Source organism: Peromyscus maniculatus, chromosome 2 (assembly GCF_049852395.1).
Source record: "Peromyscus maniculatus bairdii isolate BWxNUB_F1_BW_parent chromosome 2, HU_Pman_BW_mat_3.1, whole genome shotgun sequence".
In the NCBI taxonomy this organism is placed as follows: domain Eukaryota; kingdom Metazoa; phylum Chordata; class Mammalia; order Rodentia; family Cricetidae; genus Peromyscus; species Peromyscus maniculatus.
The window spans coordinates 149,713,078-149,857,256 of NC_134853.1; positions in this window are offsets into that span (position 1 = coordinate 149,713,078).

Below are 144,179 nucleotides of genomic sequence, written 5' to 3' on the forward strand. Positions count from 1 at the left end.
CCATGGAGATCATAGCTGGGGCCTGGAGCTCGTGTCTCCCACTTCCTGGGTTGATTCTCCTTGTCCAGTCCCTTCCCCTCACCTGCAATCTGAGGTGAGAAGCCACCATGCTGGTCCACAGGTGAGGTTAGGATCTGTGCATGAGGACAGGGCAGGGCCCAGATCTCAGGGGCATCCCGCCACTAAAACCGAATGTGCTAAATCGCTGATGGATGGCCTCCCAGCAGGGGCCGTGTGCTAACCTCCCAGGTGAGGAGGTCAGAGATTGGGAAACCTGCTTGGTGGGTGCTTCTGTTTAATGCTCTGGCCCATCACCCCTCCGGTGGTGGCTGCCAGCAGTGACCCTGTTCCACTAATGGACCACAGGGCTCAGAGCTGGGCTGGATGCTGACAAATGCTTCCTGGGTCAGAGGCCAATCTCTTCAAACTCCTGCCTTCGGTCCTCTCTCTGCTCACCTATAACAAAGTCTTAACAGCTCTCTGAGAAGAAAGCCCTGCTGGGGGTTGTCTGCCCATGCCCTGAGTAAATATTTCCACCACAGACAGTTTCAAGCTGCCCGTGAGTTGTCACTGAGAAGGGCTTTGGAAGAAGAGCCCCGCCTGTGATGGAGCTCTCCTACCATCCAGGGCCAAAGGCTGAGAACGGACTGGACAGCATGCCGTGAAAGGAGTTAGGAACCATGGATTTTGAGTGTGTGTTAGATTTTTTTGCTTTTGAGACAAGGTCTCTTGTAGCCCAGGCTGATCTCAGACATCCTATGGAGCCAAGGATGACCTCGAACACCTGCTTCTCCTGCCTCCACCTCCCAAGCAGTGCTGGGATTATGTATAGGTCTGTCCCACCAGGCCTGGCTCATGCTGAGTTAGAATAATGTCACTCTTAATAGTGTCTGTGTTTAACGGCAGGCTAAGAAAGCCCCCAGCATGAACACGCAGCTTCTGCGGCTGGATTGAGCCCGCTCCAGCATGCTCCCACCGCTAGCCTCTAACCCCATCACTCGTAGTTCTTGGTCCCCCCAATCATGGAAATAAAAATTTGCCTAATTTTTGAGGCCTGTGAAATGGCTGGGTTCAGAGCCAGCGGTGGCCCTTTCTTGCTCTGTCAGCCTCCTTAATATGGCACTTGACACTCAATTTAGTTTTCAATTCCTTTCTCGTCAGAAATGATGATTACATTTCCGACTTAAGTATCGGGTCAGCAGTAGGACTTTCTCCCAGGGTGGGTGAGTGGAGATAGGCCCTGGGGCATTTTCTGAGCTTCCCTAGTCCTCAGTGAGAGAGCTGCTAGGGACCCTGGGACCCTGGGGACCTTCTGGAAGACCCCTTTGAACTCACCTGCCGCCCCTCACCTCAAGCTCTTTGATCTTCCAAAGCCACAGTCTCTGGGAGGGTATATGAAGACAGCAAACTGGTTTTATGAAACGGAAGGGACTTATTCATTGTACAGATGGGGAAACTGAGTCCCAAAGAGGGCCAAGTCATCTTTTCTACTAAGAGGGAGTCACGTGGTCACTACCCAGTTTTCTATCAGGACAGGTGATGAACAAGGACATGGGGACATCCAGGGGACAAATGAACCAGCCAGTAAGTGTGTGAATGAATTACACACCTCTCCTGACCCTCCCAGGGTAGGTGTGTGAATGGATGTGACAGTATGGGAGTTCAGGGAGGGAGGGGATGGGGAGTAGGAGAGTGAGGCCGAGGACATAGAGAGCAGGTCATCAGCCCAGGGGCCGTTAGAGAGGATATAGCCCCCAAACTATATTCTAAGGGACAGATAGATGTTTGCCCAGCACTGAAGGCCAAGCACTGAAGAAAGGGCACCAGTGTGCACTGAATTGTTTATTAGACAGCGCTCTGCTGGGTGGACCATCGGGGAAGGCGTGGCCCTCACAGGCAGAGATGCCATCAGGGACAGAGTGAGAAGAGCCTGGACATCAGGCAGAGAGTAGAAGGCCATGCAGTTGACTTGATCAGATGTATGAGGGAGGTGGAGGCAGGCTGTGATCTGAAGGGACAGAGTCCTGGGCACAGGCAGGGAGGGGACATGGGGCAGACCCCACATGCTGCGGTTCTGGGGAGGGGCAGCCGTTGGTCCCATGGGTGTTTTAATGGGAGGGAAGATGTCCAAGTCCCCAAGTGTAGTAACTAGTGGTCAGGTGTGGGATCACAGCACAGACAGGTACAGCTCAACCTCAGGGTTAGGCAGACCAGGGCTTGAAGCCTGGCCATGTCTCATCCACTGTATCACCGGGACTGCTCATCCAGCCTCCACTCATCCTGGCCCCAAATGACAGATATTAATGCCCACTCAAGGCCAGACTTCTTCCAGAGTCCAGACTAACTATCGCCAGCACTTGGTATATAACTGCTGTGTGCCTGGCCCTGTTCCAATCCCTAATGACTACCCAGAAGAACCCGGGCCCAACCCTGCCTGTAGTCTACAGGTGGGGAAACCGAGGCCTGAAAGACAGTGGGATGCTGCTGACAGACAGCAAAGGAGATCCCAAGGTCATAGCCAAAGTCCTCTAGCCCCTCCCCCCAGCCAGCACTGCCCTGATTTTCTCTGCCCATCTCTGGCCTAGCCATCTCTCTGTGTGCCCACCCCAGGCAGGGCCTTCTGGGGTGGTGTCCATTGCTCTCTCCTGCTGGGAAAGCGATATGGCTGGCATAGGAAACAGTGCCAGGCTCCCAGAGGGAGCAGAACTGCAGATGCCCAGGTGCTACCAGATGCCGAGGCCTGGGTGGGGTCTTTCTCAAGGGAGACACAATTCCCAGTGATTCTGACAGATGGCAGGAGAACCAGGAGGGACAACAGGAACCAGAGGAGCAGTGGGGTGGCCTAGGACGGGGACCAACAAGAGGCTTTGAGGCAGACATGGGTAAACTGGTCCCACCCCCGCCCCATCTCTACCCCTGACTCTCCACTTACCAAATCTTCACAAACACCCAGAGCTCTGCAGAGCACTGGCTCAGCCACGAAGACTGCACAGCGGAGGTGTCCGGAGCCCAGAGAGGAAGAGCAACTGACCTTGGTCATGCAGCGAGAGACACATCCATCTTCACTCACAGAGAACCTGTGTCCTTACTTAGGAAGCCAAAAGAACTCCCAGAATTCCCTGTCCCCTCCAAGACCTAGAGGGAACCCTGAGGTGGAGCCAGCCTGTTTGACAGCACACAGGTGCATGGGATGAGCACAGTAGCAAGGATGCAGACCCAGGTGTGGCCAAACCAGACTCCCATGGTCCTCCCTCAGGACTCCGTGAGAGCCCCGAGTTACATCCAAGTCTCTGCTGCAAAACGAAGGACAAAGGCAGTTAATCTTTTCTGCTGGAGCTGTATTCCAGGGGTGTGAGGGCTGGCGCTGCTGCAGCCACTCCTGAAGCCAGAGAGCCCTATACTGCGCTTTCTCTCTGTCTGGTTTCAAGGTCTGGGGCAACTGCCTCCAGCTCAGGACTCTTACACAGGACCTGCTCTGATGTTCCCATCAAAACAAACCCTGAGGCCTGGTAAGAAGCCAAGCCCTTGAGTCAGGCAGGGATTTTTTTTTTGTCCATTCTAGGGGGACACTGTGGAGTGTTTGTTTACTCGCTCTCCTCCTGGGGCATCTGCCTCAGGAGAAAAGGTACCAGGGAGGGATGAGCCCTTGGAGAAGGGGAGGGAGCTTCCTGGTGTCCTCTCACCTCTCCATTTTGTAAAAATACTTTAACCTCTCCACAGCAGCAGGCAAGAAGCAGAATCCAGGAGGAAAAGACAGCCCAGAGAGACTAAGTGTCTCACTCAAGGTCACACAGCCATTATAGGGCCAAGCCAGTGCCTGAACCCATCTCTACATCTCAATGTCCACTCTTCCCCAAGAGTTCTGCAACCCTGGACTTGGTGGCAGGGAGCTGCATTTGTCTCAGCTTACAGTGGACACCTCTAGAAGGCCATGCTCACCTACAGAGTCGTCTTTGTTGTCCCTGTGTGACTGGGATGGGGGGAGATAGGGGCATGTGGCCATTGCACACAGCAGCGTGGTAGCCTGTGATTAAATACCTGGGCCATAGCTGACCGGCTACACCAGTCAGGGCTGTGGAGCTGGGGTCAGTACCTTAACCTCTCTGTACTGTGGTTCCCTCACCATAAGAGGGGGGTGAACAGGAGCCCCTATCTCCTAGAGCTGTGCATTGGCCTGTGCTCCCGAGGTGCCTCGGTACCCTGGCATTATGTGAATGTTACAGAAATTGTCTTGGTTGAGAGAGAGTGTTCGGGAGGATCCAGAGAGCAGGCTCGGTCAGCAAAATGCCTGCTGTACAAGCGTGAGGACCCACGTGAAACCCAAGTGCACCCCGGTGAGAAGCCAGAGGCCGAGCTACTGTAACTCCGGTGTTGAAGAGGCAGAGCCAGGGGGATTCCTGCAGCTTGCTGGCCAACCAGCCAAGCTACTCAATATCTGGTCTCCAACAAAAACAACATAAGAAGAAGTGAGGTGAGGCTGATGAGGAGGCAGTGGGTCGAGGTGCAGGCTGCCACACCTGCCAAACTGAGTTCAGTTCCTGGAATCTGCATGATGGAAGGAGAGAATCAGCTCCTGGAAGTGGTCCTCTGACCTCCGCATGCACTGTGGCATGTGTCCCACCCTTCACCACAAACAGGGAAAAATAGAAAATGTTAAGAAAATTAAAGCATCAGTAAGTTAGATGGCTCCTGAGGAACAACCTCAAGGTTGAGCTTTGACCTATACACACACACACACACACACACACACACACACACACACACACACACGCACGCACACGCACACGCACATGCACACACACATACATGCTTACTAACACACACATGTACATGTACACTAACACACACACATACATGCACCAGCACAAACATGTGCACCCCGCCCCCACGTGTGCACAAAGAAAGAGAATGCTCTAGGCTGGGCAAGCTCTCTAATCTCGTTTTTATCTAAAATCAGACTTCTGGAAAGCTGAATCCTGGCTCAAGGCTAGAGTGCCTGCCCATGGTTATGAGCTCTTGAATTTAATTCTTGGTGCCTCCCCCGTCCTAAGACCCCTCAGCCCTGACTCTGAGGCCTTTCCTCAGCCTCTGCTCTGGGCTCTGCATCTGGGCACACCTGCACAGGGCTCTGACCTCCTCTCCCATCCAACCTTTTCTGATGGGTTCACACACAGCAGCTCCTCTGCTGCCCCCTTTAGGAAGCCCTCCCTGATACATTGGGAACCCGTGTTCCAGCCCTCCCTGCCTTTCCTGTGCTCCTGTGCTCTGTGGCTGGGCCCCAAGTCCCATCTCCACCATTACGTTCCATTTCTAGGTAGGGACAGCTCCCTATTCCAGGCCTGGGTTTTTCATCTGACAAGTAGACATAATCTTCTGACCCACTCATAGAATTATGAGGTCAATTAAATGACTGAGTGGCTAGACAGGAGCTTCTGTGACATGTAGGGACCCCCGTGAGGACAGAATCATAGAAACACAATGACAGCAGTGTTTCTGGCCATGATTTGGAACCCGCCACCATGTCCAGGAAGTAGGGACAGAGCGTGAGCCCCCTTCATCACTGGTAGAGCTGAGGCTGGAGGATGGGCTCAGGCCTGTGGTCTATTAGATCTCAGAGACCCAGGACTAGACCAAGAGATCCTTCCTCAGAGGGGTGCTCCTCAGTGGTGGACAGTGCATCTTGTTCATCCAACCTGAATCTCTGTTGGAAGGGGGTTCTGCATCTGGGAAGCCCCTCTAGGGGTCTAGGAGGTGGAGAGACTCTTCTACTCTGGATGTCTAGACAACATTGTGACCCAATGATGAACATCACTCTGTGCTGGTTACCATCTGTGGGGTGTGGAGAGGAACTGAGGCTCACCTAAAGTTAACTCAGTTGCCTGAGCCCCCAGATAAGTGGGGAATCAGGAGCAGGTCTGATCCAAAGCCCTGTAGCCTCACCTGACCCTCAGGAGAGGCATCTTCCCTTTGGCCTTGGGAGCTGCCCTTCCCCCATGGCCCAGTGATTCTGGCAGCTGCTCTTCACTTAGCACTCTGGAGCCTTGTAGTGAGTCTACCCACCCTGGGAACTGCGGGATCAATTTTAGAGCTTTGGTGAAGGTGTGTAATCCCAGCCACAGGATGCGAAGTTTCTCTGCCTTGACATCTTTCCTAATTACCAGCACCATGGCAATGGCAGGGATTACAGGCTGAACACCAGGGTAGATTATGTCACCAAGAAAGTTCAAACGAACCAGAACCCGGGGCAGGAGGCAGGCTGGGGTTTGCAGTAAATCAAAAGGCAGCTTCAGCCCATTAACTCTGTGAGTGCCAACAGCAACCTTCTAGACTTGCTTAGAAAACTCAGGAGCAGAGAAAGCTGAAGAATTTCTGTTAAAAAAAAAAAAAACCCACAGCTAGTATTCTCAGCACTGAGAACTCAGGGCCTGGGAGGCGACTCAGTCAGTACCATCTTTCCTCACAAGCCGGAGGCCCCTAGTTCAGTCCCCAGAGCCCATGTGGGAGAACCAGGGCTGGCAGTGCACACTTGTGATCCCAGCACTGGGAAGATGGAGACAGGAAACTCTGAGGACTTGATATGCCAGCCAGGCCAAGCTCAGCTAGAGACCCTGCCTCAAAATAAAAATGAAAATGAAAATAAGATGGACAGTGATTGAGGAAGACATTTGATGTTGACCTCTGGCCTCACATGCACCCACATATGGACACACACACACACACACACACACACACACACACACACACGAACATATGAACACACACATGCACTCACATATGGATACACATGCACTCACATATGGGCAGACATGCACTCACACATGAACACATATGCACTCACACATGGGCACACACATGCACTCACATATCGACACACACACACATGAACATATGAATACACATATGCACTCATATATGGATACACATGCACTCACATATGGGCAGACATGCACTCACACATGAACACATACATGAACACATGCACACACATGCACTCACATATGGACACACACATGGACACACATGCAGTCATACATAGACATATACATTCACACATGAACTCACATGGACACACATGCATACTCACAAATGGACACACACATGCATTCACACACGGGCACATACACATGCACACACACACACACACGCGCGCGCGCGCGCGCACACACACAAACACACACACACACACAGTGAAAAAGTGAAAGCTTTTCCTTTAAGATCGGGAGGAGAGAAAAGCCGCCCTGACTCCATCACTTCTGTCAGATGAGGAGCAGAAGCAAGAGAGACACCTGAATTGGAAAGGAGACAGGAAATGATCTCTGTTCGCAAATGACAAGATCTTGCATGAAGAGCATCTTAACAATTCCACACGGGGATATGGAAACCTGTCAGAACTAATTAGAGACTCATTAAGTTACAGAATACGACATTAAAACACAGACATTGCTTGCATTTCTGCAGTAACAATGAAGAATCCTCCAAGATGTGGAGAAAGCAATTCATTTGCAGTATAGTGAAGAAAATGAGATGCTTAGGAACTATTAGCTAAGCAAGGATGGAGAGACATGCACACAAACAACCTCAAAATACCCCTCGAGACATTGAAGAAGATACAGGTAGCCAGGTGTGGTGGCGCAGTCCTGAAATCCCAGCACTCAGGACTTGGAGTTCCAGGCTTCCTGGGCCTTGTCTCAAAAACAAAACAAGGATGACATTCACAGAAAGGTGTTGGATTTAGGGTTAGGTTTGGGGTTAGTGCTTCGGTCAGGGTACAGGTTAGGGTTAGGGGTGGGGCTATGGTTGGGGTTAGAGAAGAGGTCCATGACCTCCAGCTTAGCCTGCACCATGAGAGCAACGCAGAAGAAACTAGAGGTACTTCCTCTTGGAGGAATGAGTTAAGGAAGCAGGAAAGCGGTCCTTCAGAGTTAGAGTCAGCGTTGGGGTTTGGCTAGGGGTTAGGGTTGGGGTTAGGGTTGGGGTTGGGGTTAGGTTTGGGGTTGGGGTTGGGGTTAGAGTTAGGGTTGGGGTTGGGGTTAGGGTTTAGGGTTGGGATTGGAGTTAGGGTTAGGGTTTGGTTGGAGTTAGGGTTAGGGTTGTGGTTGGAGTTTAGGGTTGTGATTGGAGTTAGGGTTAGGGTTGGGGTTGGGGTTGGGGTTAGGTTTAGGGTTGGGGTTGGGGTTGGGGTTAGGTTTAGGGTTGGGGTTGGGGTTGGGGTTAGGTTTAGGGTTGGGGTTGGGGTTTGTGTTTAGGGTTGAGATTGGAGTTAGTTTTGGGGTTGGGTTTAGGGTTAGGGTTGTGGTTGGGGTTTAGAGTTGTGATTGGAGTTAGGGTTAGGGTTGGTGTTGGGGTTACGGTAATAATGAACTCCTTCTTCTCCAGCTTAATTCCTGGTCCTGCACCTTGAGATGGAAGCAGAAGAAACAACTGAAGTCTCAGTGACTTCCCCTTTGAGCAAAGATTCAGGGAAGCAGAGGGGCTGCTCGAAGCTTTTTCACTTGTTACGCCTCCCGCATTTGGTTCAAGAGTGCTCACCCTGCAGTCTGTGCTCTAACTTTCTCTGATTCAATAGGAAGCCCTCTGCCTGGCCTGGCAGGCATTTTCCTATTATTTCTCTGTGCTGTCCTTTTCCTATTTAAGTAACGAAGCAATTCTCAGGCATAGACCTCATCTGCACATCCAAGGTGGGCCAATATGGCACAGAGGGGTGATGCATCTTGTCAAAGGACACACAGCTTGTGGGCCACAGAACCTGGACTCCATGCCTGTGCTCCTGAAATGCTGCCCTGGGCCCTGGGACACACCTGTACCCAGGAGTGGAGTCAAGAGTTGGCATTCAGTTTCTGGGCAAAACTGCCTCCCATTTACAAAGGAGGCAGAGTTTCCATGAGAGAAGGGAAGGGGTCAGTGGTTTGCTTTGACCTCCTTCTGCCCCCTGAAGCTGCCTCAGCCCATCCCCAGGACTCATGGGCTCCCAAGACAGCAGTGTCTTTCCCATCTGACTTCTGCACGTGGTAATGAAGTAAGACTCTGACTTTTTACTCCAGGCTCTGTGTCTCCCCCTCCCAGCCCCAGGTTTGAGACCTTGAGGACTCAGTCTCTTCAGCTATTGAATGGGTTGAAAGCACAGTCTGTCTTGTCAGGCCAGGCCAGGCCGTATGCTGACTAGTGCTAATGCTGCTGGCCCAGGGGCAGACTTCATCAGAGACAGATAGCTTCCTGTCTACACAGGAAATCACAGGGGTGGGCTTCATCAAGGGTGGACAGCTTCCTGTCTACACAGGAAATCACAGGGGTGGGCTTCATCAGAGATGGACAGCTTCCCATCTACAGAAAATCAAATGGACTCTTTCTAGCATGGCTTCTCCCTCAGGCACTGAGGGTCTTCCCATATTCTTGCTGCAGAAGAGGCCTCTTCTATTATCCTGCTGAACCTTGGGGCCGCAGAGACACACATCAGGGCCCCATCTTGCTGAGTCCTAGGGCTCCACTGTAGCCTCTTAGACCCCACCTCTCTCCTGGGTCAGACTCTCCCCACTCCGTCTGTGTCTCCCTGCTATGTGGAGCCCCAGGAACATTCGAAGTGTGGCTTGCAAAGAACACTGAGTAGGCAGCTCTTCTGAGCACAGTTAGAGGACAGGGTGTGGGCCTGAGTCTCTGGATTGCAGAGTAACTTCTGCCAGGAACTCAAGCATGGCTCTGTCTGAGGTCCCCTTCTGCTACTTTCTGAGACTCTTGCTCTGTTTACTGGGCCTGTCTGTCTGTCATTGAGAACTCTAGGTGAGCTGGGGGTAGGAGGGATGGTGGCACATGCCTTTAATCCCAGCACTCGGGAGGCAGAGGCTGGTGGATCTCTGTGAGTTCAAGGCCAGCCCGGGCTACAGAGTGAGTTCCAGGAAAGGCGCAAAGCTACACAGAGAAACCCTGTCTCGAAAAACAAACAAACAAACAAACAATCAAAGAACTCTAGATGAAGTGTGTGCGAGGAGGCTGTATGCACCAGCTCACCGACAGTAACACAAGCACTTGTTAGGTACCACCCTCCCATTGTACCCTACCCACAGTCCCTGGGAGGCTATGGCCCTATGACAGATGAGGCAAGGCCAAGCCACCTTAAACATGTCCTGTTCCTTTTCTCCAAGTGCACAGTGCCAGCCAGTCCACCTGTCCCTTCACCTTCCTGAAGGTCATGGCAAGGGGGCATCCATGCTGGAAGATCCTCAGGTGCAGAGAGCCTGAGCTCCTCCCTGCCAGGCTCCATGGAGGAGGAGTTGATCTGGAGAGGCTGAACTACACCTAGCCAGTCCTGCCTCAGACTTCCCAAGGTCTGGCCAGGTCACCTCAGGGTAAAGAAGGGGTGGAGAGGGAGGTGTCAGCCGAGAAGAGAAGTCAGAGATAAAGAAGAGACATTAGTCTGATCTGGAGCCAGACCTCCCTTCCAGGTTCAAGTTCAGTCCAGGCCCCTCCTGCTGAATCTGGCTCTGGCTTTGTTTCTTTGTCTGGCCAGGGTAAAATGGACACCTGGAGACAGCAGTAGGGGAGGGGAGGAGGGGAGGAGAAAGGACAGGGGAGGAGAGGAGAGGAGAGGAGAGGAGAGGAGAGGAGAGGAGAGGAGAGGAGAGGAGAGGAGAGGAGAGGAGAGGAGAGGAGAGGAGAGGAGAGAATCCTAAAAAATCTTAACAAGTCCTCAAATTCAATATTTTAGAATCACAGGATCCCAGACACTGACCTGCAGAAGGAACCACCATCCCCGAGATCATTATACAGATTAAATGAATGGTCTGGGTACTGGGTCTCAAGCCTGTAATACCAGCCTTGGGAGGTGGAGACAGGAGGACTCACACAAGTTTGAGGGCTACCCTGGGCTACAGTGTATGTTTCTAAACCAGCCAGGGCTACAGAGCATGACCTTGTCTCAAACGAACAAATGAGTTAATTAATTAAAAAAAAACCCACAAACAAGCATAAACAACAAAGCATCTAATGAAAGAGAACCCTCTGCAGCTGGGGCCCCATCTTGCAGAGGAGCAGCAGGTGCCCCTTGATAGTGGCTCCCATCTCTGCCTTTGCTGGGCCCACCATCTGAGGTCTCTAGGATGAGCTTGAGCACCACATAACTGGCCCATCCCTGTTGTGAATTCCTGGGCATCCTGTGCCCAGGTCCCTTCTCTCACCAGGCTTTTGTTTCCATGTAACCTCTGCCTCCCACAGCCCCCCAAATCGGCAAAAGGACACATCCAGCCCGGGATTAACTATCTTTTACTCCCAGCCTCTGGCTAGTGACATTTGAGGAGAAGGCTCGGGCAATTCCGCAGAATGGAGGGACGGAGTGGGGTGTGCCAGATGCGCGGCTGGCTGCGTAGGTGTTTTCGTTTTCATCAAGGACAGTACCATAAGCTGAAAGCTCCAGCTACTACGGCTCTGGAGGCTGGGAAGGGTGGCTGGCATGGCCAGGGGAGAGGCACCCGCTGTCTGAGGAAGCTTGGCCTCGGTGGGTGGAGTCTTCATTTTCTCCTGTCAGTGCGAAAGCAGAGAGACTATTGTGCTGTCCAGAAAATATTCATGAATGTGCTGTGGAAACCAATGTGTTTCTTTTCATATGTCTTGAGGGAGAAAACTGTTCCATCCCTCCTGGGGTTTCCTGCCTTGGCTCATGGACAGACAGACTCTCCTTTCTGAGCGCCCTGGGTGTGGAGAGGGCATACCATCTCAGCTCTCTGAGCTCTGCCTGCTATCCCAGATGTGTGGGAAAGGGCAATCCACATTCGCTGGCGGCGTTCAGTCATCAGCTCTAACATCTCAGCGTCGTGCCCACTTGCACCCCGGCATGGTGGGCTGGACTATGTAAGAAAGCAGGCTGAGCATAAGGCAATGAGCAAGCCAGGGAACAAGCCAGCAAACAGTTTATTCCTCATGGTTTCTGCTTTAGTTCCGTCTTGAATTCCTGCCGCGACTTCCCTCGATGACGGACTGTGTGATCCGGCAGAGGGAGCCAAGTAAACTGTCTCCTCCCCAGGTTGTTTTTGGTCATCATGTGTATCACAGCCACAGAAAAGTTAACTCAAACACTCACCTGCACTATAACAAACGCATGTGACAATCAATTTATAAAGAGAGAGTGTCTGTGTAGAGTCAGCTTTCAGAGATTCACCTATGGTGAGTGTGGTGCAGAAAAGCCACTAATCTCACAGGGGGTGCAGAGGAAAACTGTGCAAACCACAGTCCCTCCCAGTAACCTAAAGACCTTCCACTAGAGCCACCTCAATGGCGCCCTACCTCCCAACGACCCCAAGCTGGGAACTGAGACTTTGATACACTGGCTGGTCATCCTGGACTCTGCACACACCGGCTGTTTGTGGGAGGTGGGATGTGAAATGGAACGGCTGATTTATTCTTTGTTTATATTTGCTTATTATGCTTTTTACTTGCAAGGGACCCAGCTGTCCATTAGCAAGTAGGTGAATGGACACATGGTGGTCCTCTATTTGTGGACTACAACACAGGGGTGAAAAAGAGCAACTGTTGCTCCCAACAGTGTGGACTCCAGCTGACTCTCCTGGGACTTTTAACACAAATCCAATCGCTTCCAGGGGCAGGATCTGCTTGGGGTGCTCAGGCTGACAGCTGGGGACCAGGGGATTCTGGAGAGGGAGCTGAATATATAACTGTCAATTGTAAGGATGGATTCCAGGGAGTCAACTCAGGTTAAAAAAAAAATCAAAACTGCAATTAAAACCCAGGTAGACTTGTGAGCACCCATCTCCACTACAACTGGGGTTGTTTTTTGTTCTTCTTTTTATTTTTGTTTCATTGCAGTTTTGTGAGAGAGACTGCTGGGGACAGGGTCCCAGCTTCTTTCTCCAGCCTGTGGATGACCCTGCAGAGAAGGCAGGCATGTCTCCATGGCGACACAGTCAGGATGCTAAGAAATATATAATTCTACCAGGCTCCGCTGTCACTTTTTCCTGGGAGATCATAATGTTTTGACACCCGTGAGAAACTGCATGACTCATGAAGGCCCCAGAGCGCCACTGAAATGTCCTTCAGGCCCCACCTGTGTGCACTGAGCTGAGGTGACCCATGGGACAGGGGGCCACTGTGTTTATTGTTATAGAGGCCTTTCCATTTGGGGGAGGTGGGTAAATGCCTGGAGGACATCACTGGGAACCTGGAGACACCCCCATGTCAGCCCATCTGCCTGCTGACAGCAATGTCTCTTCCCGCTGAAGGTGTGAGGGCGGAAGTCACCCAACTGGTGCATCAGCCTGAAGGCAGCAGCCATGGAATCTTCCTGTCAAATCCATAGACAGCTGTTTGATTGGCAGGCAAGGATAAACAACTTCACCCACCCCTGGGTTCCTCTACAGCACCCACTCCTATGGGGTCCTCCTGTCTTCAGCTTCATAAGCCATTCAGACAGGTTCAAAGAGCAAGGAGGCACTTCCTGGACTGGGGCCATGGGGCTGGCAGGGATGGGGTCCTGGTTTCTGGCCCCCAATCCTCACCCATGCCCCTATCCTTCCTTCTCTTAAAACAGCCACTCCTGACTAATGGGCACTGCGATTTTCCTGCCTTCTCCACTGGGCCCAGGCCTGTCTTGAAGACCTGTGTGGCTGTGATAGACTTTATTTACAGTTGTGCTATCCAACTGTAAATAAAGGGGCCAAGGTAGGTGGGACCAGCAACTCGGTGAGCATCAGCCTGTGTTGGCCTACAGCTCCTTCCCAGTATACCAGAAGGGGAAACATACTCGTGGTGAAGAAACAATGTCCCTTACAGCCCAGGGCAGGTACATAACCAGTCTTGACCAATCAGAGTCTTCCCTGAGAGCTTGGTGGGCACTTGGTGGCATTTGGTTCCGGTATGGGAATCTCAGGATAAGGACCATGTAGCCTGGGGCTGTTACACACAGTGAGGAGGACCCTTCCTAGGGAGGAGACAGAGTTGAGGAGGGGGGGGGGGACAATACCAGGAACTGCTGGTAGGTGGGAGGGGCAGGTGACACTGTGTGCAGCCTGGAAGCAGAGGCCCCGGCCGCTGTCTGGGGGACCCATGTACATTTTATCATACTTATCACAGGTTGCTCCTGCCTGGCTCCATGGGCCTTTGAGACTGAAGTCCTTTGTAATAAACAAAAATGTAAAGTTTGAGGCTTACAGAGGCAGCAAAACAGAGAATCGTAGATGGTATGACTTCCTCCAGCAGATTTATCTGACTGTCCTCTTGGACCCTGCACTGTGCTGGGTGCTAAGGACGTGGGACTGAACAGGGTTGCTAGGGTCTCCATGCTCATGACAGGACCTCCTGGAATCATGTAGCTTTAAGTTGAAGGTTCTGGGAGGGGCCTCTCTTTTGCTCCAGAGAACAGAGGGCTGGCTGTTGGGGGGAGGGCTGGCTGTGGGGGAGGGCTGGCTGTGGTGGGGGAGGGCTGGCTGTGGGGGGAGGGCTGGCTGTGGGGGGAGGGCTGGCTGTGGGGGGAGTGTTAGCTGTGGTGGGGGAGGGCTGGCTGTGGGGGGAGGGCTGGCTGTGGGGGGAGGGCCTGAAGTCGATGACCCTGGACTGGGAAGGATATTCCAACTTAGGGAAATTGGGAGGACAGTGGTCCCTCAGCAAGCTGTGGCCCTTACCTCACCACCCTAAAGTGGCTGTCATTGCTGTGGTAGATCTGACCCCAGTGTGAGTTACTGCCTAGAGGGCTACTGACAAGATGGGGGGAGAGTGGGTGACCCCCATCAGGGCCTGCCCGAGTTCTTTGAGAGGAGGCCGGCCGGAGTAGCACAGAAGGATCTGACCACCTCTGGCTTCCACCCCTGCTGGGAAAGCCGAGTCGCTGTTCCAGACTGCCAGCCCCAGGGCCCAGAGAACCTCCCTACAGGCACAGAAGGGGCCGCCAGGCAGCACAATCTTGGATGACCCCTGCGCAGTAATCAAGTTCAGCCTCTGTCACCCAGCCCTGCTCCCCGATGGAAGAGCCCCCTGCCCGCCCGATGACCAGGGTCACCTCTTTCCAAGCCATTCTTTCTTTAAACTCCAGAGAGCAGATTCCATTTTTAAGCACCGACGGCGATGCAATCACTTCCATAAGAGAAAAGTTATGTGACTTTTAATGTTTAGCGTTCTTAGTTATGAGTGTGAAGTATTATTTTTATAAAACAAAAAGTAAATGGGCTCTTTCAGCCAAGTCGATTTCAGGAACTTAAATTGTGTTATGCGCCTGACTTATGTGGCTGCAGATTTGATTATGCAAAGTGGCTCATGCATATGGCGTTAAAACCAACAGGACAGAGAGACTGATAATAAGAAATAGTGGCCCCTTGAACCCTTTTGTGCCCTGAGTCTTTCTCCTCAGAGGTGATCTATTGTGCCTTGGGCGACTGTCTCTCCTATCCCCCCGCCCCCCCCCCCCCCCCCGCCACCCCGTCGTTTTCCTCATAACACTAAATCATGGGTTTTCTTCACTGCCTCCTAGCTGCCCACCATGATGGGTGAGCCCGAGGCTCGCTTCTGCCAGACGTCTCCCTTTCTGCCAATGTTATTGTATTTTTAGTTCTTCTTTTGGTTACCTTGGAAACGTGAAGGGATGGACTCAGATATTTATTCCTGTGGAAGTTAATGTTCTAAGTTTGAAGGCAGAGGGAGTTAACATTGACATGGGAAATACGGGAGGGGCGCCCGCTTCATTCCTGGAGGGCCGGGCCCTAACTGCTCGCATCCATCTCCTCTCTCTCCTTTCCTCTGTGCTGACCTCACCCTCAGGCAGCCTTTTCTCTGTGTTGCAGCAAAGATGCTTATGGGATTTGGGTTCTGTTCCTTGCAATAAATGGTGCTTTCTAAAATGAGCCACCCCCAAGGGAGGAGGCCATATTCCTACGGGGACATGTGCCAATAATTGGGAGATGGGCAATGTTCATTGAGGCCAAGCCCCTGACTGCCCACCTTCCCAGCAAGAATTGATTGAGGTCTTGCTTTGTGACAGATCTGGGGACTGTCACCTGAGCCGAGTGTAACGGGGAGGCAGTCAAGTTGGTCAGAGAGAAACTGGAAAGTTAGTGGAGAGCTTCATCAGGGTGAGCTTCTGCAAAGGAGAGTGTGGGGCCCTAGGGAGAGTCCACCCGTATAGACAGGGAGTTAGTCTTGTTACTGTAGGTCAGCGAGGACATCCTGAGGGCACGATGCTGGGCTGGGGTCAAGAGGTCAGAGATGGACTATGGGAAATGGGCAGAGAGAAGAGCCACACAAAAGTTCTGTGGTGAGAAGGAAGATGTCACTCACAGGAGGCTGAATATTTGGAGATCAGGACAGGAGGAGTGGTGACCATGTCAGGGGCCACCAGGAAGGAAGCAGCCCACCCAGACTGCACACTGCTGTCTATCAACAAGACTGGTTTATTCTACAGCTCGGGAGGAAGGGAGGCATGGAGTCTGGCACACCAGGCCAGGAAAAGAAAAGAAGAGTCAAGCAGTTCTGTGCTCTGGGGAGATTCCTCGGCTGCCACACTGGGGATAGATGGCAACAGGAAAGAATTAGAACCTGAGAGCCCAGCCAGGAAGCAGCTGCTGTCAGGTGGACACTGAGGAAGCGTCCTCGTCGTCGTCCTCGTCCTCGGTGGCGGCGGCGGCCCCGGCTGCAGCGGGGTCTCCCTCTGGGGAGAGAATCTTCTTCCACTTCTAAAAAGAAAAGCAACTCTTAAAATTATGTCCAGCCTAAATTTCAAAACTACCAGAAAGACAAAGAGTATGAAAGTGTGAGCCAAAATTATTAAAAGCGTCGTCATTGGCAAACAGAGTGATCCTGACCAAAGTGTGCCAGATGCACGTGTTGAAGTTAGACACCGGCTGGTGAACTATGCTTCCAATCATAAAGGAAGGGAGGGGAGACTGCAGAGTGAGATTAAAGACTATAAAAGCGAACCAATTCAGGCTGAGCATCCCTAAAAGAAAAATACCAAAAATGAGCTTCCTCAAGACAGAAACTTTCTGAGCACAGGCTTGAGACTGTGAGTGGAAAATTCCACACCATGAACCTTCTTGGATACCTAATATTATTTTAAAATATATATAAAATTACCCTCAGGCTAAGTATAGTTAGGTATATATGAAACATAAATGGATTTTGTGTTTAAACTTAAGCCTTGTCCCCAGATAATCTCATTATGCATATGCAAATATTCAAAAAAATTGAAGACCCAAACATTCATGTTCTTAACATTTTGAATGAGTAGCAATCAACCTATAATTTTAATGTACTCAATCAAATGGCTTAATCAAAATTTGAAGACAAAAGGAAGAATCAAGAAGAAGAAAATATTTAGAAAGACATTTCCAGTTGAAGGCTTTGTAAATAAAAGTTTAAAAATTGAAAAAAGTCTCAAAGCCATGAAGATTATCAAAAGAAAAATGTAACACATGTGAAACTGTATTCTCAGAAGGATGTGTGTGTGTGTGTGTGTGTGTGTGTGTGTGTGAGAGAGAGAGAGAGAGAGAGAGAGAGAGAGAAAGAAAGAAAGAAAGAAAGAAAGAAAAACCAACTGAAATACTAGCTGAAATTTCCCCAAAATTTAGGGAAAGACACCTATTTACAGGTTGAAGAAATATAGCAAAGCTAAAGCAGGATAAATTGTAAGAAAAACACATCTGGACATGCAGTAGTCAAACTGCTTTTTAAAAAAAAAGATGGGGAAAATTTGAAAGCCATTAGAATAAAATGGACACACAGGTTGCAGAAAATGCCGGTTTGGCTGACTGCAGACTGCTAAGAAGCGATGAGGGCGGGTGGGCGGTGGAATCATGTGCTTATGGCCAGTGCAGAGTTGTACAACCAGGAAAAAATATTGTCCAATAACACAAGTGAAATGCATGTCTGAGCCCTGTTCCCATATTTCAGAAGAGGAAGTTGAGGTTCACAGAGGGGTTATAGTGGGGTCCTGGGCCAGTCTCTCCTCTCTAAGTCTGTTTCCACACTTGGCTGTATGGTTGCAGGACATATGGGAGGTATTCAGTTGTGGGAATGCTAAAGCCTATGATGACCTTACTGTTCAGGACTCTGTGCCTACCCTCTCTCTAGTTACAAAGTGAGCTCCAAACAGTACCGTTAGCATTTCCACTCCCCTCATTAACTAGCATTGGGTTGGCACACACCCTCTGTGCTTGATGCACAAGGCTGGCCAGCCTGAGACATTGCTCAGGTCTGGATCACCATTCTGAAGAGTGAAGAGTACCGCTAAACACAGGCTCCACACGGCCCTGGTCACAACCAGTGTTCAACTTGGGACCCTGCCAGAAGTCACAAGTTCAACTTGAACAGTCCATCTAGCAACGAACTAAAACATCATCCTTTTAAAATGCCGATTTTTATTTCCACCTTTAAAAGAAAACTGAAAGGAAGTGCAATGTATAACCTGATGATGCTTCCTGCAGGCCCATCCCTCACCTCTGGAATGGCTGCACAGGGTGACCTGCCACATGGATTCTCAGCTCTCTCTATCAGAGAGAGGAATGAGGTCATGGGATGAGACCTTTATTCTTACACTTAAATACAAAGAAGGTCCCAAGGACGACTTAAGTGATGGATGGGGAAATGGGGGTTTTATTGTATCCCCAGGTGGGTATGGCCTGGTCTCCCTCAGTGTCACCACATCAGTGTTCCAGTCACAACACAGAAAGCCTCCCTGCTGTTCTTCTTCAGCTTTCTTGTGTCTCATTGTGATGTGGAGTGTTTGCCAAGGAGCATGAGTTTATTATTCTAATGACATGACAATTATCACACTGTAGTGACTGTTTGACACCTGCCTGTCACCATCAGGAACCTGCCTCTGATATTATTTTAGAGCGTGGTGAGTTAATGTTCTAATATATTTTATTGATAATTAACCCTGATGTACAGAAAGGTTAGGCTTGTTTGGAAGCATTGTTAGATTAATAATTTGTTTAGCCAACTTTTTTTTTTTTGGTGTTCTATTTTTTTGTAAGCTTGTTGTTTTTAAAAGATAATTTAATTTTTATCCTTTCTTTGCTTCCCAGGAATATATAATATATAAGATATATTATATCTGTATATGCATATAATGTATTTCAATCACACTCATTTTCATTCCCCGTTTACCATGTTTTGTTCCTTTGCCTTCTCTCAATAGTCCTCTCCTATTCTCAACTTTTCTCCTGTGTAACAATATACAAAAATATCTTAAATAAGAGTGGAAACACATATACAGTATAGCAAAAGTAACGTCAAATTTGCATCAGTATACAAAAATGCATACCAATGTGAAATATTTAAGACTAGTAGCTGCCTTTTTGGTTTAAAAGTAGATACAATGATCTACCCTTTTTTCCTATGATTTCTATACTTCTCCATTTTCTTTTCAGAACAAGATCCCTGAATCTAATCTCCTTTGCTTGGCTTTTTTCCTGACTATTACCAATAACAATTTGTAACCAACCCCTCTAAAATATGACAAATATCCATAACCCACTGAACTATCAAAAACCTCCCAGCCCACCTCTTGGGAATGTGGGCATCACAAACTTAAATTACTTCCTGTTGTCTGGGGGTGATGGCATCTTTAGGGGACCCTGAAGAAAACTGGAATAATTGTCAAGTCCTGGGAGAGCTAGCTGTATCATTTGTTGTCCAGTCTCTGTGTGATGGGAAAATGCAGGGCTTATCTCAAGTCTTGACTAGAGTGGTCTGTGAGACTAGACCACCTCAGCTAGCCACCTTGAAATTGTCCTGAGCAGTCTGTAGTCCAAAGCCCATCTTTGGGTGGTATTTGTCAGCTTAGTGGCATTACCACAACGCAGGTGGAATTGTCATTGTGAGGCCCCATCTTCCTTTTGGAGCCTTCAAAGGCCACTGTTAGGCACTGGTCATGGGTCACTGTAGAAAATTTAAAAATTTTAAATGTCATATGCAGCAGATCTCAAAGAAGTTAAAGGATCAATACTTTTTATGCACAGCCAGAGTACAAAAACTTAATTCCTAGTTATCTGATAGAGACACAAACCCGAAATCGTATATAGGAAGCTAGATGAAGCCTTTTTCTAGAATTAGTTAGCATTCCATATGACCACTAATATAATGACAAAAAGTTTAATATATATTAATCTTATAAAATTTGAGACATATATATGTATATGTATATATATATATATATATATATATATATATATATATATATATCTTAAGAAAGGTTTAAAGAGTCAAAATAAAACCAAAGACTCATGAGATTAGTGGCAATAGAATAATCCCTTAATTTTGTTTTTTTTTTCTGACAGAAATTTTGTATTTTCCTTTAACAAGCATGCTTGAGTTTAGAGAAGGCAAGAGCCATGCTCCAACTCCAAAGCCAGCTTTAATTTTCAATTGAACTGGAACTACGGGAAAAAAAAAAACAACTTTGCATTATTTGCCTGTAGAGAACAGCAGAAATAAACATTTGGGAAGATGTATGAAATTTTGTCCTGTTGGAAATGTGATATACCAATAGGCCAATTTACTCTTTTTCTTGGGATATTTTCTCTGAATGATTCACCCTTTTTCTTCAGATGTCTCATTCATCCAGTGGTCTCCAGATTCCTTAGCTGGATGCCTTCATTCTTTTGGAAAGACAAAAATAAAACCCTGCCCTGACCCAACTTTGGGGAGGTTCTCTTTTGGCAAGTTACATCTGATCAAATGAAAAACATTTGTTAGTCTTGTAAGTTAGCTTAGATTGAATGGTTACAAGCTGATTGATGAACTATCTATTGCCTCTTCTAATCAAGAAGTCCATCTTTACATGGTTTATTTTTTATATTATTTTTATTGTTTCTTTAAAGACTTTATTTTTTAAAACTATCTATTTCTTTATATAACTGTCTATCCTTCCTTTCCTCTCTCTTCCAAGCCTATGCATATTTTTACATACATTGTAAACTGTTTAGAGGTTTATTCCATCTGAATCTGTCTTTTGTGTATCTATAATCCTTCTCTGACCAGGAGAGATGATTAATTGTTAAACTGTGTGGCTAGAACAAAAAGCAGAAGCCCTGGCTGCTGACTCTGCTCACCTCAGCTTCCCAAGATGGTGGAGGTATCCAGGAGAGTCATACTTACCCTGTCAACTCTGGGGTCCATGCTGCCACCAGGTAGCATGCAGCTGGCCCCTAAACCTTTTTTGTCTGTATGAGTAAAAGCTAAATGTGCCATGCAGCCATGCTGCACAGCTTGGAAACACCTCTGTTTACTGAGGTGGGAATCTTCCACGCTGTGCTCAAACCTGAATACTGCAGCATCTCTGTACTGTGGCCTGCATGAGACATGAAGTGGGAAGCTGGTTTTGGCCCCATTTTATAATCTCTTATTAAGTTCTCTCAGGTTTTAGGTGGAAACGCAAGCCAACACGGTGGTCAGCCAAATGTAGCTGGAAGGTTTCTCTGGTCCTGCCTGGGCCTGAAGTCCCATAGCCACCTATAAAATAATCACTCAGAGGCTTAATATTATGTACAAACTGTATGGCCTATGGCAGGCTTCTTGCTAGCTAGCTCTTTCATCTTAAATTAACGAATTTCTATTAATCTATGTTCTGCCGCATGGCTGTGGCATTACCAGTCTGCTGGCATTGCTTCTCCTTGTGTGGTGGCTAGACTCTGCCCTTCTCTCTGCCCCTTCACTTGGATTTCCTGTCTGTCTGCAAGCTTTCTTGCCATAGGCCAAAACTGCTGTATTTACTAACCAATGGGCACAACATGTAGAAAGACATCCCATGGCAACATTGTGTTTCTTATACTATTCTGAGGCTTCTAGTACATTTCCTACCAATAGTTGATCAATTTCATCATTACCTTGTGTTAGAGAGCCTGGTAGACCCATATGGGAACTGATATATGTTAAAATTCTATTTCTGATTATTTCTTGTAACTGAATAAATAACAAAATCAATTCTGAATCATCTGGAATAAGCTCAGCAGTTTCAATATGTAAAACAACTCTTTCTGCAGATTGAGAGTCAGTAACTGTATTAAGAGGTTCTGGAAAATCTAATAATACCATGAGAATAGTTTGTAATTCTGACTTTTGAACAGAATAATAGGGGCTTTGAGCGACTTTACTTAAATTTCCTGACTTATAGCCTACCTTTCCTGATTTGTTTGCATAAGTATAGAATGTAGGGTCTCCAGAAATTGGTGTTTCCTGTACAATGTGAGAAAGGATACAGTTAGTTCTCTTTATAAACAGAATTCTTTTGCTTTTGGGGTATTTGTTGTTAATCTCTCCCCAAAAATTACTGCAAGCTGTTTGCCAATGTTCATTTTATTCCCATAAAGAAGAAATTTCAGCATTAGTAGAAGGTACTATAGTTTCTGTTGGGTCCATTCCTGCTAATTTTCCTTTTAGAATCAACTCAGAAAACTTTTCTACATAGGTCTTTAATTTTTGGTCTATTTGTGTGGTAAAAAAATATTCATTCTAAGATATTATTTTCTTTCTGCACTAAAATTCCTGTAGGGAAACTTGTAGAAGGTAAAATAACCAGAAGACAATCAAGCTCTGGACTGAAACAATACATATTTGTATCCTGTAATTTCTTTTCTACCAAAGCCAATTCTCTCTCAGTTTCAGCTGACAATTTTCTTGGACTATTTAAGTCCTTGTCACTTTGTAAGGTTTGAAATAAATTACTTAGTTCTTGAGTTGTTAATCCAATTGTGGGCCATAGTCAGTTAATGTCTCCCAGCAATTTTTGAAACTCATTAAGAGTCAGCAATTGATCTCTCCTGATTTGTACCTTTTGGAGTTGAATTTTTTTTTGTAAATCTATTTTATATCCTAGGTAACTATTAGAATCTCTTCTTTGTATGTTTTCAGGAGCAATTTGTAATCTCCAACAAGGCAAAATTTTCTTTACTTCTTCAAACATTTTCTCTAAGGTGTCTACACTTAAATCAGCTAGTAAGATATCATCTATATAATGGTAAATCATAGATTGAGGAAACTGATTATGAATTATTTCCAGAGGCTGTCGTACAAAATATTGGCACAGGGTGGGGCTGTTTAACATCCCTTGTGGGAGAGTTTTCCACTGATATCTTTTAATGGGATGAGAATTATTATAAGTAGACACTGTGAAGGCAAATTTTTCTCTATCCGACTCTTGCAAAGGCATAGTAAAAAAGTAATCTTTTAAGTCAATTACTATAATATACCATCCTATAGGTAATAGAGAAGACAAGAGAATTCCAGACTATAAAGTGCCCATTGGCTGAATCACCTTGTTAATAGCTTTTAGATCTGTTATCAGTCTCCATTTTCCAGATTTCTTTTTAATAACAAATATGGGAGAATTCTAAGGACTGTCAATATGTTGACCATTTAGCTGCTCCTGTACCAGGTGCTAAGTTTCTCTATTGTTAAAGGCCATTGCTGAACCCATATGGGCTTGTCTGTTAACCATTTTAAAGGTAGGACTATTGGTATCATTGAAAGATCAGCAGCTATTGTGCCCTGCTATGTACACTCTGAATGGTTGGTGACTGTTCTTTACAATACCTTTTAAGATTTTTCCTGGAAACATATGTTAGTTTATGGTTTGTTTCTGAGATTGGAGGAATGTTTATCTGGGTATTCCATTGCTGTAATAAATCACATCCCCATAAATTCATTGTTATGTTAGCCACATATGGCTTTAGTTTTTCTCTCTGTTCTTCTGACCATATACATTTGACCAAACTCATGCTCTGTTTTACCTGAAATAAAGTTCCAATCCCTAAAAACTGAACATTTACCTCCTGAAGAGGTCAATTTGGATGTCAAGATTCTGGTAAAATTATTGTTACATCTGCCCCTGTGTCTACTAGACCCTCAATTACAATATCATTTATTTGCATATTTAACTTTGGTTTTGGTCACTTATAGAAGTTTGCCAAAATATTTGCCTTATCATTTCTCTGAAATTTTTGTTTTATCTTCTAAAGCTGTTCCATCATCCAGAGCACTATGGTTTTTCACCATAGACATTAGGCCCTTTAATTTCTCTGTGGAGGAGTTTCCACCATGGTGACAGGGAATGATTAAACCAAATTTAACATGGGGGCCTGTAAGAGGCCCCCCAAGGTGTTTCCTAACAGCAAAGGGTTACCCTGTCTATCTCTTGTTGATCTGCATTCATTGGTCTAATGTTGGCCTTTGCCACACCTTCTGCATATTCTCCCTAGAAAAAAACATTGTTTCTAGGAACACCTTGCCTACAATCCCTTTTTAGGTGACCTTGCTTACCACAATTAAAACATTTGACATTTTGATTTTTCTCCAAGTCTTTGGAAATTAACTCTCTTATCTAATTATCATCATGATCATAAGATTTAATATTGACTTTAATTGGGATCCATTCCTCTACGGGTGCTTATCTTGCCTTCAAAGGCCTAATTACCATTTTGCATTGTGAATTAGCATTTTCAAAAGCCAGATATTCAATTAGTATTTGTCTAGCCTCTGGGTTTGGTATCATTCTACTTACAGCTGAAGTCAATCTTTGTAAAGAAGAAGAAGAAGAAGAAGAAGAAGAAGAAGAAGAAGAAGAAGAAGAAGAAGAAGAAGAAGAAGAAGGTTTCTTTGGGGCCCTGTAGAACTTTAATAAATGACTCAGTTCTCTTTCCAACTTTCCAGCTCTGTCCCAAGCATTCAAAACTGCTGCACAGCATAGAGCCTAGATGTGGTCATCATATATAGACTGTCTTTGTACATCAGCCTGACTGCTCTCTCCAAGAAGTTAGTCTTGAAAAATTTCAATACATCTAGCCCTACTTCATTATACAATAGTCCTAGTCTCATCTTTCCAACAGGTCCTCTACTGTAATTGAGGACCAGGTTCTAATCCTGCTGCAACCAAGTCTTCCCAGTATTGTGGAATAATTCTGTTACTAGTAACCCATGAATTTAACATCTGCCTCACAAAAGGTGAATGCATACACTATGAGACTATCACTTCCTTTAATCTCCTCAAATCTAACATTTCTGCAGGAATCCAGTCAGCTCTTCCATAGCCTTGGGGACACCTGCCATTTGGTGGTTGTTCCTATATGGTGACTGGATAAATTAAGGGTTTTTTTTTGATAACCTTGGGATGTTCCTATCTAATTTTGTAATGTAATGGTGAGGTTGGTTCTCCTTTAAATTTTTCTGTCTTTGCCTAAATATCTCACTTATCTGTTTTAATAAGTTTTCTAAGATTTGTAACTTATCAGTCAAAATCACATTTTTTTTAAGTAAACTTTTCTAGGGCCTATATCATGGCATTGATATTAATCAACTTTTTAGGGATAAAGCAAGAATTACCAAACCAATAAATATTATAATTGGCATTACATAAATCCCAGCTAAGTTAATTATCCCCTCATTTAATAGCTCTACTTTCAAATCATGTATTGTGGAATGATGCAGAGACCTAACTCCCTCCATCATAATATTGCTTCCCATTTTTAACTTGGGAAAAAACCTCTCTCTCTCTCTCTCTCTCTCTCTCTCTCTCTCTCTCTCTCTCTCTCTCTCTCAACTAATTCCCTCTTTTAAGAATTCCAAGTTATCTCACCAAATATGCTGATAATGACAGTGAAGCATAAGGCTGGCTGTCACTGTGTAGCATGTCTGGGTGGAGAACACAGGTAGTACACAGCCTGGCTGAGGACAGCTGCCACTGTTCCTGCATCAGCAATCTGAGGAGGGGGTCCAGGGAAACCAGGGAAAGCCCACAACCTACAGGGAAAAGGAGCCAAAGAGCCAGTCATCTGCATTGGGGAAATGTTTGGAAGCAGCACATGTGATGGTGGGAAGTGAGAGCACAGAGCTGCCTGAAGGCAAAGCTGGCTGGTTGTGAGGGGCCAACTCTGGCAGCATTTGGAGCCCAGGCACCTGTGGAGTTTGGGGCTTGTGGAGATTGTTGTAAAGAGGCTGCAACAGGAAAATCCCAGACTACCTCAGAGGGCTTGGGGAAGAAAAGGAAAAGCCAGCCAGTGGCAGGTGCAGCTCTTGCATGTAGCTCTGACAAGTGCTGGTGGCTGCAAAGCCATGGACAAGCAGCTATCTCATGAATTCATGCCCCAAAAGTTGGATGGCAAATGAAGAATTAATCTAATTAATCTTTAACAATAAAAAATTGTTAGTCAAATATCAGGGTAAGAACCTGAAAGAATCAGGGAGCGGCTGCCAGTTACTTTCTACCTCTACTGTTCCTCTGTCCAAAAGGACCCAGATCCTCTCTCCACCCTGCCTTACTACTTCCTGTCTCCTCTCCATCTACAGTACTCCAAACCTCTATGGTTAATTTAGGTCAACCTGTGGCTAGTTCCCAAGACTCAGTATCAATTGAGTGACTGTGTCCCACAACTCTTTAGAGTTCTAACAAATGATTATAAATGTAAGGATTATAAATGATTATAAATGTGTTCCTAATTTAGGAACACACACACACACACACACACACACACACACACACACACACACACATTATATTCAGAGAGCCTCAGTTTTTTTGGGAACAAAGTCATTATTCATATGAAATGTGGACAAATGCTACATGGGAGCTAGAGTGGGTGCCCGATCACCAATATCACCACATTCTGGTTTCACAGCCTGTGACATATTTGAGACTAATTGGATATTCAAGCCAGGCATTACATGGTTGTAATGTAAGACCCAAAGTGTCTTGATGACTCTGCTGAGTCAACCTATGGCCTTGGCTTTCCTCAGTTGTCTGGGAATGGGTCAAAGTCATTGAATGGTCCACAAGTCTCCCAATTCTGTGACAAACTTAGCCCAAGTCTATACAGATGCACCCAGATGGGAGCACCCCTACATTTGATCACTGTGGGCCTTTGTGGTGGTTTGAAAGAAAATGGCTCCCAAAGGGAATGACATTGTTAAGAGGTACAACCTTGTTGGAGGAAGTATGTCACTGTGGGGTGGGCTTTGAGGTCTCTTTTGCTCAAGCTTCCCTCAGTGTGAGTCAGTTGTCTTCCTGTTGCCTGCAAGATGTAGCACTCTCTGTTCCAGCACCACATCCGCCTGCATGCCGCCATGTTCCCCTTCATAATGATAATGGACTGAACCTCTGAAGCTGTAAGGGAGCCCCTTCAATTAAATATTTTCTTTTATAAGAGTTGCCATGGTCATAGTGTCTCTTTACAGAAAAAAAAAAACCTAACTAAGACAAGTTGGTACCAGGGACTAGGGTATTGCTGTGATAGGCCTGCCAATGCTTTCGTTGGGAGTCATATGGACTTTGGTACTTTGGGTTAGGAAAGCAGTGGAATGCTTTAGGCACTGCTTAACGGGGCCATACTTGTAGAAACATGGAAGACAGTGGTCCTGGTAATGATTTGAAATGTTGGGAGTTGGCTCGAGAGGTTTCAGAGAAGAATGTTAGTATGTGGCCTATAAATCATTCTTGTTATATTTTGGTGAAGGAAGTGGCTACCTTTTGCCCTTGTCCAAAGAGTCTGCCTGAGGCTAATGTGAAGAGTTTTGAATTAATTCCATTGGCAGAAGAAATCTCAAATCAGCCTAGTATAAACTCTGTCATATGGATATTAGCGGTAACTCTAATAAAGATTTTTAATGAAAAGGAGCAAGCTGAGTAGGGTAAATTACAAAAAGTAAATTTTGAGGAGAAAAAGAGCACCAGGAAGTAAAATTAAGCTAAATTTTGTGTTCAAGGAGATAAACAGATTAAGAAATGGAATAAGGGAAGTGGTGACCTCAGGGTAAGATCCCACCCAGCTAAGTTTCCAACTTGTGAAAAGGAGCTAAAGAAAAACTTAGAGCCAGATGTGGTTGTGCATGCCTTTAATCCCAGCACTAGGAAGGCAGAGGCTGATGGATATCAGTTTGAGGCCAGCCTGGTCTACAAACCAAGTTTTAGGACAACCAAGCTTAGGCAATGAAAGACAGAAAGCTGGTGAAGATGTAATTGAATGAGGGGGCCATGTTCCAGCACCAGCAAACATCAGAACTTGGCAGCTTCAGCCACATGGTTCTGGCTTTAGAGTTAAGGATAGAAGAATGGAGTTATGGAACAAAGCTGCTGAGACCAGGCATGTGTCGGGGGTCCCTGAGTGGACGCCTTATAGACAGGCTATTATGTGAGGTTGTGAAGTTGAAGCCTGCATTGCCTTAGAGACCCCAAGATGTTGGAGATGCCAGAGCCGTGGGATACCTGCTGTTGAGAGATGCTAACAGGGAATGGAGCCATCCCAAGAGAAAGACGTGTGTTACAGTCAACAAAGCTGAACAGAGTTGGAGATCTGAAGAGTGTTTTGACATCAGACATGGAGATGCAGAGTTTGGATTGTGTCCAGCTGGTTTTCAGTCTTGCTTTGGTCCAGCATTTCCTTACTATGCTCCCTTCCCTGCATTTTGGAATGGTAATGTATATCTCGTGCCAATATATGTTGGAAATATGTGATCTGCTTTTTGATTTGGATTTTTGCAGGGGGATTGCAGTTAAGAGATTGCCATGAGTCTCAGAAGAGACTTTGGGCTTTGAAACAAGTTTGAGACTGTTGTAGACTATGGGGACTTTTGAAGTTGAACTGAATGCATTTTTTTTTCTTTTTGCATTATGATATGGCTACAAACCTATGGAAACCAGAGAGTGGAATGTGGTTTTGCAAGAAAATGGCCCCTAAAGGGAGTGGCACTATTAGGAGGTATGGCCTTGTTGGAGGAAGTGTGTCGCTGTGGGGGTGGGCTTTGAGGTCTCTTTTGCTTAAGCTTCCCTCAGTGTGAGTCAGTCAACTTCCTGTTGCCTGCAGCACATAGCACTGTCTGCCTGCACACCAACACACTCCACATCACGATGAGAATGGACTGAACCTCTGAGACTATAAGCAAACCCCTTCAATTAACTATCTTCCTTTATAGGAGTTGTCATGGTCATGGTGTCTCTTCATGGCAATGAAAACCTACCTAAGACAGACAACCTTGCTATTAGCACTTCAAAAGAATCTTTCTATTTTAAAGATAACTAAGCTTATAGTGTCTCCTCCTTCCATGTCTTAAACAATGTCTGCTCTCTTGGCTGATTAGGAGACCAAAAATATTCTGCTGTCTGAGAAGAAGGTGTTTGGTCCTTCTGCACTCCCATATTGCCTACCGGATCTGTCTGAGGTTAGTCAAATACTTAGTTAAACATTATGCCCACCAGCCCATCTTGAGTCAGGCCCTCATTTCATAAGAACTCAACTGGTAATACCTAGTGGTTCCATCCAAACGCAGAGCAAAGTGACTGGCAGCATTTTTATCAGAGGGTTCTGAGTTGCTGACAATGTTTGGCAGGGTGGAGGGTGAGGGGGTTAGGGTGTGAGTTACTCCCTCCACTTAACCTGGTGACCAGGGATACCAACCAATGCACAGGTGACATTTTACCCCCAGAGCACCTGCTTGTTATTTTTGTGATAAAGTGAGGGCCATTGTCACTCTGCATGACACAAATCTAGGAACTGCTTCCTTTAACAATCATTTGCGTGAATCTGATGGTGTGTTCCACATGGGAGGGAGGCGGAGGGGCTATTTTTGCTCAGCCAGTAAAAATGTCATCAAAACTAAAGACATCACACACTGTGGCTGAGGATACCTGGGACAAATCCATTTGCCAGTCTTGATCAGAGAAACTTCCTCGGAACTGGGTAGGACAGTGGAGTGGTGGTAGCGTGGAGTGAGTTTGAGAGTTATTTTTATAGCATAACTCAAAGGATGAACTATCTGCTGGACCAATTCCTGTTCAGTCTCTGCCTGGCGAAACTCCATACCAAGTTCTGTAAGCCTCACAACCACAGTGAGAGCTTTCATGTCACCTCTTCATAACTGTCCATCAAATGGCCTCTGGGGAGACAGACTCATCCCTTCCTATTGACCCCAGGGCCTTCCAAATCTTCAGAAAAACAGCTAGTAATGCCTCTTCATCTTTCTCAGTGAGTAGTGATTCCTCCCACCAGGAAGGCTGCTCTGTCATTTCTCTTAAAGCTGAGGTAGGATTTGGGTCTTGAGTTCAAGCCACTGCCACAGCAGTTTGCTCTGCCAAGTTACTTCCTACACGTTTACATTATGGGCTGTTTTCTGTCACCCGCTCATACCCCAGTCCTTGCGGTTAATGTAAAACCTAGGTTTTCAAAGGAGAGAATTTACTTCCTGATTACCTAGAACAGTCCAAACAATGACAGTGTTTTGTCTGAGTTGTATGTGGCGTAACTGGCAATCAACAAATCATCTCCACTGTCAATTTGACGTGATTCAGAATCACCTAGGAGACACACCTCTGAGCCAGTATGTGAAGTTTCCAGAGCTTTAACTGAAAGGGAAAAGCCATCCTGAATATGGGTGGCACCATCTGACAGGCTAGGGTCCTAGGATTAATAAAATGGAGAAAGGAGAAAGCCAGGCAGGCACCAGCATTTCCCGTGCCAACTCCATGTAATTAACTGTCTCCATGCTGCCACAAATGTGACCCTCTCCTGCCACTGTGCCATTTGACCCCATAATGGACTGTAAGCTGAAATAAACCTCTACTCCCCTAAGTTGTCTTTTGGTTAGGAATTTGGTACAAGAAGAAAAGTAACCAGTATAAAAGATAGGTATAGAGAAGTAGAGGTTCTGCTATGGCTTCATCATGCGGTTTGTTAGCTTTAGAACTGTCTCACAGGAGGGATTTGGAAGAGTTTGGACCTGTGAGCTATGGAAGCCTAAAGTGCTGTGAACTGAACTTAATGGGTCATTCTGCCAGAAATGTTGAAGACCAGAACGCCAACAGAAATGTAGACAGTGAAGTCACAGATCACGAGGTTTCAGAGGAAAGGGAAGACTACAGGAACTATCTTAGAGGGCATTTGTGTTCATTGTTAAAAAGAAAGAGGAGTTACGGATTGGTGGCTTCACTTATTTGAATAGAGATGAGTTATAAAGAAATGAAATAAAGGAACAGCAACCCCACCCACCCCCCAACCCCCACCCACACACACACAAAGGAGTGACTGGGTTGTTGGGGGACAGTGCTGAAGCAGCCTGGCATGCAGGCTGTGCTGGGTTATTGCTTTCTTCATTCATCTAGAGTTACAGTTTGAGAAAGCAATGGTGGACCAGGAAGATGTGAAAAATGTGTGGTTCGGCAAGGAAAAAGCTTGAGCCAGCTTCATGTTGTGTCGAGACAGGACAGGTTGGACAAAGTGACTGTCATTGTTAAAGACATTAATGAAATTAAGCAGAAATCTCACACTCTGGTTCAGGACAGTAGGAAAGACACTTTCAGGGCAAGGCCTGGAGGCGCCAGGTAAAATCCCACCACCCCTAAACAAAAACATTAACTAAATCAAAGCATTCATTTGAAAGGAAAGTGGCTGCAAAGTTAAAGCCCCTAGGGTGTCTTGATGGGAAGTGAATGCCCAGAGAAATCCTTTTCCAGATTCAACCATGGGGGGCGGGGGCACACAGAGGCTGCTGCCGCCATGACCCAAGAAGACCAGGCTGCATCCAAAGTGAGAGCCGAACTCGTGCCATCCACACTGCTGCTTCGGCGGCAGATGTACAAACACAAGCGTGGGAAGGCGGTGGGGCTCTCACCAAGTTCCTGAAAGCTCCGAGGCCAGGTGATGGGCAGCTGGGCTGGCTTCCTTCCCGGGGCGGGGGGGGGGGGGGTGTCCTTAGAGACCATTGTGTGAGGCTATGAGATAAAGCTGAAGTTGCAATGAAGACCTCAGGATGTCGGACATACAGAACAGTCACTGAGAAAGGACATAAGCATGAGGTAGAAGCCCAAGGCAACAGGGCTTCAGGGGCAGGACTACTCACACCTGCTGGAGCCCAGATGCTGCTGCCGAGAGCCCCGATGTCTGTCATCAGGCTGCTGGTTTGGTATTTGCTCTGTTGGACTTCGGTCCTGTCCTGACCTGGTGTCCCTCCCTGCGCCCCCAATCCTCTTGTGGAAAGTGAATGTTCACTCTGCTAGTGTGCATTGGAAGCCAGCTGATCACTAGCCTCTCTCTCTCTCTCTCTCTCTCTCTCTCTCTCTCTCTCTCTCTCTCTCTCCCTCTCCCTCTCCCTCTCCCTCTCCCTCTCCCTCTCCCTCTCCCTCTCCCTCTCCCTCTCCCTCTCCCTCTCCCTCTCCTGACTTTCTCCTGACATCCAACCCCAGATAACCAGCCATCTCAACATTTCCACAGCCTCAAATCTACCCTGTTCCTGGGTGCCGGTCCCCACACATGCTCACACGCATCCCTCTGAACCAAAGCTAGCGAAAGAGTCAGAAGACATCTTTTTATAATTCCTTTCAAACGCTGGGAGCTGCCTGGGTATTAAAATGTGTGGTGGGGGAGATCCTCCCTTCCACTGAGTGGAGGTTTGTGTGGGAAAGCCTGCGATGGCTGATTTAATGGCGTAGCTGGACCCATCTCTCTTCCTGACTTACTTCCTTCATTTGTCATAGTTTGCAAGCTTAACCAGGCATCTTCTCATTCCCACTGCCACATATGTCACCAAATGGAGCATCCTTCGCTTGTGTGTCTCACTGTCAGGGGTCCACGCAGGGTCACTCAGGTCTGCCAAGCACTGCTGCGGGGAGCATCCGTTACCATTTCATTAGCTACCTCTCTAGTCTTTTAAAGAATACTCTCCTTTTGTTCTCAGCCATGGAGACAGCAATGGATCGATACTGCTATTACACTCCCTAGGTTAAAAAGAAAGAGGTTTAGCTTAGCTTTGGGAATTCATTTCTCAGTCTGTTGGGGCTTCCTGAAAAGCATCTAACTCTTTCTCTGCATCGTGCCAGGTCAGGGAGAGACAAGGATGCCTGCATGTGGCTGATTTCTTTGGCCCTTGCTACCTCTCCTGTTGGGAGCAATTCAGCCTCTGATGTTGTTAACTTCCTGGACTGAGGCCTATAGGGATGAGTCAGGAGGTATAGGTGAGGGCTTGGGAGAGAGGAACCCCAAGAGGCACAGACACCCAGGGAAGCAGTCTGTGTCAGCAGTACATAGGGAAAGGTTCTAAAAGGACCATCTGAAATATTTCATTCTACAGGCTTGCACTCAGCACGAGTAACCACATAAACAACGACTTTTCTTTCATTTTAGTTGTTGAAAAAAGAGGCACAAAAGCCTGAATATATTGTGGTTCTCTTCAATATTTTGGAGTAATGTCCCATTCAAGGCTCATTGCCTTTGATCCCTCACTTATATTGGGGCCAAGGGACATTACTCGAAAATATCATTTTGTTAACCCATCAACTATAAACACACTCCATTTTGCCAATAGCCACCCCACGGGCACTCTTTGGGTAGATGTTTGTGGTTCCCATTTTGTATCAATCACACCCCAGGGCCAGTGGGCGCAGAGAAGAATGTGCTCCTAACCTTAGTCATTAACAATTTCAGGCCCGTGGAGCCAAACTAGCTCCAAAGGAAAAAAAAAATTAAAAATATAACACTGGTTCTGCAAACATATGCAGTGAGCCACCGGAAACTATTAGCAATACATTAAAAGGAGTGTGGTTCCCAATAACAAAGTACGGGCTAGGATGGCTAAGAGGGGGGCAAGGGAGACCCTGGGGTCCCTTGGGGTGTTTGATTCTGTAAGGAGTTAGTGAAATTGACAGGCACAAAGAAACAAGCCCAAGAAAGCCCAGGTGATGCCAAATGGATCACGAATTCTCGTAGCCCCAGAGAGAAAGAAGTATTGCTTAGGAAAAAGTTAAACCATTAGCAGGGCGGGCAACACTTCATGTCTGAAGGCTGGCTTACCGGCAAGCCTGGGATAGGTTCAGATCATGAGCACTGGCTTTTCCAGCACAGTTTACCCGTGGTAGGAGGGCAGGGGAGGCCTCCGAGGTTTGTTCTTTTAATTCTAATGCTGGGTGAAGGCTTGATCTACAATTAGGGATGATTCTTCCCGAACTTGGTTTAGAACTAAGAAGGAAAGGAAGGCGGGGTGGGGACACTGGCTCAGTGAACCATGGGCACACAGGCACAGACACGCTCCAGTTTGGGAGGAAATGAATACAGGAAGTGAAGTCTTTGAGTGAAGGAATTCTATGGGTTAGGAGGTGCTGGAGGGGGCTTCCTTGGGCCGTAGGAAGGAAAAATTAAGACACAGGATTGGCCAATAGCCAAGATAGGGTTCGTCAGAGGGGACACTTTTCAGGGAGAGTTGAGCCAATAAGGTTAGTAAAGATGTGGTTGGCCCCTTATCTAGGTAATTTAGCTCGAGATGGTAACCAGGATCTAAAGAGGGAAGTCTTGGGAAATAGACTCAAACAGAAAGTATGGCTTTCCTATTGCCTACTGCGGAGGGAGTTTTCCAGCTCGGGGTCTTGAACCCTCATATACAAGAAGACTCCAACTCCCTCATGCTTGGAGGCTGGTAGTGAACTCCCATTAGACCAAGCCTGGCTCCTTGCACCTCAAGTTTCTCTACCAGAGTGAAGTTTGTCTTTTGTGTGCAGAAAATGAGTTTGCCACAAGAATTTTAACAGTCAGTTAAAGAGGCAGGCAGACTAGGAGAGTGTGGGGTGAATGGGTCTGTGATCCTGGGGACCATTGTAAAGGCAAGAAGGCCACAGAGCTTTGGAAAGCTCCAAAACCAACCTTCTAGGTGACAGCTCAGATCTGAGGCAGGTCCAGGTCTCCTGTTTCTGGGTGCTCAGTGACAAATACTTCTTAGGGTCACCAGAAAAATGCTCCAGATCCCGTGGATCCCTATGCTCCCTAGAGGGAAACCAGACAGTTGGTAGAGTCCCCAGAAGCAAAACTTTTGTTCTTTTTTATTTTTTTAAGACTTGTTTATTTTTATTATATGTGTATTTTGTATGCATGTATACAGTGCACCAGGAGACTGGAACAGGGCAATATGACTCAGAGGTGAGAAGGGGGCGCCTCATGTATGTAAGGTATAATATGTATGTGACTGGCACCATCAGAAGGGGGCATCACATCCCTCTTGGAACTGGAGTTACAGATGGTCATGTGCCACCTAGTGTGGGTGCTGAGAATCAAACCTGGGTCCTCTGCAAGAGCAGCAAGTGCTCTTAACTGCTGAGTCATCTCTCCATCCCAGACCTCGTGCTTCTTAAAGACTAATTTGAGACAGACACCACCTGAACCGATTGGAGGAGGAGGTGAGTGAGTGGCTGGACTCATAGTCACCCACAGACAGCCTCGCTCTCCAGGTCCTAGGTCCTAGGACACATTCTGGGATCCTCCTCAACCCATCACAGTGGGGGGTCAAGATCATGATGGGGAAACCCACAGAGACAGCTGACCGCAACTAGGGGGAGCTCACGGACTCTGAGTGGACGGCTGGGGAACCGTGGGGCCCGAACCAGACCCTCTGAATGTGGGTAACAGTTGCATGCCTTGGTCTGTTTGTGGGGCTCTTGGCGGTGGGACTTGGATTTATCCCTGGTGCCTGAACTGGCTTTTTGGAGCCAACTCCTTATGGTGGGATACCTGGCTCAGACTTGATGCAAGGGGGGGAGGGGCTTGGTCCTGCTTCAACTTGATGTGCCAGACCTTGTTGACTCCCCATGGGAGGCCTTACCCTCTCTGAGAAGCGGATGAGGGGGTGGGGGAGAAGTGAGGAGGAGCAGGAACAAGGGGTGGGGAGGAAAAACTGTGGTTGATATGTAAAATGAAAAAGAAATTTTAGACACACACACACACACATTTGATTATTAGGCTGCATTTGCTTCCCATTATTTGCTGACCCTCCTCAGTGCTGAAGCTAAATGTTGTGTCAGGAACAAAACTTGCAAATTTGCCCAACAGTCTGCTTGTACAGCTTTCTTCCTCTGCCCCTGGACCCTGGACCCTGGACCTGAACCCTGGACCCTGGACCCTGCACCCACAGCCTTCATTATTCAGAGGAGTCGATTCTGCTGGGCTCTCTCTTGTCTTTTCCTATCACCAGGCCCCCTGACATTGCACCCACAATCTTGTGGATGATTCTGTGAAATCAGTGTTTTCTTCAGATGGAGAAGCTGAGGTGCACAGATGACTGTTTTCTTTAGGGAGGAGTAGAGAGAGATGGCTGTGAAGGCATGAGTGACAGCATTTCATCCGTCACAGCAGATCAAGAGTTTCCTGAACACTTCTCAAGGAGGGAACTGGCTAGCAGTGAAGAGAGAGCCCTTTTGGGATGCTGGGAGCTGGATAGGACGGTTGGGCTGGGCAGGGCTCTCTGCCAATTTTACTCCATTCAAAATAAAAGTGAGATCTTCCCCCAGAGAGTATCCTTTCCCCTAACCCCAGCCTGGCACTTAGACCACATGGCTGGCATCCCAGGCATCAGAAACCCTGTACCTGTCACAGCCCCATCCCACCCGACAGCCTGGCTGTGGGCACCAGGCTGAGTCACACTCACTCTTGGTGCCTTGATCTGTGGTTCATCCACCAGCCTGTAGGATGTGAGCTTCCCAGAGGCAGGAGCCATGTCCAACTCTTTCCTGTGACCCTAGTGACCAGGACAGTCCTAGCACAGAGGAGACGGCATGGTGTTGTTTGATGTCACAGGTTGTCACAGGTTGTGGGGACTACACGGTCCTCCTCTGACTCCTGCATCTGTGAGATGCTGACAAGGACGGACTTGGGTCTTCCTGGAGACTGACCCCGGAGCTGCAGCTGCAGGAGGGATGTTGTAGAGGTGTTGCAGTTTTTCTCACACTGGTTGCTCCACAATGATCCCAGCTTGTGCATAACCCGTCTCTGCTGAAGGTGGGCGTTCCCTCAATTTGTCCATTGTGGTCAAGCATATTCTCTGAGCACAATGGAATTGAATCAGAAATTAATTATGGAAAGATCTCTGGAAAATCACCAATTAGTCAAAAGCAAATAGCGTGTTTTTCAACCCACAGGCCACAGAGGAAATCAAAAGGGGAATTACAAAGTTCAAAAGAACGTCATATCAAAAGTTGGAAGAGCCCATCACATCGGTGCTCAGGCTCTTTACTGCAGCACTAATGGCACATAATAGAAAAGGAGAGAGGTCTCAGATCAGTGGCCTCAGATTCAATCTCGTGAAACCGGAATGAGAAAAGTAAATGAAACTCAGAATACAGGAAGGAAGGAAATAATAAAGACCAGAGTGAAAATCGATGCTGTGAAACACGAAAAAAAAAATCATAGAGAAGCAATAAAGTCTAAAACTAGCTCTAGGGGGGAATCAATAAAATTGATAAACCTTGAGTCAGACCGATCAGGGAGAGATACGAATTACACATAGCAGAAACGAGAGGGGCGGTGGCGTGGATCCTACTGATATTAAAAGGATAACGAGGGAATGTGTGGAACAACTTTATGTCGATGTGTTTGACAAGCCAGAAGGAATGGACTCGTTCCTTGAAAGACCTAAACTCTGAGTGCTTCCTCGGGAAGAGATGGAGAAGAATTGGTGTGAATCTGTCAAATAAATCTTGCAGTTAAAAGTGTTCCCTCCAAAGAAAAAGCTAGGCTAACATGGCTTCACTGGAGAGTTCTAACAATCATTTAAAGCAGGAATGATACCAATCCAACCTTCCTTTTTTCATAGGGAGAAGAGGCACTTCCCAGTTCATCCCTAGTGGTCACCGCTTCTCTGATATCCAAGGTCACCAGGAAAGATGCAAAACTATAAATCAAATGACCCCATCAGTGTAGCAGGATGGCATCATGGCTAAGATGGACTTTCTCTAGGATGAAGGACAACATCGTGGGGGAAAATCCATCAGTGCAGCAGGACGGCATCATGGCTAAGTGGGACTTCCTCTAGGATGAAGGGCAACGTCACAGGGACAAATCCATCAGTGCAGTTCATTGTATTGACAAACAAAAAGGAAAAATAATAAGATGGTGTTATGGAAGAAAAATGTTAGAAAAAGTCCAACATTTCCTGAGAAAGCTCTCTGAAAATTGTGAACAGAGGCGAAGTTCCTCAGAGCAGTAAGGCATCTGCCAGAATGCTACAGCCACCATAGCACCATGATAAAAGTTAATTCTTTACCCTGAAATTCACATAGAAACCTGAATGTTCTCTTTCCCTGTTTCTAATTCAATGTGGGGAGCTCCAATGATTGTAAACTGACAAGAAAGCCATTAAAGCTATGAGAGAGAGAGAGAGAGAGAGAGAGAGAGAGAGAGAGAGAGAGAGAGGGAGGGAGGGAGGGAGGGAGGGAGGGAGGGAGGGAGGGAGGGAGGGAGGGAGGGAGGGAGGGAGGGAATTGTATGTATTTGTTCACACCAACATCATTTGTATAAAAAATCTGATGGAATCCAGAAATACAAATGAAGGATTATATTCACTATATGAGATTCTCAAGGCATAGAATATTGAAACTATATGCAAATGTGATTAAATTGTAAGATTTTTAGGAAAGATTACCATAAAAGATGTTCAGGTCCCACGTACGGCAAACCACAAAGCACTGACTATTCTGTAGATTTGCTGCAATCCTAATAAAAATTCACTTTGTGTTTGTGAGTGTGTTATTCCCATTGCAGCCCTTAATAAATAATTGACCAGACCTCTATGGGTTCTCACTTGATTTGGTAATTATCACGTTGGTTCTGATTCAGGCATAAAAAGACCCAGAGTAACCAAGCCAGCTTTTACATAGAGGGGTGCAGGCAGGAGACAGCAGCTATGATTCTAAGACTCACGGGAGAACTAAACAGACTCAGCCCTTTCCAGGCAATGGATCCCTTCTTCCCTGCGTTTGTTTGTTTATGAGAGCAAAAGGGAAGAGAAGAGAGGAGAGAACGAGAACATGCTTATGCATGCCACAGCCTGCCTGTGGAGGTCCGAAGACAATCTCCATTAGGTTGTAGGGCTCGAACCCAGGTCTTCAGGCTTGATAGCAAGCACCCCCTTTTTTTCAACTGAGTCTTCCCCCTGTGCCCACAGGCATCACATTTTTTGCAAGGATATATAACATTTGACTTGAGAGAGAATAGATTTTGCGACAGATGCTTCTGGGACCATTGAAGGCTCCTGAGCTAACAAAGATGGACTTGGTATCATATCATATAAAAAACCTGAAGCAATAAACCTTGGAAGAAAGCACAGGGACTGAGCCTGGTGGCTCTGGTCTTGGATCTCAGCATTTGTGAGGCTGAGCCAGTCTGGCTATATAATGAATTGCAGGGCAAGATTGGACCTTGTCTTAAACAAACAAACAAACAAACAAACAAACAGTAAACCCAAGCAAGAGCCCATGGCTGAGGAGGTCACAGACCCTGGAAGAACCCACTAATGTTGCTCTGACAGGTGGCTGTGTTGTCAATGTGCTTTTAATTATGCTTTTGCCTGTAGTTGAGTGGTACCCTCAGCTTTGGCCAGAGAAGCTTTCTCTGCTCTAGGCAGCAGTTGATACACAGACAACTGCCCGCCCCCACCACCAAAGTGCTAAGAATAAATGTCCATGGAGTTCGCAGCACAGAGTGGGGCATCTGTTAAGCTGCCCCAGGATCAGAGGATACAGAGGAGGAGAGTGTAAAGAACGTAAGAGCGGGGAGGGGAGGAGGTCTGTGAGAAGCTGTCTTCTAGTCATGACACGGTGGTTGCCCTCATGAACTCACTGGGGCTGTGGTGACCTGCACAGGATCAAGCTGACAAGACCAGCTACCATTCCAGAAGATGGCACTAACTGGACTCAATGGGCTACCAAAAAAACAAAACAAAACAAAAAAAAAACTCCTAACACTAACTAACAAAAAGAAATGAGAGAGCATAAAGGTGGGAAGGCGATGTGTTGGGGAAATGTCCTTGGGAAGTCAGATGGGGAGTTGGAGGTGGATATGATCAAGATACACTATATAAATGTATCAAAATGTCAAAGAATACATAAAAGATACTTTTAAAGCAAGGAAGCATGGGGGGGAAATCTCTGATGTTGATGAGACAAACTTCTTTAGACACAGTATCAAAAGCGCAATTCATAACACGGCAGACTGAGAAATTGGGCTGCATCAAAATAAAACCTTTGCTTTAGAAAGATGCTTTTAATCAGAGAGCAAAGACAGAGGCTGAAAGAAAATATTTGCAAATTGTGTGTTTTCAAATTGTATGTCTCCTAAAGACGTGCATTCATTACACACACACACACACACACACACACAGAGAGAGAGAGAGAGAGAGAGAGAGAGAGAGAGATGCACACACAGACACATACACACAGAGAGATGCACACACATACAGAGATGCACATACACAGAGATGCACATACACCGAGGTGTACACACACATACACATACAGCTCATATAAGAAAACAATTTAAACTTTGAAGGTTAATTCATTTTTTAAAAGATTGAATACCAGGGTTGGAGACCTGGCTCAGCAGTAAAGAGCACTTCTCCTCTTACAGAGGACCTGGGTTTGGTTCCCAACCCCCACATGGGCCCTCACAACAGCGTGCAACATCAGTTCCAGGGGATCCAACTCCTTCTTCTGGCCTCTTTGGACACCAGGCGCACATATGATGTATATACATGCATGCAGACAAACACTCATACACATAAAATAAATATCAATGTATTTTAGAACTATATCAAAGCAGATGTACAAACATCAAATAAGCACACAAAACAACAATAAATGTATCAAACTCGCAATGTGTCTGGCATGGAACATGCCTGAAATCCCAGCTGCTTAGGAGGTAAAGGCATGCATATATAGAATGATTTATTGGAATGACTTCCAGGCTGCAGTCCAACAATGGCTAGCTGTGAATGGGAAGTCCAAGAATCTAGTAGTTTCTCCATCTCATGAGGCTGGGTGTCTCGGCTGGTCTTCTGTATGTGCTGGGATCCCGAAGAAGCAGGCTCCAATGCCAGTGGAGGAATGGATGTTCTGACAAGGTGAGGGCAAGCAGGCAAAGAACCAACCTTTTTCCATTGTCCTTATATAGGCTTCCAGGAGAAGGTGTGGTCCAGATTAAAGGTGTGACTTCTTGCCTCAAGATTTGGATTAAAGGTATGTGTCATCCTGCCTCAAGATCCAGATCAAAAGCTTGTGTCTTTCAGTCTCAAGATCCGAATCACAAGCATACCCTCCATTTCTGGATTGTAGTTCATTCCAGATTTAGTCAAGTTCACAACCAAGAATAGCCATTACATATACTAAAATGTCACCTATCTCATTAAAATTAAAAAAGCCCCATCATACTAAGTGTTGCTGAAGGTGTGAAAAAAAGAGAATTCTTACACATTTCTGATGAAGATGTAAAATGAAACCACCATTTTGAGGTTAAACATTCATATGTTGAGTTATTGAGGGAATCCACACTGAATGTTACCCACAGACAGAAACTACGTCACTAGAAAGGGCCAGGTATGCATGGTCATAACAGCCTTGTTTGCAATAATAAAAACAGTCAACAAAATATCTGGAGGAGTCCAAACATCCCTCAAGACATGATACCAATAGCGATATCGATGGCATGAAATCCTATCCAAGATAAAATCCATGAAGGATCATGTGTGTCCAACATATGGATAAAACTCAAAATTATCATACTGAGTGAATAACGCCAGATAGGGCACATTCTACAGGATCCCAGCTTTAGAAAATGCAACCTTATTTCTTGTGGCAGAAAGTATATCGTGGTTGCTCAGGGATGGTGGTGGATAAGATAACAGATGGGGTGGGAGAAAGAAATGGATGCAGGCATCTTTGGGCATGATAGATGGTTCACTACTCTGTCTGGGGGGTTCTTTTCATTATTGAATGTATACTGGAACATGCACTGTTGATTGTATGACAGCTAGTCTTCAACACAGTTGTTGAGGGACAAAAATATGTCTGGAGAGTCACAGGGTTTCCATGACAACAGCCTATAATTGGCTGCCCTGGGAGCACTCACTGCTCCTGGCAGGGCATTGGCCAAGGCTCATCAGGGAAGGGAGTTTGCTTCCAGCATGCATGCCGGAAGCCTTGGGTGGTACTGTGAGGGATACTACACAAAACGAGGAGGAAGGAAACAGAGATGAGACTCACACGAGGCAAGAAGAGAAGACTTAACAGCAGAAGCTGAGCCCGGAGTGCAAAAGCTACATGGATGGGAAAGGCCATCTGTCATCTGCATCATGCCCGTCCTATAGATGGGTGTGCTGGCTAGTTTCATGCCAACTTGACATAAGCTAGAGTCACTTGGAAGATGGGACCTCAAGTGAGAAAATGTCCCCACCAGATTGGCCTGGGGGGAATCTGTGATGTGTTTTCTTGATTGATGATTGATGTGGGAGGGGCCAGCTCACTGTGGGTGGTGCTGAGCTGGTGGTCCTGAGTCCTATAAGAAAGCAGGCTGAGTGAGTCATGAGGAACAAGCCAGTCAGCAGTGTTCCTTCATGGCCTCTGCATCAGTTCCTGCCTCCAGGTTCCTGCCTTGAGCTCCTTATCCTGACTTCCCTTAGTAATAGACTGTTACCAGGGAGTGTGAGTTGATAAAAAACCCTTTGCTCCCCAAGTTGCCTTTGGTCATGATATTTCGCCACAGCAATGAAACCCCCCTAAAGCATGGGAAAACCAGGGCTCAGGGAGTGGGATGGACTTACCCAAAGAGACAGTACGTCAAGAAGAGTTGGCATAGCAGCTTGGCCTGTGCTTTTCTCCTTCCCTCTCAATGACAGAACTGCTTCTAGATGCTGGTGACAACCGCTCCCACAGCAAGAGGCTTCTGGGTTGATGCTTGCACTGGGCATCTCACATGTGGTGCCCCAACAACTCTCCTGGGAAGACACTGTGCTAGTCCCTCTTTCAAAGGTGAGGTCAGCCCTGCCTGTCGTGCTTAGTGTGGACTGTCAACTTGATCAGAGCTGGGCTCACCATATAAAGGATTAGCTGCTAGATCAGGTTCGCTGATGTGTGGTGACCCAAAATGTGGCCAGTACCATTCTGTGGACTACAATCCCAGACTGCATGAAAAAGGGAAAGCCAGCTGAGCACCAGCATCCATTACTCTGCTTCCCCACTGAAGATGCAATGTGACCAGCTCCCTCACACTCCTGCCCACATGGCTTCAGCATAATGGACTGTAGCCCCAAACTATGGGCCCAATAAACCCATCCTTCCTGAACCCGCTTTTGTAGGCCATTTTGTTTCAGCAACAAGACAAAGAACTAATATGGCCCCTCCTGTAATTTAAGATCTAGAGGTTAACCAGCCCTGTCCTTATTGCCATCCACTCTCAGTCTTATTCTGTAGTTGAGGAATGTGAGGGATCAGAGCAAAGGTGACTCCACGGAGTTCCTAGGTTTATTTGTGCCTGGAGTTAATGGTTGAAAGTTAGAGAGCTGCCTTTCATTATAAAGTGTCCCATCTGTTCGCAGCCTTGGTGTAAGAGGAGGAACACACGGGCGCATACCTGCATGTGTTTAGGGGTCACGCTGAATGTGTTAACTTGTGTGTGCATATGGTAACCATGTCAACATGCTGCTATGCATATGGTCTGGAGTATGCAGGTGTGAGCTTATAGATCAACAATTCTCCTCGGTTTATCAGAAAAAACCCTTTAAGCCTCTTCTTCCAGAACTCAATTAGGGTCTTTGGTGACAGATGTGGCTTTCTCTGTGTTCCATCAGACTAGCTCAAAGCCCTCTGTCCTCAAGTGGAGGGTGAGGCTGATTTGGACCATCTCTTCATGTTGTAACCATTGAAGAACACAGCTATAGCCCTTGAGAAGAAGGGCTGGCTAATTTTCTGATGTACCCTGTGAGCCCAGATGGCTTGAAGAAAGCATTTGAGTGAGTGTGATGTGGCTCCAGATGGGTAGGGGGTTGCTTTTCCTCCAGAACCACTAAGCTAATAATGACGGGCACCTAAGTAGCTTAACCTGGACTTCGCTCTCCACCCGTGTGATGCACACCTGCTCCTCTTGGGTCTCAGCTTGGAGCTCACTGCCCCTTCCTGTGGTCCCACTGTCATCTATGCCCATTCTGTCATCGTGACCTGTGTGTGTGTGTGTGTGTGTGTGTGTGTGTGTGTGTGTGTGTGCATATATGTGTGCAGATGCATGTGTATGTACATTAATGTAGCGGCCAGAAGTCAACCAACCTTGAGTGGCATTCCTCAAGAGCTACTCCCATCTTGTTTTTTGAGACTGGGTCTCTCATTGGCCTGTAGTTAGTCTAGTAGCCTAGGCTGGCTGATCAGCCAAACCCAAGAATCCTTGTCTCTGCTTCCTCAGTGCTGGGGTTTCAAGCCTACACCACCGTGCTTTGCTTTCCTGTTACATCTCACCATATGGATGGGGGTGGGGTAAGGGTTGGATGAGGGACAGAAAAGGCTTTCCTTGTCTTGGTGGGCTACTGTTCCCACAGGTACAACTCTCATGTCACAGAGCTGCACGTTTAAAATGTGTCATTTTTTAATTGTTATACTTTGTTTACTTGGCTTTTGGTGTATGATAGCCTGGCATGCATGCACCTGTAGAAGTCAGAGGCTCATTCTCTGAACCATTCTCCACCATGGGAGTTTCAGGAAGTGCCCTTACTCACTGAACCATCTCATTGACCCAAATGCATTAATTTTTATTGCCTGTAAGTTAAATGAAACTAAGTTGAGTTGGGATATACTCTCCAGTCCTCAGTAATGTTTCTGTCTGGTCTCTATCCATTCCCAAAGGGCTCAAACAGAATCTGCAACTTAAAGGGGGAACTCCAGAGGAGAGACGGACTTTTTCAGCACTACGGACAGAGATCTCCCCACGAGGCCAGGCTAAGGGATTTGCACAGCTCAGACCCAGGAAGAGTAAGCTGGTGAGAAAAAAGCAGGGAAATGGCTCAGTTGGAAAAGTGCCTGCTCCAAGAATGCATAACTGAGTTCAGATGCCCAGAACCAACATAAAAATCTGGGCACAGGCACACCTGTAACCCAGTGTGCTTGTGCCACCCAGTTTTGTGCCAACTTGACACAAGTTAGAGTCATCTGGGAAGAAGGAACCTCCACTGAGAAATGCCCCCACACTAGATTAGCCTGTGGGTAAGACTGTGGGGGCATTTTCTTGATTGGTGTGGGAGGGCTCACCTCTCACTATGGGTAGTGCCATGCTTAGGCTGGTGGTCCCGAGTACTATAAGAAAGCAGACTGAGCAAGCCACGGAGAGCAAGCCAGTGAGCAGCATTACTCTATGACTTCTGCTTCAGTTCCTGCCTCGAGTAACTGCCCTGACTTCTCTGGATGATGGTTTGGTTATGGTGTCTTATCACAGCAATAGAAACCCTAAATAAGATACCCAAGTGCTGAGTAGGGTGGGGTGGGGTGTATATTCTGAAGCAGGAGGATTCCTGAAATTCATTGGCCAACCAGCTTAGCTAAATTGTTAAGTTCCAGGGTGCATAGGAGATGGTTAGAAAACAAAAATAAAAAGAAAACAAGTAAATAAGGGTGGACCATGATTGAGGAAAGAAATTTGATGCTATTGATCTCTGGCCTCTATAAGTACATGCATGCATGACATCATCACACACATATGCACACATCCACACTAACGAGTATAACACACACACACACACACACACACACACACACACGCACGCACGCACGCACACACGCACGCACGCAAGAAGTCTTCAGCTTTGGTTTCTTCATCTTTCAAACAAGTGTTCCACACCTGATGACCTCAAAGATCCTTTCAGGTTCAACCCCCATGATATAAGGGCACCACAACTCCAAAACAACAATGTGGGGGTCCCCCTCAATTTAAATGGTAACCATGCCTTCTAGCTTTGCAAATAGTGGCTCCTGGTGATTTACCTCATCTCACTAGAACTGAGGAGAAAACTTTCTCACCTGTATATCCACACCTCTCTGTCCTGAGCCAATCTGGTACCCAGGCAGTGCCAGGTAGATCACCAGGTCCATTGGCAATGTCATCCCTGTGAGACAGTTGACATTCTCATTCTGTTTTACAGATGCAGAAACTGGACGTTAGAGAAGTTGAGTATGTTTTCATCAATTATTTGTCTCAGGACTCCAACATTTGATTCTACATGTTTCCAGTATTAGGACTCAGGTTCCATACTTTGGCATAGAGAAGAGTCTGCCTTCCTCCTGCCGCTCCTCTTTACCCACAACCAGAACTTCTAAGTCCTCATTTCAACAAGAAGCTGAGAGACACATCCCACTAACTTTGCTAATGCAAGGAGGAGGTTGGGCCTTGGAAGCCAATCGCCTGTTTTACAGGGAGGATTCCAGGGACTCTGGACACCACAGCCTCTCCTCAAGTCCCTCTTCACTTGCTATCTGGCAAGCAAACACATCAGTTCCTGACTCCTGCTGGCAGCTCAAAGTGGCTTACTCTCCTCTGAGCATCGCCTCTCGGGTGTGAATCATGTTAATTTGGTTCCAAGGGGCATTTCACACAAGTGAACTGATATTTGCAGCATTTGGGGAAACGGAACATTTGGTAGACAGGAAGCTGAGACCCCGGGTAGCCTATTTTTGGAGCTAGAAGCTTTAGAGGCTATCAGAATCCTTGCACTAATGAGGGATGAGCCATGAGAAGGAAAGCAACTTGGAACAGGCAGCACCAGACCCCTGGGCTATACAGATCCACATGGTGGTCCTGCCTGCTATAGATCCTGGGTTTGGATGGCTTTTGTGCCTTTTTACTGTGGTCCCCTGCACCGACGTCCAGTGAAGCCACAGGGGATGAGAGCCGTTTAGATTCAGGTTCAGAGTTACATACCTGTCATTGTATCTATATTGTGTTGTTTCCTCTGGAAAATGGTCACCTGTTGGACAAAGAACTGAGTTCACATCTGCAGAGCATTCTGGGTGCGTTTCAAGTACTCCCCACCTTGCCTTAAAGAAAACCAAAGCCAGACACAATCTGCATGACTCCAGAGCTCCCAAGCAGCCAACACTCCAACTGGAATTCCACGGGCTGGAAACCCAAACCAAGAATGCAGGCTCCAGGGATCGAGTCATGTATGATTGTTTTCCCCAGGGCTGCTCGTGAGGGCTGAGAGTAGGCAGTTGTCCAAGTGGTGAATGCTCTCTGGGGTCCAGCTGGGACACACTTCTTTCTAGAAGTGGCTCTGTCTCAGGATTGCATTCAATTATGTCTTTGGCATCGACTCTGCACCTTCACCTTTATTGAGCTGGAGTTGGAGTCTCCTGCTGAGCCTAAGGGCCATTTTTTAAGCTGGAAAAGTTGGTGTCACAGATGGTAGAATGTAATGGCAAAAAGAAGAGGCCCTGAGGCTAGGTAGGATGGACAGTCAACGGGCATTTGGATGCTGTAGGAGGAGGCCTGCCATGGTAGAGCTGGGGGCCATTAGAATAAATTTGTTAATCTTCTACAAGGTCTATCTACATGAGGCCCCATAGAAAGGCAGTTTATCATTCATTCATTCACTCATTCATTCATTCATTCATTGACACCTTCACTCTCTCACTCAATGGACATCTATCCCAATTGCTCATGTCTGTTACAGCTTGAATAGGAAATGTCTCCAGAGGCTCATGTTTTGAACACTTGGTCCCTAGATGGTAGCACTATTTGGAATGGTTTAGGGAACTCAAAAAAGTGGAGTTCAGCTGGGGGTTTAGGTCACTGGGTGGCTGTGCCTTTAATGGTGCCTGGTCTTTGGCCCCTCTTCTCTCTGTGTGTCCTGTTTGTTCCTCTCCTCTCCATGTGCTCTGTTTATTATGATGTGAAACAACTCCCTCTGTCACATGCCCCTACCGCCATGGTGTTCTGTCCATGCGCATGAGGTCCAGCAAGGCCTGAACCTACTGAGGCCCTGAGCCTGGGTCAATCCTTCTTCTTTGAAGCTATTTTCTCAAGTCTTTGGGGCTCAACTAAGTAAACAAACTGCTGCCTCTTAGCTGACATCATGTGCTGGGTGACAGGTACGTGGGGATGGGAACTCCACATTCATCTCCAGGAGTCTGGTCCTGCTTAGGAAAGCAGGAAAATGGGATCTGGAGAAGTGACATCAATATTAGCATAGGAAAGGAGCCTGAAGGCAAAGACTGGAAGCCCCGCCCCTCCTGCCTCATACAACAAATGGTGGGAGCATGCTTGTGGGAGTTTGAATGTAATTGGCCCCCCTATAAACTCATGAGGGGTTGCACTATTAGGAGATGTGGCTTTGTTGGAGCAGGTATGGCCTTGTTGGAGGAAGTGTGCCACTGTAAGTGCGGCCTTTGAGGTCTCCTATGCTTAAGCTACGCTCAGTGTAGATGCATCTCACTTCCTGTTGCCTAGAAAGGCAAGTGGGAAGGATATTTGTTTTGTTTCGTTTGAGACAGGATCTTATGACTCTCTGAGCTGGTCTCAAACTCAAACTGGTTGTATAGCTAAGGATGACTTTGAACATACCTCCCTGGTGCTGAGAGAATCAGTGTGCACTGCCATGCCTTGTTTTATGTGGTGCTGGCGATCAAACATGGGACTTCATGAAGCTAGGCAATCACTCTGCTAACTGAGCTGCATCCCCAGCCCAGGACATCTCTCTGAAAGTAGGGGACCTGGTACAGTCTCAGAACAAGAACCTGAATTCTAGAGGATTTGGGGGAGCTGATTCCAGGAAACTCAAATGACCAAGTACAGGAAAGTGGGGGAGAAAAGGCTCCCAGTGAGGTCCCCACAGAGGGCCTTCTGTGGGCAGCCCAGCTCATGGCACTGGGCACGTCCCAGGAACCAGTGACTTCTGACTCAGGCCCAGGAGTTTGAGAGCTGTGCCCTAGGGGTATGTTTGGCCTCCTTCACACTTAAATTGTTTGAGAGAATCCCACAAGAATGAGGGCTGATGTGAGAAGAGAAGAATGGACACTTGAGGAGGTAGGGCTTCAGTGTGTCAGGAATTGCCAGCCAAGGCCAGTTCAGCAGGCCAGGGGACAGGGAAGTAGCTGCAGCCACAGCATTGCTTTGAAAGGACAGATCCCTGAGTGGATACAAGGGATACGCAGAGTTGGAGGTCCCAGCTGGAGGAACCCCTCTCTCATAGCCCCCATTCCCTCATGACAACTGCCAGCAAGCAAGAGGTCAGGGGGGCTGGGGTTTGACCGGGAAGGTAGAGATCTGTGAAGATCCAGAGTGTAGAGGAAGTGTGTGTGTGGAAGCTGGAGGAGGGACGGGGAATGTTGGTACCCACTGAGGCTGTTCAGTTGACACATAAGCAGAGTGAGTCCAGGACAGCAGCCTCTTCCCTCCTGGTGCAGAAGCACGGTGGAGGGGGAGGGAAGGAGGAAGCCAGCTACATGGATTTCATGTTTATGCAAAGACTTGCAGGCCACCCGACCCTGTGTGCTCCCCTCAGAAACTGACTCATCTGCCAGTGCTCCCCCCATCCTCTTCCAACACCTCATCTTTCTCCTTCTCGTGCTGGAGATGGAGCTCAGGGACTCTCAAATGCTAGACAAGCGCTCTACCCCTGACCATCTCCAGCCTTGGCTCTGCTTTTCTACACACATGGTGTGGTGTTCTCGGCAGCTGCTCCAAGTTTAGAGCAGTTCTAGAGATAGCAATCATAGTGACCAGGGATGGAAGACACCTCCTGACTGGGAACCAGATGTGGCTGGCTTCCATCTCTCTGTCCATCAGATCAGAGCAGAAAGGATGGTGGGGTGACTGCTAGGTCCTGGTTAGAACCCTCTCCACACTCTCTATCAATCCCTCTGTACCTCCTCTGCTTGGAAGGACAAGACGTATCCAGTCTCCCCATGGACATGAGATGTGGTACTGTGGGGGAGGCCGGAGGAGAATTAAGATGTGAGTGGTTTTCTTCAAGAGTCCTCTCCTCCCATTGCCCATCTATGCTTTGGTGGAGCCTAGAACCCAAGGCAGCCAGCCCTCTACCAGGAAGGATGACACTTTCACAGCTTCTGGGTGTTGGTGGATCCAAGGCAGGACCTGCAGTGCGTCTTTCCAGCAAGTGCTCAAAAATCCTCAGCTGTGCACGGTAACCAGATGGTTCTCAGGATGGAGCTGAGAAGGGAGGAGGGATCTAAAAGAGAGGACAGAGGAAATGGGAGGGGTCGGGAGGCTGTGGGGAGGGTGAGGCAGACCACCTAGGTATCCTGGGATCCTGCTGCAGAAGAAATTACAGCAGCAGAGATGGGGTGAGTTGCCTTGGGAAGCAGCGTCACCCAGCCAATTCTCTTCCAAAGAGTGCATTAAAGGGATAAACACAGCTCAACACGGTGCCCTGCTCGCTCTGAGATGAGTGGAAAGTGGCATTTCCCAGAAGGTGCCTGTGCCTGCCCTAGAGAGGACTAGAGATGAGTTTAGATTCCCATTGACCTTGAAGAGCCTCAGCAACCTGTTCTTTCACACAAACAGGCCAGGCGGCCTCCTCTGTGAGCTTGCATCAGGCAAAGATGGCTCCCGAATGCTCTCTGAAAGCCCACTGAAGACTCTGTGTCTGGAGAGCCTGTTGACAGCAGATTTAGGGTAGAGGCAGCACAGAAATAAGTAACCAGGCAAGGCCAGAGAGGGTTCAGGCTCAGATAAATGGCACTGGAGAGTTGGCATGGGTTCTGGGTCAGCAGCATGTACACCCTGCCTGCATCCACCCTGGAGCAAAGAGATAAGCACAGCAGACCTCCTGCAGCAGGGAATGAACATATCCTGCCAACCTCCGCTTAAAGCAGCTGACCTCCCACCCGACTGTAGTCCAACAATGAGAGTACGTTGTCCTAGCTGAAAACACTGCTTATGGGGCTTCATTGTTACACAGCAGCAGCTGACTGATACAAATGCTTACAATACATCAGGCACAGAGGATCCATCATCATCCTAGCTCCTGCCCTCTTGGTGCTCAGAGTCTGCATGGGCAGGAAGACAATGAGCAAATCACCACTGAATAAGCATGGCACCTAAGATGAGTGGCAGACAACAAACAGTGACCAGACAGGGACAAGAAGGTCAATTAGGGAGACTCTTCGGGAAGAGTAGACATATATGCTACAAGTGTGATGATAAGAACAATGATATAAAGAGCTGAGGAAAGTTTGGGATAAAGATAGTAGGTGTCATGGGCCAGAGACGGAGGAGACAGCGAAATGTAACAACAGTAGCGTTGGGGCTCAGCACCCCAAAGACTCTGTGCTGAAGGCTTGTTGCTACTCAGCCATGACCATGGCCTCCTGTCACCATGCTGCCCTGCTGAGCCACTGGCCCAGAGCAGTGACATCATAGTATCAGACAGTTTTGGACTGAGCCCTCCAAAACCCAGAGCCAAAACAAGCCCTCCCTCCTTCAGGCTGCTGCTCTTGGGTATTCGATGCTGTGGTGAAAAGCTGACTCACACCCAGAGAGAAAGCCAATGTTCGCGTGTCATTTAAAGCCTGTCTCTTTAATTATCTCATTTGGTCTTGACAACACGCAGATGAGTTTAAAGTGTGTTTGTTGGGATCCTTGAAGTTAAAAATGACAGAGACCCAACCCAGAATGGCTTTACCAAGTAGGAAATGCAGCAGATGATGTTCCTGGGTCTCTTTTCCTGCCCTCACCCCCAGCCCGTGCGCCACACCTCCCCTCTGACTTTCCTGAATCTCTCCTGGGAGCCCTTCTCCCTCGGTGTTGTGGACTTACTTCTTCAGGAAGAAGCTGGGGAGGGTGAGGATCACAGCCATTCCCAGCGCATTCACACCCTCCCACTAGGCTCTAGGAAAAGAGCGATGCTCTCTACAAGTGACATCCTGGGAAGGAATCAGATTCGTCACATGCCAGCTCCATGATACATACAGGCACTGGGCACAGAGACTTCCTGGCCCCTCACTCCATCTCAGGAGGCAAATTGGGCTGTGGGTATCAGGTGACAAAGCGTTCCCATCTGCACCCGAATTCTCTAGGACTCCTCATCTGCCTTCTGGCTCTGTCTGGCCACCGGAAGTTTGGAGAGGAGGCTGGGAGGAGGGGATAGTTATTATAGACTGCTCTTTCTCTCTTCTTTCTGGCAGAGTCAAAGGAAGGCAAACTGATTCTGTTGCTGGTCCTGGCAGCAGATGAGAGGCCGGCAGAAGCTACATGGAGCTGGGATGGCTCTGGCTGTAGTGGGCTGTGATGGCACCAGCATTGGGGACAGAGGAAATTAGCCCTGCCTGTAGCCTCTCTTCCCTGGGTGTCCTCACTGGCTGGAGTGGCAGCAATGTCCTAAGTCACCCTGTCTGGTGTCTCAGCTACTTTACAATGGGAACTAGCAAACCCCAGAAACGAGATCTGCCAGCTCACAGTGTGTTTATGATTTCCTGGGTGACCCCTACATGTCACAGCATAGCTTATGGGAGCAATCCTGGGCTGCCAACCCCCAGGAATGGAGAGTGGACGTGGTATGTGAACCTTGTGACCAGGAAAGAATAGCAGCCGGTGCCACCGAGACCCAGGAAATCCTCATTCCCCACAGTATCCCCTGGGGTCTGGGTTGACACAGTGGATGGAAGGGGAGTAACTTCCAATTGGACCATTGCAGCGGCAGGGTGGTGATTCTCTGGATCCCCAGGGTGAATACGGAGAACGGATCGGATCGTGTCTTTGTGTCTGGGGAGAAAAGAGAAGACAAGCGAGAAAGATGAAGAGTCAAAGCCAGGCCAGGAGGGGCTGGGGGCCCTCAAATGGCAGGTTGGCCTCATTCTGGGGCTGGAAGGGAGACTGCTGTCTGTGGGGTCAGGGTTCCAGTTCGAGTTCAAGGTCATCCTACTGGCCAAAACAGAGACATAGCTGAAGGGACAGGCAGTGATCAGCAGAGAAGTCATTCAGAACAGCAGCCTGGAGCAGGGAAAAGCACTTGGGGTCAGGGCAAGAGCCCAGCTCTGCCTGTGTCCAGTCCCATGACTTGGACTGCCCCTTAGTCCCCGCGGGACCTCCTCAGCCATCAAGCAGGTTCCCAAATCCATCTAGGAGCCTGGGAGAGTTCAGGACCTGCTTCTTGGTGAGCATGGCAAAAGGTCATCTCTTGTCCTTGTCCCTGAGGAAGTTCTTCTCCCTGCACCACACCCTGCTGGTCCTGGTTATGAATGCTGGGAATGGCTAGAGCAGCAGATGGCCAGGCAGGCTGGTGTATGCCACTGTTCCAGGCCCCAGCAGCCCCCCGGGGGGGGGGGGAAGGTGTGTGGAGGTGAACTTTCACACTGACCAAGTTCCTCTGATTGTCATCAGGAGCAGAGCTACAGGAGAGCTAGGCTTGTGCTACCTATGACTAAGAGCCTATGAACCTCTCACAGTCCACTCCAGGAGCAGAGCACTTGGAGTGGGTGACAGTAGCTTCCTTCACGCCCTTCCAGAGCCCCCAGAGAGGGGTTCCTGGGAGCTGAGCCATACTACTGACCTCACCAACTTGCTCATGAGCACTCAGCCCAGGTCTGGCCTTTGCCTCCTTGCCCAGACCCCCAGATCATGGGCATTGTAAATCCAGGGATGCTGGCTGGGTGTGAGGAGAGAAGTGCTCAGAATTCTGTGGTCCCGCACTCCTGGGAGCGCCCACCAACTTTCCGGGTTGCCCAACTTCAGAGTCAGAAAGGGCATTAGAGCATCTCATCACCTCCTAGCTTGGAGATCCGATGATGTAGATCAGTGCTGAGACCTCCAGACGGCTCTCCCTGCCACCCGGTGCTGACACATCCTTCCACTGCCTGCTTGTCCTTTCACTCCAAGCTGGTGCGACTCAGCCCAGACTGCATCCGCCCAGACTGCATCCGCGGCGTGGTTAGGTGTGTGTCTCCTCGTGGTGTGATGTCTGGTTTTTATTTAAATGAATTGTGAGGAGAGGGAAGAATTATGGTCCTCAGGAGAGGAGAGCGTCTCAGGAGGCTAGGTACGCCCACCCCGCCCTCCTCGGCTGTAGCAAACAATCAGGGGCCATTAGATTTTCGTATTTCCCATTTTCTACTTCAATAAATATCTCCTATAGAAACTGATTGGCATTTTCTGCACTTGACAAGTAATAGCTTAGTCTTATTTCTAAGTGATCCCTATAAATCTAAATTACAGGCCAGCATGTAATTAATGAGCAACACATCCCATTACTGATCTGTTTACTTCAAGCCCACTTTCCTCCTCAAAGGAGTCTTCGCTTTTCAAAAATCACATTTTATTCACTTATTGTGTGTGTACGCGTGCCTGTGCATTCACGTGCCAGAGTGCCACAGCGCCTCTTTGTGTGCGTGGTCAGAGGACAATTTGCAGGAGTCAGTTCTCTCTTTTCCACCACGTGGGGCCCTGGGGATTGAACTCAGGTCATCAGACTTGATGATGGTAGGCAGGCATCTTAACCCACTGAGCCTCTCACCCACCAAAGGTGTTTTATTTTATCATGAGTGGATGGGATTAAGGAATGGATCAGATGCTTCCAGGCCATCAGAAGGCTCCTCCGAGACCTAAGGTGCCCACCTGACTGCAGATGTCTCTGCTTCCCTGGCCCCACAACATTCTAGCAGGAAATGAAGACTGTGACAGTAGAGGCCTCCTTGTGGCTCTGTGGGTGGCCTCGCTCTCTCTCCAGCCTGGAGGTGTGGTCCTGACATTCCTGTCACCCTCCTGCTAACACCAGGACTGATGGCAAGGAACTCTTCCCATGTCTCCACCTGGGTGCTTCTCTCCATCCTACCCTTCCTGCCTGGTGAGGTCCAGGGGCCCATAGCATCAACCTGGATGAACTCATCAGCTCCCTGGACAGCTCCCCCTGCAGCGGGAACAGCAGCAGCATGGTGTGGCATTGCCTGCATAGATGCGACCAAATCTCTCTTCGCCTCAGCGGGGGCAGGAACAGCGGACCAAAGAAAGCAATCCCACCTGAGTCTGGTGAGTGAAGCCGCAGGCTTCCTGGGGTTAGTCACAGGACTGTGGCCGGGTTTTTGTTTGATTGGTTGATGGGTTGAGTTTACACTTGCAAGGTGAGTCAAGGGCAGCTGTCTCACTGAGAGCCCACCGAGGCATGGGTGACGATACATGGAAGTTGCATCCCCAGAGCGTCCTGCACAACCTGCAGGTAGCTCTGCTTCTCTGAACCCCACCTCCTTTCCTTCCTGAGCATTTCAAGGGACACAAGCTTCCAGAGTCTCGTGACCCGCCCTCCTCCCTCCAGGACAGAAGAAACAGTGACATGGCACTCCACCCCTTCCTCTGGCTCTTACGTTCCTTCCGCCCCTCTTGTACAACGGTCCTTTGAGCCTTAGAGGATCACAGCTGTCGAATTATTTTGCTCCATCGATGGCTGAGCATTGGACCCCTGTGACACAGCAGCAGTCACGTGTATTCAGGATCTGGAGCAGCAACGAGGCTCCAAAGCCCAGCGCTGATTGCAAAAGCGAAGTTTCTCTCCGTGATTGACCCAGGCGTAAACAGGAATGCTTAAATGGCAATTTGAGAATTATGGCTGTAGCTCAGGTGGGTCCTTGCCTGGCATACACAAGGCCCTGGGTTCAATCCCCCAGCACAGCATGAAACTACATGTGTTAGTTCATGTTTGTAATCCCAGCACTTGCCTGTAACCCCGGCACTTGGAAAGTACAGGCAGAAGGGTCGTTGGTTCAAGGTCATCCTTGGCTACATAGCGAGTCTGATGTTGTATGAGACTTGTCCTAAAATAAATAAGCCAATTAATGAATGAATAATAACAAGGAAATTTGACAGGCACAGAATAATAGCAGTGGCCTCCTGACTACATCTAAGACCTACCCAGCTACAGGTCCTTGCTGTGGCTTATGGTACCGGGCTTCACAATAAGGACTTCTCACCGAGTCCTGGCATACAACCGACAGCAGCTATGTCCCAGTTTGTTCTCTGTTGCTGTGATAAACACTGACCCAAACCAACATGGGAGAGGAAATGGTTAATTTCCTCTTACAACTTACAGTCCATCATCCAGGGATGCAGGTGTGTAAGCAGGAGCTGAAGGAGAGACCATGGCGGAGAGCTGTTTGCTGGTTTCTTCCTCTGTACCTCGGCTGCCTTTCTTACACAGCCCGTCCACCTGCCCAGGGATGGCACCACCTACCATGGGCTGGGCCCTCCTCCATCACTTAGCAACTAAGAGAATACCTCATAGACATGGCTGTCGGCCAACCCAATGGGGGCAATTCGTCAGCTGAGGTTCCTGCTTCCCAGGTGTGTCAAGGTGATAACCAAAGCTATCTATGACAAGTGACAGTAGCCTTTACAGTGTGTGGGGCCCCAAGAATCTCTGTGTCCAACAGTTCACAGGAAGGTAGCTCACCCTGGCACTGGGTGTTTCGCTCAACAGGTTTATGGCTCCTGGGAGCGCCCTTTCCCATTCACACAATGTACCTTTACTCAGGCTCCTTAACTATTGTCTTTACTCTTCTCCCAGCTGTTTCTACAAAATGCTTAAAGTTTCACATTACAGAAAGAAACCTTCATACAGAGGGTAGGTAGCATCTCCAAAGGCTACCGTTTTCTACTCCAAGAAAATGCCAGTTGGTCTTGAACAGCTATGGAGGCTTTGAAAAAGAAATACTGGAAAGGTCCAATAGAGAGTGAAAAGATTCCATTCCTCACGTCAACCGTTTGGTCAAGAAAGCAATGCTGGGTCCAGAAGCATGGATGGAATGCACGACCCCATCTAACCATCCAGCAAGCAGACGTTGTTCACAAGCTGTTGGCATCCTCATCCCAGGATGCTCCCACTGTCACAGGACTGCTGAGCTTCCCCACACCCCAGTGGGTCCTGTGGGGCTGGCTTAGTCCAGCTCGGGAGGAGCAGAGCCACACTCCCACCTGCTGGGACTGTCTGCCCCTGGAACCAGCTTGGTGGTACTGACAGGCTCTGAGCCATCACGGTAGCCATACCTGGCTGTTGGAAGATCCTGGGCTGAGCAAACAGTCTTGACTCCCAGTAGATGTTTTCTGCAGGAGAGAAATGTACACCATATACTCTGGGGAATAACTGCCTCCCTCTAGGACAAGCTTATTTTTTCCCTTGTACTGTTTTATTTTCTACGTCTTCCATAAACCTTGGCTGAGGTTTTAAAGCCTTCCAGAAGCTCACTAAGAAGCATTAGTCTTTCTGTTAACTCCCGCCCTCGGAATTCAGACTAGCACAAATCTTAATATACTTGCCTTCTAGTCACCCTGACAGGACCTGCTGTCCACTTTTCTCTTTTTTTCTTCTCCTCTTGGGTGCTTTGGTGTCTTATAAATCTAATTTATATGCCAGTCTAAATCATTCAGGTCTTTCCAGGCCCCTCCCACCTCATAAAGATTGTCCCCCTGTGGTGACCAGCAAAACCACTAAAGCCCCATGGCAGGTTTGAGGTCCCTGCTGAACTGACATTTTTCTTTTTAAAAACTCATGTATTTCTATTTTATGTATACAAACGCTTGGCTGCATCTATGTCTGTGTACGGTGTGCATGCCTGGTGCCCATGGAGGCCAGAAGAAGGCGCCAGGTCCTCTGGAACTAGAGTTACATATGGTGGTGAGCCACCACGTGGGTGTTGGGAACCAAACCCAGGTTCTTCAAGAGTAGCAAGTGCTCCTAGCCCCTGGGCTGTCTCTCCAGCCCCTCAGCCTCCTTCTTTGCTCTTCTGTGAACACAGGCCCATTCAGCCCAGCAAACTGGACATCGGACACAGCCTCTCTCTTGCCAGGCTGCCTCAGCAATGCCTTCCCTTTCGTTTCTGTCCTGCAGTCCCTGACATTCCTGAGGACTTTAGACAGTGGTAAATAAGTGTCCCCAAAGGTAAATGCGAACCAGTTCAGGAGGGCTCAGCTTCCCACAGCTTGCCTTTGGTTTGCGACCTTTGTCTCAGGAGGGGTGGGTAGTTACATTGCTCAGTTTTTGTTTGCACCGTAGTAGATGCTATCCACTCCCATGTTCTGCAGTCTCGCCATCCAGTTTGGGAGAAATTCTTTCATTCCTCTTTTGAAAGTCTTTCCCAATTGTAGCAGTGAGGTACAGATTTCACCCTAATCGTCTCAGTGTCCTGTAGCGAGCCATTAAAAGGCTGGCTTCTGCATGCTGAGCTGTGGATGCTCCCTTTCTCTATATTAAAGGCTGGAGCCATAGGTTATTTGCTATCATTTCTGCCCTGTTCTCTTTCTGAGTCTTTGGACTCCATGAAGGCCTCTTCAGCATTGGCCTAGGAGATCTGATTGGTTCTGTCTTTGCCTTGTGTCCAGTCAGCTGTAAGAAAGAGCAAGCCAACACCTCCATCGCACACCCCTTCCTTCCACCTCCCTACCAAATTGAAGCTAACGCTGATGATAATATCTGCGTGCCTTTTCCAGGTTGGAATTCCTCTTTCACGGGCAAGTCTTTGGCACATCTCTTATGCTCACAGCAGAGGCTATGTATGCCACAGCCGCCACAGTGTGCTCACCTTTCTGTCCCACAAATGCCACCTTAGCAACTGCAACATATTCTCTAGTCCACCAGTCATCTGTGGGTATCCCCATATCTATGAGGCAGACCTCATTCATCATACCATCCTATAATATGTAGAGGAATGCAACTACTCTGGAAGTCTCTCCAAGGATGCTCTACTCTTGGATGGATGGGGACTCAGAGGCTGCTGTATTAATGAAATTTCCACTCTTGCATGGTGATAGTTCACAAAAACAGCATCCCTGGAGCTTCCTACACAGCTTGTAGGTGACTTTGCTGCCCAGTCTCCTCTCTTCAGCATTATTTACTGCCTTTATAACCTCAGAGAGAGGCCTGGAGTCTCCTAAGCTTCAGGAACTTCCTGGGAGCCGCATATTTCCTTAGCTCCCTCCCTGTGTCCTATGAGCGTCCCTCCTCCCCCATCCTAAGAGGGTGTGTTTCAGTTGATAAGAAATAGGTACGCAATAGGCTTCCTTTGCAGCACTCTAAAATCATGGCCCTGGTGACAGCACCAGTCAGCAGCCCAACTGGGGTGGGGGACATTTCACAAGGCTCCCCACTGGATGAAGAATTATAAGAATATGGCTGTGAAGGGAAGGAGAATCAGCTTTCTCTAGGGGGGAGACAAGCTCTCCCTAATAGGTTATCCAATTCCAAGTGATCAGTCCTAAACACATGTACATACGGGAAATGCTGAACAGACTCAGTAGGTTCATGTATATGAATCTGATGTATGTATGTATGTATGTATGTATGTATGTATGTATGTATCATGAATCTGAGAGGAAATGGAGAATAGGGAAGAGTTGGAGAACCAGTTGGGGGAGATGTAAATGATATAAATATAGTATACTCATATATGAAATTCTTGAAAAGTTATTTAAGCCGGGCGGTGGTGGCGCACGCCTTTAATCCCAGCACTCGGGAGGCAGAGCCAGGCGGATCTCTGTGAGTTCGAGGCCAGCCTGGACTACCAAGTGAGTCCCAGGAAAGGCGCAAAGCTACACAAAGAAACCCTGTCTCGAAAAACCAAAAAAAAAAAAAAAAAAAAAAAAAAAAAAAAAAAAAAAAAAAAAAAGAAAAGTTATTTAAAATATTAAGATAGGTGTGATGGTGCATGGACACCTTTGATCCTAGCATTTAGGAGCCAGAGACAGGTAGATCTTGGTGATTTCAAAGCCAGCCTGGTCTATAAAATAAGACCCCATTTCAAAAGACAAAATAAAAAATAAATACATGAAAAAAATAAAATGCATGCCCCAACCATTCTCTGCAAGACTTCCTGTCCCCAACCTCAGAATCAGGGCTTGACTCCTGCCTGTGGCTTCTGAGATCCCTCAGGGGCCACCCCTGTCCCTATCACCTGTCTCACACAGCTCTTCATTCCTCCATCCCAGGCCACTCCTCCCAGGACAGAGGTGCACACAGTTCATTATGGGAGTCTCAGGGGCCTTCACTTCCTGGGCTCCCTCTAAACGACTAAAAATTGCTTATTCTAAGGAAGCAGTGGGCCTCATGTGGGGTGGGGAGAGATCAGGGTTCTTCTGTCCATTAGTGAACACAGTTCCCCCTCCACCCTACAGCATCGGGTCTTCCAGAGATGGAGGAAATCTAAGCTCAAAGCAGGTCTCTGCTTTGAGTTCAGGGAGGGCAGGGCTCCTCCCTGGAACTAAGCTGGTGAGAACAGACCCAGGCAGCTGACAGCAGAGAGGACGGCTGGGGATGACTAAAGATGGGCCCTGTCCATTCTCAGAGAGGATGGAGCCGACAATTCAACAGCATCCTTTCTCTCTCTCACCCCGCCCCTTCATCCCCACTCTCACACTACCTGGAGGGTCCAAGGCAGAACAGTTTCCTATGAGATTGGCTAAGTCCCCTTTAGCTGGTGGTGGCTGCCTGGCTTCTCAGGACATGGGCAGGGGCATCCTAGGTGAGGGAGAGCCAGCCTTTTGTCCCAGTCCCAGGGCAAGATTGAGGGCTACCTGGGATATGCGCAGGCGTGGATGCAGAGCTAAGTGTGGGGGGGGGAGGGAAGGCATACAGGCGGGGTCTCTGCTCTAGTCACCAGGGGCCCAGCAGCCCTGCTCCGAGCTCGGATGTTTTTCTGTTCTAATTAACATCCCTGAGAATTAAACCTCACACCCCATAAGAGCTCGCTCCCCAGGGAGCACTCCCCGCTCAAAGGCGGATTAAATATGAACCAGTTCCCACCCGCCCAGCGCAGTCAGGGAGGCACAAACCAGAGGCGGAAGCTGTAATTACCAGCTGATTATGCGGCGAGAGTTATTAAAAGATAAAACAAAACATCTCCCAAATAAAAACAATCAATGCCACTCCGTTATTCCTGTTCTGCTTAAAGAGCCCAGGCTTCCTCTTTCTGTCAGCGGCTGTTCTTAGACGGTCACACACTGCTCCCAGGCTAGGACTGAGCATTTACTGGGTGGCCAGTGGCATGCAGGGAGCAAGATGAGAAGTGAAAAGTCAGGTAAGAGGCTGCCCTCTAGGGGCTCAGAGTCAGGAGAGGGCCTGACCTCTCAAAGAAGAGTCACACAAACACACCACTACCCCTGCAGAGGGACAGACGTGTACTCGGAGACTTGTGGGATGATAATAAGGGGAACTAACAGCTAGGGAAGGATAGTAGGAGCTAGTACTTATCTTGAGCCTCAAAGGAGCTAGCTACCTGAGGAAGGGCAGAGTGATCTAGGGAGCAGGGATGAACCGTGCTAAAGAGCTGGAGGTGAGAACGAGTGGTTGAAAGATTCACAGAGGATACTGGAGGTGCGATGTGTCACGTGTCATGAGAAGAGCGTAAAAGGAGGGTGTGGAGGAAGTAGCAGCCAGACCTGCAGGCTCTTGCCACCTTCTCAGTGGGGTTTGGTGACTCAAGATTTCCAAAGTAGCACTGAGTTGTAAGTGACCCCATGTGACCTGGCTTATAAAATGATCCGGAAGTCTTCATGGAAGTTAGACAGGTTGACTCAGAATAGAAATGTCCTTTTGGAGAAGGGTAGGCATGGGGTTGGGGTTCACCCACACCTCTCCTAGGGTCCTTCTGAGAGGGCCTGCAGCTCCTTTTCTGGGTGGAGAAGGGGCAGAGGCTAGACCGGGAATCAGCATCTACTGTCCTTTTAAGGATGTGGACCCCAGCTCTGAACCTGTGGAGAGGCTTGGTTTACTCACTCCTGTCCCACAGGGCAGGAGCAAGCCCTCGGGACCCCTCCCACTCAGCCTTGCTTTTCCTAGAGCTATGTTTGCTTATGAGCTTCTGAGTTCCGGGCTCTGAACATCCCTGAATGGCTGGATACTGCCCTTCAGATAGCTTCCGCCAGAACAGAACCCACAGGAAAGCTGGGAGCAGGTGCTTTCCCACTGCCTGTTCGTCCATCTGTCCGTCGGTCCCTTTGGTGGGTATGAGTGCATGCCTCAGTCCATTTTCTGTTGTCAATAACCGGATCCTGCAGACCGAGTGAGCTGAGTGTTAAAAAAGGGGTTATTTGAGCTTGTAGTTGAGGAGGGAAGGGGAGGGGAGAGGAGAGGAGAGGACAGGGAGGTGGAAGGGGGGAAGTGGGGGGAGAGGAGAGAGAAAGAGAGGGAAGGGAAAGAGGTAAGAGGAGGAGAGAGAGGAGAAAGAGAAGTAGGGGGGAGGAAAGGGGGAGGGAGTGGGAGTGGGGGAAGGAGGGGAGGAGAGGGTGCTAGCCACCTACTTCTTCCTGCCAGGCCCCACCTGCTAAGCTCCCCACCTCCCAACAGTCTATTGAGCTGTGGATCAATCCATGGATTGATCCTCTCATGATGTCAGAGCCCTATTGGTCCAGTCACCTCTGAATACTGTCTTACCGAGGACCAAGCCTCAGCATGTGGCCTTTGGGGACACTTCTAATCCAATTCCAGTGTGCTGCATCTCCCAGGCCATCCTCAGGGGAGTTTCCTTCTGCCAGGAGCCACAGCAGACAGTGGGCAGGAGGCCTGGCCAGAGGCAGGAGGCCTCCTGTGTCTCTGTGAGTGGCAAGGTGGTCTGGAAACCCACCAGATGGGCAATGGGCTGACACCTCTATGGTAGGCGTTAAATGTCACCTCCTCCTGTTCCCACCGGAGTATCCAGACATGCGTGGTCCCTCAGACATATCCTGCCACCCCACCAAGCGTGACAGCACTGTTGGCCTCACGGTCCCCAGGACCTAGATTCTGTCGTAGTCCTAGGTCACCTCACCCAGAAGAGACACTAAAATGTCAGAGGCCCCCAGCCACAGAGACGGGCCTCAGAGCCTGTGCCTGGACCATGCAACTCTCCAGCCCCCATAATGCTACGCATGTGCCTCTAGTCACCCAAGGTTCTCACCCCACAGGGGTCCTGATCAGCAGTCAGCAGTCACCTTGGCCACAACTTAATATGCCTTTGGTTGTTGTTGAACTTTCCGTGGCCAAGCTGAGAATTCTGCATTTTATGTTCCACTGCCCTTTTCATTAAAATCTCACCTCTCTTCCCAAACTTCACGGCTCCCCGCCAAGAAGCCAGGCAGCATCTGAGCGCTTGGCTGCCTGGAGCTTGCTACCCCAAACAGCCTGGCCTCACTCAGCACTCCCATGCGCTACCTCCTGGAAAGCCCAATGACATGGAAGCCACGTGGAAACAAGGCTCTGCTTCCCAGAAAGTCCTCGCACGCCCCTACCCTTCGAAGGGCCTCTCCATCCTCACTTCTCCCAACAGCTTTTCTGTCTGGTCAGCACTATCAACAGATGCTTCCTCTCCTCTGATCCTCCTGCCTCCTCCTCCCCAGGACTAGGTTTACGGGGACACACAGCCATGTCCGGTCTGTGTGGTACTGGGGATTCGACCTAGGGCAGACTCAGAAAGCTCCCTGACTGAGCCTCATCCCCAGCTCTTTCCTCCTGTTACAAACACCAGAGTCCCGCATGGGTAGGGTCCCACCTGCACAGCCTTGTTGGACTTTTATAGTCCCCCAAAGGTTCTGGGGCTCTACCTAGGAGACCCTCATGGAATACACTTTACATCTTCTTCATAGCTTACAATGGAGTTGGTTTCATGAGGAAATGAACCTGGGGCATCGGGACCAGGCCTCTGGAAGACAAATGAGAACCAAGCTCACAACATCAGGCGGTGGGGGTGGGGAGAACCCATCTAACTCAGAAATACAACCCCACAGTCAGAATTACGGGGCCTAATGAGACTGGAGTCCTAAGTGCTGAGCCTTTAATTTCTTGGCTCTTCTCCCCGAAAACATATTCCACGGAATGCGCCTGGGCCATCCATCCTCCCAGATGGCTTTTTAAGTGAAGCTGTTTGTTAGAGGGAAGAAGAGAAGGGGGAAGGAGGAGAAGCTGATGGAGCCTGTGCACCGCCCCCACCCCACCCCCTGGGACAAGATGGCGTCAGCAGTGCTTTGCTGGATAGCAAGTGTGTCTCTGGGATAGAAAACCCCAGGCTCAGTCAGGTCAGAAATGACTTCCAATCCCAGCTCTGCCTCACCTCTGCTTCGTCCTCTTTCACCTCCTCTGCTCACCTCCTTCCTGATTCGTCCTCTTTCCCATCAGACTCTAAGTGCTGTCACTCAGGGTGACTCTGGATGAGCTCTGTCATGCTCTCGCTTCTAGAGGTGAGAAGCATGACTTCATGATGACATCTGCGTTGGAGGCACCCTGCTCCCCATCTCCACATGGCTTTTGGAAGCACTGTGATTTGCATCTGGAAGGTTCCCCCAAAGGCCTATGTGTTAAAGGCTCAACATTTAGTACGGCCTTATTGGGAGATGGTACCTTATCTTGGGTGGTGGAGACTTGTGGGAGGTCTTTAGGTCACTGGGAATGAGCTCTTTGGGGGTGGCTCTGGGACCTCAGTGCCTTCCTCTCTGTCCCTCTGCTCAGCTCCTCTACAAGCTCTCACCATGACGTACTGCCTCACTGTAAGCCCAAAGGGATGGAGCCAGTCAAAGAACCCACCACACTGTAGCCCAACTAGACGGTTGTTTATACACCAGGATCTCAGTCCACACACTGTCTGGTGTTTCCTGTTTGAAGAATCAAGATGTTCCCTTGCCACAGTGTGCCAGCTCAGGGGCTCAGCGCTGGCAGTTGGGCCAGGTCAGACACCAGGTTCTGACAACTGATTAACTTCCTGCTGGGTCACACTGCAGTGAATTCTGTAAGCACCGTCTGTCTCCAGGCTTGTTTTTCCTTATACAGTTTTGGCTTTCTGATTACTGTAGTTTTGCCTGAGATTTTTAAAACAATAGAGAGGTCCCATGTAGCCTTTACTCAATTTCCCACAGTGATTACAACTCACTTGACTGCCTTGCAGGGTCAACATCTGGATACTGACATCTGTAAAACTTATAAATATGATTCTGCCATGTGGTCACATATGCTGATGTTTATAACCACACAACAACCAAGATCAGAATCATTTTCACACTAAAAAGACTCCTTCATGCTGTCCGCTGGAACGATGTCCACCCTTCTCCCCAGGCCCATCTTCTCCTGATCATAAACATCACTGATGTTTCTAAAATACACAAAACTTTGACATTTTAAGAATGTTGTATAAGTTGGGCATGTTGCACCCCTGGGATCCCAGAAGTTAGGGTGTTGAGGCAGGAGGATCACAAGTTTGAGACCAGCCTGGGCTACATAAGGAGAACCTGACTAGAGGGAGGTAGGAGGAAATGAGGAGGAAGAAGAAGAGGAGAAACCAGAATCATACACTATGCAACCTTTCAAGATGGCTTCTTTTTTTCACCCTTGACTTGCTCTCTGACCTCACTGATCATCTTAGCTCTTGCTTCTGGTGGTAAGTGATGCTGCTCCTGTTACTTTGGTGTGAAAGCCACCTCTGCACTTCTTAGTTGCCCAGGTGTTCCTGTACCCCTTTACTCCTGATAGTGAATGGTGTCCCCTTGGTCCTTGGGACATGATCCACCCTGGTCTACCCATAACATTCAGCCTCTTGTTCCTCTAGTTCCCACTTGTCAAGACAAGTCTATTTTTTCTCATCACTGATGACTGGCCATCATTTTTCCAAGGGTTTTTGGGAGATTGTTAAGTCTTGTGTTCCTCGAAAGCTTTGATCAAGTTTAGCAATGGCACATGCCCGTCATGTCAGCGCTCGAGAAGCAGAGGCTTCAGGGTCACAAGCTTGCAGCCAGCCTAGTCTTCAGAGCACATTCCAGGCCTGCCGGGTCTACACAGCAAGGCCCTGTCACCGAAAAACAAAACACAAGGAATAAACAAACAACGCTTTTACAGCAGAGCCACCCACTGCCCCGTGGAGAATCCATGTCCGAGTTCCCGCCGAATCCCTTCCTTGACTGGGTGAGGGATCTAGTCTGGAACCCCGCCTTGTCACTTGTTTTCCTGGCTCCCTCCTCAGATCGCTGACCGGTGGTCTGTCTGACTCTTCCAAGAAGCAGACCCAGGGGTCAGGATGATACACAAAAGAGATTAATTATGGTAAATCACTGGGAGGGATGGAAAGTGGGGCTGGGGAGACAGAAAGAGTCGCCAGACTGCAACAGAGGCCCCCTCCTCGTGAAGGGGAGAGGGAGCAGAGGAGAGGGGGTGGAATGTCTTAGACCACAGTGAGTCGAGTGGGCAGTGGCCGGAAAGTTCCCGCTTCACAGGACTGCGTCAGTTCATTTTCCATGGCTGTGACAAAATACCCAAGGCTGGACACTCACAAAGAAAAGAATGGGTTCTTTACTCACAGTGTTGGAGACAGAAAGTCCAAGTGGCTTGACCCCAGCTCTGGAGAGAGAATCCCTACCCATGTTACTTTACAGTGAATGGCATCACGGCAGGAACGTGCGTGTGTGCGTGTGCGTGTGCGTGTGCGTGTGCGTGTGCGTGTGTGTGTGCGTGTGTGTGTGTGTGTGTGTGTGTTGGGGGTGGTGGTCACATAACAAGAGAGGGATCCAGAGGAAGGCAAGGAGCCAGTTTAAGAAGAGTCCCCTAAGAATGTGTTCAGTTTCTTCCAATGACAGGTCCCTCCAATGAACACACTAGGCCCCACCTTTTAAAGTTCCCACCACCCCTGATGTATCACAATGGAGCCAAGCTTCCAACACATACTCCTTCAGGGGACAAATAACATCCAAACCAAGGCAGTGTGGATGGGATGGGAGCTCCCAGTTAACGAATACTTTCTTTGGCCAGTACTACACGTCAGTGCCCATATAGTGCTGCAGGGCCCCTCTACAATGGTATATTAGCCCTCATGCTGAAGATAAGTAAATTGAGACCCACACAGCCCATCAGGGGCGCACTGCGGCCAGAGCTCAGAGCTAGGGACAGAAACTGCTAGCTAGGTCAGTCAGATCAACATCATAGTGGGCTTTGGATACCAGGCCAAAGGGGTATATTAGTTCATGAAGACAAGAATTCCTGCCTGGCCATAGCTGAGCTACAGGCAGGGTGTATTTGGCTCTTTCAAAGTTTAATAATTGTGGATGCAATAATAAAGAAAAGCTCTGAGTTTTTAAAAATCATTCCTGACTTCTGAACATTAGAAAATGCAGGCCCTGAGTACTGTTCCTGGAGTTGGGGCTGGATGATGCTCTCTCGTATGACAGGCACCCACTAGGCAGCAGGAACCCTCTCACACACCCCTGTGCCTCTTGGAGCATAGCCAGGCTAAGGGGGCTCTATTGCAAAAGACCCTCACGCTCCCCCTCACCTCTGGAGACTCCTTCCTCAGAACTGGGTGGCTCTCTGGGACAGCTGTGCTGTGTAGACCTGGAGATGTGGTCTCCAACCGTGGATCCACCATCAGAGCAGACATCCTTCTTCATGATGCGGGGAGAGACAGAGCACTAAAGTGAAGCTTTTCACGGGGAACATCACAGGCCCCTTCAGCCACATGGACCCTGGTAACTTCAGAAGGCAGAGACGCCATCCTCCAAGTAGGAGGGAAGCCACACCGGAGAGCAGAGTTTACCACACCTGGAGGCGGTGTGTCTGTGGCCCTGACGGAGGGTGTGATGGCAGAGGTCCACTTCACACAGACAGGTCTAGTGCAGCAGAATTTCACCTCCCTGGTTACTCCCCAGAGGTGCAGGAGTGTGAGCGAGTTCTTACTGACTAGTGGGGTGTCACGTCCCCAAAGGGTGGGATCATCCAGCTCCAGCTCCTATAATACAACTTGAGACTTGCATTTTCTAATTTTCAGAAGTCAGGAATTTTCAGAAATCCTTCCAGTGTCCCAGTGTGATGATGATGACATCATAGTGAATCCTTGAGAAAGGCATTGCAACCCCACTTTCACAAAGGGGAAACTGAGAAACAATGACAGAGTAACTCTGAAACCCTGGCTGTCTCACTCTGGGGTCTGTCTTCTTCTCCATCACTTCATGTTGTTCCCAGCAGAACGTAAAGGGAGGAAAGAAGCGAGCAACAGGGTTTGAGTGGGGAGATGATGTGGTCTCTGTGTATGTATACATGTGTGTACCTGTGTGCATGCATGTGTATGAATGTGTGTGTGTGTGTATGCATGTGTATGCATGTATGTGCATGTGTGCATACCTATAGGTATGTATGTGCATATGTGTGTATGCACATGTGTGTTTGAACATGGGTGTGCATGCATATCTATGTATATGCATGTGTGCATATCTGTAGGCATGTATGTGTGCGTGTGTGCACACGTGCATGGGTGTATGCGTGTGTGTGTGTGTGCGCACGCGCGCGTGCGCGCGTGTGCTCATTCGTGCATGCACACCTGTGTTTAAGGAACACTTTGTAGTTCCAGCTTCAACACACTTTCATTGAACACCTACTGTGTGCCAGGATGGGTCTGGATGGGTCAGGAGGAGAGACGGATGGGCAAACAGACCCAGCACAGAAGGGGCACGTGTAGCGCTCAGCAGTGAGGGCAGGTGGGAAGGGACCCTCTGACTCTGCCTGTGCTGCCCTCTCCAATGGGCATTGTTTTGTCCTGCATTCCAAGGACAGGCATCCAGAGACCTGGGAGGCCCAGGCCAGGCTCTGGGGGAGGAGGGGCAGATGCCTTTGCTGGCTGCCAGAGCGGCAGTCAGAGCAACCTCAGGAAAGCAATTGGAGATAAGCATCCAGAGCCAGACGGGAAGCCAGACCCCGTCTGCAGGAGTCAATCCTGAGGATGGGGGCAGCCACTTGGGCAAGACACACCCAAAAGGTCCATCAGCCGATACGTGTGAGAAAAACCCGGCCATCCTTGGAGGATCTGACAGCAGCGGACCGACGTGGGTAAACGATGGTGCATCTAAATGAGGTGCAATTACTGAGCTATTAACATCAGGCTTTTGAGGAATTTTCAATGATGTGGGGAAATGCTGATGATATATAGTGAGCTTAAAAAAATCCTGAATAGCTGAATAAATTGTATGATCCCAATTACATAAAATTCAATATGTGCAGTGGAAGATAAGGAGGATGGGCTGGGGAGGGGGAGGGAAGCAACAGGATAAGGAGGGGGAGAAAGAGGAGAAGGGGGGTGGGCAGAGCTCGCAGGCTGAGCGGAGCCTTGCTCCACATTGCAGGCTTCCCTTCAGTGGCTGTGAGGCCCATTGTGGTATGATGAGGAAGCTGAGCACAGACACATCTCCTGTCACAAACCTGAGACTTGGAGCCACAGTTTAAACCCAGGTCTACCTGACAAGCACCTTCTACATTTGCTGGGCTTGGGAAACTGAGGCCCAAGGTTACTCAGTAAGGTGTGAAAGCCTTCCGGGAAGTGTGGCACCTGCAGGTGACATCCCCTTTCTGAGGTGTCTGCCTGTCTTTCTGCTGACCTATCTGTGTATCTATGTCTATGGTGTCTCTATGCCTGTCTGTGTGCCTGTCTACATTTGTGTGTCTCTGTGTATGTATGTGTGTTTGTGCATGTGTGTGTGCTTGTGTGTGCATTTATGTGAGTCTGTTTGCATCTCGGTGTGTGCATCTTTGTATGTATCAGTATGCAAGTGTCTGTATATGCGTATTTCTGTGTGTGTCTGTGTATGCACCTCTGTGTGTGTGTGTGTATGTGTGTGTGTGTGTGTGTGTGTGTGTGTGTGTGTGTGTGTGTAGTGTGAGTGAATGCATGAGTGTGGGTGCAGGTTTTGTTCTTTCTCAAGTCTTTTGTTCACCACCCATCCCCCAGGTCCAAGAGGCTGTGGGATTAGTGATGTATTTTCCAGATGAGGTAGCTGAGACGCCCAAGGGTGACCTATTTGTACTGAGTTTCTGGCTAGTTGCAAATCAAGGCTCCTGGAGAGGAGTTCAGGCCTCTGGACAAAGGAGAAAGAGGAGGGGACAGGCCAAGGGTCCTAACTGCAGGATGTCCCCAGCCATGCCCAGAGGTGACCCTCCTAGCGGGCCTCCGTTTCCTCCACACACTCTCGATCCCCTATTCTCAGCTACATACTGCCAAGCCAGGTTCTAGCAGTGTGGACAGAGGCTTTCCTGCAGAGACTCATCCAGAGTCAGAAGAGGAGAGAGCTGGGATTCCTCAGGGGAAGGAGTTGATGCTGGTCCATTGGTGGTCATCTAGGGACTTCTCCTCTGTCTGAGCTGCTTCTCTGATGCTTCTAGAAGGTTCCAGGCCAGGCTTTATTTGCTGTCCTGAGGGATGACACCCAGACTAAGGTGCCTCTGAGACTCTGAGGGTCTTTTCTCCTGTGGCTGCTGGTCTGTCCACACCCCTCAGCCACAACCTTCACCATGCCCTCCTGCTGTGGCCATGCAAAGCTAGTCTGCTTGCTGCTTCTCTCTCTCTCTCTCTCTCTCTCTCTCTCTCTCTCTCTCTCTCTCTCTCTCTCTCTCTCTCTCTCAATTCTAAAATGCAGAAAACAGGCGATGCCATTGGTTCTAAGTGTTTGCTCCCAGATGGGGTGTGTCAACCAGCATGTCAACAGAGGAAGATAAGCTTCATCTGCCTGGCTTCCCAGACTGGTGCTAGTCACACTCTGGGGGTCTGGAAGGACCCTCGCCCCCAGCCCCCGTTAGGACATGATTCCCTGTTTGACAAAGAAGAACGTGAAAGACCATGAGGTGCCGAGTCTCGCTGAGGCAGAGAGAGCTTGGGCAAGTGAGAGGACCCTGACTCAGGCTTCTGGGGTCTTTTCTCCAGGGTTTTTGTTTTGTTTTGTTGGTTTCTCGAGACAGGGTTTCTCTGTGTAGCCCTGGCTGTCCTGGAACTCGATTTGTAGACCAGGCTGGCCTCGAACTCACAGAGATCCGCCTGCCTCTGCCTCCCAAGTGCTGGGATTAAAGGCATGGACCACCATACCCAGCTCTTCTCCTGGATTTTGTTTTTTTTTTTTGTTTGTTTGTTTGTTTTTTTATCATGCATTTAGGTCAGAAAGTTCTCTGGGCTGAGAGAACTAGACTCTATACACAGAGCTGAAGTTCAGCACACTAGTGCCCACTCCTGCAAGGATCCCCAAACATGCTTCTGGAGGTGCCATGTTCTCGTTGTAGAAGAAGACACTGAGGGCCAGGGAGGTTCGAGTGACCTGAGCCGCCCAGCAGACAGCCTGAGCACCAATATCCTCTGTGTCCTTCCTTCCACGACACCCCCCCTTCGGGGGGAGGGGGGTCGGAGAAGGAAGCTGCTGAAATCTCAGAGTGGGTGGGTGTGGCTGGATCTGTCATCATGTGAGTGGGACACACTTTAGCACCCCAGGATCTAAAGAACATACTCAGCACCCACGGGTGCCTTGTTCCATCCTGCTCTTATTTGGCCCCACACCAGCCTCCGAGGCAGAAGTTATTCTCATTTTACACAGGAGGAAACGATACACAGGAATCTCAGCAAGCAGAGAGGGGGACTGAATTGATACCAGATCCACCTACACAAGCTCCTCTGCCTGGCCTGAAACTGCTCTGTGGTCTGTGCTGGATGTCTCTTCGTCGTCGCCTGAGAACACCTTGTGCAGAGGCAAAAGGACATGATGGGCTGACCACCGTGGTCTGTCATACCTGCCTGTGTCTGGCTTGTGGACTGTCGGAGGGAGACCTGCCTGTCCAAGGGAGGCCTGGAGGCCACTGATGTCTTAGCCCCTCCCCACCCCATTCTTGTGTACTCATCAGGGTCTCATCTACCCAGGAGTAAGGCTAATTGGTGCTCACAGCCTTTTGGGGTATGCATGCAGTGGTTTGGAGGCTTCTTTATAGCCTTGGAGAAAGGGTACAGCCCCAGCAGCCATCTGTCCAGTTCATTCACTAATTTAGTCGTTCATTTGATGGATACCGGATGAGCATCTGCTTTGTAACAAGCCGGGGGCGAGGGGCGCAACATTGAGCAAAGCAGGCTGAGCCTCCCTGGAGCTCATGTTTATGTTTCTAGGAGACAAAAGGCAAACATGGTGTAATTAAGAAACAAGTATTAAATGGTGGAACGGGGCAAGAAGGCAGAGCTGTGGGAGCCTGGGATAGGGCTGAAACCAGGCCATGGGGCTCAGGGGGTTTTAGCAGAGGTTACCCTGAAGTATGAGCTGAGGCCTGATTAGCTGCTCGCTGGGACAGCACAAAGGGAGCATGGCTGTGTGCTAGATGCCTAGCAAGTAGATGGGTACTGTGGTGATATTGTGTTCTCCAAAATATTGTGCACACTAATAAACTTATCAAAAGAAGAACAGGACAGCCACAATATTAAACACAGAGGATAGGCAGTGGTAGCACATGCCTTTAATCCTAGCATTCCAGAGGCAGAAATCCCTCTGGATCCCTGTAAATTCAAGGCCACATTGGAAACAGCCAGGCATGGTGACTCATGCCTTTAATCCCAGAAAAAGATGAGCCTTTCATCCCAGGGAGTGATGGTAGAAAGGAAAGATATATAAGGCGTGAAGACCAGAAACTAGAAGCATGTGGTTGGTTAAGCATTTGGCTGGTTAAGCTTTTAGGCTTTTGAGCTACAGTTCAGCTGAGACCCATTCTGGATGAGGACTCAGAGGCTTCCAGTCTGAGGAAACAGGATCAGCTGAGGAACTGGCAAGGTGAGGTTAGCTGTGGCTTGTTCTGCTCCTCTGATCTTACAGCTTTCACCCCAATAACTGGCCTCAGGTTTGATTTTATTAATACGACCTTCTAACAATTTGTGCTACAGGGTACAGCGCCAGAGATGCCAAGAGTTTGCACTCCATCGTGAAGCTCGGGGTCTGTGATGCCCTCTCACTCAGTGTGTGACCATGGCTGAAATGAGTTGGGCATGGTGGCTCATGCCTGTAATATAAACACTTGGGAGACTGAGGCAGGAAGATTGCCTCCAGTTCAAGGCAATCCCAGGCTGCATAGAAAGACCCTGTTTCAAAGCAAACAAACAAACATACAAAAAATAAATAATTAAAAATAAAAATTTAGTGCTTGAGAACCTAGGATCCTGATTCTGAACTCGATAATTCTGAGTGTTGGGACTATGAGGCGAAGGTTGTGACTGGGGGATTTTATGTTAGCACTTGAGAGCTGTCTGTCTTTAGAGCCTGTGCCTCCAGTGCCGAGGCCTCTGAGGCTAGAGAAGCAGCTTCTGGAATCTTCTATGAGGGAATTCTTCTGAGCACTTTGTGGTTTATACCCAGGATGCCCGTATGGCCCTGTGGCTTAGGGGATGTGGTTCCCCTCTGTACTCTCAGCCTGGCCTACCCACCTTATCTGCATTACCGGCTCTCACAGAGAATATCAGGAAGCATGTGGAAGTCCCAGGGTGGGTCCCCCTCTGTTAATCATCTCTGGAGATACCCTTGCAGACACACCCTGAGGATTCTAAATTGTCTAGTTAACACCTGAGCATTGAATTATTAGGTTTTTAATTGTGGTTGAAAATATACACTTTCTTTATAGGGAAGAAACAGCAGAGACCTCATCTCAAACAAGGTAGAAGGTGGGGACCAACACCAGAGATTGCTGTTTAACCTCTGACCTCCAACCTCTGACTTCCATGTGCACACCATGGCAGGGGCATGTCCATATTCACACACACACACACACACACACACACACACACACACACACACACACTTGAAACTATTTCCTCCTTCCTCAGCCCCTGGGACCACCATTCTACTGTGTACTTCTAAGAATATGATTATTAAAAGCATCTAATTTAAGTGGCAAACTCTGGCCTGACTATAGGGAGCTTCAGTACACGTGGGTCATACAATTAGCTAAACTAGAAGGAGCAAGCATCCTCCTTGATGGGAGAGATGAGCCAGTGAAATGCTGGCACTTTAATGACTTGAAAGTTCAGGCAATTATCACCACTACCATCAACATCTTCACTGCCACCATCACCATTACCATCAACATTACTGTCACCCTCATCATCATGACCCATCACCATCATCACCACCATCACCATCATCATCATGACCCATCATCATCATCACCACCATCATCACTATCACCACCATCACCATAACCATCAACATTACTATCACCATCCTCATCATCACTATCACCACCATCCTTATCATCACCATCACCATCATCACTATCATCATCACCATAACCATCAAAACTACTATCACCATCATCATCACCATCACACCATCATCACTACCATCATCACTATCACCATCATCACCATCACCATAACCATCAACATTACTATCACCACCATCACCATAACCATCAACATTACTATCACCACCATCACCATAACCATCAACATTACTATCTCCACCATCACTATCACCACCATCACCATCACCATAACCATCAACATTACTATCTCCACCATCACTATCACCACCATCACCATCACCATAACCATCAACATTACTATCTCCACCATCACTATCACCACCATCACCATCACCATAACCATTAACATTACTATCACCACCATCACCATCATCACCTTCACCACCATCATCACCATCACCATCATTTTCATCACCCTCATAGAACAGCATTTACATATGGCCATAAACCTGCTTTGTGCCCCTGCTCCTGACACTAGGTAAAGAAAGTAGCCAGCCCAGGGCCAAGAACATGGCAGACAGCTCTGCTGGCTGGAGGGCCTAAGGTAGGAACCACCCGTGGGGTCTACTTTTGAACCTTTTGTACCTGTTGTATTTCTGGCATGTTGGCTGATTCTTATGACAAAGTGAAACGGAGAAAGTACAGCTGGAGTCAGCAAGTGTCGGCCCGACTCAGAAAAGACAGCTTTTGCCTGGGAAGATTCACTTCCCGTGGTGGGGGATGGCACAGAAACAGTCTTTTCCACCACGACTGTCCCCATTTGACATGGAGAAGCAAAGTCCTAGAGAAGTCAACTCATCTGCCCAAGGTCACACAGCAGCTCATGCCCGAGCCGGCGGGCACCAGGGAGGGCTGCCTGGAGAAAGTCAGCCGAGTGCTCAGGATGGAAGTCCACCATGGTTTTCTGCTACCTGGATTTCAGGCCTCTGGGTCAGAATTCTCTAGAAGGAGCTTCAAGGTCCTCCTGAGGCAGCTTCCACTCCAATCAGACAGCATCATGGCAGGACCAGGCAGGATGGGATGGAGTGGTGGGTGGGAAGAAGCAGATGTTTCATGTGGTTCTGGACCCTAGGCCCCAAGTACGTGTTCTCCCAGCACCATGAGCCTTTATAGCATGTGTGGCTGTGCGCTCATCTGTAGGAATCTAGATCCTGTCTAGATTCTTAGCTGGAGCTCTGTGGGGCAGAGTCCACATGTTTTGCTTGATTCTCTCAACACAATGGCTGAAGGTTCTCAGTAAGAGCGCAGAACAAATAAATGAATACTGGGGGTCACCCAGGATCAGCTTTTATCTCTCTAAGACAGTGTCCCCCGTGGCTGAGATATGTCTTAGGCCCTAAGTCCTCCGCTTCTCCTTCAGGGTCTACACCTAAGAGGCATCAATAATTACCTGTCACGGGGAGGAGGCCAAGGGTCTCCGACGGAAAGGAATCGCTGACTGGGCAGTATCTCAGTGCTGAGTTGGGCAGACGTGAGCAGTTCCACCCACGCAGACAGCTGGTTCCCGAAATATCCCAGGCTAGCACACACGCAGAGCCCTCACAGCTGAGCTGACTCGAGTTTTCTTGCTCAGTGAGGCGAGTCTGTTTCTGAAGCCATATAACAGGAAATGAGCTTCAGAGGCAGATGGGAGGAGAGGGCGCTGATTTCCCCAGTTGTGGATGCCGTGAGGGCTGTCCTTCCGTTACAGGTTCAAGGGACATGTTGTAACACTGCAGTTCTTAGCTCATGAGGTACTGTGTAGAGCCATGGTGCAGCTGACAAGGCTGACTGGAAGATAGAATTTCATCTGTATCCTCATCAGTAAGGCCCTGGTCCCCCCATTGCAGATGGACAAGGATGCCATCGTTCCCACACCTGTCAGTGAGTCCTTTACATCCAAGGCCCTTATCCTCCTTCCCTAGGACCAGTTTATTGATGCCTCTTAGGTGCAGACCCTGAGGGAAGCATGGAACCTAGGGCCTAAGGTATATCCTTTAGCCACTGTGTTAGAAGAATGAAGCAAAATCATAACATACTCTGTGATGGTATTGTGTTCCCCAAAATATTGTGCACGCTAATAAACTTATCTGGGGTCAGAGAACAGGACAGCCACAATATTAAACATAGAGGATAGGCAGTGGTGGCACATGCCTTTAATCCTAGCATTCCAGAGGCAGAAATCCCTCTGGATATCTGTGAGTTCAAGGCCACATCGGAAACAGCCAGGCATAGTGACTCACGCCTTTAATCCCAGAAAGTGAGCCTTTAATCCCAGGGAGTGCTGGCAGAAAGCAGAAAGATATATAAGGTGTGAGGACCAGAAACTAGAAGCATTTGGCTGGTTAAGCTTTCAGGCTTCTAGCAGCAGTTCAGCTGAGATTCATTCTGGATGAGGACTCAGAGGCTTCCAGTCTGAGGAAACAGGATCAGCTGAAGAACTGGCAAGGTGAGGTAGTTGTGGCTTGTTCTGCTCCTCTGATCTTCCAGCATTCACCCCAATAACTGGCCTCAGGTTTGATTTTATTAATAAGACTCTTTAAGATTCGTGCTACAATACTCTACCCCCATGGAGCTCTAGATGAGATGGGAGTCAGGAATGATCTAGAATCCCACCAGTGAATATACAGCCACATGGACTGTAAAGAAGAGCTCACGGTGCTAGGCAAGTGTGTAACAGGGAGTTAGGGTCTGTCTTAGTTAAGGTTTCTATTGCTGCAATAAAACATCATGACTGAAAAGCAAGACAGGGAGAGGAGGGGTTATTGGGCTTACACTTCCATATTGGTGTTCATTTTACTGAAGGAAGTCAGGGCAGGAACTCAAGCAGGGCAGGAACCTGGAGGCAGGAGCTGATACAGAACCCATGGATGGGTGCTGCTTACTGGCTTGCTTCCCCTGGCTTGCTCAGCCTGCTTTCTTACAGAACCCAGGACCACCAGTCCAGGGATGGCACCACCTACCATGGGCTGGGCCCTCCCCCATTGATCACTAATTGAGAAAATGCCTTGCAGCTGGATCTCATGGAGGCATTTCCTGAACTGAGGCTCCTTCCTCTCTGATGACTCGAGCTTGTATTTTGTTGACACAAAACCAGCCAGGACAGGGTCACAGGAGACTGAGACAGACTTTGAAGAATGAACCCGAAGTTTTCTGTCCAAATCAATAGTCCATGCCAAGGCACTGTTGGGTCCTTGGTGGCCAGGAGGAACTCTAAACCTGTACAAGTGACGTGCACAGAGGAGAGCATGGGCCAGACTCTGGGACCTTCAATTCCATAGGAAGGATTCCAGTCTCCTTCCTAGAGCAGTGGAGACATTTGCAATGTAGGGACCAAAGAGAGCTTGGGTCTGAGTCACACACTCATCCCCTTAGTGACCATGACCTCAGAAGTGCATCCCTCTGAGGTACACTGGTCATCGGTCTGGCTCTTCCCTTCAGTCACACCTTGTCATCCAACACTCACCTCTCAGGCCCAGGAAGCTGTGGCACACGATCCCAAGAAATCCCAAGATTGTCACTGTAGACTTGTGCGTGTGACTCAGGGCTCTCCAGAATCAGCAGGAGCAAATAGGGTGGGGCTCCTCTAGTGACGGGGACCTTTTGGGAGTGACCAGGCTCTGAGGACACCTCTTCACAAAAGGAATGGGCGCCTTTAGGAAGGGCTTTGGCATGGGGTGCCTTGATTATGTTTCTGGTGCTGTGTGTTTTAGTTAGGGTTTCTATTGCTGTGAAGAGACACCATGACCATGGCATTCTTATAAAGGAAACATTTAATTGGAGCTGGCTTGCAGTTATGAGGTGTAGTCCATTGTCATCATGGTGGTGCATGGGCAGACCTGGTCTAGAGAAGGAGTTCTACTACGGATTAGCAGGCAGCAGGAAGAGAGAGTGAGCCACTGGGCTTGGCTTGAGCTTCTGAAACCTCAAAGCCCACCCCTAGTGACGCACTTCCTCCAACAAGGTCACATGCCTAATCCTTTCAAATATGAACTTATGGAGCCCATTTTCATTCAAATCACCACACTGTGATAAAATATCCCGGGGAAAAAAAAGCAACTTAGGGGAGAAGAGGTTTGTTTCAGCTCACAGGCCATCATTTAGGGCAGTGGTTTTCAACCTGTGGGTCATGACCCCTTTGGGAGTCAAATGATCTTTTCACAGGGGTCCCCTAAGAAGATAAAAAAACAGATAATTTATATTACAAGTCATAACAGTAGCAGAATTACAATTATGAAGTAGCAATGAAAACAATTTTATGGTCATGGGTCACCACAACACAAGGAACTGTATTAAAAGGTCACAGCATTAGGAAGGTTGAGAACCACTGATTTAGGGGAAGACACTGTGGCAGGGGCTTGAAGCAGCTGGCCACATCATACCCACAGTCAAGAGTATGCACGCCCATTGTTCAGCTTGCTTTCTCTACTCTTACACAATTCAGGATCCAGTCAGGTGATGAAGACAATCCCCCACAGGCACCCATAGGCCACCCCCATCTAGACAATCCCTCGAGAAACTCTCTTCCAGGTGATTGTGGGTTGTGTCAAGTTGACAGTTCAAACTAGCCATCAGGGTAGTCCCACGTGTCCCTCATCTACACAGGAGGAAGGCTTGGAGCCTCAATTCTGGACTTCCTGGCCTCCAGGGGACCAGATGACAGTCACCTGCACTGATGAGCACCCTCTGTGCCCAGCCCAGCAGCTCAAGCCCCTCCCCACAGTCACCCATAAAGAACATTTGCTTCCTTAGCTCCCTGGGCCTCTCCTAGCCCAGCCAAGGCGTAATGTAGCATTACAGTCTCGGGACTCCGGGCCCAGAGCAGGCCCTCCAGACCCTTGAGGGAGGAACAGGGAGGAGGGACCAGCTGGGTCTCAGCCAGGACTCCAGGAGGAGTAGGAGACATGGCTGCTCTCCTGGGCCCCAGATGGATGCCCTTCATCATCAGAAAACTGAGTAGGGCTGAGGTGGGACTCCGTGGCAGGGTTCATGACAGGAATGGGCAAGGCCTTGGGAGCCACACCCAGGACTACAATAAAAGAGAGAAAAAAATTAAGAAATTGAAGAAAAGAAGAGATAAAATCAGGGATGGATAGTAAGAGACCTTATGTCCCAGACACAGAGTCAGGGCCACACAAGCGGAGAAAACAGGAAATGGGCTGCAAGGTGAGAAGCAGAACGCAGAAGAGTTCAGACCCATGCTTCTCATGACCAGGTACAGATGGCTGTAAACGCGCTGTAGGTGGGCCTGTGCCTGGGTTACCTGGGAGTTGTGAGTGGGCTGCAAATGAGCTGCGTGGAGGCCGTGCGTGGGGCTGGGCGTGAGGACTGACCAACACTTCATCTCCAGGTAGCTTTGTGGGTAGAATGTCCTTGGTGAACAACATTTCCAACTAAGCTGGTCATGTCTTCATTGTCATCAACGAAGCAGGAATCATCACCCTGCATTGTATGACCCTGGTCAGTTTGGGAGTCTTAGCCACTCGGTGCTGGGCAGTGGATCTGGGTTGTTTAATTTCTTTTTGGGGCCAGCTAGCTGAAGGCAGATTGGCAGAAACAGCAAGACAGACTCAACCTCAGCAAGGTGGAGGGTGGGACCTTCCAGAAAAATCCCTCTGACTTCCACATGTATACCATGGTTCTCTCTCTCTCTCTCTCTCTCTCTCTCTCTCTCTCTCTCTCTCTCTCTCTCTCTCTCTCTCTCTCTCTCTCCCCCTCCCTCCCTCCCTTCCTCCCTTTCTCCACCTCTCTCTCCACCTCATCTCCATGTCTCTTTCCCCCTTCACACACACACACACTTTTTTTTTTTAATAAATAAATTTTAAAGCTCCATCCAGGCCCCTTGGAGCAAAAACCTCATCACCCTGGCATCTCTGTCAGCAGGTCTCCAGGTAACCAAGCCTAGCTGATGCCTGCTCCCAGACACAAGTTGTCCTTGTGAGGGTGAACCTTGAGCCAGGACTGGCTGGGCTGCAAATCCTGAAAAATACCAGGACCACCTCTTTCCTAACTACCCTCTCAAGCCTGCAGGGCCCTTCCCTCCAGTCCCTGAGGGATCTCCTGACGGGTTTGGAACACTTCACTCCAGGCACAACCTCTCCGTCCAGAGTAGCAACTGTGTAGCCTGACCCCTTCCCTTTAAGTCTGCAGGATCAGTCCTCTCATCTTTGAAATGGGAATATTCCACTTATTCCATAAATGTGGTCTGGGTGCCTGGGGTCACACCAGGCACTGCCCTATTGGCAGGGACAAAGAGTCAGGAGAGGGCCCCCTGCTTGAATACACAATCTTGCTGAGTCCCAGGCTTGGTGGAGGTGGGAGGAAGGACTGTGGAGCACAGGAAAGATTCTGTGCCTCTTGGGAGCGCAGTGAGACTGTAGGATGGGCTGCCAGGCCTCCAGGCTCTAAGCTCTGAGGTCAGAGGCTTTGACTCTCCTCCCCCCCTCCCCCCAGCCCTAAGGGATGAGACTGTTGCCCAGCATCACATACCTTGTTGGGGAGGGGACAGGTCCAATCCTGGCCCTGTGCTTTTCCCATTACCCCAGCTATGACTCTGTGATTCAGCCGGTAGGGTGCCTCTCCAAGGTCAGAAGGGCATCCCAGGCCATGCCTTATGACCTCGGTGTTAGGACCAGCCAGACCACCAAGTTCACCTTCCTTGTCCTGACCTGTCTCTGCTCAATCTGACAGAACCCTGTCCTCTCCCTGCTGATGCAGAAGGCATGATGGCCATGCTGGGTGTGGATCCCAAGGCCGTGTCCATTCCCAGCATGGACACCACCACTGAGTCCCACCTCAGCCCTACTCAGGGACAGTGACATCAAAATTGGATCCCTGTTGATGGAGTAAGAGATGTGCATGAAGGTGGGGTTAGGTCTGTGGCCCTTCCTCCCTCCCCTCCTGCCACCTACCTGTCGAAGGACTCCTCCATCACCTTCTACCAGTCCCCTTGGCTTCCTCCATAGCCATTTTCAGTCTCCATGATGAGCCCAACATGCAGATCCACACCATAACACTTGGTGGTGAAGGGGAGCCATGCAGGATGGGGATGTGTGGGTCAGCGTGGCTACAACAAGAAACATCCTCGTCTGCTAGTCGCTTGTACTCAGAGACTCCAAGCAAGACTTCTAGCGGGCTCCTCCTTGGAGCAGACTCCAAACAGGGATGAGTTCCAGATCTTTCCATCTGAGATGTTGCCACCTTGTCCTGTGGCTCACCTTCAGAGGAGGACCACTTCACTCCCTCCAGGCCTCTCCAGCCCTTCCTTCAGCTTTCCTTTAGAGGACAGCTCTTCTCCGTGTGTGTACACAGCTCAGTCTTCATTAGGAGACCCGTTTTGTCCTGATACACTTGTGACCTGGGGTTACTGAGTTGGTCCTTTCTGTCTCCTCAACTCCTAAATTCCCTATTCTCTTCTCTGATATGAGCTTAGAATCTTCCAGGAGTCTCCTCTGTCTCTCTCAGCTGCCTGGTGTAGGGCTGCCTGGGTCCCAGCCCCCTTTATAAAGAACTGTCTCGCCCCATTCTTCATCCGTGCTCATATGGCCTCACTGTGGCTTCCCCCAGTGCAGGGCTATCATCACTCAGAGCACCAGCCAGCACCAAGTACCCCGCTGTGCTCAGTCAGCCTGTTTCTCCATCTGCAAAGTGGGACTATTAACCAACCCACCGGCTGGGTAAGGGCTGATGCAGTTATGCAAATGGGGCGTCCATAAAGCAGCTGTGGCTCCTCCCACCCCAGGACACTGGTTCTTAGGCATGTGACTTTGCACCCTGTCCCACTAGATGCTTTTCTCCCAGCCCTCCCCCAGGTCCGGTGTAGATCTGTGACTTCTCTGGCCAGGAGCATGTGTCCGAGCGACTGTATGAAGTTTTCCTGCCGGACCTCAAAGACTAGACAGCTCTCTGTGAGGAGACACCTCTCTCCATGACCGTCTACCCACCACTGTCTCTTTATGTGTGTGTATATGTGCATGCATGTTGTGAATGTTTGTAGATACAGGCATGCTCGCTCATGGTGTGTGTGTGTGTGTGTGTGTGTGTGTGTGTGTGTGTGTGTGTGTGTGTGTGTGTGAAGGCCAGATGGTCAACTGTGGATATCATTCTTCAGAAGCTTATCAGCCTTGGCTTCTTGGAGACAGCCTTTCCCTGGGACCTGAGACTTGTTCGTTCGTCTAGGCTGGCCAGCCTGTCCCCACCTCTCTCCTCTTCCCCAGCGCTGGATTCACATGGGTGACTGGGGTTGAACTCACGTCCTTCTGCATATGTAGCAAGTACTGCACTGACCGAGCCACCTCTTCAGCACCCTGACTATCTCTTTTTAGTCCTGAGATCCCATGTGAGTAACGCCAAGGCTAGAACACACAGACCAGAGCCAAGCCAACTATCAACAGTGCAGGCCACTGACTCAGGAGAAACTGCACAGGACTAGCCGACCCGAGCTGCCACTTCTCGAAGATACATGAGTGCAGGGTCCCGGGTTCCCAAGGCTCGGGGCTTCACGCAGAGGAGCTGTGTGTCCAGCAGTAAACTTACAGAGCAGACCCAGTACCTGTCACAGCAGACGCTCGGTGGAGGCCAGCCTCCCACCCTCCCAGAGGACTCCCAGGAAAAGCAGACACAAGGATTCCTGGCCACGTGTGCATGAGCTGTGTGGACAGTGGAGGGTGGAAGGCGTCTGAGGTCAATTCTGGGGGCCCCACTGCCTGTGGGATGCGGGGAGTACGTGGTAGATTGTCCTGCAGCCATAATGGCCAGCTGCTAAAGCTGCCTGGCTTCAGAAGATGGAGGAGAGCCGTCTTTGCATCTGTGTGGACTCACTGGCAAGTGGAAGATACATCTTTTACAATTCACCCTGCCAGATTCCCGCTATTTATCTCAATAAACGCCAGGGAGACTTTTTTTTTTCTTCCTCTCTCTCCTTGCTATAAAATGTTCAGGGAGCAGTGTGGGGAGAAGATGAGGGATGGATACACAGGGAAAGCTTGTTTTAGAGATTTCTATAAATTCCATCAACCGTGTGCCCCACTGAGCAGAGATGAGTGAGGCAGGAAAGGGCATGTGAGTGGAGGAAGGCTCTGGTCACCCCAGGCCAGGGGCACAGCTGGAGGAAGGGAGTGGTGAACGCCTACGGTAGCCCTGCTTCTCTTCCCCCGGGGGGGCTGTTCTGAGCCCTCAGTGGGAGGACACCACGGCAGCCATCTTCTAGCATGTGTGTCCCTGGCATGAGGTCCCCCTGGGTCTGTACCCCTTTCCTACCCTAGCCCCTGTTTGTCCAGGTCTTGAGTCCCAGCACGATACCTACCTCCTTTCAAGGCCTCTGCAGACCACCAAGCCCATGTTTCTCCTCTAAAACCTGTCCACACATTCATACGAGCACCCCAGGGGAGCACCTCAGAGTCTTGGGGGAGCATCTCCGAGTCCCAGGGGAGCAAAAACAGCTGTCGGGCTAACTTAGGATGGAGAGAGCTTCTACAGTGTGCAGATGTGGCAGGACCTGTGATCAAAGCCCTGTGAGCGGGGACAGAGCTAAGGCTGGGCTGAAGAAAGACGTATTCTCCAGCCCTGTAAGTGAGAGTGTGGGCTGGCCTGAGGGTCCTGCCGCTCACTGCTGTCCCTGCCTTCCTAGTCCTGAGTGAGTCCCTGCAGCCAAGGCCAGGGACTTGCTCCTACCCTACAGGTGGGAAAAGCCTGAAGCTGAGTTGGCAGAGCCAGGATTAGAATCCCATGTCTACACCAGCGCTGTACCGATAGTGAGAAGCCACCTAGCACAATGACAATGGCTCGAACCTTGCATGGGCCTCCATCAGCCTGGGTGTGGACCATCTCGGCCCTTCTCAGCTGCATGGCCTGTAGTTTCCCTTTGGGCATACTCCCTAGCTCCTTAACTATTGGATAAGAATCATCTCTCTCAGTCTGAACCTGTAGTTCCCAGGCCTCCAAGCTCCCGGACAAGAATATTGCTTTCCCATTTGATACTGGATTTAAAAACTAATTTGATGGCCCAACCTGGTCTAAACCAGATGAAGTTATTCGCAGTCTACCCTGGAACCATGCCAGGGTGCAGCTGAGCCTCTGGGTCTGGGAAGGCTCGTGTCTCCAGCAGCACCTCGAAGCATCAGTCAGAGGACTCTAGTGCAACCCTCAGTTCCGCCAATAAATCAATCATAAGGACAAAGAGAGAAATCAGAAGGCGGAAAATCAGTGTGGAGACCATAAAGGATGTGCGGGCCAATCACGGCATGTCAAATTCAAGTGAGACAGAGTCAAACAAACTCTAAGATGAAAGAACCAGGCAGAGTCCCTTGCCTGCAGCTGCTGTGAGCCGTGTCAGGAGAGAAGCCTGGTGGTGCTGCTGGGTCTGAGAGCCTCTCTAACATGACATCTAAGGCAGGGCCATGACCATCTCTGGGGGCTCAGGGCCATGGGAGAGGAGCCTGTGCAGGACCCTGAAGAACCGCTGAGTAATCAGTGCTAGGGAGGTTGGCTGGGGGGGGGGCCGGCTGAACCAGGTCCCACGCTGGAAAGAAAGGGTGGAAAGTAAGGCAGAAGTGGGAGCTGGGGACCTCTCCAGGAAGGACCTCAGGAAGCATCCGTACTCCTACAGCCCCTGAAGCCTGCACAGAGATCAGTCATCAACTAGCTTCGCTCTTACATCTGCACACACACACCACGTGCACATATTCAAGCTTGTGCCCAGATGAGTGGTAGTGTGCTAGAACCTCCCTTACCTCCTGAAGAGAGGGACCCTGCTGCAGAGCAGGTGCTTGGTGCCCAGGCCCAAGTAAGGAGGGTCACAAAGACCTCTGTGCAGGGTTGGGGTGGACCAGCAAGAAGCGGTAGGGCACTCAAGAAATACGCTGGATACCTGTCCCCTGGCAGCATGCTGACTACCTGGGACCAAGAATAGAGGGAGGAAGTGAGCAAGTATGAACCTGTTCTCTCTCATCAACCCCGGGAGGGGCGAGACTCTCAAGAAGCCCCCCACTATTTCATCCCAGGATATCCCTTTGGAAAAATGGATGTTTGCTGCCAGCTTGTCCCCTGATGACCCAGCCCTCACAGGCTGCTGTGCTAACTGATGGGGTGTTTGGTCCATTCTGTGAGCTGTGAATTATCTCCCTTGTTGGGCTCCAAGATCTCTCACCAAAGTCCCAGCCCTGTGGCTCTGTCTCAGTAGGGTGAAGTTGTATGGGGCACCCTAGGGGAAGCACCTCAGGGCAATGAGACAGTGGTCCTTTATGTCTCACGAGTTCATGAGGCTGCGAAGGTCAAGGTTAAGGCACTGGGAGATTTGGTGTGGGCCAGGTCTTTTCTGGTTCACGGCTGCCACCTTCTCACAGGGACCAGTGTTAATCCCACTTGTGAGAGCGCCACCTTGTGGTCACATCTCAAAGGTCCGATGGCGTTGAAAAGACGTGCCTGAGAGACTGACTGGTGGATAGTCCCCTGGATCTTCACCCCATCATGCGCCTTCCATTGGGTCCTTCCCTGCCCTACAGATCACCTCCTCCTGTCACACAGAGCATGCTGACAGGAGGCAGTGGAGGTTCTTGATGGCATTTGTAGTACTTGCTCTTGCTCCCCTGGTAATTGCCTATTTTAGGACAGTCCTGAGGGTCACGTGAGGGGGCATCAAAGCAGGACTGCTGAGACCACTAGGGGTCATGTGAGTGAGCAGAGGCAGGTACTCCCACACCATCCTGGAGATGATTGCAATCTGGCCAAGACTGAGCCCCCTAGCAAAGCCCATGGACTGCAAGCACCAGCCTGAGGGCCTGTAGGAAGCAGCTATTTGAGCCGCCCAGGTTGAAGGCGTTTGTCATACAGCCATAGATCACTAGTGTGGCTGCTCACCTCCCTGAATCCCCCTTGGGGGCCCTCATTGCTTTCAGGATAGTCCCCAGAGTTACACCGGCTGGTCAGGGGCTCCAGGTCATATTTTACTCTAATTACATGTAGGACTTCAACACCGAGAGCCTAACGGAGGGCTGGCTTAGTATTGTGTGTCATTTGTGGGAGGAATGGGGGAGGAAGGGAAGTAAGAAGGAAGGAAAACAGAGAGGGAAAGAGAGAGAAAGGAGGAGGAAAAAACCAACCCCCAAATCCCTCATGTTTACTGACCCCCTTACGTTCAGCCCCATAAAAAACAAAGTGACCGTCTTGAACAATGAAGGTATACATACACGGCTGGACAGAGCCACTCAGAGGTCACACTGGCTCAGGACAGTTGAGTCAGTTTAATCTTAGGATTTCACTGAGAATTCAGGGATGCATAGATCTCCCTCTCTCAGAACTGTTGGTGAGCCTCGGTCTGAAACCTGAAATAGTCCGCAGTCAATCACACGTGAAGCCATCCCAAAGCCCAAATCTACATGCAATGTGGCCACAACACAGGACACTGTAAAAGGATAGATCTGGCACCCTGATCAAGCCACTCCTGAGGCCTACCACTGGACTGTTTCGGTCCCATGGACTGGTAATCTTTATGGTTTTGGAAAGTGTGTGTCTTCTTTTGTTTCTGGAAGCTGAAACGGTATTCCTTTGCGCTGGTTTCTTTGTCTGAATGTTTTCTCCTTCTTCTTCAGCTCTGCTGTCCAAGTCTGTCATCTCCATATGCTAGCCCGCCCCCCAGGTTACCCTAGGATACAGGAGGGCTTCTTGATTTCCACGGACTGGACTGTGTTTCCCCACATTCACACACCGAGGCCAAACTCCTGATGCAGTTGTGTTTGGAGACAAAGTCTTTAGAAAAACAAGATTAGGCAAGGTTCTCTGAAGTGTTTATCTAAATTGTTCTATTATTAACAAAAACCTGATAAATCAAGAAAGCCGCAGAAGAACAAACAGCTGACCCTCTCTCTACGCTTCCCACATCAAAAAGGCCCACGAATCTTTCTAAGCCCCTCCCTACTCTTTCCTGTGCCTCTCTATCATATCGTATCCTGGGTCCTCCAAAATCTCTATGGCTAATTCCAGTCAGCTGGTCGTTGCCTCCGCCCCCTGATTCAAGGTTAACTTTATTAACAGTCTCGGAGTGTCACAGCACAATCAAATATCCTGCAACAGTTCCCTGGGTCCTATAGGGCGATGGCCTTGTAAGATGAAAGCCCCACCCACCCACCCCAAACCCCTCACTCCCCCCTTTCTCTTCCCACAAGCCCACGCCACACCGAGAAGAAGCCTTGTGAAGACCCAGCAAGCAGGCAGCTGCAACAGTCCTTGGAATTGCCTCTGCTGCCGCTTTATCTAGAAGCCAGTCTCCAGAATGGAGAAGGGATAGACGCCGTGCTGTGTCAGTCATAATCTTCTGATAGCTAAGCTGACTGTCAGCATCAAAACCAATGACAGGGCTCAGTCACATGACAGCCTGGGCCGTGAAGAGTGGCCTGAACACAGCAGACTTCCTCCCAGAGGGATCACGGAAGACTTCTAGGAGTGGGTGACACCTGAGCCAGCCTTGGGATGGAGCTGACAGTGTCACTGGCTGAGAGCAGAGGAGCCTTTCACACAGAAGACACAGGTAAAGCCATGGGGATGCGGTAAGAGGTAATTTATACCACACCTGGAGTGAGGCTCCCGTACTCAGCTGAGACCAGAGGCCAGAAGTGCCCTGAGGTCAGGATGTGATCAAATAACACACAAAGGAGAGTCAGTACTCTGTGCTGACACCAGAGGACCCATCAGAAGCCTTCAGCAGAGAACAAGCCTTGGCCTTTGAAGTCACAGCCTGTAACATCTAAAGTCCCTGGGGCTCCAAAATGCTTAAGCCAGCAAACTCGGCACTGGCTGTTGACTTTAATTGGGTGGTACTTAATGGACTTGTTTGAACTCCAGTTACACAAATAGGCTGATGCTTGTAGGTGACAGAGCCGAGCTAGCTGGGGACAGCCAGCCTTCGGAACCATGCTGCCTCACACAGAATCTAGCCAGGCTAGATGACTCCTCCAAGGGAACAGGATCTGCCCCCACCCCAGCATCCAGCGGATGCATCCTGACTCCCCGTGGATGCTCGTGGGGACTCATACAGAGCCTAGGGACCAGCCCCAGAGAAACCCTAGCCTCTCCTCCCCCTCCCATTGCTTTAAAGCCGCTTTGCTCATTGCATGGAATGATTGTAAAGCAGCCACTGTCCCAGCATAGGTGAGGCCCTTTGGAGCAGCTCTCAGGTCAGTGATGCAGCAAAGGCAGCTTGGCTTCCTGGGCAGCAGTGAAGGGCTGTGCCAGCGACTCAGTTTCCCGGGGAGGCAGGGCTGGCCTTTAGAGAGCTGTGGCACAGAGGAACGTCAAGATGTGTGTCCCTTTGGCATTCTCCCTCTGCAGCCTTCAAGGCCGGATAAGATTGTGTGTGTGTGTGTGTGTGTGTGTGTGTGTGTGTGTGTGTGTGTGTGTGTGTGTGTGTGTGTACAAAGGAAGCCACACCCTGGCCTGCAGGCTCTCCATCTCTCAGTTGCTTGCTGGGAAGCAAGGCTGGAAAGCTGGTCCCTGGAGGCTCCAAGATGTATCTGTCATGATTCAGGATCCCCAAGATACGAACTCAGTTACCCAGTTTGGTCACTGCCCTGAGAAAGTGGGACAGAGTTCCCAAGTTCATGGGCTTTCTACAGGGAAGTAAAGGAAAATGTGCATGCTGTACAGGTCTAACACCACCAGGAGACAATCCTTAGTCCACTGAGACTCCCATAGATCCTTCTCACTACGTACCTCTGGCTGGATGGAACTGTATACAGACCAGGTTGGCTTTGAACTCACAGAGATCAGATTGTCTTTACCTCTTGAGTGCTGAGATTAAAGGTGCCACCATGCCCAGCTTCCTTTTCCTGTTTACAGGGAAGAAAAGCCCTAGGCATCTGGTAAAGCCATGCAGACTGTCCTGACCATCAAACACGACTGTGGAAGTATGCAAAAGGACACAGGCTGAGTCTTACCCATGCAAGGCTGAGAGTGTGGCTGGCATCTTGGTAAGGCAACTGTGGGCTCTGGCCCTTCCTATCTCGTGTGTGGCAGAAGAGGACTTGAGAGAGAGATATCAAGATTGACATATGACAGCTGGTGAGAGAGCTCATTGGGTAAAGGCACTTGGAATCAAGCTTCATGACTTGAGTTCAGTCTCTGGGGACCCACATGGTGGAAAGAGAATCAACTCTGTGTGTTATACACATGCGTGCTGTGGCGAACATGTGCCCACACACATGTATACAGACACAAAATAAAGAAGTATGATTTTTAAAAAAATAACATATGCTAGGGAGATGGCTTAGCTGATAAAGGATTTGCTTTAAGAACATGAGGACCTGAGTTTGAATCCCCAGAGCCCACATAAAGCTGAGCATACTAGTACACATCTGTAATCCCAGCATTTCTAGGCAGACACAGGAGACTCCCAGAACCTCACAGGCTAGCCCAGCCTGGTGTTCACAACAGAGCATCAGGAACCAGTCTCAGCCGAGGTGGAAGGTGGGGACTGATAGCAGAGGTTGTCCTTGGACCTCCACACAATGCAGCATGCCTGTGTTGGCATTCACACACACGGACAGGCACACACAGACTAATACACTAAAGAATCTGGTTTACAAAAAGGCTGGAAACCCTTCCTGCCTGTGCTGCATTTAAGGCATAGAGCATGCAAGGTAAGTCCCCATCCCCAAATGTGGATGGAATGAGGTAACAGAAAACCCAGAGGGTTCACAGCCGGACCCAGTATAGAGCCTTCAAGGACGCAGGGTTTCGGGATGGCTGGTGGCAGGTTGTATCCATAGTGTCTCGTGAGAAGGTCCACGTATATCTTTGTCACCTGGAAAGATGATGGAGAGGGGGTAGGGAGCCCAGCCCCGGGGCTCTTGGCTGTAACATTGTTCAGATTTGGAGTTGCCTTCTGTCTCCCCTCCTCTCTCTCTCTCTCTCTCTCTCTCTCTCTCTCTCTCTCTCTCTCTCTCTCTCTCTCTCATATTCTCATCTGTCCAGTAAGACTGCAGGAGGAGAGCTGACCTGTGAAGGAGAGGTATTAGGATCCTAGACACACCTGACTGACTCATCCTCCTTCCACATAATTTTCTCTGGGTCCCACCCTGCTGATGAACAGCTTCCACTGAGTCATGTTAAGGTCTTGGGAGGATGTTGTCTCAAAGGGTCCCTCCTTCCCTGGTTATTTGGACACAGCAGGAAGCTGGAGTTTGAGGCTCATAAAGGTAGTGGATGTCAAATCTCTCCCCTCACACAGATTAGGACAATGACATTCAGAGATGGAGAGGGAGCTCTTATCAATCTGCACCAACCCAGAAATCCCAGCTCTAGAAATTTAACCCTTAGAACCAATTAGAGATGGGCACAGAGATCTAATGTGTAGGGTGCTGCTTACCACAGCCCCAAACTGGAATGGATGTCTACATGTTACCTCGAAAGCCAGGGAGAATTATTGATGATACACCCACACAGAATTCAGAACACCAATCTTGGAGTTCAGAATGACTCTGAGGTGCTCACAGCACAGGAAATTTTGTCTTCCCTATTTGAAATAGAACCAGTTACTCAGTTGGATCCTGGTTTCCTTTCTTTGTCCTAGAGATGCTTGAGAATGACACTTTTGAATGTTTTCAGGGTTCCTGATTTCAGCTTTCTAATGTATAATTCCAGGAGACTTCCGTAGTCCTTATGATGTGAGTATTCCCAGAACAACACTGCCACTGTATCAGCCAGCCACCACTCGGTGACTCACTGCAGTAAGACTGAGCCTCTCAGGTACCTGGGGTGGTCAGAGGTCTGCCTCTGAAGGTCAAGAAGCTGCCAGGAACTACAGAAGGCCGAGGAGCCTTTAGGAGGTGGCAGAAGCATGTCACTAGGGCCTTGGAAGAATATACCTGCCTCTGGGTCCAGCCAGTTTTCTCCATTCCCTGTCTGCCGCCATGTGAACAGCACCCCACCCACCCACCTTGCCTTTCCTCAGCCACGATCTGAAATCCTTCTGATATGGTGACCCAAAACAAACATTTCCCCTCTTGTTTCTCTCTGGTAGTTTATCACAGCAAAGAGAAAATAATCAATCAAGAGCTTGCTTGGGGTCACCCTGAGAAAATAATCAATCAGGAGCTCACTTGGGGTCGCCCTGCAGCTTCTTAGAGAAGCCAAAATGAAGCCTGGAGATGACGGATTCCCACGATTTTACCAGGAGGTTAACTTCCTCTTCCATGAATCTTTCCGATAATGTCTTGGGATTCTTTACTAGAAGTCGTGGGTCAAAAGGCTTCTGCATTTTAATGCTCCTGGGGCAAACTGCCAATACTTCTTCCAGGAGATTCTGACTCAATAACAACAGTTTATTAATTCAACAATTACTCACGGGGTGTTTACTGTGAAGCAGACATTGTTCTGTGTGCTGAGGCCATAACAGAGACAGACAGACATGACCCTGCCCTCCAGGGGCTCACGTGAAGGGAGACGACAGTCCTTGAAAAGGGACCTACCTTAATGCTCTGTAGCGGGAAGTGGCAGTGAGCAGAGAGAGTGTGAGGCTGTTACGGAAGAAATCAGGGCAACGGTGGCAGAGGTCTCCACTTTAAATAGAATATGTTCATGGGGATTCCCAGAGGAACTAGCTTGAAGTTGAGCCCCAGGTACCAGAAGGGAAAGAAGGGAGGTGGGGTGTAGGGGTGGCCATTCCATTCAGGAGGAACAGCAAATGAGAAAAGGCGGGTAACAAAGCCATTAGAGGACCGGGTGGTGACTTCTTCCAGAGAGAAGCAAAGGGTGTGGAAATGAGCAGAAGGAGGCTGAGCAAAACCAGGGGAGGAGGGGACAGCTGATTTTAAATCACAGGGAAGACTTAACAGATGGTAGACATTCTACCTGGTGAACACTGAAACAGTTCATTTGGGGCAGCTTCTTTAGACAAGAAGAATCCAGAGTTAGGCACCAAATCAGCTGTCCAATTGGACACATATTTAGAGTGGAAAAGGAAATCATGGGAAATTATAGACTTTTAAAAAGCTGAAAACTACCAGGGCTCCCACACAATGGAGTCCGGCAATCAGCTCCCGCCACACCTCCACAGTACCAGGTCCCTGTGCGTGGGCCCCCTCCCCTGGGATTACATCTTCTACAGCAATGACTTTAGCACTTTCTGTAGAGAGGGTAAGGGGATCGCTCGCTCAGGCTTGCCTGGAGCCGAGTTGGATGGAAATTGATTTTTTATTATTGATGGTTTAGGAATGCTTTATTTTCATCTTTGAAATTTGTTTTTGATAATGCCCCGTAAATCTTTAGAACTGCTGTCAAATCTGGGGAAATATCTATCAAGGATTTCATACACATAGAGTGTGTGTGTGTGTGTGTGTGTGTGTGTGTGTGTGTGTGTGTGTTTATGTAGTTAGCAGATGTGAGCTTTAAAGTTCCTTCAACAGTTACAGACCCTAGTTCATCCTCCGATCCATGAGGTTTGCCAACTGTGGTACTAGGGACCTCCCAAGGGTTCCAGAAGGATTCTGGAGAACAGTGATTCCTGCAGCTACAGCCATGTGGAAACTGATCTCTGTGGGGAGAGAGGCCACGGACTGCCCTGCAGAGAGAGCGCCACAGGTGGGCAGGAGAGGCAGGGCCCCTTGGATCATCCAGACAGGGGCACAGAGCAGGGTGAGCTGGAGAGATGTCAGCAGTGTATGAAGAGTGTGGGCCTGGGGGAGGGGCAGGGCTGTCTCAAGGTCACTCAAGGACAAACTGCCAGCTGCCCTCACTTCAGCCCCACTTAGACTCTTATTTAGTCTCCTCTCCCGCTTTTTGATTTTGAGGTTCTAGGCCTTGTCTGCCTCTCTGACCCTGCCAGGACCCTTCATACATGTAGGAATGATATCATTAACCCCCAAAGCTGGGAATGAGGACTCAGGAAACCAGAGACTTCGTAGAAGATGCCTGCAACTGGGACATAGCTGTCTGAGAAGAGACTGAGCTAGCCCAACAGGTTCTGATGAGAACGTGAGAAAGGCAGGACAGTCAGGCTGGGGCCGCACAGGACAGACACTACTCCCCAGAGTAGCCAGGAGCAGGCCTGCAGCGCTCGGCACCAAACACACCAGCTGCAGGCAGAGCAGGCCTCTGTGACTGGAGCCAGGCTTGACAGTGGCACAGAAAGCACGCCAGATCTACCAGGGTCACTGTGAGGAACTCGGTGGGTGACAATACCCAAAGGAAAATGAAATCCCAGGCCGGGGCTGGAGCTCGGCGGCGGCGGCGGCGGCGGCGGCGGCGGCGGCGGCGGCGGCAGCGGAGCACTTGCAAAGCTCTGGGTTTGATCCCCAGGATGCGGGGTGGTGGTCTGAATCAAAGCTGAGAGTCTCAGTAAAGAGTTACTGATAAGAAACGCGGAATGGAGAGATGAAAAGCGAGCTGGCATGTTTTGAGAGGGAAGAAGTGCGGCGAGGCATTAATGAAAAGGAGTGTGCGTGTGAGCAGAATCAACATCAGGGACGCAGAAGACCCACTTCGGAAGTCACACGGATCAAAACAGAGAAGGACAAAGAGAAATAAAACACCCTCTCCTGCCCGCCATGCTTTCAGTGGCTCCTGCTCAGGGTCCTCCTGTGCAGCTGGCCTGCAGCGGCGGTAACCCACAGTTAGGATGGCCCCACAGGGCCTCAGCCGCTGCGCACTGCTGTATCCAAGGTCAGAAACGTTCTCCTGGTGAGTACGTGCCTCACCCTCTGCCAAAGCACCTCATGGTGACAGAACAGAGCTCATGGGTCACAGGAGGGAAGGACAGAAGCCTAGACAGGCCGGTCACAGCCTTATTTATTGTCCTGGAGTCGTCAAGTCTCACTTGGACTATTAAGCTAGTAGAACTGTTCCTGAGACTTGAGAAGGAAATGGTAATCTAAAACATTCATTCATTCATTCATTCATTCATTCATTCATTCATTCATTCATTCATTCACTGAATCATTTTTGTGGTATGAGGCATTTAAACCGGTGCCTTGTATAAGGTTGGCAAGTGTTCTACCCCTGAGGTACATCTCCAGACCTCTTTTTATCTTTTATTTTGAGACAGGATCTTACTGTGCTGCCCAGACTGGCTTTGAACTTATGATTCATTCACCTCAACCCCCCTCCCCAAGTCGTCTTTGCCACCAGGCTCAGCCGTGAGTGCCTTTAGGACCTCCACTCTAGTTTCAGTTGATGTAGACAAGTCGTTGGCTATTTCTGTCCAAGACCATGGTGTCATAGCCTGTGACACTCCACATAGGCGGAAAGTCTGTTCCTTCCACAGACATGGCTAAGAGATGGGTCCTTGTCTGAGTTACTTCCTCTCAAGAAGCTGAATACAGGTAACCATGGCAGCGCTCCTGTATGGAGAGTGCCATTTCCTTTGGATGCTCTGCCAAGTCCTAGTAGGACAAGAAAATTCCTTAGGTCTTGAAGATGTCAGAAAAACATGGTTATGAATTTGTTTTCAGTGTTTCCACTGGGGAATGCTGAGCACTGTGGTAAAATGCCATAAAAAACGAAAAACGGGCCCAGAGGTGTCCATGGCCATGGTGCCTGTCAGTGACAACCCAGGAGAAAACTCTTTCTCTGTCTCTCTGTCTCTCTGTCTCTCTCTCTGTCTCTCTCTCTGTCTCTCTGTCTCTCTCTCTCTGTCTCTATGTCTCTCTCTGTATATGTGTATATACACATGTACCTGTTCTCTCTCTCCCTCTCTTTCTGTGTGTGTATGTGTACATGCACATGCAACTGTGCATATGTGTATGCATTTTTTCATAGAACTGTTCATTCCTGCTCTCAAATCATAATCAAAAGGTATAAATTTAAGCTAATAAAACACATGTTGGTTCAAAGGAAACGTGAGTAAGAGAGACCAACTGACGTGAAAGACAGAGGGAAGAGTCCCGGGTACACAGAGCTCCTGAATTTGGGAGCATGAGGATGGGAACAGAGCCACAGTCAGAAGACTCCATCATGTCCCATGATGCATCAGACTGCACTTGCTGCTGCTGCTTCAGGCCAGGCACGTGCCCAGGTGTGGGCCTCTCCAGTTGTGAGTCCATCAGAGACCATTAAAGCAGCAGAGGAAATGCAGAGAAGACAGCCCTGATGCATGGAGACTTGTCACAAACGTTGTCCCAAGCTCGTAGTAACCATGTAAGCTCTTCACTGTAGAGAAATGAGTGGTCAAAATGACTCACCCAAGCTCACATGACCATCAAATGAAACAACCAGAGTCAGAAGCAAGCATGTCCACTTCTGAGTCCCTCTTTTTTCTGACAGTGCACAGGGAGAGCATCGTGACGGCACATCCCACGTGCCATGTCACAGGGTTAGTTATGAGGGCCTGATGGTACTGGGGTGACATCGCTGAGCCCCCTGGGAACCAGCACGGATGTGAAGACTTGGATAGACAGAGAGGCTTTTGGGAATAGCAAGCGCGTTACTTGAGGGAAGGCCCCCTCAGAGGCTGAGTTGGTTACTTTTCTGCCACTCTGGTAAAACGCCATGACCAAAAGCAACTTCTGGAAGAGAAGTCTATTTTGATTCACAGTTCCAGAGGGATAAGAGCCCATCATGGCAGAGGAGGATTGGCAGCAGGAACTGGAAACTGAGAGATCACATCTTCAACCACAGCACGAAGCAGTAAGGGTGGACTGGAGGTAGAGTGAGGTGCCCCCTCCAGCGAGGTCTTCCCTCCTAAACCTTCCCAAACAGCGCCACCTACTGGGGACCAAGAGTTGAAATCAGGGACTTGCCTTATTTGGACCGCCACAAATGGCTATCTGCAAGACAAGCATCACAGGCCAGCCTGGTATCTGGGATGTGCTGAGAATTCAGGGACACTGGTTCGCAGGGGGTTCAGGGGCAGAGGAGCCCAGGGCTGAGGATGGGAAGGAGGCATCTGAGGACAGAACGTTCTAAGACCCTACTGTGCTGAAAAGAAGAGAGATGCAGCTGGCTGCAGGCTTGCCGTCCTGCTCTGAGTGCCACTGCAGCCACCAGGAACAGTGCACGCATGTACAAGTGAGAGAATAACGGTGCCAGGGCCAGCAGGTGGCCCGGAGCCAGGACATGCAAGATCTCCTTTCTTCTGACACTTCATCTACAGGAACTCGCCCAGGGTCTGTCTCTAAGGCCTTGCATTAATCTTAAAACACGACCAAGAGTGGCGTTTATCTTTTAACAATATTCTGCTCTTGCTCGCTCCTGGTGCCCAGGGCTTGTTTCTGTCCGTTACTTACAGGGTCTGAAGATTGACAGCCACCGCACTCACACCGAGAGCTGTTCAGTGGTGAAGGACGAGGGGCTGCTGGACAGAGCTGAAGACATCTTCAGAGAGAGAGAGAGAGAGAGAGAGAGAGAGAGAGAAGCAGCAGAGGGCAGAGGGACAGAAACAAGGGGGTAGAAAGGGGTGTCCAGGGTGTGGGTGACAGAATAGGACCACATGATCAGGAAGGGGACTCAGAAGGCAGAGAGGTCAGGAGCCAAGGCCAAGGCAAGAATTTGCCGATGAGGAATTGTCCAAGAGAGGGTCTCAGTAGCAAGATGATCAGGAGTCCACATGAAAAAGAGACCAGCCCACCAGTTATCACATGAAGGTTCTTGGGGTGCCCCTGAAATTGCACCCTCATTAGTTACCCAAAGCCCCCATTACAAACCTCTGATCCCCCCCCCTCCCCCGACACTTCCTGGCTGGCCCTCTTCCCACCTGTGGCTGGCTCACACTGGCTGACCTGGTTCTAGGTTTTGAGATGATAAAGCGGAGAGGCAGTCTCTGCCCCCATGGCTGTGGGCTGCCATATCCCTCCCACACAGTCTTTATTTTTCCTCCTGCGATGTCAAGTTGCCTTCCTGTGAAAAGTTCCGACTGGAGGCTCAGGGGACCAGAGTGTAATTTTATCCCATTTAAAGGTATCTAGGAGCACGTGGGTGTAACAGGTCCATTCTGAGCCCAGTGCTCTGTCTCCCACCTCCGGCTCCCTCTCCTTCCTGCCCCTCCAAGGCCACCCCGGATGCTCCTGAAGAGAAGGGACTGTCATCCTATTAGGCTGCTTTTCATAAACTGTGCCTGGGGCTCCAGGAGAGCAAGAGATGGGAGAGCACTAAACTTGGAGTAGGGCCTGGGGAAGGAACTCCCTCTTCTGCCAGGCCCAGGGCTGGAAGGCTGGGGAGCGATTGACTATACCTGCTCACTGTGCACATGGGACAGAGGAGGAAGAGGAGGAGGAGGAGGAGGAGGAGGAGGAGATGGCACTTCCCAGGGTCACACTGTCAGCGCATAGCAGAGTGAACTCTAATTCAGTCACCCAGCGAAGCTGCTTCTAACCTGTAAGGGAGGGGCCACAGGCATCTGAAGCCCAGGGCAGCTTTTCATAGCAATATTGTATTTCTCAATTCTGAGACATGCATTAACATTCTGCAATAAGATGTATCCCTTTGATTGATCTAGACATTTAATTCCATCTTTCTTATGTTTTCTCCCTGCCCCCCCCCCCAAAAGCTGTTATTAAGTTGATGGAGTATCTTCTGATAGCTTCTTACAGGAAACGTAAGCAGATTCGCCATGAAAAATACTATCAGCAGCAATTCTAAGTATAATTTTAGTTGATTTCTGAGTTCCCAGAACCATGTGAGGTACTCAGCATGACTACCTCCAATGTCCCATGTCACAGCAGAGAAACCGAGTCTCAGAGAGGTGCAGTCATTCACCTGTGGTCATGCAGCAAGTGCGGATTTGGGGATCAGGAAGCCTAGAGCCAGCTCACAGCCTTCCAGCGTGGGTCAGGGTCTCATCTGCAGGGCCACCATGCAGTTAGTGCTAGCACTGGTGTTTTCAATCTCCAGGCCTGGCTGGGTTAGCCAGAGACAGGGCACCTGGGCAGGCTAGGTCTGCTGGATTGAATCAAGCAGGGAAAACAGGACTCCTAACCTACCACCAGCTAAAAATGCCAGGAAGCAGTGTCCTCAGGGGCTGCCACTCAGTCATCAGATTCCCAGAGGTGACAGCCCATTGTTGTATACTCACACAGGCATGTACATGCATCCGCATTCATGTATACATAAGTATATGTACATGCACATACATGCTGCCTAGTCTCAGTCTTTTCAATGGAGCTGGTGGGTAGGAGCTGGTGAGTAGGAGCTGGTAGGTAAGAGCTGGTGGGTAAGAGCTGGTGGGTAGGAGCTGGTGGGTAGGAGATGGGATTTTTCCTCTTTGGGCAGAAACTGGTCTTCTGTTTGTGATTTTTTTTTTCTCATTGCTGTGGTAAAATGCCCAACAGAGGCGACTTAGCAGAGGAAAGCTCCGTGTTGGCTCATGGGTTCAGAGGGTGCAATTCATTGTGGTGTCAGGAATGGCTCTGGCCACGTTGGCAAGAACTTGTTCATCTCGGTGAATGAGGAGCAGGGAACAGAATTGGAAGTAGGGCCGGGCTATGACCTTCAAAGACCCACCCCAGTGATGCCCCTCATCATCCAGACCCCACAACCTCCCAACACAGTGCCACCACTGGGACTAGGCGTTCAAACCCATGATCCCATAGGGACATTTCACATTCAATCCATGCTACTGCGGTGTGAGTGGAGACTCACACATCTTCTGACGTGACCTGTCGACCCCTCCTCTTCATCTCCTCATATGCCAACTTTGTCCTGAAGTTATAACCATGACACTTTTCAGGACAGGAGCTGGGTTTCTCAGGGCTCACCCAGAACCTCTGTCTCAACATCTCTGTGTGTTGTGACACCAAAGGGGGAGACGCTGCTGGAAAGCTCAACCCAGTGATGGCTCAGAGCAGCTTCCGGGAAACGGCAGTAAGGGTCATTGTTTGCATGTTGAGAAGTGGACCAGAGGTTCTGAGCAGATGCGCTAAAGCCCACTTGGGCACAACAACAGCCTGCTCGGCCCCACCCACCCGTACAGAGCCCCACCCACCCAGACGGAGCCCCACCCACCCAGACGGAGCCCCCCTGGAGAGCCTCTTCCCTCCTGCAGAGGCCCGCCCACTCCCGCAGAGGCCCCACCTACACACTGGCTTGGAATTAATCACCTTACACACCTCTTGCTGCTCTGAGGCAAGGGTACCATGCCCACCCTTTTAGAAGGAGAAGCTCTGGTCAAGGTAAGCAGTAACTTACCGAAAGTGAACTGTCTATCAACCAAACACCCAGCGAGGGCCAAGCCATTAGCAGGCACTGGGACACAGAAATCAATACAACCCAGTCCTGCTCTGAGGAAGCTCCTGCCTCGTGGGTGGGAGCAGCTCTAGCGTGAACTGTGGGGTGGGTGGGGAGGGGGCAGTGTTGAAGGTGCAGACGCCATGCAGAGAAGGGAGGCACTCTATGCAGGCTTGGGTGTTGGGAAGGCTTCTGCAAGGAGACCAAGTTTTGCCCGGTGGTCCCACAGCCTATCAGCCACTTCCCAGGGGTGCTCAAGGTCCCTATACCACATCTCCTAGGGGTCACCAGGGAACCCGGCCTGCACTCTCCAGCTCTCGCTCCCCCTCCATACCCCCCTCTCCCTCCCTCCTTCCTTCACACTGTTGTTTTATTTTCAGAGCCTCGGGATCCTCCCCCAAGCCTGTGACATTTACTCTTCGGAATGAGAATCTCTTCTATTTTTTCCTTTTCCAGAACAGAGCCTCGGGGTGAGCTTTGCCCAAGACAGGTCCTGCCTATCCTGCCAGGGGAAGCCAGGTGTTCAGTCCAGCACAGGCTGTGTCAACAGCAATTATTGTGTACCCACTGTATGCCAGGCCCAGCTGCAGGTTGGGAGCTGCGTAAAGCCTCCAGGCGCCAAGCAAAGGCTTGTTCTCTGTTCTCAGAAGCAACCAGCCCCGCTATGTCATGGGGACAGGAGTCAGCTTTGGAGGAAGGGCCTGCATGTGTCCCTGACACTCGACATTATTTCTACTTCTTAGAAAAGTCACTGCCCCCAAAGAGTGGGTGATGTGCTTAGAACCACACTGTATACACTGACTCCAATCATGGCCGGCAGCTGTCTCCACACACGGCTGTGGTATGGTCATTCTGGCTGGAGGGGCTGGGTGGTAGGTAGCTCTGAGATGAGCAGTAGTTCGGTCCCCGTAAGTGCTAAGATCCCCACTCTTAGAGTAGGGATGACCACCTAACTGTCTTCAGGAAGCCACAGCCCGTGTGTACCCACAGTACCGGCTTCCTCTGTAGCAGCTTCACAGGGAACATGACGAGGACAGCTGGCTGAGGAGACCCTCCTGGCACCCAAAGCAGACTCTGCTCCCCGAGGCTAGACCAGCTGGAGGTGTGGCGGTGAGAGCCTAGGTCTGTTTCCAGGGAAGTGTGCGCTAGAATCCTGCCTTGTGTCTCTCTGTATCTTCAGCCAGCTTCTTAATCTCTCTGTGCCTTACCTATAGGCCATGGCATTCTCTGAAGCCCCCAGCCGCTAAGTCAGGGTCTTCCTGCTGCTTCATCGGTTCCCATCATGAACTCGGACTATGAACCCAAATGCCATCTCCGTTGGCCTAAGACATCAGGGTAGGAATCAGCCATATTCTTCCGGAATCTGTCAGATCTCAAAGCAAGGGGTGGAGGATGAGAATGAAAATGGATAGTAAGTCAAAGCTCCTTTCTTTCTGGAGGCCTCTGGAGAGGCTGCACTTCAAAGAAGCTGTCCGTGGAACCAGAACCAGGGGTGAGCTGCTGTCTGCTGTCAAGAGTACTCACTGCCTCATCCCTGCTCTGCCCGTCTCCATCTCTATCTACACACACATAGATGTACACACACACACACACACACACACACACACACACACACACACATTTGTGATGTACCTGTGTGTGTATATATAAGGAGTCCACACCACTCTTCATAATGCCAGTATTTGGGAAATCCCCCGCTTGCTAAAAGTATCTGCAACCTGGAAATCCAGGCTCATGACATAGGCAACACAGGGAAGCGTCGAGTGCCAGACGTACATTCCCAGCTGAGGTCTAGCTTTCTTAGACATGAGGTTTCCTGCAGTCAACTTAACATTATGTAAAGACCATTCTGTACTATCTGATGATGAGTTTGCTTTATAAAGCGGTCCCAGACGTTGTACAGAAGTATACAAGAGAGTCTGATACTCCTCAAGGAGACTAGGCATGCTCAGGCATGGGTCAGGGCCCTAATCTTTCTGGGTTCATTGCCAATGAACCCCTGCTCTATACGGAGGAACTGACATTTCAGTAGGGGTAGCAGTGTGCCGCTGTCAAGCCTGCCAGGCTCTTGTTCTGTCCAGCAGCATCGCTTCACGGTCCCACTTGCCATGCGTGCAGACTGCTTTCTCCATGCCCACACCAGCATTGGTTGTTGTGAGTTATTTCGCTCTAGCTGTGCTAACACCACATTCTACTCTTCATCTACCCATTGGCTTTCAGTGAGGTGACCTGAAGTGGGAAAAAAAAAAAAAAAAAAAAAAAAAAACAGATCCGGTGAAGCCAGCAAAGGCTCCTGATTCTGAGCTTTGCAAAGCAGGGGTCGGCCACTGATGCCTGCACCTTGGCGACCTCTACATGGGCCTTAAGGCAGTGGAGGCTGGAGCAACTCCCTGGGAGAGGAGTGTCAGATGGGATTGGGTGGAGAAGCTCCTTGGCATCTCCCTGGTTGGGCTTAAGAGGTGTAAGGAGAGGTCACTACAGGTCATCGCTTTTATATATGGTCTGGACAAGACCCAGGTTCGGGTCCAACCTCCCACTGTCATTTTCTGACTGTTGAGTTTTAAGGATTCTGTTTATTCTGGACCCAAGTGTTTTGTCAGGTAAGTGCTTCGAATTATCCCCCCCACACACACACACACACGCTCTCTCTCTCTCTCTCTCTCTCTCTCACACACACACACACACACACACACACACACACACACACACACACTCAGTAGCTTGTCTTTTCATCCTTTTTTTTTAAAATAGGGTTTTCTATAGAGTAAAAAAATGTTGATATTTAGCATGAGGCTGCTTAGGCAAGTGTAAGGACTTTGAGAAACCCAGTGGATAGTGGAGATGTGGTCTGGGCCGTCGCATGTGCAAGCCCAGGATCAGGGGAAGATGTCAGGGTCGGCTCGGGAACCATCAGCATAGGCGTGGCCTGCAAAGGCTACAGTCTAGTGAAGCCCCCAAAGGAGTGAATGAGATAAGGACATGGGACAGAGTCCAGGGCCAATCAGGGCATCTAGGCAGAGGACCAGGAGAAGCCAGCCAAGGAAACAGAGGGAGTCACCAGGGAGGGCGACAGGATGATGCACGGGAGGCAGAAGCCAGGCAAGGGGACGGAATTCCCGCTAGAAGGGCTGAGTAAGACAACCCCCGAAACTGTTCGCTGGTGGGAAGAGGGTCAGCTACCAGCTCCTGTCACAAAATGGAGATGTAATCCAGGTATGAGTAGGTGAGGAGACACTGGGAGAGGGCGGGATGCTGAATCCAGACAAGGCTCTCAAAGGCAAAGCCAGACAACATGTGTGGCAAGAAGGGAACTTACTTACTTTTTTTTTTCTTTCTTTTTTTTTAAAATTTCTTCTTGAGACAGTCTCATGTAGCCCAGGCTGGTCTACAACTCTCTATATAGCCCATTGACTTCAAATTTCTGATCCTCCTGCCTTTGCCTCCTGAGAGTGGGGATTCCAGGCCCACCATCACACCCAGTTTGTATGGTGCTGAGTTCAAACATAGGGATTTGTGCATGCTACACAAACACTCTACCAAGGAGGCTACCCTAGCCATGGCTTTTTATTTTACTTTATTGCATGTTTTACCCTTTGTGCTTCTGGAAATAACTAGAAGCAGGTTTGCACACTGACAGTAGTGAACCCACGGACAGGGAACCAGGCTAACTCAGGAGGGAGAGTAGCGTTGCCAGGGCAACCTATAGGGCCGTACTCTGGAGCAGACAGGGAAAGATGGCATCTCTGTGCAAACGGTTTAAAGAGAGACACATGGGGCTTGGAGACATGATGGATGTCCCCATGGGTCTTCCAGCAAAGGTGCACGTCCTTCCAGATACTCATCTGTGTACAAACCAAGATGAATGGCTGGTTTTTACACCACGCTGTTCATATTTTTCATTCTTGTTTTCCCTATTCAAAAATATGTCACGGAGAACCACCCCTGGCAGAGTGTGGAGAGCAAACTCAATCTTGGGAATGGCTGCTTCCGATGTAGTCGTCTGGAAGTGCCATTATTTATCCAGCCAATCTCCTGCTGTCGGACACTTAGGCTGTCTGCCTCCCGATGTGCTTTTTGTTTTTCATTTTTTTCCCTATTACAAATAATGCCAGAGAAATCCTCTTTGCATAAATGCATACCCTTGAGCTTTTCAGAAATATCAACCTCTAGAAGAAATCAAATTGCTGGGTCAAAAGACAGGTGCATCTTGAATTGTGATCGGCGCTGCTTAAGTGTCCTCTACAGAGATTACTTCAAAGAAGCCTCCTGCTTTCTCTCGGTGTGTGAGTGTGACACATTCACGAGATTGTTTAAAGTGGAGTTCAGCTCTGAAGTGGTGTCAGAAACACAAGGATCACACCCTCCCTCTCCCGCACTCTGCAGGGACGTGCTCATTCTGGGCTTGGCTGGCCGGGAGGGTTCTAAAAGGCAGACAGCAACCGAGGGGAGGGAGCCAGATGGGGCGGGGCAGATGTAGGGAGCTGGAGGTTGCGGTGGGGGGGGGGGCTAGGTGCCAGGTGTTACTTTGGGGTGGGGGACAAATGACTCCCTGTAGGGTTCTGGGCAAAGACTCAGCTTGCCACTTCCCGGTCTCAGAAAGAAATATGTCGTTGTGTAGTCTGGGGAAATGGTAGAAACATGACAATTTATCTAACATGGTTGGCAGACACTGCTGGCCACCCACGAATGGTTCCAGCCTTTGGATATCCCTCTCATGAATCCTATTGAACCAGGAACAGTGGTGACCCTAACTTAAAACTTACATCTCTCACAGCCTCGGCAGTAGTCATATGACACACTTCAACCAATGAGAGAAGAAAACATATTACTCTACCTGCTCACCTGGATCTTGTGATATATCCCCAGCCAGTGAAATGGGTTCAGAAGGTGCTTCAGGGCATTCTAAGTCCGTGGAAAACTGGGAGTATGACAGACCCCGGAGAGGACAATGTCTGCTCATCTGGACCTGGGACAAGAGGCCCAGTGAGGAGCCACCACACCATGACCTCCTTTGAACACACCAAGGACACCAAGGGGTAATTAGAAAACGCCGTTCCCCATGGCGTTTTGGAGTAGCTGGGCCCTCATTTTGGCCTCACCAAATGCTTCCCAAGTTGAAAAACAAACCTCTTACCCCTTTGTGCCTCTGTTAGTCGGGTTTCCAGTATGTTCCATGCTGTGCCCGAGTCTGCACTAATGAGCTGTGAGCCCCTACATAGCTGTATCCTCACTGTTCCTGTGGTAAAAATGAAAGAATCAAACCAAGAGGTTTTGAAACCATATTTTTCCCTCAAGAAGAGTTTAGCTTTCCAGGTCATTTATATAAAGGCTACAGAGAGTTCACTTCCACTGCCTTTCTGAGTGCTCTCTCCAACGTCAACATATCGGACAGCTAAGGCCTGAGGGATGGCTCAGTTGCTGGAAGGCTGTGCCGAGCCTCAGCACCCACATCAAAGCTGGACACATCAGTACATGTCTTGAGACCAGCACTGGGAAAATGGAGACAGACAGAGGGATCCAGGAGCTCACTAGACAGCCAACTTAGCCGAATTGATGAGCTCCAGGCTCAGTGAGAGACCCTGTCTCAAAGAATAAGACGTGGAGTGCAATGATTGAGGAAGACATCCAGGGTTGGCCTCTGTGATCAAATACACATGCATCAAAGCACATGTGCACACACCCACGTGAATACCCCCCCACACACAAATAACAACACAAATAAAATACTGAAACTAATGAGCAACCATAACTCATTTTTCACTAACGACACCCTCCACTTTATTCCATTTCCCCATTATGCCCTTTTTCTGTTCCAGACTCCCATCAGGACATTGTCATCTTATGTCCATCAATCATGTCTCCTTTCCCATCTCTACCCTCAATTGCTGGTCCCTCTCTGGGTCCCAGTGACCTTTAAAGCTTGAAAAATGTGGGCCTGGTAATTTTGAACAGCTTTTTCCTGCCTCCACCTTCCCAGTGCTGGGATTATGAGCGTGCACCATACTCAGGTTTTATGGGGCTGAAACCCAGGATTCTGTGTGTGCTAGTTAAGCACTAGGCTGCCTCCCAGCCCCTGGCCAGGAGTTTTGTAGAATTCTCCTCTACTTGGATTTGCCTGGGTGTCTTTGTGACTAGACTGGAATTCCAAGTTTAAGAGATGAATCCCGTGGAGGTGAACATCACATGCTACACCATTTAGTGTGGCTGGCCACCTTAACCTCCACCACTCACTGAGCTCTGCAGACTCCTCTGAACCACAGCTCCTCCCCCAGCTCCACCTGTCCTTCCCCTGCAGTGTTTCCTAAAATCAGAGCGCTAAGGGAGGTCTTCACTCCATGGTCAAGGTCAGCCTCCAGCTCCGGAGGGGGCATTATAAATTATTTGTTAAGTCTTTTGCCAGGAAGATTAGTTTCTCTCCCCTCATGTATGTATTTATTCAATTATTTATTTATGTCACTGTAGACTCATGATCTTTATTCTTTGGGTTACTGGTCGATACTGCATTATTTATTTTGTCGCCGAAATTGCTCATCTTTGGAGCCTGTCCCTGTGCCCTGGGCTACTCATCATCACTGTGTTCCATGCACAAGACGTTCCAGACTCATCTTGAAGACTTCCTTTCCGAGTCCTAGAGCCTGCCAGTTCTCTAAGGACCCTGGTCTCTTTTACGAACCTAAGCTGGGGGCCAGACCTGGTTTTGAAGTTACTTCAAGATTCTAGATTTGGGATAAGAGTAATTAAGTCATTAATCACCGTGAAGACAGCGTGAATACTAGGGTCTGTTTTCCCTCTCTCTCCTTTCTCTCCCCGCCCCCCCTTTTTTTTTTTTTTTTTTTTTTGAGACAAGGTCTCATGCGGCCCAGGCTAGCTTCAAACTTGCTACATAACCAAGGAGAACCCTGAACTCTTGATCCTTGTCCTTCAGCCTCCCAGGAGCTGGGATTACAGGCATGGGCCCACCATGACTGGCTGGCCACCCTTCTGTAACACCAAGTCCAAGGGATGTGATACCCTCTTCTGCCCTCCCCAGGTACCCACACATTCACATGCACAGAGGCACATAAATGAAAATTAATTAATCCTTTTTTAAAATGGGCTATGTAACTGAACAATGAAGCCTCAAAAGAAGAAATACAAATGGGTAGTAAACATTTCTTTTAAGTTTTCAACATTATTAACCAACAAAGAAATTAACACTTGAGCAAATTGACACTTGAGCGTCCATCTTAGCCCAGCCAGATGGCTATGATCGAGAATACAAATGTCAACAAATTCTGGCTAGGATTCGGGGAAAGGGGGACACATCCACTGTCGCGGGGGGTGTTAATCAGTGCAGCCACTGTGGAAATTAGTCTGGTGGATCCTCAACAATTTAAAAATAGAACAATGGGACTCAGATATACCATTCCTGGGCATGGCCCCCAAAGACTCTGTGTCCCACTCTGGAGGCCCTTGATCTTCCACGTTCCATGCAGTTCTAGTCACAACACTAAGAAAAATGGAGCCAGCCCAGGTGCCCATCAACTGATGAGTGGATAATGAAAATGTGGTACGTGTACATGGTGGGATTTTATTGAACTGTAAAAGAAAATGAAATTTGCAAGAATACGGAACTGGAAAGTATACTAAATGAGGCAATCCCGGTCCGTAGAGACAAACGGCACATGTTCTGTCTCATATGCAGATGCTAGCTCCCAATTTTTAGATGTGTGTGTTGAATTAGAGTGTGGAGGTCAGGAAGCTGGGGAGGACCCATGAGAAGAGGGAGGGAGAACCTGTGAGGGGGATGAGGGGGAGATGGAATAACGAGAAACTGAGTAGGTGAGGGGGGGGGTGTCACCACCAGGGTTACTCACTGGGACCTTAAAGAACCTGAGGGTCCCTGTGAAAGGAGCAAAGGACACACACAGCCCCCCTCCACCAGTCTGCCAGGATGTGGCTTTCTGAGACCTCCAGGCACATCACTGCAGTCCCATGAGTCAGTCCTTCCAGGTCCCTGTCTCCCTGCCTTACCCCATCCATCTCACCACGCAAATGTCAACACTGGGTCCCCAGAGCCTACAGCGGGTGGCAGCAGCAGGCAGAGTCTGGGCCTGAAATCCAGCCTGCTCCCAGAGGGCGACAGGCTGACCTGACAGTAATGAGTTCACCCTGTCTGAAGTGCGGTCTCGGTCCCCCTGAGGCTCTGAGGTAATTACAAGGTGGTGTGTTATTAAACATGATTTATAGTTGCTGAAAGCTTTGGGTGGTGAGTTCAGTGGCAAAGATATTGGGCCTCAGTTGAGATGTTTGCCTGAGCTCACAGCTTGAGGCAGAACCTAACACCTGTGTCCATTCCCACAGCCCATGCACTCACCCCGTCGCCCCCATCTTGGCGCGCCCATATGCAACTTCCGTGGCTCATCTCCGTAACCACCCTGAATGATGGTGGGGCTGACCAGATCCCCACCCCTCATCTACACACAAGGAAGCTGGGGGAATGTGATTTACAGAGAAGATGGGGACGAGGACGCTGCAAGTGTCCGAGTTCCCCTGGGCAGTCACTCTCCGTGTGACCCTCTAATGAGACCAGGTCCTGCAGGTAAACGGAAACCCTGCTCTTGTGACTAATTTCATGCCTCACTCAGCCTCAGTGGGAGTATCTGCAAGGCTGGGAGCCCAGCCCCCAAAACACACCCGCAGAGGCTGACTAGAACTGGCTGGGGTCACTGAGCAGGCACTGAGGCACCCAGGCAAATTGATCTGTGGCTCATTATAATATTAAGTCACACCCCTGGGTAGAGATCTAAGACTCTAATAGGACATGCAGTGCATGACATTTTATGAAGAACTACATGTAAAAGACAGAGTGTGTGCCAGGAAGCCTTTCCTATGCAAATGAGCCAGAAAAAACCCTAGTATGTGCCATAAAAGCCTTGACCCTTTATATGCCTTGCTGTTTGAACTACTAATTCTTTCTTTGCTCCAGTATATTCTTTCATTGTATTTATTCATTCATTTATTTGTGTGTGTATGTATGTATGTATGTATGTATGTATGTATATATGTATATTTGTATGATGTGGAGTGGGGGTGTCACATGCACCATAGCATGCATGTGGAGGTTAGAGCACAGCTTTATGGAGTCAGTTCTCTTCTTCCATTGTTACGTGGGCTTAGGGGATGGAACTCGGGTTTTCAGACATCAGACATTTATACCAAATCAGTGATGGGGAGGGATCCTGGGGAGCTCACCCCATCCCAGTTTTGTTTTCTAGACCTAGAAAATGCCTTCCTCACAAAGCACCAGGAAATGAATGAACTATTATGGGCCGCCTCCAAGTCTTCTTCAATCCAGGATACACTGCTCTCCTCTGGATCCTCTCCTTTGTGGGGCAGGGGTGGGGGTTGTGTGCCAAGCCTTGGGGTCTGCACCATGACACAATAAGGGGGCCCTAACCAGGGAGGTGGGGGTGTTTTATGGATTCATGCATGAGAATTTCCCACTGGTTAGCTCCCTCCTCTTTGCCACAGTGACCTGATGCTGTGGGGTAATTTCCATCCTCAACAAGATGGATTTATCATGAGAGGTGCTCAGAAAGCGTCATAAAGATAAGAAAACCGGTCCCTAGAAGATCTTTCTTAAGACCTTCCTGTAGTACAAATTGCAGAGTTGGGTTGGGAGGCCACAGGGTGGTTAGAGTCTGAGCTCTTGGTGACAGAGCTGGGACTTTGGCATGACCCACTTTACCCTGATCCAGGAGATGGCAGCCAGGCTACTCTGTTCCCTCATGGTGAGCTTGGCCTGTGAGAGTGACTCACACTTCCCCAAAGCATCCAAACCCTTCCCTGTCACACACATATAGTCACACAAGCACACATACACATTGTGTGTGTGAGGAGGGGCAGGGGGTCCTGTGGTTGGATACAGCACAGAGGCCATCCACCAGCCGTCTCTCCCTGGGGCTGGGTAGTAGCAAGGGTCAGACAAAGTGCAGCTGTCTAGGTCCAGAATAGCCAAGACATCCCTTCTCACATAGTGGGGGAGAACTGGAGTGGGGACAGAGTAGGAAACACTACCCACTGAGCTGAGACAGTGGCCTGGCCACAGTGTCCCCTGGAATGCACAGGCTTCAGGCAGGACTGAGTTCTGCCAGAACCTCCCGCTTCCCTGACACACCTTCCAAGCACGACGCTTCTCTCCGCTTGATTGGAGTGTAATTGACTTAAGGTTGTCTGATGGTTATTTCATATCTCCAAAGCACACTTTCACAGGAAGGTCGGCTCCAAAGAAACGCTAAGAGCCCATGGAAATTAAATGTATTAACAACTAGGAAGTGGACCTTGGTTAAAGGAGGGACCACGGCCTCCACCGCCTTTTTTACTAATCGCAGCGTGATGGGTTGTCTGCAGGGAGTGAATGGATTTACATAGCAGTTTGAGAGCCTCTGTTTTATTTTACTGTCCTCAGTGGCTAAGGTTAAACTTCAATTCTGAACCCAGAGAAGTTGCCAAAAGGGGTTTTCATGAAAGAACAAGTCAGGCCGGCACAGAAGGCAGACTCCCCTGTTCCGAGGGATCCTCTCTTCTTTCTCCCTTAGAGGTCTTTGTCCCGCATGCCACCCGACTGCTTCCAACAGCCCACAGCACCATGGATCGTGTGTGTGTGTGTGTGTGTGTGTGTGTGTCAAGGGGCAAGGGAACAAGACAGACCTCCGCATCCAGAACATGGGAGAGGGAAGTCAGCTGAGATTCTGAGCCAGCAGATGGGGGGCTCCTCTTGATTCTAGAACAAGGAGAAGGAGGCATGGGGAAATAGTGATTTCTGAAGATTCTGAATGCTGGTGAGGGGCAAAGGCCAGAGAAATCTCTTGACACCTTAATTCCCCCAATTCAAATAAAGTACTGACAATGGGAATAAGAGGATGGCCCGCGACCCTCAGCAGTTAGTGTGTGCACACGGGGCCTTGTGCTCAAGGCTCCACACTTGCTGTGCCTGAGTATGTCCCACCATGTTCACCTGCTGGATGCTGCCACCCTTGGAGGTCATGCTAGTGAGCAGTGAGGCCTCGAGGGAAGCCATGCCGTGCTGGACGCATCCTCGTCATGCAGAGGCTGGCAACTGCAGCAGGGATTAAAGGGCTTTTCCCACCTCACCAAGTGAGGGCACAGACTCTGTCTCCTCTGGAGGACACAGCAATAAGATGCCATCAGAGACCAAGCCCTCACCCAGCACCAAAAGCGTTGGTGCCTGGTGTCTAGATTTCCAACTTCCTAGCCTCAGGAACTGTGACGATAAAGACATGCTGTTTATAAATGATTCTGTGTCATGGTATCAGGGACAGGCCAAGTCACATGAATTATCTCATTTACATGTGGTAACAAAGTGATGAATGCCGTTAGCATTTCTGTGTTACAAAAGAAGGAACTGAGAACCAGAGGCAAAGTTATCTGTCCTGCTATAGCTTCAGCCATGGATATCAAGTCTACTTTGCCTTCACAGTACCTCCCAGTGGGTAGTAGTACAACATGACTTCTTCTCACATGTCCCCAATGATGGGGAACTCAACACCTGTCCAGGTAGCCTGTTCTATCTCTAGGCAGTTTTGACTGTTAGGGAGTCCTTCCTTTGGACCACATGGAGGGCAGTTTCTTCTCTTCCCTTCGTCCCCAAGGCAATGCCCGTTGTCTCTGAAGATAACTCTCACCCCTCTTGTCTCTGAAGGGCTTGTCCATCTCTAAGTTAGAGAGGCTCTCATCCACCCCAGACTAGCCTCAGACTCACTGTGTAGCCAAAGATGACCTTAGACTTCTGAGCAAGAACTCCTGCCTCCATGTCCAGTGCCAGGATTTCAAGCATGTATCATCACATTCAGTTTTGGGGCTTATGGTAGTTTGAATAAAGATGGCCCCCATAGTTCCATAGGGAGTGGCACTATTAGGAATAGGGTGACCTTGTCGGAGGAAGTCATCACTGGGGAGGGCTTTGAGGTCTCAGATGCCCAAGCTACACCTAGTGTGTCACTGTTACCTCCTGCTGCTCCTTCTCCAGCACCATGTCATGCTGCGTGCTGCCATGCTTCCCACCATGATGACTAAACCTCTGAACTGTAAGCCAGCCCCAGTTAAATGTTCCTTTATAAGAGTTGCTGTGGTCATGGTGTCTCTTTACAGCAATGAAACCCTAAGGCAGAAGTTGGTACCAGGAGTGGGGTGTTGCTGTGATAGGCCTGATCATGCTTTTATTTGGAGGAATGTAGACTTCAGGACTTTGGATTAGAAAAGCAGTGGTTGAGTGCTTTAAGTGAGGCTTAATGGACCATCCTAGTAGGAACATGAAAGACAGTGGTTTTGAGGGTGATTTGAACTGTGGGGCCTGGCTCAAGAGGTTTCAGCGGAGAAGAATATTAGTATGTGGCCTGGAGACCATTCTTGTGATATTTTGGTAAAGCATGTGGCTGCTTTCCACCCTTTTCCAAAAAATCTGCCTGAGGCTAAATTGAAGAGCTTTAGATTAATTGTGTTTGCAGTGGAGATTTCAAAACAGCCTAGTGTGGACCGTGTCATACGGTTATTAGTGGCCATTCCCATGCCGATCCATAATGAAAAAGAATAGGCTGAGCTAGGAAAGTTACAAATGAACAATGTGAGGAGAAAGGGGGCACCAGGAAGTGAAATGGAGCTAAGTCCTGTGTTCAAGAAGATAAACAGATTAAAGAAAAGCTTGATACTAAGTGGAATAAAGGAAGTGGTGACCTCAGAGCAAGACCCCACCCAACTAAGCTTCCAATTTGTGAAAATGAATTAAAGAAATGTGAAAAGGAATTAAAGAAAAGCTTAGGGCCAGATGTGGTGGTGTACACCTCCAATCCCAGCCCTTAGAAGGCAGAGGCAGAAGGATCTCTGAGTTTGAGACCAGCCTAGCTTAAAGATTGAGTTTTAGGACAACTAATCTTAGGCAGTGAAGGAAACCATAGAAAATCGAAAGCTGGTGAAGCTGTAATTGGTCAAGGGGGCCACATTCCAGCCCCTTGCAAGCAGCAGAACCTGGCAGCTTGTGCTACATGGTTCTGGGTTTAGAGTCAAGGACAGAAGAAAGGGGGTATGGAGCCTTTCTCTGAGACTAAGGAATGCCACTGAGGCCAGGCATGTGTCAGGGGTGTCCCTGCATGGAGGCCCAAAGAGGCCATCGTGTGAAGCAGTGAAGGTGAAGCCTTGATTGCCTTAGAGACCCCAAGATATTGGAGATGCCAGAGCCATGGGATACCTCCTGAGGAAAGCTGCTAACCAAGAGAGAGAAGTGTGTTTCAGTCAACAAAGTTGAATGGAGTTGGAGATCTGAAGAGCTTTGACACCAGACATGGAGATGCAGAGTTTGGAGTTTGCCCTGCTGGTTTTCGGTCTTGCTTTGGTCCAATATTTCCTCACTATGCTCCCTTTCCTCCCTTTTGGAATGGTAATGTATATCCTGTGCCATTATATGTTGGAAGTATGTGATCTGCTTTTTCATTTTAATCTTATAGGGGATTACATACAGTTAAGAAATTGCATGAGTCTCAGAAGAGACTTTGAACTTTGGACTTTTAAACAATGCTGATACTGTAATAATACACTATGGGGACTTTTGAAGTTGGAACAAATGCTCTGAGGTCACCCTAGGTATGAACTCATTGATGTGTGAGGAGGTGAGGGAATGGGACATGTATGAACTCTGGGGCTGGGACTGTGGCGTGAGGAAGGGTCATTCTGCTTCTCTACCTTCCAGACCCTTTGTCCAGGCCAAGGCCAGCAGGATGGACCAGAAGACCCAGGAGCTGCTGTGTTGATGAAGAAAAGCTTTTGCATTGGTGAGCCCTGGATGTCCTAAGCCACATCTCCATCAAGGTCTGTGGGCTCCTGGGTCTGTGGCCTGCCTCGCATTTTTCTGGTCCTGGAGGTAGAGAGAGCTCTGTCCTCCTGGTTTTGATGGCAAATGAACTCATAAGTTCTGGACAAGAGACTCAGAGGTCCTGAGAACAGAGTGCCAGGTGGCAGCATGTGGGGCGGAGGGTCCTCCACCAGGGTGAGCAACCTGATCTGTCTCTGCTGTCTCCACAAACTAGGTGACCTCAGGCAAGCTGCCTGACTCTTCTGAGCCTCCGTTTCACCCACCTGCCTGGTTTCCACAAGAATTGATGAACTCAGTGCTCACAAAGGTGCTGGGCACAGTGTTTGGCTTGGTGTGAGGGGTTGGAGTTGGATCCGATTCTCTAGGAGATGGGAAGGCCTGAAGATGGACCTCGGGTTCTGAGGCCTGCCCCTTCCCCTTCTTCTGCCTGCCCTCCAGTTGCAGAGCTCACTTTAGTCTGTGTTGTGAGGCTATAACAAGCACCTGGGACCAGATCATTGATAAAGAACAGAAGTTTAATTTAGCCCTGGTTTTAGAGGCTGGGAAGCTGGAGGGCATGGTGCCAGCACTGGCTGGGAATCTTCATGCTGTGATCTAACATGGCACAGATCATCATGTGACCAGCCACTAGTACCTAGGGGTGGCATTCTGATGATATCACCTAACTTTTACTACCCCAATCACCATACATGGATTTTGGGTTAAGCTTCCCACATGTGAATTTGTGTGTTTAAGTGTTAATGTGCACATTCAAGTGTGTAGGTGCATGTGCCTGTATGGGTGCCTGTGTGCCTGGAGGCCAGAAGAGAGCCCTGGCTGTCATTACTCAGACATCATCCAACTTGTTTGTGTCTTTGGATATTATTACATTTTACCACTTCAATTTTGTGTGAGCGTGTTTGTAGGTGTGCTTGCCATGGTGCACCCATGGAGGTCAGAGGATAGCTTTTGGGAGGTGATTCTCTCCTTCAATCACATGGGTCCTAGAGATCAAACTTGGGTCACCAGGCTTGGGGACAGGCACTGTGCCCACTAGATCATCTCACCAGATCCTGGCTTGTTTTTTGAGACAGGGTTTCTTCCGACCAGGAGAGCCAGCTCCCCAGCTCCCAGCCTGTGACATCCTCAAACCAAAGCAGAGGCTAAATCCAGCTTCCTTTGCCCAACAGTGAGCTTGAGCCCTCCAGCAGCACTCCCGGACCTTGGCACTGACCAGAGCAGGCATCTCAGGGACAACCGTGACCACAGATGTAGTCAGCCCCCCAGCCCCTGGCCCCACCCACTTCTACCACACCATAGCTGAGTGCATTTGCAAGGTGTCTGGTGGCTGCCAGTCCCCCTGAGGACCATTGTGCCTTCCCTGTAAGGACTTCATTTATCTGACATCAACCCTGCTCTTGGGTTAATGGGTTTAACGTAATGAGGCATTTGTTCTCAGTTCAGAAACTCCCGAGGAAGCATCTCGCTCCTGATGGACAGATGAAGGCTGGACTTGAACATGCTGACTAAGGCAACGACACTCACTAGCTGCGGTGGCTGCTTCAGATATGGACTGTGTGCGAGTTAATTTGTGTAAAACGGCTCATTTCTTGGGGGAAGAGCTGGGATCCTCATGGGACCCTGTGATTTCGGCTCCATTTGCCTCTCCATTCCCTCCCCTAGCCCAGTCCCAGCTCCACAGATAAGAGAGGCCAAGGCCAGCGGGTGATGTGGACAGAGCAGCCTGGCAGTGGGCAGCAGCAGAGGCCAGTGCATGGGGAGGTCATGGGGAGGCATGGACAAACACCTGTTTACCTCAGGGTACTGGTGATGGACCTAAAAAATGGTGATGCATTGAATTTGGGTTTACATGTAGGGATATGGGTTGAGGGGTTACTTACAAGAGTGTGAGTGACCCCTGAACATCTGTATTACTGCAAAGTTCCACACCAGAGCGGTTAACAAGCTCCCCAAAGCTGCGTCGTAGGTGGAGTCCTCTCTTCAATCACTCGCTCGCTCTCCTACTTCCTGTATACTTAGCTCTTGCTAAGGGGGTGCCCGGCATCTCAGCTGAGGGTCCGGTGTCCTGCCTCATCCCCTCCTCCTGCTAGCTCACGTCCCTCCCCGTCTCCTTACAAAGATGCTAGTGTCACTGTGTGAGGGCAGCTACCCTCATGGCTTGGTCTAATGTCAACAGGCCTGGTCGTGAGGGTTTCTTGCAGTTAGTCACAGCTGCTCTGATTGCAAGAGTGGGAGCAGCCACAGGTGACGGCAGAATCCCTCAGCACGGGGAAGTGCTCCTGTGGTAGCAGAGACAGCAGGGGGAGGATTCTGGGCCCCACTCTGTCATTTACCAGCTCTGTGGGCTTCACAGTTTCGTCCCCGACTCCTGCCTGGCACCCTCATAGTTGTTTTTATGATCAAGAAGGGCACAGCCACAGTGCCTCATTATAACTCACAGAATCTGGTGGTGTCCTGAGAACGGAGATGTTCAGGGGGTGGGGGGCAGGCTCTGAGATTTAAAGTCTCATTTTACTTCCTGTCCGCTCTCTCTGCTTCATGCTTGCATTTGACGACGGGATCTTTCTGCCTCCTGCTCCGACCCCCACACTACCACTGTAACTGGGGTTTGGCTGCATGCCTTCCCACCCTGATGGACTCGTATCCCTCTGGAACCATAAGCCAAAAATAAACCGTTTCCTCCTTAAGTTCTCCTTTGCTCATGGTGTTTTATCACAGTGACAGAAAAGTAACTAATACTTAGAGCCACTGCCATCTGCCGTCTCACCAGCCAGGGAGCCCTCTCCTTCCTCCAGGGAGGGGTCAGCCCGCCATGATAATGCAACCAAGGACACCCTCCAACAGACTGGAGAACCAAGAGGCTCTGACCCCTCTCTACACCATCCTGCTCTCTCAGTAACCCCAACTCACTCTGCCAGTGATGTCCACAGGCAGGGATGGGGCAAGGTAGGAGGACTCAGAGGCAAACTGGGTTAGGAGTCAGGGAGGCCTGATGGGAAGTTCTGCTGATAATCAGGGCAAGAAATGATGAGGGATGACAAAGAGGTCTTCACTTTGCTGGCACGGGGTGGGGGCAGTTCTGGATTCCAGATCAGGAGTGTCTTTTCAGAAGTACTCAACACAGCACCCTAGTGCACAGTAGGTCCTTAGGAAAGGGTAGACTGTTCGTAGCTCATGAATGGTGCTGAGTCTTTTGAAATGGAGCCTCAGCTGCTCAGAAGAGTGTCTATTGGCTGAGCACCAGCAACCATTCTCTCCAGGGGTGAAAAAGGCAAGCTCCAGTTGCAAAGAAAGTTTGCTAGTGTGTGCTAACCCAGGAGGCAGGGTCTCTGGAGATGTGGCGGAAGAGCGGAATTAAATACTGACCAGTGTTCAATCTTTCCTGCCTTAGCACGTGTTCACTCACCAAGACTATTTGAAGGGAAGGTGACCTTTAGAGAGCATGGCTTCTGGCTGCCCGCAGTGGAACAGCCTGTAATCCCAGCATGCAGGAGACAGAGGCAGGAAGTTCAGGAGTTTAAGGCCATCCTCAGCTCCACAGCAGGTTCAAAGCCAGTCTTTGAACATGAGACCCTGTCTCAAACAAACAAATAATAAACTGAAAGAAAGAAGATTGGTTTCTTTCTCACTTTAAAATTCGTTAAAGGTTGACACTCATATGTAACGACTGGAGTGCTCCCCAGCCCAACGTGCTCCCCTGCAGTGCTCTCTTGATGGGGTTAGGTCTGATCACATCAATAGTACATTATGATCACTCAGGTAGAAGGTCACATGCATCTGACAAACTGACAGTCACTTTGGATCAGCAAATGTGCCTTTTAAGTATGTGTGTTGGAGCAGAGTTTGGGGGGGGTTGTTGGAAATGAAAAGATGCCCCAGGGCAAATGAGTTTGAGCTTTCAAAGGCAGCCGTGTCCAGCCTGTTGGCTTTGTTCTAGCAAAGACTTTGTAGGCAAGGTCAGACATCCCCCCACACCCCCGACACAGAACAAAGAGAGGGGTCTGGATTCAAATGGACTCTTTAGGAGGGACCCAGTTGACCTTGAACCTGTTACAGCCTTTGTCTGAGCCTCAGTTTCCCCAGAGCATAAACCAAAGCCTTCAAGCCAGTTGGTGGCTGTGGATCTTTCAGAGTAGAATGCTGGAGTTCAAGTGCAGCCAGATGAATGATGAGAGATTTGCAGAGAGGAGGCGGAAGCTATTCCTGATGAGTTTGCTGATGTTCAAAGTACTGCCTTGACTACATTAGTCCAAGACGAACTTCCAGCCACCAGCTGCCACATTTCTTCCCCTGGAGACTTTATCTGGTCACCATACCGGTCACTCTACTGCTCCCTTTCTCCTAGGAGTAGCTCCCAACCCATGGCAAAGGGCAGATGGTGTGTAATGCCCACCCCGTGAAGTTCTGCCAGCCATGGTGATGCTGTGTCTGCAGCTGGTTGCCCAGGACTAATTCCTAACACAACCTTCACTGCAGCCTCCCGCCCCTCCTCCCCACTCTCCAGCTGTTCTTCCCTGCCCAACCAGACACAGACTTTGATCTTGTTTAGGGTTCTGACACTGGGCGGGGGGCATAGCAGAGAAAAGGTACAGAAGGCATTGTCTTCACTCTGGGCAAGTCTACCATGACTTGTTGCTGGGATGAAATACCTGTCAAGATAATTAAAGGAAGGAGGGGCTGTTTTGGCTCGCAATTGGAGGTTACAGTCCATTGTGGTGTAAAAGGCGTAGCAACAGCAATGTGAGGTGGATGGTCACATCGAATCTGCAGTTGGTACGCAAAGAGCCAAGAATGCTGGTACCCAAATCACTTTCTCCTTTTTATTTAACCCAGGACCCCAGCCCGTGGGCCAGTGCTGCCCACTTTTAGGGTGGGTCTGCTCACCTCAATTAATCCAATCTAGAAAATCTCTCATCGGCATGCCGAGAGTTTGTCTCCTGGGTGATTTCAGATCCTGTCACCTTGACAGCTAGTGTTAGTCATCACAGGGAGTGTTCTCTCGCTCTCTCGCTCGCTCGCTCGCTCGCCCTGGGGGCTTGTCCCAGGATGGCAAGGGTGTCCAATGTCACTACAGGCTTCCCTCCCACTGAGGTTTTAAAAAAATGTGCAGAGGAAGAGGGAAACCCTAGTCAGTGCAATACCAGAGCATGCTGGGAGGACCAGTGACGGGAATCACTGCAGACCCTCCACCCTCAAAGCACATTGACAGAGCTCCTGTAGACAACCCACTTGTGGTTCAGAGAATTAGTGAATGAACCAAGGTGAAAGGAATGGATGCATGAACGAGGTAAAGTGAGTAAGAAAGTGAGTATGCTAAGGGATGAATGAACCAGAAAAAAAAGTCAGAAAGAATAACCCCGTGAAAAGCTGAGCACAAAGACTGACAATGAAAGGGAGAATGAATGAATGAATGAATGGATGGATGGATGAGAAGTGGGACTGGGGATGAATTAAGATGTGAAATAAGGAACTCATTAACAGGTTGAATGAGCGTGCGGACAGTCAAAATAACAATCAAGTGAAAAGGAGATCGAAGAGGCAACTGGATGGATATGCCGTGTTTAAAGTAGGAGCGAGCGAATAAATCATTACACAGGTCCACAGATGGATAAATGACGATGCATTCTGCCTGAACATAGAGGGAAGGGATTCACAGAGCAGGGCAGGAGCCTCCATGCAGATCCTGGTGAGCCATCCTCCCCTCTCATCATGAGGTGATTTTTCCTGAGGCTTGAGAGTAGAGGATGGGTGAAGTCGTTCATGGAGGCTGGGGGCGAAGCTCAGATCTGGGGATTCATATGGCCCGTGTCTAAGGCCATCAGTTACTCCCCACCTAGGCCTTGGTCACCTCATCTGGTCCCCAGATTGCCAGATTCACAACCTATCAGGAGAATTCACTTTCACTCGGCCTGGATCAGGTGTCTGCTTGTCATATCCATCGCCCACAAAGGCCATGGCTGTCTCGACCTCTCCACTGTGACCTTGGTGTCTGTGATGGTTAGCTTTGACCAGCAGCTTGATACATCTCAGAATCTCCCGGGAAGAGTGTCTCAATGAGGCAGTGTTTACAGTGGGTTGGTTTGGATCATGCTGTTTCACCACAGCAACAGTAACCCTGACTGAGACCGAAATGGAATGGAAAAGGCTAGAACAAGAGAACAGCCTCACTGTGGTGATGAACCAAAGCTGGGAATGTTACAGAGCATGAGAGCAGAGGCAATCAGTACAAGTGGGCTTGGGTGGGTGGGAGGACATCGGAGGGGTGTAAACCCTGGGGACCCCTAGAAAGATCTAGTGATGAGGAAAATGGAGACAATATCCCACAAGCCGTAGTTGGCCTCAGTCAGGTGAGTGGGTAGGCCTCAGTCTCAGCAGCAGGAAGAAAGAGGATCTGTCACCTCTGGGGACACTGCCTCAGGACTCTGGAGCAGCTCTCTACCTCGGTCCCCAAGGCGCTCTCCTTGTTCCCTCTGGTGCTCGAAAACCATGGCGAACACAAGGGAGGGGGGAGGGGGGAGCCTTGCTGGTCCATGGATTGGAAAGAGGAGATTTGCTTCATAACAGCATGGACATTATTACTAACATTATTTGTTTATTTATTTAGTGTTATGATAGAAGGCAGGGCGTGTGTGTGTGTGTGTGTGTGTGTGTGTGTGTGTGTGTGTGTGTGTGATGGAAGGCAGGGTGTGTGTGTGTGTGTGTGTGTGTGTGTGTGTGTGTGTGTAATTGGATGGCAACTTCAGATGTTTTCCAGTTTCCTACTTCGTTTGAGAAGATGCCTCTCACCATTCACCACTGCATACACCAGGCTAGCTGGCCCACAAACTTCTAGACTCTTGTTCTGCCTCCCATCTTCCACTGGAGACCATGGATAGTGTAGGACCACTCAGCAGAAGAGTGTGGTTCCCTGGGGAGCAAGGGAGCAGACTCAGACCCCTCTGGAAACTCCCCGGAGTCTGTGGGGCACAGGAAATCCCAGAGTCACCTCTGAGGCCCATGCCCCCATGGCAGAGAGCAGTGGATACTGGACATCATTCAAACCTGTGTCTCCAGAGGAGCTGAGTCTCCTGCAGGCAAGACCCACTCCCCATGTGGGAGTCTCTTTGATTCCTTCTTAATGAAAAACACATTTCTTCTGAGCTGAAATTATATTGTCAGCAGTTAATTATCACTTGTTAAACAAGAGTGCGCCGGATTGTGGGTTTAATTCCCATGAAGGTTTGCAAAAGCCTCCTTTCTGTTGTTTGTGAGGGCTCTCTCAGAAAGAGGCCCTCACTCCTTGCTGGAAGTGGAGCTGTTTAAATGCAGATTTTAAAAATAAACAGGTTTCCTCGGCATCAGCTCAGGCTCCTCCCAAGTAACAGGAAAGCATGCTATCTAGTTAAAGCTGAGAAAATGGGATAGGGTGCTGGCTCTGTGTGTCCTTGGGAAACTTAAGGAGCCTGACCCTGGCAGGGACCCTGGTAGGGACCCTGGTAGGCATACTTATCCCCCTCTCTTGGTTCCATCTAGGTTCTCTGCATTTTTGCAGTTGGTGGCCTCAGCCATTTATCCTTTAAATGTGGCCCTCCCTGTCTTCACATCCCACATCCTTGAGTCAGAGACCAGGGAAGGTGACTATCCTGACAGACCTGGGCTCAAATTCTGCTTCAGCCACTGACTCGCTGGTTCCCTGGACACATCCTTAACCTCATGTGTCCATATCTGTCACCAGGGCCAACTCCTGCCTCACATGGCTGACACATATGAAGCAGAGATACCCAGAGTAGTGAGATCACGTGGCAGATTCTTTGTGGAAGGTGGCTGCCATTATGAATGACAGTGGTACTGGTGGTCACAGTATTCAGACTGTCTTCTGATCAGACAAGGAATTCCTTACCGGGGTCGGAGATAGGGAAAAGTCATGTGTGTCTGTCAGCAACCCCTAACAGTTGCTGAGAAAATGCTAGCTTTCTTTCCAGCCATGTCTTGATGTGATTTGGATGTGGTTTGCTCTCTCTCACTCTCCACCACCCCAGCCCCCACCAGGCATGTGCATTAACACCTTGGCTCCCACGGTGATAGTACAAGAGGCAGTTGGACCTTTAAGAAGTGGAGCCCAGTGGCAAGGCCTGGGGGTCACTGGAGACTGACTGCCCTTGTAAGAGGCAAAGGGAAGGCGAAGGCGGATATATAAGGCCAGCCTGGCCTCTCCCTTCTCCCCCTCCCCACCTCCTCTCCAGGTGTGCTGTTTCCTCACAGGCTCCACCATCTGCCAGGGACCTCATCAGAAGACTCACCATGCTGATCTTTCAGCCTCCCAACCAGCTAAATAAAGCTCTTTCTGGGGCATCAAGATCACTCTGTGGGTAAAAATCCTTGGCACCAAGCCTAACAACCAGAGTTTGACCGCCAGAACCCACAGTAGAAGGGGAGAACCGACTCTTTCTCTTGCTAAATAGCCTATGTCAGACCTTTTGCTACAGTGCTGGAAACCGGAAGCACTATGGCGGCATTTCCTGGGCTTGCGGGAAGGGATAGAGAGAATTCATGAGCGGATGGGACTCAGTATCACGTGGTCAGCTTAGAACCCACAGCAGTGTTGACAGTGTGGGATGGAGGACATGACTTGAGATTGGTGAGGTTGGAGAAAGAACAGTGGGGTGCAGAGGGAGCGCTCCATGGGCCCCTGTGGGCCTAGACCACCCCTCCCTCCGTCCCCAGCTGCAGCTGGCCCTGAGAGCGTCTTAGCTGCCAGCCCCCCTTTGCCCGTTGAGAAATGGCTTCTTTGATCCTTGTAAGCGGAGGCTCTCTGCCCGCCCTGCCTCACCTCTCTGAAGGTCTTCATGAAATCATGTTGCCAGGAAAACGTTCTCTCCCAATTATGCAGAAAAATGGGGGACAAAATGATGGTGTCGAGGAGGCAGGGAGCAGCTCCAGGGCCGTTCTCGGGGCCATCATGTGGCGGCCACTTAGCGCACAGTCCATTCGCTTCCTAATGGGCCCTTCTCGCTGATCCCCCGTGTGTGTGCGGAGGACAGCCAGGGCTTATTACTTCCCTGCCTAGCCCTGTGGTCCTAGCCCCACAAGAATCCTACCCAGGAAAATGAGGCCAGCGACAGAGCGCATTCAGGTTGTTTATGGTAACCAGGTGCGCTCAGAAGAACTTTCTGCTCTGGCTGTGGACAGAGGGCAGGACCAAATTGGGCCCAAGGGAAGGGGGAGGAGCTAGACCAGTCAGGGCGACTTGCTTCCTAGTGAGGGACCTGATGCCTGAGCCACTGTTGGCCATCTTTGGTTGTTCCTGAAGAGGAGTGTGTTCTCCAGCCCCATCCTGATGAGGCTACCCACTGTGGCCCACGTTCCTGTTCCTGCTACCCACTCCCTCCCACAGGGGTCTCTTCCCTTCCTCTTCTGGTCTCAAGAGGCCCCAGACAGATGGAGGTCCCCAGTGAATGAAATGAGGACAGAGTGACCCCCGGCTCCGAGCTATGGTTGAGGGGAAGGTTCTGACTGTAGATGTGGGGGAGAGAACAGCCAGAGGCCTCTGGAAGAGTCCAGGGCAGGGGAGAAAGCCGTGGACTAAACATGACCAGCAGCCCGAATGGGGTCATGAGAGGAGGGGGGGGGGAGAGTGAGAGAGGAAGCGAAGAGAGGGAGCCAGAGACCGAGAGAGAGGGAGCCAGAGACCGAGAGAGAGGGAGCCAGAGACCGAGAGAGAGGGAGCCAGAGACTGAGAGAGAGGGAGCCAGAGACTGAGAGAGAGGGAGCCAGAGACCGAGAGAGAGGGAGCCAGAGACCGAGAGAGAGGGAGCCAGAGACCGAGAGAGAGGACCGAGAGCGAGGACAAGTGGACCGGAGAGCACATGGCTGGAAGGACAGGGTTAGACAGGAATGAGAAACTGGGCAAAGGAAGCCCATGAGCTGGAGCCGGTTAGGGTAGGGGGTGGGGTGAGAAGAGCTGAGGGGAGCCAGGATGCCAGCACAGACTCTGTAACAGGTACTTGTTGAGAGCACCGAGAGGCCAGCTTGAACTTTGGTATGCCAAGGGGCACCTCACTTAGTCATTTGTCCTGAGTTTCTTTTGGACCTGACACCCATTGTGTGTGTGTGTGTGTGTGTGTGTGTGTGTGTGTGTGTGTGTGTGTGTTGTGGGTACTAAGTCCAGAACCCAGTGACCAAAGCAGACGCCTCCCCAGGGGCTTCAGTGGAATAGGTCTCACCATGAAAGCGATCGCTGCCAGAGAATCCCATGCATTATGAGAGGACCAGATGGGACATGCCCTGGGGTGGGGGTGGGGAAGGTCAAGTGGACTTCTTGGGAAATCTCTGAAACTCCATACCCCACTCAAGCCAGCACAGGGAGATACCTGGAAAACACTCCAGGCAGAGGGAACAGCGCATGCAAAGGCTCAGAGGTCTGACGGTCAGAAAAGTTCAGTATGACCAGTCCACACACAGCAGAGACTCGGGCATCAGAAGGGCACAAAGCTAGACTGTACAACCTCAAGACCAGGCAAGGAGAACATCTGGATTTAATCCAAGTGCCACAGGAAGCCAACAAGATGCCAGATGTGCCTTTAGGGCCCCCTTTGGTGGCCATGAAGCCTTGAAGCCGCAGCTGGCATTGAGGGGGCAGAACAGGAAGGGGCGAGGGATGAAGCAGGGTGGCCTCACCTCAGGGGGCAGGGAAAGGCTTCTGAGGAACATTCTGAGGGTATGCATGTTGACAACTGGTGGCTAGTGGGACTGGGGTGAGGGGAGAGGAGCAGAGAGAAGCCAGGGGCCTCTGGTCAAGGTAATAGGGTGATGGAGAATAGACAGGTGGTGCCACCTTGGTGACCGAAGAAGCCTGGGAAGAAGAGGGTAAGCCTGTGGTCCTTCAGGCTGGGAAAGTGAAAGCAGGAATGGGAGCCGCTAGCCACATGCCAGGATGGAGCTGGACAAGTCTGTTGGGGAAAACGGGGGACAAGTGTGGTGGTATTGTGTTCCCTGAAATATTGTGCACACTAATAAACTTATCTGGGGTCACAGAACAGAACAGCCACAATATTAAACACAGAGGATAGGCAGTGGTAGCACACACCTTTAATTCTAGCATTCCAGAGGCAGAAATCCCTCTGGATCTCTGTGAGTTCAAGGCCACATTGGAAACAGCCAGGTGTGGTGACTTGTGCCTTTAATCCCAGGGAGTGATGGCAGAAAGCAGAAAGATATATAAGGCGTGAGGACCAGAAACTAGAAGCATTTGGCTGGTTAAGCATTCAGGCTTTTGAGCAGCAGTTCAGCTGAGAGCCATTGGGATGAGGACACAGAAGCTTCCAGTCTGAGGAAACAGGATCAGCTGAGGAACTGACGAGGTGAGGTAGCTGTGGCTTGTTGTGCTTCTCTGATCTTCCAGCATCCACCCCAATAACTGGCCTCAGGTTTGTTTCTACAGACAAGTGCAGCCCCAGCTTGCATGGCCCTCCTCTTTCTGGAACTTTCACCAGCAGGGGGCGCTGTTTCCCAGCACAGCGGCCTCCTAGTGGCTGGGCCCTGCACAGGACAGGGAAGTCTTTGCATTTCTGTAGGCTCCCTTATGCCTACTGAACAGGTGGCTAGGTTTCTGTAGGGGGCGGTGTCTGTGGGTCCTGATGGTGAGTGGAGGCTGGGGAGGTAGGGGGAGCTGGCCAGGGAGGGCAACTGCCCTAGGCTTTGCTATCTGCACAAGTTAGGCACACAAGCTCCATGAAGGGAGACTCTCTGACACCCCATGTTTTCCCACATACCAGCCAGACTCTTGCCCACCCCCCATGGTGTGGGGATGTCCTCAGATAGTTATGGACATCCTCATACCCTTCATAGAACTTTCTGGAATAGTGTCACATATTCATGAGACCCAGGTTAGGAGATGCTGGGGCCCTGACCTCGGACTCTGACTGAGCCTGTCTGTCTATGAGGCTGAACTGGAGGGGGGTCAGCTGGCCATGTTGAGTGGTCAGGGGGAGAGGGAAGGAAGAAGGCTCGCAGACATGTTTTCAAGGATACGTGGGAAACACACACACACACACACACACACACACACACACACACACACACACACGCACACACACACACACACACACCACAGTCACCTTAGGACCTGGATACATACAGAACATAGCTAGTGCCATGACCTCCATGCTTTCGCAACATCACGGAGCATCACAAGGAGCTCCAGGGGAAGAGTTTGGTATGAGACCCGCAGAGGAGTAGAGAAGGGTCTCGGGGTCAGTGAGGGGCCTTCAGGACAGGTGACACCGGGCCAGGACTGAAGGACGCAGAAGAGGAGACAGACCTGGGAAGAGGTTGCACTGGAGGAAATATCTGGACAGAACCTGGGCAGGATCTGCAGATCAGTGTCCAGCAGGGAGGGAGGGGAGGGAGGAGGGAGAGGGAGGACTGGACCGACAGACAGAGGGGTGGAGACCACAGGACAGGGCTGCAATCAGCAAATTGTGCCTGAGTGAGGCTGGACCTGGGACCTAGGAGCAGAGGCAATTGAGGCCTAAGTCTCATGAGGGTCATTCCGGCTGCTGAGGGAGGAGAGAGAGGACAGAACTAAGGCTGGGACGAAGTGGGGGGAGGGGCAGTCAGCCAGCCAGGAAGCCACTGAGATAGTGCAAGCATGAACAGGGAACAGGGCAGAGGCTGGAGAGCCGAAGAAGATAACAGGCCTGGGTTTATGTTGAAGTCGTAAAGAGGACTGTGCCCTCCCCAAATAGCTGGTATTCATGTTCAAAGGCTCATGCGATTTTGCTACCTCCTTGTAGAAGATTCCAGAATGAAAGCCACAGCAATGTTACTTATGAAAGACAAACAACTGGGGCCATCTAAGCCTTAAAACTAGGAATTTAGTTAAAGTGTGGGCCCTTATACAATTCCCAGAACCCATCGGGGGACAGGAGTAGTCAGAGAGGAGCTTGGGGTCAGACATCCAGAGTCTGAATCTGCACATAAAGAGGGTGTAGTTGGGGTCACGAGAATCCAATTCTCCTTCAGACATACAGGACACATGTCCCCTCAGCCTCCATCCCAGGGGTGGCCAGGGCAATGAAGTGGAGTGTCCCCCTCAGGTAGGAACACTCTGGAGCCAGACAGAGCACCATGTTTTCATCTTCCTTCTGCATAGCAGACTGCATGCCTCGGTCTCCTCGGTCAGAGAGATTCCCTGTGTCTGTGAGGAACCAGTCCTTCCCTGCTGACCTCAGAGACATGCGACACCATCAGCAAGGGGCCCTGCTTCTAGAGACAGGGAGGCCACGGCCTCAGCCCATCTTATCCTGATGCCCATGCCATAAGCCTTGCAAATCCACCAGCCACCTCGGCTCCGCCAGGATCTGCCGATTGCTCCCCACCCCCCAGCTACCTGCCTAGTGTCCAAGCCAGTTTGCCCAACACGGTTCCCACCTTGGGGCTAATCTGTTAGCCATTCAAACAGACCTGTTCCCTCCTCCCACAGGCACCAAGTGCCTCACCATCTCCAGGCTGGACAGCCACTCTCTTGTGTTCTAACAGGGGAGAGCGAGGCCCAGGATTTGCCCGCAGCCTGCATATTCCAGAGCGTTTCACAAGAAGTGTGCATCACGCACATAAAAGGACGTCTCAGAGCTGCTAACAAGAGCCCTTCGCCGGTCCAGCTGTGCTCCCCGTGGACGGCACTGTCCACAGCAGCCCTTCCTCCCTTCCTCCTCACTGGCTCCTGGGACACTCGGGTCCCTGTCCCGCTGCATTAGCTCTTTGTTATAGATTGTTTGTCCTCTAATTGTCTGGCCTGCGTAATTTAGCACAGCCATACTGTGTCTGTTCCCAAATGTGCAATTTAGTGTCTTTGGCCTCACTCTCTAAGTGAGGTGGTAGCTTGGGAGGCCCCCTGGCGGTAGGGTCAGAATCCATCTCCAGTGCATGAGTCGGCTTTGTGGAGCCACTCCCTATGATGGGACACCTCGTGCAGCCTTGAGGCAGGGGAAGGGCTTGGGCTTGCTTCTACTGAATGTGCCTCCCCATGGGAGGCCTTGCCTTCTTGTGGGAGGGTGTGGGGGATGGGTTGGGAGGGGAGGCTGGGGGGCGGGGGCAGGAGGAAGGAAGAGGGGGATCTTTGATTGGTGTGTAAACTGAATGAAAAAAATTTCTTAATAAGAAAAAAAAAAAGAAAGAAAAAGAGGCTTCAGAGGTCCCTCCATGTCGCGCCCCCCTCAGGTATAAACAGTAAATGCTGGGCCCTGGGTGGGGTCTCTCTGATGCAGGGTACCTCCCTAAGTACATCACACACCTTTGTCAGCAGAAGACAGGTGCTGCAGCTGTCCGCCCTCCTCCTATGTTACAGATAAAGATGCCGAAGCTCAGAGAGGCTTGGATATTTACTTAAGGTCACACAGCTCAGAAATGGTGGCCTTGAACCCCAACAGTGTTCCCAAGACCTTGCTTTTTTTTTCTTCTCTTTTTGCTCAGCCCAGTGTCAGGCTTCCACTGCGCCTGGACCTCGTGCTGGGAGCAGGATGCTTACAGACAGGATGCGGTATTTACTCAGAGCAGAATAACAGCAATAGCAACCGTGCCAGCTGCCCACTCCCGTGTGCCCACGGCTCACCATGTCAGAAAGCCCAGCAGCACCCCGAGGAGAATATGGTATCTCGGCATTATGCTGAAGGACCTGGGACACAGAGGGGCCTGGGTTTTGCCATGGCAGTGTCAACTGAGCGCAGGAATCTTCACATTGACAAATCCTTGGCACAACCTGTTGTAGACACTGCTACAATTTCCATTTTACAAGCAGGGAAACTGATGAGGGCCCAAGGGGTTGAGTAGCTTACCAGAAGTATTAGCCAGAGTGGCTGGGTCTGGGCTGGAAACCACAAACATTCAAAGCCTTACTCTAACCACTGAGCATCCCTTCCTCGGGTCCCGTGACTGAGAAGCCGCTTAGAGGAATGAAGCCTCTTGCACAGGGCCTGGGATCAAGGTGTAGCCTCATCTTTCAAGACAGGCCCACGGGTTGGCCATTCGGATGTTGTCCTGGGGGCTCACTGTACCGCCAAAGAGCCTGGCGGCCTGAGAGGAAGAGAGCCCGTCCACGGGAGCCCGGGAGCAGCCATCTTGCAACTGTGACTAATGCTGCCCACTGGGTAGAGACCTGTCAGGGCTGCGTGGAGCGGGGTGGGAGGAAGGCAGCTATGGCCTCCTCAGTTCATTGTCAGCTCTGAATTAGCCAGATTTACGGCCCCACACGATGACGACCCCACACGACCCACTTCATTCCTACCGTCATGGCCGATAATGTCATGTGACAGCCATCAAGTCCAGTTTCAACTGGGTCCTGGAGACAGAGGATGTGCAGGCATGGTCGCAAAGCGAAGCGGGCTGGGGACTGGTGAATGCTGGGGACAAGCTGGTTTTCACCCAAGGCTACACTCACTGAGGAGCTGGGACACGCTGGGCAGAGCTGGGTAATGAAGTACTTACACCATGGGAGTTGATGGGGCCACCAAGCAGGAGGCGAGGCTTGTGGGACACTTCTGGATCTTCGGGGCTTGAATATCACAGGACTGGGCTGGGAGGTGCAGGGGTGTGGGACAGGGCAGGGTAGAGGCCTGGACTTAGGTGCCCTGCTGTGAGCTAGATGTCTCTTTGGGTGCCTCACTGCAAAGGGGACATTGGAGGAGTCCTTCCAGGAGCAGGGGACAAATATGTAGCATAGAGGCTGCAAGGCACCCAGCACAGGACCTCATGGTGTGGCACAGATCCAGGACAGGAGCAGATGCACGCAGCCGTGATGTTCTGAGGGCTGTAAAACAAGCTGGTGGTTGTCCTGTACCCACAAGGCTCACCAGTTTTATCCTAGCTGTGCCTCCAGCCTGGACTCTGGCCTGGCTTAGAGTCAACGCATAGTTAATACTGCTGAGTGGACAGACGAATGGGGACCACGAGGAGCTTCAGGGGGCAGTGGTGGCTATGGCCTGAAAATGCACACTGGGGTCCCAGTGACTCCGTTTCCCCAGTGTGTTGCCTCAGGGGACATGGGATCGGTGGTGAGGTGGCTCAGGCTCAGTGGAGGAAGCTCTGCAGAGATCATTTCTGTCTCCACACTTTGGAACTCTTCTGTTCCATGCTGTTCCGTCTCCGTGCTACGCTGTCTGCCTTCCAGCCAGAAAGCAGACAAGGATGTGGCGATGTGCCCAAGTGCCCTCCTGCGTCTGTCCTCCCCTCCCTTAGTCCACACTATCCACTGCCTCCTCATTCTGTGCAGCTGTCACAGAAGCCCAGAGTGGGCAAATGACAAACAACAGCGACATGTGGGGTCTGGGGTTCCGAAGGCCACAAGGTCAAGGGCGAGGGCCTTCTTTGAGAAGGGCTTCTTGCTGCACCATGGCTGGGCAGAGGGCATCACAAGGGGAGAGCGAGGGAGCAGCTGTACGGCCTCCAGCCCAGCCTCTTTATAACTTGCCCGAATCCACTGGGGAGGGTGGCGTCCCATGACCTAAGCCCCACCCACTCGACCCCGCCTCCCAATAGCTGGAGTTTGGGATTGAGTTTCAAACCACAGCAGTCACCTGATCAGTAGGGTCTTTACCAGTCTGTCCTGTACCCCTTTCTACCACTCTCTTCCCCTGTCCTCTGAAAGATTGCTGGTGTCCCTCATTGCCTGGCATTTACAGGCCTGTGGTGAGCGGTTTTATGTCAACCTGACACAAACCAAAGCCATTCAAAAAGAGGGGACTCCAGTTGAGCAACTCTTCCCATCATACTGGCCTGTGGAAAAGCCTGTGGTGCATTTTCTTGACTGATGTAGGAAGGCCCAGCCCACTGTGACCGGGGCCACCCCTGAGCTCTAAGAAAGCAGACTGAGTAATCTGTGGGGAACAAGCCGGTAAGCAGCACTCCTCCATGGCCTCTGCATCAGCTCCTGCCTCCAGGTTGCTGCCTTGAGTTCATCCCTCAGTGATAGACTACTGTTTGCAAGTGTAAGCTGAAATAAATTCTTCCCTCCCCAAGTTGCTTTGGTCACACAGTTTTATCACAGCAAGGGAAACCCAGGGCTCTCATCTGTCTCTTGATGCACCGTGAGAGTGAAGACTTGGGTCGGTTCATGCTTCCTCCCCAGAGCCTGCACACAGTAACACTTCGATGACCAATCGAGAGACCGATGGGTGAATGGGCTGCAGCTTCCGTGTCCAAAAAGCGGGAGCATGGCTCTCCATGGCCTCCCTGATCTTTCCTAGATGACTCAACAGCCTTTCTGGGAAGCTGAGAGGGCCAGGCAAGCTGGGCAGGGAAGCAGTGGGCACAGGTCTGTGAGGGGCAGCAACAGCAGCAGCTGAGGCCCGCAACAGTGTACCATGTCAGCCCTCCCCATTATAGTGAGAGCAAGGAGTCTGCGTGAAGCTACAGCGCTGTGGTGTGTCTGTAGGTGTGGATCGTGGGAAGCGGGTTTTACACATTATGACCCATCTATGAATATGCAGAATAATTATCCATCATTAGCATATGCTTTTGTTCTGTGTAATATGTGCTGCTTCTTAAAGAAACACTAGCAGGACACAGACATCAGCCTGGCCACTGTGTATTCCCCACTATTGCTGACACAGAATGTATACGTTCATGGTCTGGGGAAGAAGGAGAGACTCCCCATGCCACAGGCAGGTTCCTGGGATCCTGGAGACCGAGGGACAGAGACTAGGGTTGAGAGACCAGCCCAGTCACCAGCTTAGATGCAGATGATCCTGGGGGGGGGGCAGGGACAGGTTCCTGGGTACCTGTGTGATCCAGCTCCATCCAGGGCTCTGCAGAGGGACAGGGTACAGCCATGCAATCTGACCATCACTTGTGCTCAGTGGGCCTGGGGTCACCTCCTTGAGCCTCAGTTTCCCCGTTATAAAGCAAGAATCAAAGCAGTACCTCCCTGCAGGAAGGTGGGGAAATCACGTGAGTGTCTGCACCCAGGGCTCTGACTCCCTGGAAGGCCTGACAGCCACAAACTCCTGACCCTGCCCATGTCACCCATGGCAAGACAACGCAAGAGCCATAAGCTCATTTTGGAGATGAGCTGAACCATTGCACTAGAAGACAGTGTGAACGCCCTATGTGCCAGGCATCTTCACATGACTCCATGTCACCTTCACAACCTCCCAGTGTGGCAGGCGCCGTAAGGGACACCTGTACCATAGGTGAAGTCTAGTGCTTCTGAATCACAGGATCCCAGGGGGAGGTGGGGGGAGCAGAGACTCAGTGAGGCTCTGTCGCCTCCTGGTTGGCCATCCGCCCAGACCCCCCCCTGCCAGGACACTCACCAGCCAACACTGAAGAAAGATGGTGGTATGGCTGCCCCCCATTTCCTGTCACGTAGACTCTGAACTCAAGCTGCAGCCGCAGAGGTACTGTATGCGTACAGATGCCTGTATGCTCCTTCTGATCTGGGGACAAGCCATGCCAGCTGCCCCATCCCCTTCTCCAAGGATGACTTAGTGGTACGCCTGTAGCCTGGATCTGCCCTTGGGGGTGTTGAAGGTAAATCTGATCACAGAAGAGAGATTCTTCCAAGAAGCATTTTCTTCCTGAAAGGACTTACTGCAGAATAAAAGACTCCTTTGCTGTTCCACAGCACCTCGCTCGTCACTGACAGAGGCCTCCCGACTCCCTAGCGGTCTCCCCCACTGGGTGCACACAAATATGGACACTGGCAGTCTCTTCTAAGCCTCCGGGGTGTAGGTCGTCTGCCACGGGACACAGGCTGCAGAGTCAGGAATGTGTATGAGGCCAGAGGGTCTATTCAGAAGCCAGAGATTTGGGGGAAGGGAGCAAAATTTCAGACAAAAAGCAGGAGGAACAAAGAGGAAGCCGGGATGTGCCAAGGAGATTAATTCACCACTCAGACATGAAAGAAATATGTTCAATTATTTTTTATTGCATTTCATTTTAATGTACACGTCGTACTTAGCTGCCTGCAAGCCTCAGATTACCCAGAGAGAAAGCATAATGAAAAACAAGAGAATTAAAAACACAGACCCAAAAAATGCTCCTGAAATTGGAATCACGAAGAGAGAGAAGCAGAAACCAGATTAAAGACAAAAGAGACCGCTTGGCACCGAGACCTACCCAGCACTGATGCCAGGTGCCCAAGGCCAAACAGTCTAGTGTACCTCCCCTCTTAGCTGGGGTAGTCAGAGACTCGGGGGTGTGTGGTCCAAGCCGTGCTTCTGAACTGGCCCCAATAGACTGTGTGACTTGTACAGCCTCTCTGTGCCTCTCTGAGCTTCATTCCCTTGGGAGAAATGAGATTCCTGGGAGAGTGATGCTTGGGCAATGCGCTCTTTTCATTGCTTAAGTGTGTGTCTATGCACGCGCACGCGCACGCGCGTGTGCATGTGCGTGTGTGTGTGTGTGTGTGTGCGTGCGTGCGTGCGTGTGCATGTGCATGTGCGTGTGCGTGTGTGTGTGTGTGTGTGTGTGTGTGTGTGTATGTGTGTGATCACTTGTGCATGAGTTCTTATGATGTGGGAGGTGAGGCGTGCCGCAGTTTTGGCAGACAACAACCTTGGGGAGTCAGTTCTCTTTCCACCTTTCTGTGGGTCTCACGCTCAGGTCGCCAGGCTTACTCGTCAAGAGCCTTTACCTACCCAGCCATCTTACCAGCCTCAGAGACCCATGAAGAATATGGAGGCAAGAGAAAGCCCCACTGGACTCAGAACAGAGGAAGGGGAAACTCAAAGACATCGCCAAGGGGATGAGCTCTCCCGGGCGCCTCAGGTGGAAGGGCAGATGATGAACCAGGGCCCTATGAAAGGGGCGGAGAAGCAGGGAGCCACGAGACTGGTACCTTCAACTGCTCTTCTGGCACATTCTGTCCCACTCAAAAGACCAGCCCCTGGGAGGGCCCTCTGTGGTGGTGTTTGCCTCACCCATGACCTTGGGCTATAGGGCCTGAAGGAGGTGGTGCTTCTTGCTGTTGTGTTAAGAGCACTGACTGATGTTCTAGAAGATCTGGGTTCAATTCCCAGGCTGTCCGGTGTCCGATCACGCCAGGATAAAAAAAAAAAATAAAAAAGTAAGTAAGAAAAAGGAAGAAGGAACCTTGTGACCCTTCTCCCTTTCCTTTTAAGAGGTCACATACAACAAGAACCACTGCCTCTTTCCGGCCCTATAGCCCAAGGTCATGGGCGGAGCAAATACCACTACAGCCCTCTGTCCCACACGCACCAATGTCCCTCTCATGAGAGACCCAGACGTTTCCTCCCACGGCAGCATGATTGGCTGTGGAGGGTGAGAGGCAGGTGTTCAGCTCCCCCAAGCAGCACCACCCATTTTTAAGAAACAAAGTACTCACGGTGGACACAAGTCCTTACACATTTTTCCAAACCCATCACTATGGGACTCCTAGAAGGAGCCAGAATGCTGGCTCTGGGCTCTGGGAGGCAGAGCTGGTGCCGCGCAGGCTGAGTACCATGACCATGGTAATCTGGGAGGCTGCTTTCCCGGAGGGACAGGAAGTTCAGGGTAATTTGTACCTTCTGCTGTTTTGTTATAAATGTAAAATCCCTAAACGGTAAAATCTATTTTTAAAGAATTGGGTAAATAAGTTGGGTGTGGTTACACACACTTTTAAACCCCACACTTGGGAGGCAGAGGCAGAGCTCTGTGAGTTCAAGGCCAGTCTGCTCCACATTGTGAGTTCCAAGTCAGCCAGAGATACAGTGAGATTCTATCTCAAAAAGGCACGTGTGTATAGGGGTGTGTCTTAAAACTGAGAAGTGCATTTGCTGTGTTCTCGTTTTGCGTGTGTGTGTGTGTGTGTGTGTGTGTGTGTGTGTGTGTGTCTGTATCCATGTGCACTACACATGTGCAATACCCAAGGAGGCCAGAAGGGGACATCAGAATCCTTAGAACTGGAGTTACAGGTAAGTGGTTATGAGCTGTCAAGTGGGTGCTGGGAACTGAACTCAGGACCTTGGCAAGAGCATTGTGCACACTTAGCACTATGTGGTCGCTCAAGCCCCTGGATTCCTGTTTGTTTTCCTCACAAATCTATTGCTAAATGTTTGTGGACCTTGAAACTCACAGTGTCTGAGACTGGGGAGATGTGACATCACATGTGACGTTCTCAGAAGCCAGCTGGGAGGTCATCTCATTTTTCCTCCTAGATTGGCTTTTAAATTTTTTCTTATAAATCACCGACTTTCCAAAAACAGCGTAAGAAAAAAATGTCTTCATGATCTAGAGATAAGCAACAACAACAACAAGTAGGGGGGGGGATGGGAAGCTGGAAACCAAAATTCAAATCTATCAAAGGTAAATTTGATAAATTGGACTTTGTCCAACTCAAACAACTTTAGTTTTGATGGGTGAGGGTCAGAGCGCTGTTTCATGAAAGAACTTCCACAGACGGCAGGTGCTCCTGGAGGGACATTCAGCACAACTGGCCGTTAGAGACGTGTAACCAGAGTGAAGCTAGGGGCGTGGCTCAGCAGCTAACGCCCTTGCTGCATGAGTGTGAATTCAGATCCTCAGGACCCACACAGAAGCAGGTGGGCATGACAGCCCTCCTGTGATTCCGGGAGCCAGCACCAGGTGACAGGCAAGCTGGCTAGCTAGAACAGCCCCCAAAGGAGCGTCATGACCAGCGAGAGGCCCTGCCTCAACATATAAGGTGGAGAGTGAAGAAGACATCAGATGCCAATGTCAGGCCTCCAGATGCATGCCCACAGGGGGACATGCTCATATACACACATGAAAGCACACGCACAAAGCCACACTGAAGACTGGCCATGTGGTTCAGTGGGCAGAGCCCTTGCTTAGCATGAACCAAGTCCTAGGTTCCATCCCCAGCATTACATAAAACTGGGCAAGCTGGTACATGCCTGTAATCCCAGCTCTTGGGATGTGGAGGACAGAGGCAGGAGCATCGCAAGTTCAAGGTCCTCCTTTCCTTGGCTACAAATCAAGTTTGAGGCAAGCCCAAGCTGGACACCTTGTCTCTAAATAAATAGTAAGTTTGCCTATAAAACACCCAATGAGGCTTGGCAAGCAGGTGTTAGAATGGCTGCAAACACCAACGCTTGCAAAGAAGCAAGTCAGGTGGAGTTTCTGCTCAACTGCTGCTAGTGAGGCAAAATAGCACAGTCACGCTGAGCAAGGGGTCACCAGGCCTACAGAAAGTTAAATAAGCATCCATGTGGCCCATGACCCAGAAGTCCCACACTGAAGACAGGCCAACGCAGAATCATAACAAGGCATCCCAATGCCCCCTTCCGTTATTGATGAAGTAGCTAGAGAAGCCACTACATAATTGGAAGACTTGAACCTTTATGAACTTGACCTGAACTGGCATCACACCCCCAAAGAGTCTAATATATATGCTTTTCAAATGAATACAGAATAGTTTCTGGTATTGACCAGACCTGACCCTCAATTGCTGTAAACAATTTAAGACATTCAAATTCTGTCCTCTGACCTCTGTGGTAGTAAATAAAGCTCAATAAGAGAAAAATATCTGGGAAAGTTCCAATATATTTATAAGTTAAATAGGATAGATGTAAATAACCCAGGGGTCAAAGAAGGAATCAATATTTTAGAGTACTCTGAAATGAGCGATCAGGAAAATAATATCCAACTTGCAAGATGCTATGGAGGGGAAAACTCCCAATGTTAAACAACTGGGTTTTTAAAGCAAGAAAGAGTTCAAGTTAACAACATCAGTTTCTGTGTTAGCTTTCTAGGGCTGTGACAAAATCCCCAAGAAAAACAATGTCTCCGTGAAAAGGGTCACTCTGGCTCCCAGCTCCCGAGTTTCCTACGGAGGGTCTCTGGACCCATTGGTTTGGGCCCATGATGGCAACAGTCACAGAAAAAGTGTGTGGGAGAGGGGGGCCTGTTCACCTCACGAGAACCAAGAAGCAAAAAGAAAGATAGGAAGGAGACAAGAGGCCAGGAGCCCTTCAAGGGCAAGCCTCCAATGACCTAGCTTCCTCCCAGGGGGCTCTACCTCTTCAAGGTCCCCCTATCTTCTAAGAGTAGCCCAGGCTAATAACTGTCCTTCACCCTGTGGACATGTACCCCAGGCTGATAACTGTCCTCCACCCTGTGAGCATTTGGGGTGCAGTTCAAACCCAAATGGGGCCAGTTCTCATATTAAAAATTTAGGGCCAGGGGCCGGAGAGATGGCTTGGCCATTAAGAGCACCAGCTCTGCATTCATGATGACAGGAGTTCAGACTGCGGCACCCATGTAACAAGCCGGGTGTTCTACGCATGTCTGTCACCTCAGCTCTGGAGAGGTGGCTGGATACTGGAGGAACTCTTGGGGCTGGCTGGCTTCAAGCCTAGCTGAGAAAGTAGGAGCCTCGTGTTCAGAAGAGAGCCTGTCTCAAAGGAACAGGTAGAGAGTCATAGGAGAGGACACTGGATGCCCTCTTCTGGCCTCTGTGTAAATACCTCCCCCCACACACACACACAAGTAAATAAATCCTTTAAAAAAGACATTAGAAGAAAATTGACCAATTCAATGATAAGTTGGTAGAAGAATGGAAAAATCAAGGAAAAGGCTGAGATCTATAAAATGGAAATCAGAAAGCCAATAAGGAAATCAATAGAATCAAAAGTTAGTTCTTTGAGAAAGTTAACAAAGTTGATCTAACTCTAGGCAGATGGTTTAGGGATAAAATAGAAAGATAAAGGTTAAAAATGACTTGTGTCAGATGGGGAAGCCTAGCAGCATTCGGAGTCTGAACGCACAGGACAGGATATGGCCGTGGACTTTATGCCAGCAAATGGGGCGACTCGGGTGAAATGGGAGAACTCCCCCAAATATGCAAACTACAGAAAAAAGGATATCAAACAGACTAGACATTGCAGTGTTGGTTGAGACAGGTCTCTCTATGTAGCCCTGGTTATCCTGTAAGTCACTAAGTAGACCAGGCTGGCCTTAAACTAAAAAAAGAATTTCCAATGAGCTCCCATGCACTCACACCCATCCATACCCACACCCCCTCCCAGTCTCCTGTCCCAAAGGCTTCACTTAGGAATGTCACTATCAGATTCAAGGAGGAGATAGTATACATAAGCCTACAGAGAACAGAAGGGGGAGTGTGTCCACCCCTCATCATTCACACCAGCTCAGACACAGACATGTCAAGAAGGAAAAACACAAGAAATGTCCCTCATGATTACATAGGCTGAGGTTTCATAATGTACATTTAACAACTTACTTCCAAAGAGCACATCCCGAGTGAGCTGGGTTTATCCCAGTAACGCAAGATGAGTTTTAACATTTGAAAATCAATTAGTGTAATTCGCCATATTAAGGAGCTGGAAAAGGAAAACAGCATGATCATCAAGATAGGTGCCAATTATTTAAATAAATTCTAATATGAATTCATTATCAGCCAACTAGAAGCTTCCCCAATCAGCTGCAAAGCAAGCTTGTATGGAATAGCCAAAGCTAACTACATTCCTGATGTGAAAATTAAGGTCAAGAAATAAAGACAGATGTCTGTTTTCACAGGGGCTGTTCATATGTGCCTCAGAGGTCACAACTAAAACATGGAGGCAAGAAAAATCAATAAAGGCAACCATATCAGAAATGGAAAACTAATGTACATCAATGTCAAGGTAACCTATGTAGAAAACATAATAGACTCTACAGAAAAATAGACTGGCTGCAATGTATAAGATCAATATTGAATAGCAATAAAAACCAGAAATGGAGATTTAAAATATCACAGATACTAGCATAAAAAATTTAAATAGGTAAGGATAAACTTGACTAGGATGTGCTAATCTTGGACTCTAAACACTGTGGACTGGGATTTAGAGGACCTAACAAAACAGGGACGGAAAGAGAGAAACATCTTATTTCCACACCATGAGCCCATCAGCCTTCCCCTAATCTGCAGATGAAATGCAATCACAAGCAAAATGTCAACAGTCTTCGAATTTGATAAATTGTTTCTAGAAGCCATGTGGAAATGCAGAGAGGAAAAGTCTAGAGGGTGAATACCAACTCATTCAATGATTGGTAGACCTGGAGAGCCTATAAGTAGAGAGAGAGAGAGAGAGAGAGAGAGAGAGAGAGAGAGAGAGAGAGAGAGAGAGAGAGAGAGAGAGAGAGAGAGAGAATATGTTGATTTTGGCAAAAGTATGAAGGAGATTCAGAAAGACCCGAAGAGTCTCCCACATCTTTGCCAAAGCACCTGGATGTCCCACACCAGACATAGCTACCTCTATGCCTCCCCCATCATGTATAGAATTTAACTCAAAATTCATAGTAAATCAGATTCAGAGCCTAAAGGTTATAGAACTTGTAGAAACTAGTAAGAATTTTGTAAGAAGAAAGCATGGGGGAATCTATTTTTGATGTGGAGCTAGGCAAAGATTCCATAGCTGTAAACCAAAAGCATATGGAGAAGGGAAAAGAATACAAGCTAGACTTTATCAAAATGAAAAACCTCTCCCGAAAGAACAATGAGAGGAGAAGCCAGGGTGAGAGAAAATATTTGCAAATCATACATTTAATAAGGGACACACACAATAGATTACAGTTCTGAAAGTTAATAACAAGAAAAACATCAGTTTAATTAAGAATTTGACCAAAGATTCAAATAGAAACTTAAAAAAAAAAAAAAAAAAAAAGATTGGAAACTAAGCAAAGATGGCCAGTGTCCCCAGACATCCAGAGAGTGTGTGTTACAATGACAATGTTTGGGAAGGATGGAGGAAGACAGAGACACACAGGTGCCCCACCCTGGACTGCTTTGGAAGACAGCATGACAACTTCTTAACCATAGGCACCCACCTTTGACTGGGTCCACTCACTGATCTGTGTAAAAGAAAAGAAAGTGCATGTGTGTGCAAAGGGTGTATGCAGACTCACAACAGTTTCATTTGTAACCCTTGGACTGAAAATGACTTAAATGTCCTCGTAGGTGTAAAAAGATCAACAGTTAAGACGTTTGCCACCAAGCCTGAAAGCTTGACTTCAACCCCCAGGAGATGCATGGTGGAAGGACAGAATCCATTTCCCAAAGCTGTCCTCTGCCCTCCACACTCAGGCCTTGACAAACAGGTGCCCCCGCACATACACACACCACACATGCTCCGGACTTCCAACATGGTCCAGCACGTAAAGGTGCTCGCCACCAAGGTTGACTGGTCTCCAGGGACCACATGGTGTAAAGAGAGAGCCAACTCCCTCAAGTGGCCCTCTGTCTTTCTTGTGTGCACTGCGGTACGAGCATACATAGATATATGCATGTGCCACACACTAAATAAATAAATGTAAAAAAAAAACCCACACTACCGATACCCACAACATAGCTAAATTTAAGATGATTATGGGATATGAAAGAAGCCAGACAGGCGCTCACACTGTGGGATTCCCTTTATATAATGTTCCAGAAATTTAAATCTGATCTCTCATGGCAGCAGATAGATGGGCAGAGGGGCAGTGGGTGGAGTGGGGTGCTGGGAGTGCTCCAGGGAGCGAGGAGGATTTGGGAAAATGGACTTGTTCCCGGTCTTGATTGTAGGGATGGTTTCATAGCCATGCGTGTTTGTGTCAATCTTACCAGGCTCGCATTTTAAACGGTGGCTTATAGGATCTCAGTTATGCCCCAGTGCTGCTGCTAAACATCTTCCTAAAATTGAAAGAAGGTGAAAAGACTCCGGACAAGAGCTGCCCTCCATGAGCCGTTGTGTGGCTGCTGCTCTCCCCCGCCCCCCCGACCTCTGTTGGGGAGAGAGGGGCTGGGGCACAACCATTGCTTGGGGCAGACTGCAGATGGATCCACCCAGACTCCTCCACGATGACGATGACGGAGCAGGACAGTAAAAGTGGGTGATTGTTCAGATCACTGGCAGGTCAGGAGCCTGATCTCCACCATTGTGCGGGAGCCTCAGGGACCCAGCAGCTGGCGGGTGACAAGTGTTCTCTTACTGTTCACTCATGTCCAATAATTTAATACCGTTTTGACATTTCTCCAGCTTAGTGGCCTCCAGGGCTCCAGCCACATGCAATCAGGTGGACGAAAGCCAGGGCAAAGGGCGTGGAGACTCTGGCTTTCTGTCATTTTGCAGCCGGCTCTGCCAGAGTCCAACAGGCACAATAACGGACAAGGAGAGAGAAACTGAGGATCTTGGGAAATTCTTTAGTCCTGTGAGTCACCTGTGTCCCACTTGGCAGAAGGAGACCAGACTATGCTGGGAGGCTCCTAAGGAATCCTAGAGAGGTCATGTACTCCATACGTTTGGCCCTCAGCAGGGAAGAGTGATACACACACACACACACACACACACACACACACACACACACACGCACGCACGCACGCACGCACGCACGCACGCACACATGTAGTGGGTAGCCATTCCAGCTTTGATCTGGAAGTTCCATCCCCCACTGAGGCTTCGGTAACTGTCACGCCTACAAGGTGGGGCCGAGAGAGAGAGAGAGAGAGAGAGAGAGAGAGAGAGAGAGAGAGAGAGAGAGAGAGAGAGAGAGAGAGAGAGAGAGGACCCTGAAGACCCGAGATCTGGATGCGCGGGCTCTCTTGGTTCCTGGACCCTGGACTCTGGAGGTAGACCGAGCAGAGTTCTCCAGAGAACACCACTGGACTGTGCCACATCTTTCCCAGACCCTGTTACCTATCCCTTCACTGGTGAGTTATCCCACAAAATAAACCTCCCTTTTAACTACATGGAGTTGCCTTAATAATTTCACCAATACACACACACACACACACACACACACACACACACACACACACACACTGTGCCTCTCCCTTGTGGCATCCATCACTGTCACCTCATTCAGGGATTTATTATAAGATCCTAAGAGTATGGTGGGGACCCAGGCAAGGAGTGGGACTTGCTGTGTGGGCTCAAGGGTGCTGCAGTCACACACGTCAGTACCACAGTGTAGCCAGTATGGTTCCTTTGAAGGGCCCTCCCCGTCTCTTCCTCCCTCTCTCCCTCCCTCCCTCTCTCTCTCCCTCCCTCCCTCCTCTCCATCCTTCCTTGCTCCCCATACCTTCCTCTTACAGGTGCAGGAGACACTTTCCATGGCCCAGGCAGTGCCCTAGTTCCTGAGCCAACACCAACAATGAAGGCAAACTGGTTCTGTGTCCTTCCTGGACAGAGCTAGGGCCAAGGTGAAGGATGAGGGACTGGCCCAGCCCCGGGTCTCCAGCCCTACTCTGAGACCCACAATGGGCTGTCTTGGTGATCCTGCTCTGACTTGTTTCCAAACAGAAGTTCCTAATGGGTCAAGTGCTCATGCAGTGACTAAAGGTCCCTTCTACAACAGCAGGGCCGTGCTGCCCACCCACAGGCCTGTCCTCACTTACCTGCCCTAAGGGACTGTCACTCAAGCAGCACCAGCAACAATATGGCAGTACCTAGTGAGTGGCAGCTGGGTGCCAGTCCTGTGCTCAATGTGTCCATGCGTGACCTCGCTGAATCTTTAAACAGCCTCCGTGGAGAGTCTACAGGGATTTGTTAGAAATCAATTGAGCCAACTGTCAATTCACCAATTGACCAGTTTGCCATAGATCAATCTGCTCAATGATCTATTCCATGTTCAGAGACAGAAACACTAGCCTGCTCCCGGTATTGAAACCAGACAGCTGGGAAGGGGGAGAGAAGGAGGAGGAGGAAGAAAAGGAAGAGGAAAAGGAAAGGGGAAGGAGGAGGAAAATGAGGAGCGGAAGTAGGAGGAAGAGGAGAAGGAGGGGAGAGAAGGAAAAATGATCAGAAGTGGAGGGGGGCGGCAGTAGCAGAAGCCCCAGGGAGCCAAGGCTTGGGTCCACAGACCCAAAGGGCCAGGACTTGGCTGTAGCCCACCTAGCCAGTGGGCTGTGACCCAGGTTTGCAGAACCAGAGGACCAGCACCTGGGTCCCAGTAAAGCCTGGTACCCCTCCCATTTGGGGACATCTTCTGTGAATGACCTTCCTAAGATGAAGGAACTGAGGCTAAGTCATCAGCCCACCTGCTCCAGGTGGCCCAACTGGTGGGAAGACGCCAAGGCTCCGGGCTGACTGACCCTAAGCCAGGATCTACTTCCAATCGCAAAGGTGAGGAGTCTTTCCGCCTTGGTGATCATCATCTTGCCAGCATCCCTAGGGCTGCTAGTGTCTCCATGCCAGCACCTGTGTGGGGTCTGAGTAGCCACGCTCTACTGGGGTTAGACCCAGGACACCACAAGATCACCACATTTCCTCTGAACCAATCAGTTTGCTCCCATCACGCAGAAGGGAGCTAGTGTCTGTGTATCAGAGATGTAGAAACGAGAACTGTTGCTCAGGGTTCACTGATCTCACTCATGCTATGGATGATCCGTGGCTTGGCTGGCTGTGGTCCTCCAGGCCTCCCCCTCCCCACCCCACCCCACCCCTACCCCCACCCCACCCCATGCCGCCGCCACCAGCTAGACAGCGGCTTTCTCTCTTTCTCCTGCTCTCTTGCTAATCATGTGATGTGTGAGAACAGGAAAACAGCTTCAGAACGGTGCTGTCTCCTATTAATTAGGATTTACTTCCTTTGTTACAGAGCTGAGGCAATAAGGATGGCACTGGTGATGACTCAGGTAGCCTTCCCTGGAAGACAGGAATTTGTCTGGAGTGTGGATTTGTTTTCAGGGAGTTGTGCTGTGGGAGACCTTGAGAGGAGTCTGTGAACTCGCGTAGACACCATCAGACAAGGCGGCCAGAGGATGGAGGTGCGGTTGTCAGGAGAAGAGAGGAGAAGCTGGGCCATAGGAAGAATGGGGAGGCCCCTCCATGGTGCTGGTCAGCTGGCCTCTTCACGGGGATGACAGGGCATCTAGCAGGGGCCGAGGGAGGAGCAGGTCACTGGGCTCAGCTTTGCCGGCTGCAGGGACTCATTCAGGGTAGCTCTCAACTCGGTCCTCTGACACGTCCTCTCACTGCCCTAGCCGGTCCTGGCCAGTCCTGGGTGATGAATAGCAGCCCGCCCCCCCCCCCGAGGGGGTGGGCCGTAAGAAGCAAGGAGCAGAAGCGGTTGACTCGGACAGGACAGACCCTGGCCATGGATCCTCCCTTGTGTGTTGCTGAGGGTTGGGGCACCTCTATCTACTTAGACAAGGGCTTATTTTGTCATGCCTGTTCCTCGCAGAATGGGCTGGGATTAGATGTACCCCGTCACTGAGGCCTTGGGAAGCATCACTTCTTCCTTTCTGACTTTATGACTGAGTATCCTTCCCCAGGGCCACCTCCTGTCTACCCACTATCTCCTTGACCTGCTCCCCCTCCAAGACAGCACCAGACAGGACTCAGCTCTCACTCCCTTTGATGAATAAAAGGAGTCCAGGGAGCCAGTGGCTCTATGCATTACCATGTCCTTGGTGGCTAACTCTGCCCCCAGGAATTTCACAGCACTTGGCCAAGGGTCAAGCTATGCTTGGCCAGGCTTGGCCTGGGTTGGGGTTCTGGCCATGTCTTTACATTGCCAGCTCCTTATTGGGGAAGAACCAGAATACAGGTGTGGGTAGTCTAATGAGGTTGGTGTAGGATCGGCCTCAGCAGCCAGAGCTTGCCAACAATGGGTCAGATGGCCCTGGATGGTGCTGACCTCCTGTTCCTGTAAGAATTCCGGTTACTGTTCACAGGACAGTGAGGAGGCGGCTCTGTGCCACAGGCTGTAGTGACAGAGACTCCAGGACTCAGATGCCAATCCCAGGGCACCCATTCTCTGACCTGCTCCGTGTGTCTCAGGCTGCGACATGCTTGTGTCTTCCCAGCTCTCCCTTGACCTTCAGGCTCCTTGGGAAACTCAGGACACCTGTGGCCCTATCACTCCGGGAAGCCCAAACAGGACGTTCACGTGAGGTTGAGAGTTAAAGGACCCATCAAGGTATGCTTGACTCCGAGAAAGAAGGTGTGACTCTGGGATGTCACGTATGGGGGGCACAGACAGTCCAGGAAACCCTAGGAGAAAAGGAAGGTTCCAGAGCTCCCTCTGTCTCAGCATCTCAGAAGGAGTGGGTTAGGTTGATGGTCTCAGGCTTTGCAGGCCTGTGGTCCTGGATTCCATGCCCCCGTCTCCTGACTTCACCTAGTTTATTCCAGTTTCTCCCTTCAAGGGGTGACTCAGCCGTCTCAGAAACCCCTCTCATTTCCACCTCCACCCAAGCCTGGCTAGCCTGAGAGTGGAGCTGGATCTTCGCCCAGGAAGGCCGTGGCATGGACATCTGTCTCCAAACTGCCCTTGGGATTCATCCACCCTGCCCCACCCCCAGCCTCTGCTGACAGGGCTTCCCATCCCTGCGCATCCTTACCTCTGCTTGTGGGACTCCTCAGCCCTGTTGTCTGCTGAGCTAAGCGAGGTTAATCCATCCCCAAGGATGCCTATGCCCACTCCCCACAGTGGTGAAATGGGCCCTGAATCCCCAGGGAAAGAGCCCATGAGGCCAAGGCCTTGGCAGATGGGCGCCAGCTGAGCGTATCTTTTCCCTGGGATATTAATT